This window comes from Electrona antarctica (genome assembly GCF_951216825.1).
Source record: "Electrona antarctica genome assembly, chromosome: 10".
Classification (NCBI taxonomy): Eukaryota; Metazoa; Chordata; class Actinopteri; order Myctophiformes; family Myctophidae; genus Electrona; species Electrona antarctica.
In genome coordinates this window covers 17962009-18105616 of record NC_136791.1, presented here as the reverse complement: position 1 = coordinate 18105616, position 143608 = coordinate 17962009, and the positions used below count along the sequence as shown (strand labels likewise).

Here is a 143608-nt window from a genome sequence, read left to right as displayed (position 1 = left end):
TTACCTAACCTAAGGTTTTTTTTCTGAAAACCTTCAAATTCTTATTCAAAAAAGGGAAAAAAATCACACCTGTGTGAACTGAGTGGTGCAACTCCCCTCTCCCCCTGCCTCTCTCTCTCTCTGACTCTGTAATTAGCAGGCAACAGTGCAACACTATCTCTCTCTCTCTGTTTCTGGCACAACAGCGCCACTTTTGCCCCTACTGGTACTCTAAACATATAGTCACATAGGTTAGGACATAGTCACATAGGTTAGGGCATTGCTATTCCTTGGAGTGGTTGCACCACTCAAAAATGTTACTATATGGGACACAGAGGGCGCATCCGGCATTTAAGGTAAAACAATGTATAGGTTACACCAGGTCTAAATGGGTTAAGTACAATTGTGAGATATTTGTACTTTACTTATATCTACATAGCAGTATTGATACTTTTACTTAAGTAAAACATGTGACTGATGTGAGTACCTATACTACAGTACGTAACTGACAGTCTATTATACTTTATCCTTTAAATGTATCCACACATAGGCCAACTGTAGCCTATATTATTTAATATACTTGGAGACCAAACTGCCTCCCCCTGGCCAACCTGATGGAGGGGAAAGGAACTGGTTGGAATAACGTGTTCCTTCCACGCGCTACGTCCAACCAGGGAAACTCCCCCCTGTCAGGTGTAAAGGAGCAACTTGGACACTCAGGCATGAAGGAAGCATGAGTTCAAGTCTTTGTGTCCCAAAGTGACACGCTATGAGCTATTTTTGAAATTTTGAATAGTCAAAGTATAAAATGACACAGTTACAGATGCTTTCCCGAATTCAATGGGCTGCACTATGATAGAGGCCTGAGAAAAATAAAAATTATATATATATATATATATATATATATATATATATAATGAATAGAGTAGATGTGCGTTGCTAATCACAGTTTCCATGCTCCCGACAGGCAGGCAGGCTTCCTCCCACACACACCTGCTATTGTGCAGTGGCGAGACAGACTAGCAAGCATTTAGCTTGGAAATTAAGGCGGAAATGTGCCTTTTATCCAGTGGTGTAAAGTAACTAATTACATTTACTCAAGCACTCCGGAGCTCCACCCCCCCCCCCCCCCCCCCCCCCCCAGCAGATGATGTAATTTTGCCGGGAAACATGACCCATTACAGTTCAATTAAAAGCTAAAATGTTTTAGCATATTTAGAAAAGGCTTTCGGGGGTGAAATTCATTGAGTGCATGGGTGTGAAACCTTTTCCTGCAGTCAATAATTATATCAAATTTAACTTTTGTTTAATTAAAAAAGTTACACAAAGAACAGCAAGAATGAAAATGTTACAAACAAGATCCTGTATGCGGGAATACCAGGGGTGAGGCAGAAAACTGAGACTATAGCAGGAAAATGAGACTATAGCAGGACTGCACTCACTGCCAAAGACATCAAGAACTGGCAGTCAGCAAACTGGTGCTGTCAGAACCAACACACGGGCATCGATCACAAGGACGTCCCACACTAACATGTGGGATGTACTCACGATTGACGCAGGAGCGCAAAGTACCAACCAGCTGGCCAGATTTATGGAGAACCGGGATGAGACAGAGACATGCGGGCAGGTGTTCTCCATGAGCCATCAGGAGATCAATTTATAATTTAGCATTGTATTACATTAACAGTTTATGTAGAGTAGATGTAGCACATCTTTCTCTCTCTCTCTCTCTCTCTCTCTCTCTCTCTCTCTCTCTCTCTCTCTCTCTCTCTCTCTCTCTCTCTCTCTCTCTCTCTCTCTCTATATATATATATTATATATATATTATATACTCACTCATTCTTGAGATAAGGGACAAAACCTTTTTCAAATCAGATTTTTTTTTATTTTAAGAACCATTAAAATGAAATAGATGTATTTGTAGACACAGGTCTCAACTACCAATCTTGAGAAGGAACAGGTTTTTCGCATAACATTTATTTCTAAAATGGGACATTTATGCACTTTATAACTGATTTATGTCAACTCCGTCAGACACACTAAAATCCCTTTTATTTTAATTTGATAATTTCAACAATACTATAAAGTCCTCAGTTATCTTATAATGGCTTTTAGTAGTCAAGTTAAGTAATACAATTAATTTAATATTGTTTTATTCCAATATCACACTATTATGAAATATCCCATTTCTCAAATCCTTCATTTTCAACCTTTACTTTCAATATTATAACATAAAAACCATGTTAAAAAAAATAAAAAGAATCATTAAGTAGTATTTCAGTTGGTGTTTCAATACATAAGCACAAAATATTTGACATTGAATCATCTATTTCTTTGGAAATTAACAAAAACATCATGTGACCAACGTCTGACGGAGTTGACGGACATCTGACGGAGTTGACAAGTTGAACTGATTTAGGTTCTAGACCACCTAGGATCTTGATTCTGGTAACTAATCCCACATTTTGAGGAATACAGTGGTACTATTTAGATTTGCCCTGTGACCATGGCAGCCATTTTTCAAAATGGCCGCCACCTGCTGTTACTTTACAATAACTCAAGTTCTACACCACCTAGGATCTTGATTCTGGTGACTAATCATACATTTTCAAGGATGTGGGATACATTGGTACTATTTAGATTTGTCCTGTGATCATGGTAGACATTTTTCAAAATGGCCGCCAACTTTCTGTTATTTCCCAATAACTGAAGTTCTACACCACCTAGGATCTTGATTCTGGTGACTAATACTACATTGTCAAGGATGAGGAATACAGTAGTACCATTTAGATTTATCCTGTGACAATGGCAGCCATTTTCAAAAATGGCGGACCTGCTATTATTTTACCAATTAGTCAGGGAATATTATCAGAATGTCAAATCTGGGAATACATTTCTTACCAAGAATTTTCTTGTTTGTAAAGGTGTCTACTAACATATCCCACATTGGTTTCTATTGAACCACCCTAGGGGAATTTTTGACAGCTGCTGAAAGTTGGGTACCATCAACAACCAATATAAGGCTAAATGTTATAATTTTCTTTATGCTTTAAGTAGCATGTGGCATGTCAAACGAGGGGGTTTTCATGATTCTGAATCCATTCCAAGCATTAGTTTTGCACGAAAAACACTCCTTGGGCTAAAAACGGCCATAGCCATCATCACAGATGTGATGAGGTAAGCACATTTGGGCACATTTGGGCAAGTGGTTATGGCCAAACTAGGGGGTCTATGGCCAAACTAGGGGTCAAACTCCTTGGGCTAAATTCAGCCATATCCACTTGCCCAAATGTGCCAAAATGTGCTGACCTAATCACATTTGTGATGACGGCTATGGCCGTTTTCAGCCCAATGAGTTTTTCGTGCATAGCTAATGCTTGGAATGCATTCAGAATCATGAAAACCCCCTAGTTTGACAAGTCACATGCTATAAGCATAATGAACATTTTGCCTTATATTGGTTGTTGATGGTACCCCAACTTTCAGCAACTGTCAAAAGTTCCCCTAGGGTGGTTGAATATAAAGCAATGTGGGATATGTTAGTAGACACCCTTCCAAACACATTGGTGAAGAAAATTCTTGGTAAGGAATTTATTACCAGATTTTATTAATATCCCCATACTAAATAACGTTCTAATAATGTTCTAGACCACCTATAGACCCGACTTCACCAACAGAGACCCGGGTGACACCTAAACAACAAGTTTGGACAGCCCCATGAATTAGTGTTACAGAAAATAGCAAGTGTCTTGGAGGCAGCCAACATCTGTCGAGGCGATGGGGTGGCCTTTGAGAAGTTTGCGCTTCAAGTACAGTCGCTGGTAGGCATGCTAACAACCCTAGGCCCAGAGGGAGACACAGCACTTAGATGCGGCTCACAAGTTGCACGACTCCTCAACAAGCTGCCACCAGAGATAAGAGTTGAATTCCGCCGCACAATGCTCTGCGGCCCAGGAGCAACCAACACCCTGTTGGAGTTCTCGGAGTGGTTGAAGCACGAGTCCTAGCCATATAGCCTGTGCAAAGGCAAACACCTTGAAGTCCTGCTTGAGGTGAACAGTGAGCGAAAGACTCTGCCTCAACGGAAAACCTGAAGATCTGCCTTCAGAACTATCAGGCAGGATGTGCAGACACTGAAGGCATCAGTGTCGTTCTCTGTGTCCCCAGCATGTCAACCAAAGCAATGTTACCAAATCAAAGGAGCCTTCACCTCAAGTCACCTGGGGCTGGGTGAGCAATCGTATCCTGTATCTAGCCTCACAACTAAATACAGACACTTGGCCAGACTGCCGCTACAACGGTTTGAAAGGGTCAAACCCCTCATCCTGATTGGGGAAGACCACCCCACCTAATCACACCAACCGAACAATTGAGGTTGGGGCCTCCAGGTGGGCCAGCAGCCATCTGCACAAGACTGGGCTGGACCCTGCAGGAAAGCAATCTCCAGCCAAGACAATGTAAGAGCCCCAGAACACAGAGCTCATGAGGACGGAGAAACACTGGCAGGAGGCCACCAAGATACAACGCCCAAGAGACCCAGAGTGTGCCACCGCTCGCAGTAAGGAGATCAACTGCTGCAGCAACGATGTCATGAAAGGCAAGTCTCTACCAAAAAACCCCTGAACCTAATCGGGGTGTCAAGAGACCAAAGTTTCTCCCCCACAGTTCCCTGCAGTGGCCAGTGAAGTCAAACTGTGCGTCTGTGCCTGAAAGGGACAAGTCAAAGGCCATAAAGCCCACCTACTGTAACGTCCTGTCAGTAGCAACTCAACCTGCACCTGAAATAAGCCCTGACCCCTCCCAGAGAAGGTTCATCCTTGAAAATGTAATGATTAGTCGCCAGATCCAAGATCCTTGGTGGTCTAAAACTTGAGTTATTGGTAAAATAACAGCAGGTTGGTGGCCATTTTGAAAAACAATGGCTTCCATGGTCACAGGACAAATCTAAATAGTACCACTGTATTCCTCATCTTTTAAAATGTATGATTACATTGATTAGCCACCAGAATCAAGATCCTAGGTGGTCTATAACTTGAATTATTGGTAAAATAACAGCAGGTTGGTGGCCATTTTGAAAAACAATGGCTGGCATGGTCACAGGACCAATCTAAATAGTACCACTGTATTCCTCATCTTTTAAAATGTATGATTAGTCACCAGAATCAAGATCCTAGGTGGTCTAAAACTTGAGTTATTGTAAAATAACAGCAGGTGGCGGCCATTTTGAAAAATGGCTGCCATGGTCATAGGGAAAATCTAAATTGTACCACTGTATCCCTCATCCTTGAAAATGTAATATTAGTCACCAGAATCAAGATCCTAGGTGGTGTAGAACTTGAGTTATTGTAAAATAACATCAGGTGGCGGCCATTTTGGAAGATGGCTGCCATGGTCACCACGAGACAAATCTGTGATGGCCCTATAGCCAAAAATGTTCCTTAAGGCATGCTCTAACTGTCTGCCAAATTAGAATACTTCCCATTATTCAAAAACTATAATTTTATTGTTTTGGGAACACTTTTGTCAACTCCGTCAGATACATGTCAACTCCGTCAGACACAAAACCTGATGGAGTTGACGTCTGACGGAGTTGACAAAATGGCATTTGTTTTCATCTTAACCCTCTGTAGTACAATTTATCCATTTAGTTTTTTCTTCAGTTGTTAGCTAAACCTAACCCTAAACTAAAATACTAAACATTATTTTGGAATTCTTAACAAAGATCATAATAATGTCCTGACGGAGTTGACATGTAAAAGCTGTGACCACATTGATATCAACATTGTTTGTTTAAAATATCAAACAATTGAATGCTTGTCAGACCAGGTGCTCCACTGTTGCAACAAATATAAACAGGACTTGGAAAAGGAGTCTTCAGGCTAAATCTGTCGACAATATTTTCTGATTAATTTAAGACTTTCAAAAAACCTGACGGAGTTGACGGAGACGTGGGACACACATTTGATATGAGATATTTAATTTAAAATATAAATTAAAATTAACTGTGTATATTGTTTGCTATGTTGTTGACAATCTACTTTCATTTAGTATGTATATTCATGTGATTGTGACAGTATTAGACACTTTTTTGGCAGTTTGAAATTGTGACAACTTGCTGGGGACAGGCTAAATACAGGCCTTTTTGGGTACAGTGCCTGCTTTTAACTAATTTAGATGGCATATGAAAAAATATATAATGAAATTAATGGCATAAGAATACACAACTGTATTACATTTAACTTTGCAAGTGCTTTTATTTTTATGAATTAATTTATTTTTAACATAAATAAGGCTCTTATGTGTGGGACATGTTTTTTCCACTTTTGTCCCTCATCTCAAGAATGAGTGATCTATGTGTGTGTGTGTGTGTGTGTGTGTGTGTGTGTGTGTGTGTGTGTGTGTGTGTGTGTGTGTGTGTGTGTGTATATATATATACATATATATATATACTCATAGCTTCACTGTACAGATAATCTACTGTTAAAGGACAACTTTAGTTTTTTTCAACCAAGGTTCATGTTTTAGGTTGTTATTAGAGAAAGTAAAAGATGAGTGTTAATGTTTTTTTCCATTTGCTTCTTTCTTTTGTTTTAGGGATTTTAGCTGTTTTTGACAGGGGGGCGGGGGCATTCGAGCATGGGGCTAAATATGTATACATTTTATAGCGATTTATATTTTTATTTTTGACTATAGTCCTACTAGATCCCAGGAAATTCCATCTGGCCACAAAAGATCGCTGAATGTGAAGGGGGTGACAAACTGACCTGTTGAGCCATACAACACAGTATGGCAGCCCCCTATAGAGAGTATGCGCATGGTAGTGAATGGTAAATGGTAAATGGTGCATTTATATAGCGCCTTTATCCAAGGCGCTTTACAGAGATTGTGCATTACATTCATCCATTCACACATTCATACACCGATGGCAGCGGAAACCATGCAAGGCACAAACTAGCACATCGGGAGCAATTTGGGGTTCAGTGTCTTGCTCAAGGACACTTCGACACTAACTCTGGGGGAGCCCGGGTTCGAACTGGCAACCTCACGGTTACCATCCAGCCACTCTACCCCTGAGCCACCGCCGCCACTAAAAAGCAAAGTGAGTTTAACATTGTTTAATGTTGTTTAATGCAATCAGATAAGACTTTTCTGTGTGGATGTATGGGCTGTCAAGGCCAGAAAGTAGTTTTTTGCCACTCAGTAGGCGTTCCTGCATAACTTCCTGGTTTGATGATGATGTCACACGCATACCCTCTATAGTACCCCCCCTTCACATTTAGTAGATCCTGTGATCTTTTGTGGCCAGATGTAATTTCCTGGGGTCTAGTAGGACTATAGTAAATAATACAAAAATACATTGCTATAAAATTGTGTAAGAAAATACATATTTAGCCCCATGTTTGAATGCCCCCGCCCCCCTGTCAAAAATAGCTAAAATCGCTAAAACGAAAGAAAGCAGCAAATGAAAACAAATTAACACTCATCTTTTACTTTCTCTAATAACAACCTAAAACATGAACCTTGGTTGAAAAAAACTAAAGTTGTCCTTTAAGACAGATATTAGGTTATAGCTTGCATGATTCTTGATGACTATTTCTATGTATTTGATGTATTGTATTGTTCCTGCTTACAACTGTAAATTGCTCTGGATTAAGAGCGTCTGTTCAATGCCTAAAATGTAATTGTAAATTGTTCAGTTAGAGATCAACTGAAGACAAGCACACACACACACACACGCACACGCACACGCACACGCACACACACACACTCTAAGAAACATACAAAAGCAAGGCTTCTGTTGCCTGGGAAACCACCACAACCCCCCCCCCCCCCCCCCCCAACAGCCCCCCACACGCAGAGACAGTGAAAATGTAACAATTTCCCTGTCAGCTACAGTCAGAGAGAGAGAGAGAGAGAGGAGATGTGCATGAGTGAGAAGAGGGTAATGCCGCGTAATTTGGGGAGCCCACGGGAATGGTTGGAAATGGCAAGCCACCAAGCCCCCCCCCCCCCCCCCCCCCCCCCCCCCCAACATATCGTCTCTGTCGGGTGGACACTGGACATATGTCCAAAGGCCAAAGCTGTTACTTTTACGAATTCAAATTCAAAAGCATCAATAGTGTTGCTTTGCTTTTGTGCAACTGAAGACAAGCACACACACACACACACACACACACACACACACACACACAGGATGTTGTAAAGTATAGGACGTTAATACAATAAAATGAAACTAAACACAAATAGTTTGAATATGGAGCTAAGAGGTTTCTTCCCGACAACAGCATTGATTTCAGGATGGACGGTGTCACACTTCCCAGGGGTTCTTTCTCTCACACACACACACACGCACGCACGCACGCACGCACGCACGCACGCACGCACGCACGCACGCACGCACGCACGCACGCACGCACGCACGCACGCACGTACGCACGCACGCACGCACGCACGCAGGCAGGCAGGCAGGCAGGCACACACGCACGCACGCACGCACGCACGCACGCACAACCTTGTCTCTGGCTTTGTGAGATAAGATTTGGCTGTCAGAGCTCGAGCCGATGTTCCAACCCTCACACAGCACTATAGGCCCATGTCACGGTTATTACACAATCGCCTTTGATCGCAATTCTTTGACATAATCACAATAATCTTTGCATAGTCGTCGATCGCAAATAGCAGATCTAGAAGCTCACACAACGCAATGTGATGCGAGAAACATTGTCAGCTTGTACATTTCCACGATTAAAAAAAAAGTATGAGAATAAAGTTATTTGAGAAAGTCAGTAATTCCATTGTTTATTTAAGTTGTTTATCATGTCCTGTGGGATTTTTGTTTTACGAAATGTAATTTCCATTGTATACAGTACGTTCCAATGTTAAATGCCAAAAATACACAATTAAATTGTTAATCGTATTTGTGTAACAATTAATCGTGGAGTAAAATGACTCCTGCATGGTGACGACAGGCCTGAGTGAGCATTGAGCAGAGGCAGAGGCGGAAAGTACATTTATCTAGTACTACTTAAGTACAATGTTTGTTGTTTGTTGTTTTATACATGTGAAAACTTGAAAAGGGACATTCTGCATAATGATAATGAGTACTTTTACTTTTGGTATTTTAAGAAAATTGTCATGCCAATACCTTTGGACCTCAAGTAAATTCTGAATTCCGGACTTTTACTTGTAACAGACTCAGAGTATTTTCTAGTATTGCAGTATTGATCATTTTAATTAGGTAAAACATGTGAGTACCATATTGTCCCGGATATAAGACGACTCAGATTATAAGCCTCATTTTCAAGACTCATTTGTGGAAAAAGAACACTGAATGTCAAATAGTCTAGTCGCCGATTATAATACGACCCCTTTTTTTTAGGATTTTTCCATTGGAAGAAAATGTAGTCTTATACTGTATTCAGGCCAATATAGGGTACTTGTTCCACCACTGAGCAGAAGGGACAACATGAGGTGATGTGAGGCATGGCGAGACAGCAGACACGCTCAGCGAGACACGTTCAGGTGGAAGACTAGTTGCGTGATTGTGCACCTTAGCAGGGAGGCACAGGGAGGGAGGCGCACTCAACTGTGTCTCCACTTTGCCATGAAGCTGTTTAATAACCCATTTAGACCTGCAGGCTGATTTTGAAAAGGCCCTTTTATGAAAGACACTCTAAAACCTGTGGTCTTTCTGAGAAACTTCACAGAATTGAATCCGGTAATCCGGAATCTGGGAAAAGACTACAAAACTACAAGGAGACGTGCACACATTCCCTAATGAAAAGACTACAAAACTACAAGGAGACGTGCATGCATTCCCTAAAAGACTATACAACAATACAAGGAGACATGCAGGCATTCCCTAAAAACTACAAGGAGACGGGCACAGCACACGTTACAAACTACAAGGAGACGGGCACGGCACACGTTCCCTAACAAACTACAAGGAAACGTGTGCACATCTTTCTAACTATAAATGCACCAAGTCTGTCTGTCGAGCCGGTGTCGAGCCGGTTGGACCCACGGTTGTCCAGAACCGATCCAAAAGGCCTTTGCCCGGGCTCCGGACAGGGCCCCTGCCCAGTGTCCATATATGGAGCTGGCCTGTTCTGACGTCTGCATAGACTCCATAGTTGGGCATGCCTGACAAAGAACTCCATATATGGGCATAAAGGGGACACAGTGGGGCATGTACCACTCTAGTTCCCTAAAGGACTACAAAACTATAGAAGGAGACATGCACGCACGCACGCACGCACGCGGTCCTTTGTTTGCTTGTTTGACAGTGGGCAGCAGCTTTACGAATGGTGACTTCACCGATTTAGGAGGACAGACTGACATAAAAATCAATGGCTTCTCCTGCTTTTCACCCAGATCAATACCAACCTGTTTATACTGGTTTCTACCTTGGAATGTCACCGTTTGATGGCCTCAAAGGGCACTTCAAAGCTGCAGTTTAGGGCCAGTGTTGGCAGATTTTGCGAGAGAAACGAGTGACCAGGACTACGGAAACACATTCCAAAATAAGTGACTACTATGGGCAGGTCAGCCAATTTTTTGACAGTGGTCCTCAAACTATTTTTATTTATTTATTTATTTATTTATTTATTTATTTATTTATTTATTTATTTATTTATTTATTTATTTATTTATTTATTTATTTATTTATTTATTTATTTATTTATTTATTTGACAGGGACAATGCTCATTAATCAACATTTCAGTTTTCACTTCCATGTAAATGTGCCAGAGTTAGCCATAAGCTAATTTTCATCTGTAGTCCCTGAGCAGGCTCTTAAAAAGGTAGTAAAACTAAACATACAATGACACATACAGTACAATACAATGCAATACAGATAAAAGAAAGACAGAGTGTATAGTGTGCCAGCACTCAACACCATGCGTTGATGCCATGTGTGCATATGTGCCAGCACCCAACACTATGTCCATACAAAAACACTATACAACGGATAAAAGAAAGACAGAGTGTAGTGTGCCAGCACACAACACCATGCGTTGATGCCATGTGTGCATATGTGCCAGCACCCTACACTATGTCCATACAAAAACACTATACAATACTGTACAATACAGGAACAGATCAACATGGTACAGGGGACATAACAACTGCAAAGTGAAGTGAAAAATGACACCGGTGATGAATACTAAATAGTGCTGATAGTTACTCATGATTACAAATTTGATTTGTTTTTAGCCACCTCTTCAGATTAAATTTGAAGGTCAAATAGTTTGAGGTCTCTCTTATTTCTGTAGGGAGACTGTTCCAGTGATGGGAGGCTCTAACAGAGAAGACTGTTTTACCAAACACACTACGTCTGATTGGCACTTCACAGTCTCCTCTGGTAGTTGCCCTTCTTGTCAAGGATCCCCAAATTAATATATTTAACCAGGGACCACTCATTTTTAAAACATTTTGTATGAAATCGTAAATCGTTTGCCAGCCAAGTCTATGGACTTTAATGTTTGTTTAGGGCACTATGGCGACGTAAGACATCATGTGGCCGATATAAATACAGTGAGCGCCCCTCACTTCACACAAGTGTGATTTATTTGTTTATTTAGATAAATGATAATAGTCTGGAGTCTGCGGAACCATTGCCCACCACTCCTGAATGAAGTGTCTGGTGCTGGGACTCTGGTGCAACCAAGCCCCCAGTAAGGCTATCCAACATTGAAGCTGCCACTATACTATGGCGAAATGTGGAATTGCAGCACTTTCATGGAGGTGGACTAGGCTAGGCTAAACTTTGCTTTGTACTCACCATTGTTGCAATAACCACAAATAATTTGAGAAAAACAGAAAGAGACTTAAGAAAAGAACCAGGGCGGCAAACAAAGCAACACCTGGGCAGAGTTCAGCACTGTCTGGAGGAGAATTCCAGGGAATGTCTATAACCTCAAAATGGGCAGAATTGGTGCAAGAATGAGAGAAAAAAACATATTGAGTTCGACGTCGTGCATGGCCCAGAAACACAAGTGCAAAAAACATTGTTTTTTTTTGTGGCGGGTCATTTCAGTGGTAGACAGTAACTAAGTACTTTTACTTGAGTACTTAAGAACAGTTTTTGACTATTTTTGGATACATTTCAAAGACAAATTGTACTTTTGACTCCACTACATTTCTAGGAAGGGAAAAGGTACCACTTAAGCCATATTTTAAATCAAGTGAAAATAGATATATTTAGATATATTACAAACGGTTCATGCTGCGTGGGACACATCGACAGATCCACCTTTAATCAATGCTAATGTTTGTGCAACCAGCAGGTTTGTCCACATAGATGTTCCTCAAGAATGTCTCTTGGCAAAGGCCAGTTCACAATCAATCAATCAATCAATCAATCAATCAATCAATCTGTTGCACACTTCCCACTTGCTGTAGCCTGTTTCAGTTGTGTTACGTCAAGTGAAGAGGCAGTGGTGTTCAGCAAAAAGTAGAAGATCTACAAGCTCACAACGTGTCGCATGTAGATCGGTTATGTTGGGCAAAGAGGCGTCCTTCGAAAGCCTATACACGTGATTGTGGCTACTGGCCATGACATTATTTACTATTCTCTGCCTATCGGGTCGCAACTCAAACGGCCCTGAGTTGGCTAAGCAAACTTTGCAACGTTCGACACAGCAACTCGCTCACTTTAGCTCGCTCGGTGGTGTCTCACGTGGTTCAAGTTCGCTTGAGACGGCGGGCCTCTGTCGCGGTCTAGTCCATAGAGTAATATATTTAGGTCTAGTCCATAGAGTAATATATTTAGGACTAGTCCATAGAGTAATATATTCAGGTCTAGTCCATAGAGTAATATATTTAGGTCTAGTCCATAGAGTAATATATTTAGGTCTAGTCCGCAGGAGTAATATATTTAGGTCTAGTCCATAGAGTAATATATTTAGGTCTAGTCCGCAGGAGTAATATATTTAGGTCTAGTCCGCAGTTGTTGGAGGCGAGAGGCACTTCCGTGTTGGCCGCGTTGGTTATAAACACAATCCGTGTAGGATTTAGAATGTCGCTGCAAAGAGAGTTGGTGTAGATGGAAAAAAGCGATCCAAGTGCAGTTACGGTACACAACTGTAAGAATATCAGTATTTTTGAGTCTCGGTTCACAACTCTAGGAGAGGCTTGTGGTTATGGTAATATATTGATATATGTTGATATATTGTGTATGTTTAAGCCTATAGTTGTTGATCTAGTAAATGGGTTCCGTTTCCTACACAGAATAGAAGATGGATGGGTGAACTCCTTGGCAGTAAAAGTGCCCGTAAGCTACTGTTTTCATTGGTTTCTAGCCTGCCAGTCAGGCTAATGCAACCTTTAAAGGTGACTCTCCACCAAACAGATTACAAGAGACTCGTTCCAACTCCAAGTACAGACGTGCAACAGACAGAGGCATTTAGTTCAGTAGGTCTGCTTAATTATACTGTTTTAATTAGGCTATACTTTATACTTAATTGTTTCTGAAGTACAGTTGCTTATTTGGGATGGCTTTCAAGATTATTTTTGAAAATAGCTGATGTAATAGGGCTCAAGTGACAAGTGGTGACACTGGTCGCTTCTTTTGGGCTTGTTTTCATAGACATGGTCGCTTGTTTCACTCAAATAATCTGGCAACATGCGAGTCTCGCACCAAAACAAAGCACACATACCATTTTTGCCTATAGCTTTGCTTTGGAGTTGATGGAGTTGATGGATTGAGCGCCACAGTCACGCCATCGTCGAGCGGCCCGGAAGAGAATTTCCCATTAATTTTACCATAGACGTTTCAGAAAGTATTTATTTAAAGACCTTTTAAAGCCTCGGGCAAAGCCAACTCGGCTGCTGACAAATCATGACAAACAATTTTTGGGGCTGAACAAATAATTAGAAGATAAAAAGGGCAGGGTACAACTCATTTTTTGTTGTTTTTCTTCTTTCTAATTATTTGTTGGGCCCAAAAGAATTGTGTTTGTCACCATCCGAGTTGGCTTTGTCCGAGGCTTACAGGTCTTGAAATAAATACTTTTTGAAACGTCTATGGAAAAATGAATTGGGAAATTCTCCTCCGGGCCGTTCGTCGTCATGAAAGGGGCGGGACTGCGACGCTCTATAGGAATTGAGAGTTGAGATTGAGAATATACAATGAGCAAATGTCTCTGGCTTATTTAGCTTCTGCACCAGCAGTAGTCAGCCATGAAACACAGTACAAAATTGTACTTATAAGTAGTAAGTACAGTACTTGAGTAAATAAATGTACTTAGGTTACTTTCCACCTCTGCCTGCACATCATCCATCAAGGATGGCTTTCCATGATGACGGCTCACCTAAGTGCACGTCACACCTGAATAAACCTCTGTTTGGCCTGACATATGTGAGTATGTACGCGCACGCACGCACGCACGCACGCACACACACACACACACACACACACACACACACACACACACACACACACACACACACACACACACACACACACACACACACACACACACACACACACACACACACACACACACACACACACACACACACACACACACACACACACACACACACACACACACAGCCACAGCCAAATATACTGTAACTTCCTTCTCTTTGTCTCCCTGTTTTGCCCATTGCCGTGGTTACCATAATGGGTCAGATAATATTAGAGAGAGAGAGAGAGTGAGTGAGTGAGTGAGTGAGTGAGTGAGTGAGTGAGTGAGTGAGTGAGTGAGTGAGTGAGTGAGTGAGTGAGTGAGTGAGTGAGTGAGTGTGTGTGTGTGTGTGTGTGTGTGTGTTTGAAAATAGCCATTCTGCACCATGAGTAGGCCTACTTTTACTTTTGGTGCTTTAAGTATATTTTGATGCTGATCTTGAATACGGGACTTATACTTGTGGCAGAGTGGGCAGAGTAGGTAATCTACATTGCAGTATACTTTTACTAAAACATTTGAGTAATTTTCCACCACTGCTGACCCACAGACATTATCACCCTGCGTGATCAATAACACAAAATTACTCTTCAACCAATTACTCTGCGTGATCAAGTAATGTAAGAGTGAGTGTGATGCAAGGCCTTTGTACAGGAAACATGTCTGAATCGCTCAAAGCACAAAGCCTCGGATGTATAGCATTTGACGAGGAGCACACACGAGAGAGAGAGAGAGGGTCATCATTGTGAGGCGGCTGAGAGCAACGTACACATGTGACCTGACATTGAACGTCTATTCAATTCAACGCAGGAAATTGATTTTGCTCTTCAGGTGGCTCTGAAAGATTCCTCCCCTTCAACGTGCAAACGCATTGTTGTCAGCGCCGACACAAAATGGGAATAGAATAGGTACACTTCAAAGCACATCACAGAGCTAAGAAAAATAGGTCTGAATAAAGGGATCCTAGGAACAAACAAAGCTGTGAAAATGGCCGACCTTTGATGCATCGTGAGCATGTAGACCGTGATTATTATTATTATTTTGTTAACATTTAACAGTCGTGTGTGTGCGTTTGTGCATCCGTGCGTGTCTCTGTCTATGTGCGATTGTGCGTGCATGTAGACTGATGTGCGATGCTCAACAGTGACTCATTTGTGGAGTGATTTTCCTTTAGCATCTATCAATAATTTACCCCAACCGTCAGCAGTGAAAATGGACTGTCATTCTTCTGTTCTTCCCTGCTTGGTGTGAGATTGGGCTGTTAGTCATGCGTTATTATGGTTCTGTTTTGTTTTTTTTTACTGGAGGAATAGACAATGGCAGAGGCCATTGTTTTCCAGACCAGCGGTCCCCCAGGGATCCTAGGGGATTTCAGGGGGTCCCCAGCGGTCCCCCAAGGATCCTAGGGGATTCCAGGGGGTCCCCTGCAAAATCACCAGTGGTGTAAAGTAACTATGTACAAGTACTTTACTTTTTTCCCCTTTCTTTTCTTTCTTTTACTTGACTTGAGTATTTCCAATTTGCAGTGCTTTTATTTCAAATCCACTAGATCTCAGAGGCCAATATTGTACTTTTACTCCACTACAATTATTTGAAAAGCTATAAAAGTTATAAATAGTTATTACCAGATTTATTACAAAACATACATTAACCATGCACTTCAGCCCATACACATTTGGGCCATTTGAAAATAGCAAGCCCACAATGCGTCACGATGCGACACATTGTGAGATTGTAGATCTGCTATTTACTTAGTACTTTGAGTACCTTTTCCGCCACTGAAAATCACGAAATAGCATCAGAATGATTTGGGCTATCCAAAACCACAGAGATACTCAAGTAAAGTATATGTACTGATGCATGGCTACATGTCCAGCACTACTTATTGCTCATGCAAGAGGGATGAAGGGAGGTGGACAGAGTGGCTGGGATATCGTTGCTGTCGGCTGGAAACCTTGTATGTCCAAACCCATTCCTGTATTATTATTATTATTAGTAGTAGTAGTAGTAGTAGTAGTAGTAGTAGCAGCAACAGTGGTGCTCACATTTTGTACTTAAGTAAAAGTATCAATTAATACAGCAATGAATTATCAATACTGCAATGTAGAATACTCTGTTACAACAAGTAACAGTCCGGAACACATCATTTTACTTGAGTAAAAGTACAAACATACAGGTATCAAAATGTACTTAAAGTACCACAAGTAGAAAGTATATTCGTTATGCAGAATATCCCTTTTTTTATCCCAAGTTTTCAAATGTGAATGAATGTGAAAAAAAAAGTAACTAAAGTTTTCAAATAATTGTAGTAGAGTAAAAGACAAGTACAATATTTGCCTCTGAGATGAGGTGTAGTTAGTTGAAGTAAAAGTACTGGAAATTGGAAATACTCAAGTAAAGTAAAATAAATACCTCAAGATTATACTTAAGTTATTATAGCCTACTACAGTACTTGAGTAAATGTGGTTACTTTGGTTACTTTCCACCACTGATTAGCAAATATTAACGAGTGAAAATAGCAGATCTACAAGCTCACGAAAAAAAGCTCAGAAAAAACGCTGATATAATGGAGATACAAGGTTTTTCGCCCGACTGCGAAGGATTATGATGACGAAGGAACTGTTATCGCACAGTACAAATGGAACAAATCATCACCGTGCGGAGCGGAGCCTAGTGACTGACTGCGCCGAGTCACAGGCCCTAATGCTCTTTTCCATTTTAAAAGGACATTAGCGCAGACGGTAGTGGTGGTATCTCAGAGATTTCCGAGCCCTTACGCAGAGCCTCAAAAAGCCATGCAGGCTTGCGGCCGAGTGGAGTAACAGTCCATTAAGGAAAGCAAACAGTGGATGATATGTTTCATAGGCAGGAACCGACAGATCAGGGTAAACAGGGTTATGTCACAGACAGTGCTTCTCCCCCCCCCCCCCCCCCCCCCCCCTAAGTGTTTTGGTATGAATGCACGTCAGACACTGAGCAGACAGCAGAGCTTTTAGTAGCACAAAAGGCAAGTTCCATTTGAGGAGGCATTTCTAAGGAAAAGGCTTTGATAAGGAGAGAAAAGGACATTAAACCATTTAAGCAGGCGAATAAAATCCCCCTCTTAACATTTCCAATTACCTTGGACAAAAGGTTAGCAACGCGTTCAAAGGAAACTATTTTGAAATTAACACTTGTGTTACAATGGGCATATTAATGCCATTTAGAGTATGGACGCGGCGGTTGCTGGGGTGTGGTCAGCACTGGTTGGCTGCACCCGGCCGGCAGGGCACTGCTCCATGTCCGCGGTGCCCTGTTGAACGGGTGTGGCCGATGCAATAGCTGGTGCTGGTTGTCAGTCTCTAATATAGACATCACCCCCTGAGCTGTGACTTGACTTGCATATAGGAAACATGATGCAGTCGGATGCCTAAAGGCCGTGGTCTTAGCAGAGAGGTGTGAACCTCCATCAGTTGCTACCCCTGGGGATTATGCGTTGGCCACAGTCTATGACTCAGGGCCTCGCACCAACAGCAGCTTTAAGACCATTTATTAAAGCTTTAGCGGTTTGCAAAAAAGGAAAAGAAAGAAACTGTGACCTCCACACGGTTAATGCATGTTTGGCCCCTGTGCCGATTAATTTATGCAGTGGCAGTTTAATTTGTTTAATGAAGCAACGTTAATTAAGTTTAATCCGGTTTGTTTGTAAAGCCATACGACACCCATGCTTTATGTTACATATTATCTAATCTGAGTTCCCCAGAAGCTCCATGTTATTAAACGCCACTTGGATTCAGAATTGCCTGGACGATGTGTGCAATAATTCAACTGATAGCTCCTTTTTAAAGATCCATCAAGTCCTTGTAAAACAGTCGGGGGCAAACAAAACACACACTGGTCCATTAACAAGGAGCTCAATATAAACTACAGGCTGAAATGCATTTATGGATCACCGTTGAGAGGCTCATTGTTCACTCTAACCCTGTCCGTGTGCAAAGAAAGGATACAAAGCCAGATCAATACGAGGACCATTAGCTTAACAAAGCTGTTTTTTTTGTTGTATAAAAAAAGCCCACCTGCTTCCTTAATCTATAATGACAGAGACGGGGGTGGGATGCTTTTTGGAGCTTGGATACAAATGTATTGTCATTCTGACACGTTATCACGCTGTTTTGTCATTTGAAACCGATGACATTTGACGTGTGACGGTTGTGTCCATGCGGTGGTGACGCATGCAGGGGGCATGCAGGCATCGATGCTGCTACTCTACCTGCTGTCTGTGTGGGTAGCAGGCTACTAAATCTCAGTGTCGACTAAAACAATAGTGCTGCCAGAATTGGCCAAAAATGACATTCGAATATTCCTTTTAAAACACCCATGGATTCGAACGAATTTCGAATGATTTTGAATGTATATGATTTTAATATGAATATGATATGAATATTGCAGCCTAATATGCTGTAAAACTTTCTCTTACTTTATCTATATGGTCCGGTCCTGTATGGCGCCGCGGTTGGTGCTGAGAAATGCACTCCCTTGAGATCAAATTAATGATTCATAATTATCTTAATAGCCTAATTTTTGTATAATGTTTTAGTTTACGTGGCACAGAGACTCGCCAGAACTCACACAGCAATTTATTGGTTATTTTTTTAATTTGAATCTTAATTTAATACATTTGATTCTTTATTCGAATATTCATTCGAATATGGAATATTCGTTGGCAGCACTATAAAACAATTGCGAAAAACGTTTGTTGACTACCTATTTTCACTGACAAACTAAATTAAAACAAAATCAAAAACAAAAAAACTAAGCTATGACAACTAAAAAGAATACTAAATAAATTTACAAATTCATCAACAAATTAAAATTAGATACAAATGTTAGGGGGACTAGGGACTAGTGGAGAAGTGATCCAGTAGAACTAAAAGACAAGCCATTTTATGTTTGGCTGCGCTGCGTTGTGAGCTTGTAGATCGGCTATTTTCAGCATTCAACCAAGTGTAGTGAGTCGGCTGTTTGATGTCAACGTAAACGGAGGAGCGTGAGCGTGACATTTATAATGAGAGGTTCTATTCTTTGAGACGCACGCATGTATACGGGTATTTCTGGGCGTAGAGAAAGCAGCCATTATTAAAGAACCCATCTGCACCATTGGATTTGCATTACGGAACCAACACGTTGTTAGCAGCAACGCAAGAAATAAAAACAGGATGCCCAAATGGACATTGTCCTTGTTCCCCAGCCATGAAAAGGAATCGGAGTGAAGAGCAGAGCAGCATACACACACACATACGGGGAGTATTTTGTTTAAGTCGAGCTAATGCAATTGGCACGAGCCCTTCAAAGTAGTCAGCTGACATTTAAAAACTAAGAGTTTTCACAGAAAACCCAGACTTTTGACGACTTATGCACCGGTTCCCACTGGTTTTAACTGACTGTTTAGCCCTATTTCAGAAGGGCGCAGACCATGCCCTGACCGAAACGTCAGTCAGTGCATGTGTAGGCAGAAGATGAGAAGAATAACAACTAGGCTTGGTTTATAGGTTCCCAATATGCTTGAACAGCTGACATTTAAGGCCTATTCCTTGCACGCCTGTGGCTAGCCAGTCATTGTGGGCATGAACAAGAAGTTGAAGGGTAGATTTGCCTGATAATGATGATGCACCGTGCAAGTTCAAATCATGCATAGTTTACATTATACCATCTTCTATTTTTTATTTTTTTTAAATACGTTTTGGGGGGAAATAGAAAATGTAATATTGAGATTGTGGACACATCAATGTACAATTTGCCATTATTTCCCCTTAATAACCCACTCTTCCTGTAACCATTACAATCACATACAGTAACGTGCATGTTTGCGCACGCACGCACGCACGCACACACGCTTCACCACTTAAATTAAGTCCCATAGAGAGAAAGGAAAAATAGTCCCACATATAATTGTAGTTCTGAGTGTGTAACGTCAACCACATTTGAAACAGCAGTATAGAGCAAGCACTCAGATTATTCCCCAGCTAGTACTCGTCTTCCATAATTGTGTCAAAGTGTCAAGACACGGAACCCCCTATAACTGCTACCTGGACTGCTGTATTGTTCAACGGATATTGACCTTTTGTCACTAATGGGACATTTCCCTGCAGCGAATCAAGGTCTACATTTCTTCATTTTCTTGCATGTTCTGTCATGGCAGGCCTTCAACAGGATCAGAGTCGGTGTAACCTCAGTTGTAAGGGTGATTGTCACGCTGCCTGTGCTTTTAAAGCTGTGCTTCTCAAAGTGGGTTCAAACAGACTGTTTTCCACCAGCACACAAGCGAGAGGACACAGAGTGGGGACACGCAGGGTCGGATGACAAAGGGGATGGAAAGGGGATTCTGTGACACACAGAATTGCAAGAAGAAAGAAACGGTGGGAAGGTAGGGCCATGCACACTATATGCATGCAGACAGAGAGACAGAGACAACTTCCAGGTGGCCTATTGCACGGGCCTTATCCCGTAAGGACAAACGTGGCATCTCTCCATGGGGGGCAGACAGTGTTGATGCTTGGAGCATACACAAACTTAGCAAAGTTGCAGGACCCATGCTCAGGTGCCAGGCACACCCCTGTGACGGGCACATACATTAGACTGGCACACACCCGTGACTGGCACACACCTGCCAGCACTTGGAAGCTCAAAACGAGACTGTGCCACCATGTGAACATGGGACTTCACATTCCATCATGTCACCTCAGGGTGACACATCCTGGAGGGACAGGGGGCGAGTCACTATCCTAGGTCTAGCCTGCTAACCCATACAAACTTTCAGATAATGACCCTCAACAGCATCCCCAATCAGAATAGGGATTATAGGGTTAATGAAAAAAATATATAATAAAAAAGCATAGCTCACAAAGATTTGGAGGGAGGGCAAGCCCCACACACACACACACACACACACACACACACACACACACACACACACACACAGTATAAAACCAAAACTGAATTCAAATTTTAGCATTTGTTTATTACATCTTGTATACAACAGTAAATATTTTGTTATGGTTCCTCATACATTGTGGCAGCAATACAAATATAGCCTGTGTGTGTGTATGTATGTGCGTGGGGGGGGGTGCCCTGGGAGAAGAAAAAAGGTTGGGAAACACTGAAAAACCGCCCACCACTAGCTCTCAACCTCCATCTAGTAGAGTCTATGGAGGTTGAGAGCTAGTGATGGGCGGGGCTATGACCATGTGCGTGGGGCTATGGCCATGCTCTAGGGCAGAGGTTCCCAAACCTTTCAGGTCGAGACCCAAAAGAGAGATTAGACGTTTGCCCGGCCGGGACGCAAGATCTACAAGTGATGCGTTGTGTGCTTGTAGATTGCGTTATTTTCACTACTTCTAAATTATTATATGTATTTTTTTAATTTATGGAATTTCTTAGATTTGTTAGTTTTTTTTTATTTAAAATCCGTGATCTTCCCGGTGGGTCGTATCCACAGGCATCTGAGGAAGGGCAACTACGCCCACCGCCCATTGGCTCGGGTGCCCCGGTCTACCTCCAGTATCTGATTACTCCCTGTCACATTCTCCTGGCGGTACTTCTACCCAAGTAAACAAAACCAAAAGAAGGAATAACAACAAATAACAATTAACAACAAATAGCGAGGAATAACAACGGCGAATTTTAAAAGCATTTTAATCGTTCTAATAAATGTATATTCTTGTACAAAAATAAAGGAGCAGTGGATAAATGTAACACGGTCATAACAGGATGATTGTTTATATTCAATCTACAATGAATAACAATGCATCCCATTTCGTATTATAGTTGGAATAGAGGTTGGATATGTTTTGTCATGGTTTGATGTTGTCGAAAGTTTTTGCTACAAACGCAAAAGGGGTTGTCCCATAGACATAGAAATGTAGACGCCACTTCCGGCTCTGGGGCGGATGCTGTCAACAGAGGGCAAGCTTCCATGTTGCTGCAAAGGATCGAAATGAAAGGGACGGCCGTGAGTCACGTGACTGGAGGCCGCCATGATGACACTCGCTCCAATGAATTGCAGTGGCGGATGAGGCATCTACCTTTCTATGTCTATGGGTTGTCCCCTGTATGAGTCCTCATCATGTGATTTTTCAAAACTGGAATGCTACTAAAGCTTCTGCTACAAACTGAACAAGCAAAGGGTTTTTCCCCAGTATGAGTCCTCATGTGCGTTTTCAAAGCTTGACTCTGATTAAAGCTTTTGCTACAAACTGAACAACCAAAGGGTCTGTCTCCTGTATGAGTCCTCATGTGACATTTCAGATTACCAAAATCAATAAAGCTTTTGCTACAAACTGAACAAGCAAATGGCTTTTCCCCTGTATGAGTCCTCATGTGTTTTTTCAGATCTCCAGGTTGGCTATAGTTTTTGCCACACATTGAACAAAGAAATGGCTTTTCCCCTGTATGTGTCCTCATGTGTCCTTTCAGTTGTGCATTAAAACTAAAGCTTTTGCTACAAATTGAACAAGGAAATGGCTTTTCCCCTGTATGAGTCCTCATGTGTGTTTTCAGTTGTTCAGATAAACGAAAGCTTTTGCTACAAACTGAACAAACAAATGGCTTTTCTCCTGTATGAGTCGTCATGTGCATTTTCAGGTCTCCAGATTGGTTAAATCTTCTGCTACAAACTGAACAAGCAAATGGCCTTTCCCCTGTATGAATCCGCATGTGTATTTTCAGTTGATGAGTGTGTCTATAGCTTTTGCTGCAAACTGAACAAGCAAATGGCCTTTCCCCTGTATGAATCAGCATGTGTGTTTTCAGCAGTTGAGTGGTGCCAAAGCTTTTGCTACAAACTGAACAAGCAAATGGCTTTCCCTCTGTATGAGTCCTCATGTGTGTTTTCAGCTGTTGAGTGTGAATATAGCTTTTGCTACAAACTGAACAAGCAAATGGGTTCCCCTCTGTATGAGTCCTCATGTGTGTTTTCAGCTGTCGAATGTGGCTATAGCTTTTGCTACAAACTGAACAAGCAAATCCCTCTGTATGAGTTCTCATGTGTGTTTTCAGCAGTTGAGTGTGGCTATAGCTTTTGCTACAAACTGAACAAGTAAATGGCTTTTCCACTGTATGAGTCATCATGTGTCTTTTGAGCTGTTGAGGGTCACTAAAGCTTCTGCTACAAACTGAACAAGCAAAAGCTTTTTCTCCTGTATGAGTGCTCATGTGTCTTTTCAGCTGTATAGGGTAAGTAAATATTTTGCTACAAACTGAACAAGCAAAAGGCTTTTCCCCTGTATGAGTCCTCATGTGTTGGTTCAGGTCATAAGACCGACTAAATCTTTTGCTACAAACTGAACAACCAATTGGCTTTGCATGAGTCATCATGTGTACTTTCAGATTTTGGCTGGTGTCAGATTCAGAACAGTGTGAAGCTGTTCCACAATGCCCTACGTCATCTTGCGTAACTGAACAAGCAAATGGTTTTCCCCCTGTATGAGTCCTCATGTGTCTTTTCAGCTGTATAGTGTAAGTAAATATTTTGCTACAAACTGAACAAGCAAAAGGCTTTTCCCCTGTATGAGTCCTCATGTGTTGTTTCAGGTGACAAGTTTGGCTATATCTGTTGCTACAAACTGAACAAGCAAATGGCTTTTCCCCTGTATGAGTCCTCATGTGTTGTTTCAGGTGATGAGATCGGCTAATTATTTTGCCACAAACTGAACAAGCAACTGGCTTTTTATGAGTCCTCATGTGGACTTTCAGATACGACCCTGCAGCCTCCTCTGGTCTTTGAAGTAGCTCCTCCTGCTGTTCCACTTTAATCTGTGGAGGTTGTGGTTCCTCCTGGACCAGACTGGGACTCATCTCCTGCTGTTCAGGGCAAACTTCCTCTTCACACCCAGGAAGGAGTGTGAGATCTATAAGGACAGCGGAGGTAACATCATCAGAAAACAAATCAATGTCTTTTCTCTCAAATTCCATCTACAAATATATAGTCAGACCTGCCAACCTTGGGATATTGCCATGAGTGCCAGCATGCCCACGTGCACATTTTTACTTACGCATGCCTTTTCTTGGGGGAGGGGGTATGTTATGTTATAGAAAATGTCACACCAAAAATGTAGTACATTGCACTAATGGAGATTATTATACTGTAAGCTACTTGCTCAGACTGAGTTAACATATAGTCTATCAATAAATATAAGTGTAAATGTCAAAGCACAGCCAGTGACTTTATGAATAAACATACATCAATGATCATGTTGCCTAAATAAAACCACATTTCTGTCCATGGTTTACATTTCCATTTAATAATCTAATGATTGAATGTATTTCAATTACAACCAGTAAGATGCCCTGAGGGCGAGAAGCGACCTTGCCCTTTAGGGTGTGCACGCATCCGCAACAGGTCAGCTCCATAGCGGGGGCAGTGTCTTGAGTGTACAGGGTTTGATGAGGGCCCAGGTAGGGCCGGGCCGTAATTTTCGGGCATATTGAGAATTCTAGTTTTTCCGGCTGCCGGGCGCGGCTGCACTAATAACTTTGGGGCGGGCCCATATAGCATATGGAATGACAGAACAGGTCAGCTCCATATATGGAGATCTAAGGGTTTGAGGTCAGATGTAGAGTTGCTGGCCGGCTCCATATATGCAGAACTAGGTGATGATCCAGTCTTCTCCATGTATGGCTATCCAGGGTTTGATGAGGTCAGTGTTGTGATCTTTAGACATGGAGACGGCCATATAAGCTGTGTGTCACAAGGCGTAATGGACTGACGGCCATATATGGTGACGTGTCACAAGCCGTGACGGGCTGACGGCCATACATGGTGGTGTGATGGATCGACTGACGGACGGACGGACTGACAGGTTTTGCAGGTTTTCATAGTAATCTGCGACCTATGGTCGCAATTATCATCTTATTTAAGTGCACATATAAAATGGAAAAATAAAAGTATTCAATTGATGTTTCTATACATTAATATTCATTGAGTGTATATATAGCCTAATCTGTATATTCATTCATATAGGCTACTACTAGTATTTTATTTTCATTATTTTGGATCTCTACATCGTCCGCCACTCCTATATCCGCTCAGTCTCTATTTAAGCAAGGTTTCCCCGCCCCAAACACTTGTATTGGTTGCGATCTACACGCTACTATTTATTGGTTATTTGATCCAGGGAGCCGGGGAGGGAGGGAGCCAGGGGGGAGGGGTAGGCAGGCCGGCCAATCACAGAGGGGCATTCCTAGAACTGAGGATCGATCCATATTAACTTTTGTAAATGAATGCCCTACTTTGTTCTACAACATGTGTCTCACAAGAGGAGCTAAAATACCCTACTCTATAAGTGTTGTGAGCTTGTAGATTTGATATTTATGCTATTAACTCATTGCCTACTTTACACTATGACAGAAATGGTACAAAAACGGTTAAAAAGAAAATATATATCATATTCGGCATTCGGCCAAACTGTTTCCTATATTCAGTATTCGGGTTTCGGCCAAGAGTTTCCCATTCGGTGCATCCCTAGTTATTAGAAGGGTTAGAGTTTGGAAGCACTTTCAATAACGCAACGTCCTGCTGCTTATTGCATTATGTGCCATTTCGAAACGGGTGGTACGCAGGACCTTTGTTTGATTTCTAAGTTGCTTGTGGTTAATAATAAACAGCCATTGTAGGGCTACATCAGCACCTCAAAGTGTAGTTAGCTTGGGTAGAACTACGTGTTGAACGTTTGTGAACAAATACAAGAACGCTCGCACGAAAACATGCTCAGCCCAGGTCACATCTGGCAACCTCAGAACCACCAGGTATTCCTTTCCTAAACAATCTGAGTAAACTATTCCTAAACCTAACCTTATTCCTAAACATAACCTCAGTAAACTATTCCTGAACCTAACCATATGCCTAAAAATAACCTTTTTAGTTTTATTTATTCACACAATAAAAAAAGTACAAAAACAAAAAGGTAACATTAAAGGCGTAGTGAAACGGAAATGGTGGACATTTTATTTTGAAGTCTCAAGTTGAAACACCGCTATGAAGTTTCTGAACCAATCAGAGCGTCGCATCCCTTCAGGCGATGGGACTGTTGCTATGCTATACGCAGCAGCATGGTGTGTGTTTGTTTACAAATCAAATTAACGGCCAGCTGTACCAGTTTACTGTTATGTGGCTTATTTCTACCCTATAATGTTTTCAGATACATATTTTAGCGTGATGATTAAGTTGAAACCGAGTAATACACTGTCTGGATGTTATCTGGAATGGGAATAAAAACGGAGGATTTCTGTAATCAATAGCAGCTGTGCTGCACGGATGCGCACATATGGAGAGGATACGGGTGAGCTTCATTTTTATTGGCTTTTATCGATGTGGGCCTCGACACGTCATCACGCAGCACGTTTTCGTTTTCAGGAAGTAATACAAAAAATATTTGTATGGACTTTTGATATAAAAACACACAAAAATGAGAATTTTCCAATTTTTTTGGCATCCATTGTTAGGTATGCTCATATGATGACCACGGAGATGGTCTAAAAGTGTGAAAAACTTATTTTTCATTTCACTACACCTTTAAAGCTGCAAGCAGTGATGACCAGGCCCGATGTTACGGTCAAATATCGACCAAACAGAAGTGGCAGGAGAGCTAAGTAACTCTGATGGACAAGGATTTTCAACTGAGTCCAGTGAGGCGACTCAAGAAACCATTGAAAAGTTATTGCAAATAAAAGGAACTATGAAATATTGACCAATCAGAAGAGAGGGCGGGGCTAAGCTACACCAATGAAGGACAAGGACTCTAATCCAAGTCCAATGATACCAGTACCACCCAAAATTTTGTACGATATTCCATTGACAATCAAGCAAGCAAAGTAGCACTTTTCGGAAGAGGGTGAGGGAATAATTTTCACAAATAAAGGGCAGTAGTAAGGGCATTTTATCAGGTATTTGACAAATCTGGGAACTAAATCGTTACCAAGAAATTTCTTCACCAATGTGTTTCTAAAGGTGTCTAATAACATGTACTAAAAGTTTGAAATTCAACTCCCGTGGGAAATTGAGTTATTAGCATAATATGCATAATATGCCCATAACATCCTATATAAGGCAAACAAGTCCAAATTTCATCATTCTTTAACACAGCCGACGCGAATCGCGTATCAATACGTTATCAATTAATCAAACGTCGGGTGCGAATCACGTATCAATACGTTTCAATCACTTTTTTATAGCATACTTTCATTCATCTTTTTACCCACCCGGACAATGAAGAACCATCGCCCTATCATTGCTGCTTAGTCCCGCTCACGTGATCAGAAAAACAAACAAAAAAAAAAAAAAACCCTCCCCTCCTGAAAACAGGAGGGCGGGCCGCTTTACGTGTATAAACCAGTGTAAAATGGTTGCGCCCATGCCGATCTAGTCTGTGTGTGAAAATAATCAAATTTCACCTAACCTCGCCTCACCAGGCTTTCCTCCACCTATTGGCTTTTATACTCGATTCCCCCCTCCCCTCCTGTTTCTCCTGCAGGAGGAGGGCCTTGCGAGATGGGGGCTCATGTCTCGGAAAAAAACATGAACGGAACGCTGTTACGCTGCCTAACACATGATCTGCAGATTCTGCACCAGATCGGCATTGCACATGGACAGATGCATGTTTACTTCTTCATACTGTAGCGACCAAACGATTCCCGAGCCTACAATACTACGAACTAACAAACGAACTACAGTATCGAGAGGGGCCGCCATGACAACAGACAGTCTACCGTTGGTGGATCACGTATCGCCATGCAGAGCCGTCATAATCGGAGATCGCTCAGACGTGTGATTGTAACGCTTTTTTATTCATTATAATTGTAGTGATAAGACCGCAATGAACGCGTCGGGGACGTAATCGACCCGGGTGTAATGTATAACGAACTTTTCCGCGTCCTAAACCGTGCATGCCCAGGCATGTTCCCTATACTAGCTTGAAAAACAAAATCAGCTCATGATGACAATGCGTCTCACCGTTATACTATAGTTCTGAACCGAACGGTGGAATGGGACTTTTTATAGCCGTACGATCAAGACTTTTGCTGCCCAATGTGCCCATGACCCCCCCCCCCCCCCCCCCAATGTTACTGCGATCAAAACAATGAAAGCAGTGAATCATCATCATCATCTAAAGGATGCAGAGTTATGAAGGTTTATAGTCAGACATTGACAGGCAGATATAACAATAAACACAATAAATATGCTATACATCCTATACACCGAATGAAAGCCCTGAATGTGTACTTTTACGAGGAAAAGAGTAAACATTGATCCCATGTACAGTCTGTCATAAATTGGTTACTGGGTGGATGCACATTGCGCCCACCAGATATAACTGCAGAGAAGACATGGACCCGAACTCAATATTCACAAAATAAGGCCTATAGCGACATATAAATACTATATACCGTATGAAACAGAAGACTCTCTGCTTTCATAAGAAAAAAACTTCTACTGTAGTAATAATAAAAATCACACCCATGTGAAGTGAGTGGTGCAACTCTGTCCCATATTCTGTTCTCTGCTTATTCAATACAGCTCGCTATATACGGACTGAGGCAGAAAGTCATGTAAACCTTTTATTTACAGTTTGGTCTGTAAACTTCTACTGTAATAATAAAAATCACACCCCTGTGAAGTGAGCGTTGCAACTGTTCTGTACTTATTCACTACAGCTCGCTATATACGGACTGAGGCAGAAAGTCATGTAAACCTTTTATTTACAGTTTCAAATCAAATCAAATCAAATTTATTTATATAGAACATTTAAAAACAACTCTCATTGTACCAAAGTGCTTCACAAGGCAGAATATAGTGGAATACAATATAATACAATAAAATGCAATACAATACAATACAGTACAATTCAGTGCGGAAGACGTCAATAGTAAAAAAAATAAGGATCTAATCTAAAAAGGAAAGGTGCAAGATCATGTCGGTGGTGCAAAGGCTTGTGAATATAAAAATGTTTTAAGTTGTGATTTAAAAGACTCAACGGAGGGCGCAGATAATAAAAATCACACCCCTGTGAAGTGAGCGGTGCAACTGTTCTCTACAGTTGCGCGGTGCAACTGTAGAGAACAGTTGCACCGCTCACTTCACAGGGGTGTGATTTTTATTATTACAGTAGAAGTTTACAGACCAAACTGTAAATAAAAGGTTTACATGACTTTCTGTCTCAGTCCGTATATAGCGAGCTGTAGTGAATAAGTACAGAACAGTTGCAACGCTCACTTCACAGGGGTGTGATTTTTATTATTACAGTAGAAGTTTACAGACCAAACTGTAAATAAAAGGTTTACATGACTTTCTGCCTCAGTCCGTATATAGCGAGCTGTATTGAATAAGCAGAGAACAGAATATGGGACAGAGTTGCACCACTCACTTCACATGGGTGTGATTTTTATTATTACTACAGTAGAAGTTTTTTTCTTATGAAAGCAGAGAGTCTTCTGTTTCATACGGTATATAGTATTTATATGTCGCTATAGGCCTTATTTTGTGAATATTGAGGAGTTCACGTCCATGTCTTCTCTGAAGTTATCTGGTGGGCACAAGCTGCATTCAATAACCAATTACTGTCTAACTGTACATGGGATCAATGTTTACTCTTTTCCTCGTAAAAGTACACATTCAGGGCTTTCATTCGGTGTATAGGATGTATAGGATATTTATTGGGTTCAATTTTATATCTGCCTGTCAATGTCTCTGACTTTAAACCATCCATAACTCTGCTCGCTGTTCAAGATAACCACTTCCAGGCAAATGCAGGTGTTGCAAAAAGGTCAATATCTCCAGAATGGAACATGGTAAAATCAAAATGTATTTTTTAAATTGAAGTGGACAAGTTCAGCTTTCTTTTGATGTATGCGTGTGATTCTCGCTATAAGAGAACATTTTGCTGTGGGCCCCCGAACAAGGCCTTTGTGCAATGTTAAACGGTAGCAACATCCAAATAGGCCTGTCGAGATCTTGTAGCAATCAAAGTGTTAAGTAGCGTGACATATGAAACTAGGGTGATTGCATGATTCTGAATCCATTCCAAGCATTAGTTTTGCACAAAAAACACTCCTTGGGCTAAATTATGCTATATCCACTTGACCAAATGTGACCAGATTTGACCGAGGGGCTGCCATTGGATTTTTTTGAATTTCCGTTTTTTCATGTCATGTGAAAGCAGGGAATCATAGCTTCAAATTGACATATTGGTTGTTCAGTTTGACCCACCAGGTTTGGAGATATGGCTTATAGAAAAATGTCTTGCAGGAGTAGTGGAAAAAAGACCAAGCAGAGAAAATGGACTTCTAGCTTTAGTTCAGTGATCTGTGACTTTAGGGGGCGCTGTTTTCCCTTCATTTCTCCATTAGTCAACCAGCAGTGTTGCCATGTCTGCTTATTATAATTAGTTGGCCTTGTTTCTAAAGAAAAATAATGCATAGGCCTACTGTACCAATTTTATAATAATTTATAACCTGTTAATAAAAATGTATTTGACAAAAATAAAGTGTAGTTGATTATTTGGGCTTGTTTTTAAAGTGTAGTTGATTATGGAGAGTTGGTAACCAAGTGGACCCTTATTAGATCTTTAACTATCAAGTGTAAAAAGAAACCTTAAAAAGGTCCATTTTGTTTCATTTTACACTCTCAAGATATACATAATTGTTAAACATCTGCATTACTTAATTTACAATAAGTCTACACAATTAGAGAATGTTGTTATCTTGATCGTTTGCCTGTTATCTCTCCTTTTTAAAATAGGCTACTGTATTTATTTGGCCTTTTGTAGTATGAAAAAGGGAAAATAACAGTGGCAGATAAATTAGGCCTATGTAAATGTTCCAGATGAGTACAAATAAAAGAGCTATATGAATGCAATAAATAAAAAAATAAAAACAGTAACCAACAGACAACAGGACAGTTTGCTCTCAAACCCTCCCAGCACAAATTGTGCCCTCTTGGCTCTTCTCTTAATTCCTCTGTTTCATTAGCCTGTTATTATTATTATTTGTCTGCAGACCCCCATCTGAAAATAATTTATGCCAGACACAAGATTTGTGTTGTTTGTATGCATGTAGATCCGCTATTTTCGCTTATTTTGGGCTTGTTTTCATATACCGGGTTGCTTATTTCTCTCGCAGAAACTGGCAACCCCACAATGATAGCCGTTAGCTACATTTAGCTAATATATTGATATCAATCCTGTAAGCTAAAACAAGTACATTATCGCGCTATATTACATATCGATGCGATCTGCGTTATTATGACCTTAATTTTCATGGCAGGTACATTCCAAAGCAACTAATAATAACCACGTTATGGTGACATAATGTTACAATGTTTACAATACATTCATTCGAGTCTTCTTCTTCTGCTATTGGAAATAGGAAGCCATTTCCGCATTTTCCATTGTTGTGGTCAACAGTGCCCCCAGCTGGAACATTAGCATGAATTAGCTTTAGGCGGACCAAAATAAACACACTTTTTACAAAATATCGTTGTTAATACTTATTTCTGTGCTATTTCTGTTAGCCAGTTAGTAAAAGACTAGTATTATCTTCCAAAACGATTGTGTACAAAAAGGCGGATTTTAGCGGAATTTGCATACTATAGCAGGGAAGCCGTATGTCTAGTTAGCATTGGTTAACCCAATGGTTATAACATTAGACATAGTGACATGTTTAAGCATTTATTTCATATTTATATGTCGATATCAGCTCTGACATTTATTACAGACCTGCTCTAACATGACATGAATAATAATATAGCTTCAGATTATTTTAGACAGAAAAATAAAAAAGGACAAAGAAAATAGTCTTTCAGCTGTCCTCAACAATTGCCACCCCCGCGATGGCAGGCTCTATATCGCGTGTGGTCACAAATGTGCTGACCTCATCACGTTTGTGTGGCCGTTTTCCTCCCAAGGAGTGTTTTTTGTGCAAAACTAATGCTTGGAATGGATTCAGAATCATGCAAACACCCTAGTTTCATATGTCACATGTTACTTAAAGAATGATGAAATTTGGACTTTTTTGCCTTATATAGGATGTTATGGGCATATTATGCATATTATGCTAATAACTCAATTTCCCACAGGAGTTGAATTTCAAACTTTTAGTACATGTTATTAGACACCTTTAGAAACACATTGGTGAAGACATTTCTTGGTAACGATTTAGTTCCCAGATTTGCATAGATTTCTCTTACTACAGGGACTCTGAACCAAGTCCAATGACACCACCCACAAGTCTCTACGACAAAAAAGCTTACTGGTCAAAGTGACAGATGTGTCAGGTTTCGTCAAAAAGGCACGAAAAGGCGATCGCGGCAGGGAGGGCGTTTGAACCAGAAGGCATCATTTGTCTTTAGAACTAAAGATTTTCTTCCCTGTGCCGACTGCTCATGGAGGTAGCTTTCAGTGAGTTTAAAGCCGACTCACCTTCCTTGGCCTCCTCCCAGTCATCACTGTCTTCAGCATCATATTCAGAACAGTCTGAAGAGATCGGGAGCTGGTGATCACTAGTTGGCCGTGACGGCAGCCAGCCCACATCAGCTTGTGTTTTCATGTATCCGGTTGAGGTACCAGCTATAGGCTCTGGCTCTCTGTTCTCATCATCAGCTACACCATCAGCATCCTCGGGTTGTTGAAGCAGCGCCTTATTAATCTGTGGCGGATCTGGTTCCTCTTGGTCTTGTTGTGGAGGTTGTGGTTCCTCTTGGTCCAGACTGGGTCTCCTCCTCTCCTGCTGTTCAGCAGGAACCTCCTCTGTGCACACAGCGAGGAAATCTAGGAAGAAAATATGAAATGAGAAAAAAGAGAAACTGAAGTTGTCTTTGTTCCACTCAGTTGCCATAGACCCGTACCAGATGTTTAGTTGTTTCTAACAAAGTGGTCTAACTAAGCTACGATGACTAAAGCTAAGACTAAATATACAGACAATTTTGTCAACAAATAAAAACTAGACACAAGTCAATTTACACTTGGTTGCATGCTGAAAATAGCAGATCTACAAGCTCACAATGTGGTACGCTGCAACGACTTGTGAGCTTGTAGATCGGCTATTTTCAGCAAGTGTAACATTATGACGGCATCAACGCCCGCCAAAATGCATTTTAGTCAACTAAATCAACTGTAGATTTAGTCTAATAACATCTTATGATATTCGACTAAAACTAGACTAACACTAAAACATTCCAGGTCACTCAAATGTGACTAAGACTAAATTAAAACCATTCAAGAGAATATGACTAAAACTAAAATCAAAATTTGCTGTCAAAATCAACACTGCTGATACCAAGTTGGCCATTCTACCTCTGAGCTACTGGCGTACGACTATCAACCCAGCCTGGAATCACTACACGAGTCGACATTTCAAATGTTACCAAATGGACCCTCACAGGTCTGTAACTCTGAGTGTACAAATGGAACTAAATGGACCTTTACAGATCTGTAACTCTGAGAGTGTACAAATGGAACTAAATCGACCCTTACATATCTGCAACTCTGACTGTACACAAATGGAACCAAATGGACCCTCACAGGTCTGTAACTCTGAGAGTGTACAAATGGAACTAAATCGACCTTTACATATCTGCAACTCTGATTGTACACAAATTAGGGACGCTCCGATCAGGTTTTTTGGGCCCGATACCGATCAGCGATTGTTTTTCTCATGATCGGCTGATAACGATAGGTCCGAGACAAATACTGATCTTGTGAAATGCAAATTTTAATATTTCCAAAATTATTATGTCAAAACCTACGTCAAAACTGTTCCTGTGTGTGTGGGGAGGAAGGGGAGAATGTTTAGGCCTGTCACAAACATTTATATATATATATATTTCTAATGGGTTTAAAATATATCATTGTCTGTTCAGTCCATTAGCTTTCCAGGCACTTTAGGGGCTGCCCCACATTCATTATGATAGCATTCTTACTATTTATTCTATTGTGCTTACATGATATTTATCCTGTCTTGGTACCATAAATAGAGACTTCTTATTGATACTGTGTAAGATGATAACGGGTGACACCTGTGTTCAATTACTGTTGATTGTATCTCATACCCATGCATAAATACCACACTTCCTGTTATCTTGTCACAAACGCTGAGGAAGGCCATACAGGCCGAAACGCGTCCGTTTGTCAGTCTCAGTCAGAGGTAAATAAAATCATGCAAAAGGACATACAATGAGTGCTGGCATTCTTCATCTCTACTTATATCTTCGAGCCTTGCACCTATAAGGATTTTGTTTGAACCTGGAGTGCTGCGGGTTGTCTGCTACAGGCAGTACTATTCTCTCTGTCACAAAAATGCAAAATGATATTATTGACATTGATTGAAAAGATCAGTTTCTCCAGATAGGGTAAATTTCCGATCACAGATAGGGTAAATGCTGATTACCGATCAGAGTGAATATCGGTCGATATGGCCGATCACCGATCGCTGGCCGATTATCGGAGCATCTCTAACACAAATGGAACTAAATGGACTCTTACAGGTCTGTAACTCTGAGAGTGTACAAATGGAACCTTACAGATCTGCAACTCAGAGTGTACAAATGGAACCAAATTGACCCTTACAGGTCTGTAACTCTGAGTGTACAAATGGAACCAAATGGACCGAAATGGTCTGTTTGATTGATTAATTGATTGATCATTTTATTCACAGTATGTAGAATGGGTACATTTCAAATGAAAGCACAAGTCAATAAAAAAAAGGAGGATGAAACTGGAAAAGTACTAAGACTCCCCAAGTGATTAAGCAAAAATTAATCACCCTCCCCTAAAACATAACATGCTTTACCTCAGTAAAACAAAAACCCTGCATTTTGGCACCGTTATTATTATTAATTACCTGCAGCTTGCTTTGGTCCTGCTGTCACTTCTCTCATTGAAGGGTGTCTTTTCTCTTAAACATCTGAGCAATTGTTGCATTGTTTGTTCATTTATTTTTTAAGTTGCATTCTCCAACAAAAGTTGCAGAGTGTGTCCACCAGGGAAAGTAGTCTTTCTTCACAACAAAACCGTCTTTGTATTGGTGAGTAGCAAAATCATTATTTGTATTTTTTTTTTAAGTCGAGAGGCTGTGCTGCACGTCATGCGAGGGAAATTAATTGAGAGACCAATAGCTCTAATGCAACTCCATTAAAGCTATAAGAAATTACTTACTTACTTCCCCATCGTCAAAGTTGCCCAGCCCTGTTTTAACTAACACAACAGTAGTAGTTTACTACTCTTCTTCTTTAGTAGTTCAGTAAACAAAGTCCAGGAATTATTGCTTGATCTAACCCAGATCAAACAATCATTCAGGCACTCCATCTTTAGGTGAAACAAAGAATGTATTGTTTTTTAGCAACAATATTCACGTATATATTCATGTATAATACAGATAGTATGTTTTTCTTTCTCACCAGTCTTCTTCTTTCCATTAGACCTTTTCTTAATTTCTTTCTTCTTTTCGCTAATTCCTCCACCTACGTTCACCAAAACCAAAACAAAACAAAAAACTTGATGCGATGTTTAAAGTTATGATACCAGCAAAAATAAGGACTAGTCCACTTGAGTGTAAAATGAAACCAAATAGACCCTTAAGTTACCGGTTGTTTTGGTTCAACATTTTTGGTTCCACACACAAACTAGCACGGGTGACAACATTGCCGGGTGATCACTGGCACACTGAGTGGCATAAGTGTGACAGAGGGGTTCTTTCTTTCTTTACTTTGGCTGAAAATAGTAAATCTACAATGTGACGCACTGATGTGAGCTTGTAGATCTGCTATTTTCACAAAACTAAAGACATTTTGAACAATTTTGAGTACATAAAAAACTAGAAGAAGTGCCCCTCGGGGCACAGGTCTCCACCAGGATTGATATTTGGATAAAATCTGAAGGACTAATATAAAAAAGTGTTGCACATAAATGGGCCTCCTGGTGTGGTGGCGCTCGAAAAGGCAGAATTGAGGAGAGGTCGACGCTTTTCGTTGGGCTGTAGGGAGTGTGCAAACAAAGTTTTACGCAGATTGGTGCAGTTATATGTAAAGACGCAACTGGGCCTGTTATAGCGCCACCATCACACCTCATATGGATATGGCATATGGATATGGAGCGTCAGCCATTTCGTTGCGACGTAGCCTGGACCAATCAAATAACCAATAAATAGTAGCGTGTAGATCTCAACCAATAAAAGTGTTTGGGGACGCGAAACCTCGCTCAAATAGAGACTGCGAGCGAATATAGGAGGGGTGGACGACGTCGCTGCATGGCGCGTTGTTGCTCGCGGTACGTCAGGATGGTCTCATTGAAAGACATGTATTGTATTCTAATGAGATTTCACTGGCATCACTGGCAGTGTAGATGAGGTGTCAGGCTGATTTTAAAAATGTCTTCCTCAGCCTAGTGGGAATATGCGTGCAGTTTCTATTTTTTTTTTATCCCACGATTTTGTAACCCATTTTTCACCCCTGTGTGAATTATCTAATGTGATCCTGGGCTCTACACACCCTCCGCCAACCTAGTCCCCATATATGGGGGACATGGGGAGAGCAACGGACTTGAACTCATGCTTCCTTCATGCCTGAGTGTCCAAGTTGCTCCTTTACACCTGACAGGGGGGAGTTTCCCTGGTTGGACGTAGCGTGTGGAAGGAACACGTTATTCCAACCAGTTCCTTTCCCCTCCATCAGGCGCCCCGGCTGGCCAGGGGGAGGCAGTTTAGAGACCAGGATTACAGCATGTTCTTTGTGAGGGTACCTACCCTAGGTGACACGGGGAGAACATGCAAACTCCACACAGAAAGGCCCTTTTGCCAACACCGCCTCGGGTATGGGCACTGATGACGCGGAGGAGAGAACACGGCGCCAGCACCCACAGCGTCCCGAGCGGGAATCGAACCCAGGACCTTCTAGCTGTGAGACGACAGCACTACCAACTGTGCCACCGTGCCCCTATGCGTGCAGTTTCACTGCAATCGGACACTGCGTTGATGATTTGTGGCATTTTGTACAAAACGGGCAACTCTTGAATTTTTTGGAAGCCAATCAGGATGGTATATGAGAAATGAAACAAATCCGTCGTGATCGCATGACTATAGAGATCATGGGCAGTATTATGCGTGTCTTAAGTACCAGGTCTTATTACTTAACTTAATACCTGGAGGCGTGGTCAATGCTGTTTGGCCACTCAGAATAGCCAAATGGCATTGATCACGCATCCAGGTCTTAAGTTAAGTAATAAGACCTGGTACTTAAGACACGCATAATACTGCCCCATGTGTACCGATTTGCGTGAAATTTGGATTAAAGCTGGAGTAATATAAAAAAATATGTTTTACAATTATGTCGGCCTCCTGGTGGTGCTATAAAGAGCAGATGTGAAAAATGCCAGGCAAAGTTTTTCATTGGTATCTAGGGAGTGTGTATACAAGGTTTTACAGAGATTGAGAGTTATAGGTAAAAACACGAATGGGCCAGTTATAGCACCACCATGAGGCTGAGTTGAAAATTTTCAAGTGGCATTTCTTCCTCTGCCTAGTGGGAATGTGCGTGCAAAAATTCACGGAAATCACACAATGTGTTCATGATTTGCGGAATTTTGTTGGAAATGGAACAGTCCTGCTAAATTTGGAAGCCAATTTTAGCCAATCAAGATGGAGTCTGAATAATCTGAAAGACCCGTTTCCTGTAATGGCTATAGAGAGACTGTGTACCAATTTGCGTGAAGTTTGGACAAAATCTGTAGGTGTACTGTCAAAAAATGTGTTTAGCAAAAAGCGGCCTCCTGGTGGCGCTATAACAGGCCAATGTGAACAATTTTGGGCAGAGGTTCAGCTCTGGCATCCAGGGAGTGTGGCTGCGAACAAGGAAACGGTACCAGAGATTAGCTGTCCACAGACGGACAGACGCACACACACGGACGGATGGACAGAGTGCAAAACACTCTCTCCCCATGCCTTCGGCCTGGTGGAGAATACATCACAAATCTTGAAGGGGAGTCCCTCCGTGTCACAACATTATTTTCAGATGGGGGTCCCAGCCCGAGGTAAAATACAGAATTATTAATTTCAATAATTTGACATGGAATTTTTTTAATGCGTGCACACACATGCAGGAGCCCACACATACACACACACACAAACCTGCAGCGGTGTGTAGCAGTGTGTCCATCTCTCTCTGGAAGAGGCTGTATATGAACTGTGCGACCGCACTGAGGCGCTCCAACACAAACATTCTGACCTGACAAACATCACCGCTTGTTGTGTGTTTCTCCAAAACACACAATATCTGCTCTCCCACCGACGTCATGTGTCCGTTTATCTCCAGCCGTACAGACTCCATTTGACTCGTTTTACCTCCTTTAAGAGACATTTTACCTCCTTTGTGATACATTAACTCATTTATGATACATTTGAACTCATTTAAGAGACGTTTTAACTGCTTTTGTGGGATATTTGACCTCCTTTCTTTGTTGTGAGCCCGTCTTCGTTTAGGAAAACCTCGCGCGTCAACAGGAAGAAGTTAGAACTACAATCACGACATTCTACTTCCTGGTCAACGTGACTGTCAAGCATGCGCAACAACACAGATGGCAGGGCACCGTTAGCCTTAATGCCTGCCGCCCCCTGGTGGAGAAGGGTAACTGTCGCTGGTAGATCCCCTCGGTACAACGAGGTGGCAGGCCACTGACCATACAGATTTATTTGATTGTATTTGTATAGTAGTCGATCTCTGTAACTTTGTATTGTAAAATCAAGAAAGAATAACATGAGACAGCTAGAGATGGGTGACTGCTTTCTTTCAGTGCTGTGTAAACAATCCACTTAGTTTTATTAAACACATTTCTTCCATGTAGCCCATGTTTTGTAATTGCATCAACATGCTATTATGATGTCCATGGAACAATTATCACTCAACAATTATAAATTAATATGATAATACCTTTTATATAATCACCAACATGAATTATGTACAGCTGGGTAGAGTAGTGGGGCGAGATGGAAAAGGGGCGACTTGGCTGTTACCCAAGTGGCTCATGCTGTGTTTGTGATTGATGTGTCTTTTCTTCAGGGTTCTGTGGAGATTTTACTAAGTTGCTGTTGGAATGAATATGGAGATCCAAGCAGGCACATAATCCTTCGTTCCATTTATTGGTCAGCAATCAGTTACAGACAGGTTACAGATATCATCGTTACAGCATATTGAGGCCTTCGTCCTAGGCAGAATGCCTAGTCCCCCCTTGTCTCTCTCTCTCTCTGTATCTCACTCACTCTTTTTTCTACTGATTCCCTGCATGCAGTCTTATACATTCTTAACATGTGGGTGTCGCCTTGTTCCTGTGTGTGTGTGTGTGTGTGTGTGTGTGTGTGTGTGTGTGTGTGTGTGTGTGTGTGTGTTGACCCACAGGGTCAGCAATCAGTCACCACAGCAGGGGTCCTTCTGTTGCAAACATTCTTTGGGTGGTAAAAGTCACTGCGTCTACAAACTGCTATCTTAAAGTGTCCCTATAGGCAGGATGGGCTCACAGCTGTTGCTCATTGGGACTCAATGTGACCTCCTATAAGCCAAAGTGTTATGTGTACAATTATGACATAGTTTGAGAGGCATAAGCTATCAAAATATACATCAGACCCCCCTTCTGGGGAATTAAATATTCCCCAGACATAATTCATATTTTATAAATGACCAAAATTATTTTTCCAAAAAAATGTTCACTTTTTTCTTTTTTCTCAAAAAATCCCAAAATGTTCAAATTCCCCAAACGGTCTCCCTTCGTAGGTAATTACCCTCTTCCCCCCTGGATAATGAGAAGGTGAAACACAGTCAGGTTGACACAAAACTCAAAACAAAATGAACAAAATCAATCTGTTAGACAATGACCCTATCAGTCCGAAGCTGTTTGTTGTCACACCCAGATAAAATAAATTCAAGTGAACTGTTCCTAGGCTAATTACTATACTATTTTTAATTTGTTCCCCAACATTATCGACTTAATAAGAAATAATATAATATTCCCTTCTCCCCCCCTTCTTAGTTAGTGAGCAACTTTCATGGAATATTAATGGACAGATGAACGGTCCTGCAGAAACCATCCATCTGACTCCCAATTCGGAAAGTTGCACACAAACTAAGAGCTAACATGTAATACTCATGGTGAGTTTCAATCTGTATCAATATGTGACTAACATAGTAACATTATACTCCTAATGTAGGCCTATTTTAACTGACAATTAAACAACATTTGTATTACTAACTAGAATATAATTCTCATTTTTTAATTGGATTTCACTGTGATACTTAAGGAAGTTATCTAAAATGAACTCATATTATTACCATTAACTATTATTTTTAAACAAATCAACCAAAACCTTTTCAACCTGATAGACCCCCCTGGACACAGGAGCATTTTTTTTTAAACTATCTATATTGTACCAAATTAGAACCGAACAAGCATGGGGCTTGTTCCGTTGTATCTCTTGTATGACAGACCTGAAACTGAACCATATTTAAAACAGAAATTAAACTCCTTATTTAACTGAAATCCTATTTAGACTAAATCAAATTCCTATATTGATTACATCCTGTTTAGACTAAATCAAATTCCTATATTGATTGAATACAAATACCTGTAAATGAAAAGTTAACACTCATAGCATGACAAAATGGTTAATCATAAAAACAAACATCCCTAAAACAGTACTATTTCAGTACCTTGTTATATCTACTTTGACCTGTCAGCACAGAATACAATATTTTCCAACATTAATCACAATTCAGATGAACCGCGATTTTTTCCTTCCATGACGCAAATTGTTCAGACGTTCAACGCGCTAGGGAAATGGTTCCCACAATTCTTTTTTCGCCTACAGAATAAAAACGCTTGGAACATCCTTCTTGATTCTCAGAGCTCGCACATAGCTCTCAGATCTGTAGGTTTGAAGCAGACCGTTGTCCCCATATGCTTCAGCACACGTGAACTACAGCTGCAGTCGACAGTAGAACTCAGTAGAACTCATTTTGAGCATCACAAGGCTCGAGTGGACTGTAGATTCTCCTTGAGCAATCACAAGGCTCTTAGTGGACAGCTTATTGCTTAGCCATGTCAATCATGACAGCAAAAGCATCGAAACGCTCCTTTCCTCCTAGTGCAGAAGGAGAACCATGCTCCCCTCCATCCCGGTGGAGAACCAGTTGGCGTGGGCCCGTGGGCCGTAGCCGCAGAATAGCGCTCAATCCGACACCTCCTGTAGCGAACACAGGTCTGTGAAAGTCACCTGCTGTTGATTTCCGACGGTAGAAGCTAATTCAGGAGCTCCCATCGCAAATGAGAGCCATAAATAGTGTCGCTGAACTAACTAAATTCACTGATGTCAAGTCACCAAACGTATTGATGGACAGGTGATTTGAGCTGAGGGGCTGGCTTGCTTTAACCCTGAAAGGTTCAACCGTGGGTCTAGATCCCCCGGTTAAAACTTCCACTCCTGGAGATATGGGTCAAACACTGTCCCATCTGTTTCTCTAAATAGCACCCCCAATAAACAGCTCACAGCGGGTCAAACAGAGGTAGGAGATAAAGACAGGACAGGAGGTCCACAGGAGGTCCCTAAAGCCCTCTCCCTGTTATCTGAAACTAAACAAGGTATTTATTCAGGGTGAGGAGGAAATAGCTCTCTCCCCCTCTCCCTAACACACATTCCGTCAGAGCATATAAAGATTGACTCTCCAGTATTCGTATTCAGCTCTGTATGTATTTGCTCATTTAACTATCACTCTTAGAATGGCTTCTACTAGCAATATTTCACCGGACATAGCTAGAACCTTTTTGAAGTAAGTCTAGTATGAAGTACATTCAATCATTCATTCACTCACACATACATTATTCTCAATCAATTCTCGTGATTTCATTCACACCACAAACACTCAGGCTTGTGTGACCTTCTCATTGAAACCCCTGGCTGGTGTCTACCCCAAACTCAAGCTTCATATGGCCTGGCAAACATTGCTGTACGTTTCTTCTGACACCTGTGACAGGTGTACCAAGCCATAAATCCACCACCAAAATAAAAAAGATTATTGCTATGCCTTTTTCAATGAGAAGTTCCCTTGCCTGTACACACTCTCACACAGAGTTGATCCAAAATACTACCACTGTTTTAGTAGTATTACTTTCCAACCCTTCAAACATAACACACTCACTTCACACAGTAGGACAATCTCACACACACATTTCAATAGAGAGGGGCGTGTCAAGTCAACTGTCAAAAGAAGAGCATGGCACTTCTCCTTTAGCTGTCCTTCTCATCCATGAGGTCCGGTCAACTTGACTTCCCTCAAAGTTTCCCAATGTGATTTCTGATTACACTGTCCAGAAAAATGACCATATATCCCACATTTATGGCAAACACCTCTCATCCTCCAGCTTTCCGGGCTGTGACGTGTCTGTGGCTGTACTCCCCATGGTGCAGCACACTGATAGGGTCGCACAGGTGGCTGACATCCCCATTGTTGCCATCTCTGCTGTGGCGGGTTCTCCCACTGCGGCCTCTCCCACTGCGTCTCTCGTACTCTCCATGGCAGAAGTGGTTGTGGAGGTTCCCACTGTTGTGGCAGCGGACGGTTCGGCAAAACAGCCGTGCAAAAACGCTGCAAGTGCGTCACATCGCCACATCTATAACAGCCTGTGTAATAACGTGGTCCACTCGGCTTGGGATTATGTGGACGAAACTGTTCGGGCTGAGTCTTGTCAACCCTGGGTGCACTGGGTAGGTCAGGAGCCGCCTGGGGCTCAACCCCAGCTGTCACGACAGCCGCTTGTATGATCTGTTGTGCGCCCTCCAACTGGGTCTTGGTCAGCAGTCGAACCATTTCTGTGTGACTTTGTTCCTGCTCATCTGCCTCCTTGCGAGCAAGTCCAACGCAGTGTACAATGTGATCCACGTACAGAGCAAGGGGCAATTTCGCCAGGCCAACCACTGTCTGCAGATTGGCCCTGACTTTCTCAGGAAGACCTTGTTAAATTTTTGAGTAGACAATAGACCGTTGAAAATCATTACGCTCAGGGTCCTTTCCTGTGGCATCCATCCATTCCTGGCACACGCGGGCGACATATTTACGTGGTGGTTCGGAGACCCCCAGCGGAGATATCGTAATCGTATCCGGATGCACTTCAGTGGGGTATAAGTCTCTCAGCGCACGCCATAGTGCTCCTCTGTGACTCAAGAAAAGGTCTGCGTCTCCAGCCGTCGTACCTGCGTACAGTCTGAGTCCCGCACGGTCAAGAATGTCATCCAGGCCGTCTATGTCAATCAGATTTGCCAGAAGTTGTTTTAAGTCACCCACAGTTAGCTCTGTCCCAGTCAAAAGGTCCTCAAACTTCAATATCCAGCGTTGCGCACCATCTCGCAAAGGGGGAAGTTGACATACAATGTCAGTCATGTCGACGGACGCCCATGGCTTGTATTCCATATGTCTGCCCTTCCCCAGCACCGGGAGCATCCTGGGGCAGTTATCATCAATGTCAGGTGTGGGCCTCTTTGATCTGCATGGGCATTTGTTCAAGGCCCCCCTGGAGTCTTTCACACGTCTCCGGCTCGAACGTGTGCGAGTGCCGGAATGGCTCTCACAATCACTGCTGTCCTGTTCAAAATCCTCATCACTTTTGTTGACGTACTTCCTCTTACTCCCACTCTGCCTGTCGTGACTCGGTAACACACGTTTCTCCGTGCGTCCAGCAGCTCTGTCATGGCAGTGTTTGCTCTCCAGCTCTTTCAACGCATCAGAATGGTCATTGTACAATCGAACCAAGTCTTTTTCTTGAGCAGCCAATCCAGCCAAACGCTCCGCCAGGTACGTAGTAGCGGCTGAATCCTCAATATTCTCCCGAAAACTCTTCTCCGCCTCAGAAATCTGCCCATGAAGAACAGTGAGACTATCGCCAAGAGAGTTCAGCATCATGACAGCGTCCCCCCTCACTTCCTCCTGTGACAGGTGGCTGCCGCTCATGGCCGGATTGGGGCTTGCTGTCCTTCTGTAGATGTCATCACCTCCATGTAAACTGTGGCTGTGTGCAGCCTTGTCACTGAGATCACCCAAATCGAGGATCAAATGTGCCTCTTTCAACAGAATTTCACTCAACCATGTTTCTATGGCACGCATAGACTGTCTTTGTGTCCTTAATTCACTGGTCAAGTCAGGCAACGTACCCGTTCCAGCTCCCTCTTAACAGAGCTTTGAGTGTCGCTGTCATCTGGCCGTTGCTTAGATGTCCTCATGTCTCCGCTGTCATGAACTTTCACCTCAGCCTTTGCTGAGGGCACGTTGCTGTGGTCCACAATGTTAATGCACTGCTGCTTCTGGGCCGGTAGTACTGACTCACTGACATTGGGGCCTTCTGTACAAAACATAGCTAATAGTACGTCGTACCTGCGTACAGTCTGAGTCCCGCACGGTCAAGAATGTCATCCAGGCCGTCTATGTCAATCAGATTTGCCAGAAGTTGTTTTAAGTCACCCACAGTTAGCTCTGTCCCAGTCAAAAGGTCCTCAAACTTCAATATCCAGCGTTGCGCACCATCTCGCAAAGGGGGAAGTTGACATACAATGTCAGTCATGTCGACGGACGCCCATGGCTTGTATTCCATATGTCTGCCCTTCCCCAGCACCGGGAGCATCCTGGGGCAGTTATCATCAATGTCAGGTGTGGGCCTCTTTGATCTGCATGGGCATTTGTTCAAGGCCCCCCTGGAGTCTTTCACACGTCTCCGGCTCGAACGTGTGCGAGTGCCGGAATGGCTCTCACAATCACTGCTGTCCTGTTCAAAATCCTCATCACTTTTGTTGACGTACTTCCTCTTACTCCCACTCTGCCTGTCGTGACTCGGTAACACACGTTTCTCCGTGCGTCCAGCAGCTCTGTCATGGCAGTGTTTGCTCTCCAGCTCTTTCAACGCATCAGAATGGTCATTGTACAATCGAACCAAGTCTTTTTCTTGAGCAGCCAATCCAGCCAAACGCTCCGCCAGGTACGTAGTAGCGGCTGAATCCTCAATATTCTCCCGAAAACTCTTCTCCGCCTCAGAAATCTGCCCATGAAGAACAGTGAGACTATCGCCAAGAGAGTTCAGCATCATGACAGCGTCCCCCCTCACTTCCTCCTGTGACAGGTGGCTGCCGCTCATGGCCGGATTGGGGCTTGCTGTCCTTCTGTAGATGTCATCACCTCCATGTAAACTGTGGCTGTGTGCAGCCTTGTCACTGAGATCACCCAAATCGAGGATCAAATGTGCCTCTTTCAACAGAATTTCACTCAACCATGTTTCTATGGCACGCATAGACTGTCTTTGTGTCCTTAATTCACTGGTCAAGTCAGGCAACGTACCCGTTCCAGCTCCCTCTTAACAGAGCTTTGAGTGTCGCTGTCATCTGGCCGTTGCTTAGATGTCCTCATGTCTCCGCTGTCATGAACTTTCACCTCAGCCTTTGCTGAGGGCACGTTGCTGTGGTCCACAATGTTAATGCACTGCTGCTTCTGGGCCGGTAGTACTGACTCACTGACATTGGGGCCTTCTGTACAAAACATAGCTAATACTGATAATTCAGTCTTGCGTTTGAGTTTTCGCTCCTTCGTTTTCTGATCTGCTCTGTATCCATGCACCAGAACCCTTATGGTGTTAATGACTTCTACATCAAAAGTACCCACCAGAGGCCAGGGTTTGTCAATGTCTGGCCAACGCTGGTTAAATTTCTTTGAAATCTTCAAAATATCCTTGCATAAAACTGAATATTTCTCTTGGACAATGTCCACTGGGATTATTCCTGCGTCCATCATATCTACTAAATAGTAAATAATCTACTAGACACTAAACTTACAGTCACACTGTGACACACTCATGCTGTGTCACCTCTCACTCGGTCACCGACATGCATACTCATTTGCATACTGTCCCCACAGAATGAGTAGTCAATAAACTTACTCCAAGGAAAACATGCAATACTTTCTCTCTCACCATTCACACAGGAAAGTGTAAAATAAAGAAATGAGAAAACTACTGACAGTGACAAAGAAATATAGAAATGCCTCTATATTTTTTTTTAGACTAGCAAGTCAAATCACTGACTGAGGGAAGAGATTGACCCCCCTGCATGCACTCCACACAGGGCTCAAATGCACTCAATCGCTCCCTCATTCACATCTAAGCAACTGTTTTGTCCCAGAATCAAATTACCCCTGCAGGCTATATATTTTTGACTAAAATAAAAAACCTGTATGCTTAACCATCCAAATTAACCTATCTAATTTTACAAAGGATAAATGAAATATCCTAAATGTGATAATTTACAATGAGAAATGTATTCTCAATTACCTCCTAAATTTAGCTTGGACCCCCAAATTAAAGCCAATTTAACCTGAATTAAATCCCCATTTTAATATCTATATTACTCCCCCCTCAGAAACATGTTCCACATGCTTCAGAAATACCTAAAAGAAAAAACAATACTATAGGCCAACCCAAATAATAACACCCAAGCCTAAAGCATAAAACCCTCCCCCGCTCTGTCGCAAAGACAAAGAAAGGCTTCCCCAGCATGCGGCATTCAACCCTAACTCACAAAGATGCTCTAGCACACACACGCACAATCATACCATATAAGCTACACTACCATTTAACTCTTAAACCCTGTCAACTCCCTAACAGAAGCAGACTCCAAGAACCTAATCACTAACCTAACCAATAACCTGCCTAACACAGCGTCCAGATGTACACTATGGCCCTAACACGTACGCTCAACACAAGAATCACAAACCTATTCCATCATCCCAACTTCAGTCCCAGGTCCCATCCAAAGTCACGTCAAAAGCAACAAAAAATCCACAGATACGCAGGTCCGTCTCGCGTGGCGCAGAAAATCCCCAGACTTTTCCTCACCAACCATCCTCCAACGTCTGGCGCCATTGTGATGTGTCTTTTCTTCAGGGTTCTGTGGAGATTTTACTAAGTTGCTGTTGGAATGAATATGGAGATCCAAGCAGGCACATAATCCTTCGTTCCATTTATTGGTCAGCAATCAGTTACAGACAGGTTACAGATATCATCGTTACAGCATATTGAGGCCTTCGTCCTAGGCAGAATGCCTAGTCCCCCCTTGTCTCTCTCTCTCTCTGTATCTCACTCACTCTTTTTTCTACTGATTCCCTGCATGCAGTCTTATACATTCTTAACATGTGGGTGTCGCCTTGTTCCTGTGTGTGTGTGTGTGTGCGTGTTGACCCACAGGGTCAGCAATCAGTCACCACAGCAGGGGTCCTTCTGTTGCAAACATTCTTTGGGTGGTAAAAGTCACTGCGTCTACAAACTGCTATCTTAAAGTGTCCCTATAGGCAGGATGGGCTCACAGCTGTTGCTCATTGGGACTCAATGTGACCTCCTATAAGCCAAAGTGTTATGTGTACAATTATGACATAGTTTGAGAGGCATAAGCTATCAAAATATACATCATGATGTAAAATGTTGAGACCCGTCACTCCACACCAAGAACGATAGTCTTATAAGTCTAATATCTCCCCTGAGCCATAGGCAAATATTAGTGTGAGTCACTCTGCCACACACACACACACACACACACACACACACACACACACACACACACACACACACACACACACACACACACACACACACACACACACACACACACACACACACACACACACACACACACACACACACACACACACGTGGGAGGTCAAGAAATTCAACAGAAAAAGGTTAAAATCTCAGAGGGGGAAGTTCACCGGAATGTCTGGATGAGTCATTATTATTAGGAAATGATATAGTCAATGGACCATTGGTTGAGAGTTGAGACACAGTGGGATGTTGTATACACGGATAGCAAGTGATACAAGAGCACTAATCTTAGCCCATATCCCCAGGACCCCACCCAACACAACAGTGGTCCCCAGGTTGATTGTAAGTCAGGGTGGCGGTCCCTCATTCACAATCAGGTGAAAACCACTGGTTTAGGACATTTGGAGTTATTTTATTGTCATGATAAGCCCATTACTGGCAAAAAGTTCGAAGGTAATAACTGTTATTAACTTTGCACTTTTTGGGGGCCGCTAAGCTTGAGCCTCCGTGTGACACCACACACACACACACACACACACACACACACACACACACACACACACACACACACACACACACACACACACACACACACACACACACACACACACACACACACACACACGTCTTGGAATCATGATACAGCAAGAATGTCACTCAGCAGCGTCTCTGATAGCCATAATCGTTCACATAACGGTACTCAGGACTAGGCTTAGTCTCATATGGTGGTACACACACATACAGTATATCCCTATGGTCCTGAATACAAGATATTTTTCCAATGGCAATATCCTAAAAAACAGGGTTGTATATAATCGGGGGACTAGACTATTTGACATTCAATATTATTTTTCCACAAATGAGTCTTGAAAAATGGGGGTCGTCGTATAATCAGAGTCGTCTTATATTCGGCACAATACAATAACAAATAATAATAACAACATACCATTTACATAAAGTAGACTTATTGTTCCAAAACAAGGCCTTTATTGTATTGTATTGTATGGCAAATGTATATGCAAGAATAGAAAATGCTCTGAAAAGGACGACAGGGTCTCCAGGGAATGTGCTTTTAGAGTGGCGCAAGTTATGGAGCTGTTTCCTGGTTAAAGGACACAGAAGAAACCAGACTGCGGTACCAGTTGCAGGGATTTATTTAGGCTGGTGTCTGAAAAATACAACATACATGCATCTTACTAAATATGTAAAATAAATTGCAACAAATGTGACTAACATACAATATATTGACAATATGGGCTGTAAACAAATATTGTACTGTGTCATGATGTCATGGTCAAATGGACTATTTGTAAATTGTGTGTACAAATAGGGTAACATTATAACACATTTTCAGCTCAATATGGCAAAACAAACTATGCTTACATACAACATATGAGACTAAGGCCTGTAAAATGAGGTAAAACAATCAGTTGGATGGACCGCCCCAAAGACATTAGCGCAGCCGCACCCTGCTGCCAGCATAAACTAGGGTTCTCAACAGGCCTGAAAATTAAAGCCCGGCCCTAACTGGACCGGCCCGAGGCCCCGCCTGGCCTTACAAATTAGCACACATTTTACCCCCTAACTGGCTTGAAAATGTAAATTAAAATAAAAAAAAATCCATATACAATAGGCATTCCCAGACCTGTTGTTTCAGCGCGACCTCACCCTTTAGGGCATCTTACTGGTATTGATACTAGGGATGTCCCGATCACATTCTTTTGCTCCTGATCAGATTCCTATCATTTGAAAATGACGTGTTCAGCCCCGATTTCCGATCACGTGATTGGCAGGGACAACCATAATTATTGGCATCATATACACTTCTCTTTTGCTTTTCTTTTGCCCGAGTAAAAATATTCTGGTCATGTACGTAAAGGGGGGACTTGGAATAAGAACACGTGGAAAGGTGTACTGAAGCAAAAAAAACAAAAACAAGAAATGACTCATCATTTTCTGTGGCCTTTATATCGTGGGGACCTCAATTTATATTGTAAAATCAATGTTAATTTAACTCTGAGTGTACAACTGGAACCAAAAGGACCTTAAGGTTCATGTCTGGAGTTACAGACCCATAGGGTCCATTAGGTTCTAAAACTAAAACTATCATTTAGCTTGGGACCCCATGGAACTCCATCAAGGATCGCCGCGTCAGCCCCTGCCCTTTTGGCCACAACATTTGAACGTTCAGTGGATTTCCTGTGGTCCGGAGTACCTAAACCTAACCTCAGTAAAACTATGCCTGCCCGGCAGCCAATCAGACGGGTCTATCCTGGGACTCAGTCACCAGCGCTGCTTCCCAACCACCTAAACTGACAATTATGTCCGTTGGGGCGCCCGGCCAAGCAGGAAGCAAACCTATACAGCAGTGGTGCCGTCACGTCACTGTCAAATCGCACTATAGACCCAAGCAGTTTCTTTAAAGACCCTGTAGGAGGAAGTAAGCCTAGTATCAGCATAAGTTCATACTCAAACTAAAGTTTGTCAGACCACAGAATAATGTTATAATTCACCCAGCCAAATTAGGATGTTTTAAAAAAAATCACACCCGTGTGAACCGAGTGGTGCAAGGTCTTATATAGCCTGATCAGCTGTGGTCTGATGTAATGTCAGTGACCATAGTAACCATGCTAATTTTTTTGGTACGAACACGGGTACAAAGCCAGTTGTTGGAGTGGTTTGCAACACTAAAAAAAAAACGGTGCAGTGTGTGTATGTGTGTGCACATACAAATCTCAGAATATTTAAGCAGTTTTAAGGGCATGCTTTTGCCTTTTTTAAACCTCACCCATTTTAATCCAATACATACACAACCCGCCACGCTACTCAACACTGCCACTTTGTCACCCAGCGGTTTTGCTGTCCGTCCTCAGACAGACATCAAGACAGACATACACCAAGTCACAAATAGGAGCAGTTGGCACCGCTAAAAATAAATGGTTTCAAAGTCATGAAAAATAAGCTGTAGTTTTTCTTCAAGGGCTGTGGAAATGATGGAAATGCACTCTAAGGTATAGCATCAGAAGACTGGTGTACCTTGGCATAATTCCCAACTACACCAGTCTTCTGCCATCAGATGACGTCACATCACTGAAACTCATCTGTGTGTGTCATCAGGTGGTGTTTTGCCCCGCCAAGAAAAACCTTCTCCCAGCAAGAAATGCCCAAAACAGGGCATTACCTGTTAGCAGGCTCTTTAAATGGTAACTCACCCCGTCTTCCCCAGTGAGGGGTGGGAGAGGCTGCACAGCAGACGGCTGTGGAACTTGAAGGACAATGGACGTGCGCTTATGAGAAACAACAAAAATAAAAACTTCGGCGAAAACAGAAGCGCAACACGAGGATGAAGGAAACATTCGGTCCAAAATGTCCAGTTCGCTAATTCACAACAACTACTTTGGTGTTGAAACTTCTGAATTTCTCGAATAAACTTTCACGACAGCAGAAAGCCTATTTATGAAAAGGCTACTACAGTGACCATAAGATTATATTTTTATATTTTTACAAAAAGAATACAAACAGCCAAAAGCAATATTACAAGTTATGAATCTTGAACCTAAGGCAACTATTGTAAAGGTTGTTTGCTGTAGTACATAAGGCAATGTGTTGAATCTGCATACAGGGCTCTCACCTTGCCCTAGCCGCTCCCACCCCTCACTGGGGACATTTCCGGGATAAAAACGGGCAAGCACGGGGTGAGTTGTCCAGTATTTATATTCCTTTAAAGTGTTAAGTAGTACTAATATCCATATGTTGCGTACATAAACACCTTCCGCACCCACATACAGCTGGTCAATTCTCACACTGTTTACAGTGATGATGATTTTCCCTTGGTGTGAGTACGCTGGTGATTCTTTAGGCTACTTGACACACTGTAACTCTTGTCACATGGTTTTTCTCCAGTGTGGGTACGCATGTGTTTGTTCAGGCTCCATGACTCACTGAAACTCTTGTTACATGAATTACATTGGAAAGGTTTTTCTCCAGTGTGGGTACGCATGTGTGCATTCAGGTTATATGGATAACTGAAACTCTTGTCACATGTATTACAGTGGAAAGGTTTTTTTCCAGTGTGGGTACGCATGTGTTTTTTCAGGCTCCCTGACTCACTGAAACTCTTGTTACATGAATTACATTGGAAAGGTTTTTCTCCAGTGTGGGTACGCATGTGTGCATTCAGGTTATATGGATAACTGAAACTCTTGTCACATGTATTACAGTGGAAAGGTTTTTCTCCAGGGTGGGTACGCATGTGTTTCTTCAGGCTACCTAACTCATTGAAACTCTTGTCACATGTATTACAGTGAAAAGGTTTTTCTATCTTCAGTGTGAGTACGCATGTGTCTCTTGAGGCTACATGACCTACTGAACATCTTGTTACATGTATTGCAGTGTCAAGGTTTTACTATCTTTATGTCTCCAGCGTGAAGACGCATGTGTGTCCTCAGGCAACCTGTATCACTGAAATTCTTGCCACATGTATTACAGTGGAAAGGTTTTTCTCCAGTGTGGGTACGCATGTGTTTCTTCAGGCTACCTAACTCATTGAAACTCTTGTAACATGTATTACATTGGAAAGGTTTTTCTCCAGTGTGGGTACGCATGTGCGTCTTCAGGGTACATGACTGATGGTAACTCTTGTCACATATATTACATTGATAACGTTGGACAGGTTCTTCGCTAGTGTGGGTACATAAGTGTACCTTCAAAGAAATTGAATAACGGAAACTCTTGCCACACTGTTGACAGTGGAAGGGTTTTTCTCCAGTGTGGATAAGCATGTGTCTCTTCAGACCAGCTGACTCACTGAAACTCATGTTACATGTATTACAGTGGAAGGGTTTTTCTCCAGTGTGTATAAGCATGTGTCTCTTCAGAGCACCTGACCGACTGAAACTCATGTTACATGTATTACAGTGGAAGGGTTTTTCTCCAGTGTGTATAAGAATGTGTCTCTTCAGAGCACCTGACTCAATGAAACTCATGTTACATGTATTACAGTGGAAAGGTTTTTCTCCAGTGTGGACATGCATGTGTCTCTTCAGAGCACCTGACTCACTGAAACTCTTGTTACATGTATTACATTGGAATGGTTTTTCTCCAGTGTGGACACGCATGTGTCTCTCCAGGACACTTAATGAACGGAAAGGCTTGCCACAGTGTTTACATGTGTGAGTTTTCTTTCTTGTGCAAGTCGGCTGATGTGGTTTTACTTGTCCTGGTTGAGGTAATGTTTGATGACTGTAAGATTCTGGTTTGTCTGTGTCTACTTGTTTCTGGCTGGTTACAGAGCTGGTGATTGGCTGGCAGGCTGCTGAGGTGATCTGTCCATCCTTCAGCATTCGGCGGTAGAGGTCGTTGTGGCTCTTCTTGATGTGTTTATGGAGTAAGACCTGAGACGTGAAGGCATATGGACATTCAGAACAGGAGAAGACCCGAATCTGGGACCTCACTCCTGTGAGAGAGAGAGAGAGAGAGAGAGAGAGAGAGAGAGAGAGAGAGAGAGAGAGAGAGACAGTCAGACATTGATGTACAGTTCCAGACAGGAATGCAATGCTGGAATGTAACTCCATCCTCACATTTGTTTTATGTTCTGGTCCAACTCAATCCCCCCCCACACGCACGCACATATACGGTACTGTTCAGTATATGTCGCTATATATTTATTGAATGACTACTATATATATATATATATATATATATATATATATATATATATATACATACCTCTATCAGTCTTCATGTGTCGTTTCAGATAACTCCCTGTGTGACTCCTAATGGATGGAGTTTGTTTTGATGATTTCAGGTTCTGGGACAGCTTGTTGCTCAAAGATAATTGTCGTCCTTCCACATTTGGTGTCTTGTGTGACTTCAGTTTGTTTAAAGCTGAATGACCTTCCCCGGTCTCCTCCCAGTCACTGTCGTCAATGTCAGATTCAGGACAGGGTGAAGTCCACTCAACACTGTCTTCAGTGTCAGTGTCAGAACCGTGTGTAGAGAGGAGCTGGTCATCTCTAGTTGGCTGTGATGCTCCACAGTCCTCGACATCAGCTTGTGATTTCATGTGATCAGTTGAGGTGCTGGCTAGAGGCGCTGTCTCTTTGTTGTCATCATCTTCACTTTGCACTGTCAACGTTGACCCATCAGGTCTTACCAGTAGCTCCTCCACCTGTTCCTCTTTAAACTGTGGAGGTTCTAGTTTCACCTGGACCAGACTGGGACTGCTCTCCTGCTGTTCCTCTTTAATCTGCAGAGGTTCTAGTTTCACCTGGACCAGACTGGGGCTGCTCTCCTGCTGTTCCTCTTTAATCTGCAGAGGTTCTAGTTTCACCTGGACCAGACACAGGCTGCTCTCCTGCTGTTCAGGGGAAACCTCATCTTTAAACACAGGAAGGAGTGGGAGATCTAGAATGAGGAGAGAGGAGGGAGAACATCATAATTCCAATACCTTAATTTCTACCACATGGCCTCCTTCGCACTCTGTCCTCCAATAAATGGTTTGAATCCCAAATGGTCTGTTTTGTTATTGTCAATTGTCATCAAGGTTGCACAAAATACCATTATTGTTAATCCAAATGTGCCTGTAACATTATTAGGTCAATGATGGTAGTACCTGTATGCACATTTCACTTCAAAGACAAACAGCACAAATGTCAGCATCAACTGTACGTGTTTCTATCTTTGGTTGATAGTCTTGTTTGTGTGTGTGTGTGTGTGTGTGTGTGCGTCGCTCTCTCCCTAAAATGAACTGAAAGGCCTAATATTATGAATGCATTTTGGCTATGTGCAAAATGCACAATAAATACACGTTTTAATTTAAATAACTGATCTCAATATGGACCCATTATAGTGATTATAAGTTTTGCCATAATGTAGCTCTACAACGAGGCACAACAATTTTACAAAAAAAGTCACACACACACACACACACACACACACACACACACACACACACACACACACACACACACACACACTGTTTAATGTGTTAAACACACACACACACACACACACACACACACACACACACACACACACACACACACACAAACAAATAATTAGAAAGAAGAAACAAACGGCAGGTTACAGGTTGTTTTTCTTATTATTATTTGTTTGTTCCAAAATATTGTGTTTGTTGATTTGTCACAACTTGAGTTGGATTTGTACGACGCTTAAAAGCTCTTTAAATAAATACTTATAAATAGAATAACTAGAACTAAAAAACATGGATGCACCTGGGACGTATCCTCAGTGATGTATCCCAAGGTCATCTGGGTTTCGGGTCTGTCGAACATCATACCCCTCACTCAGGCGACCCAGCCGGGGTTGATCAAGTCCCGACTTACGTCCCAGTAACTACCCTCGATCAGTCCTATCGGATATGCATGTATATCCACAAAGATACTGAATTCATTACCCGTACTGACTTGCAGCATGTTGAAATTGAAACTGTGTGGGTTGAATTTTTTTTTCAAAAAAGCGAAATCAGTACTAGTTGGCACAGTCTACAGACCTCCTGACCAGCAAGGCTTTTATGATATTCTTGAGGGATGCTTAGCTGAGGAGGAGGGTGCAGAGAAAATCCTGATGGGAGATCTGAATACGGACGTACAATGTAAAGAGGCGCCTGTTTTCAAATAATTTAGTAGGTTTTGTGATCTGCATAGTGTCAGCCAGCTAATTATCCAACCCACTAGAGTGTGTGTTTCTACTCAAACTGTCATTGATCTCATTTTGACCTCGGACAAATCCAGAATCTCCATGAAAGGTGTCATTGTATGCGGGCTTAGCGATCATTTTATGATATTCTGTACCCGCAAAAAACAAAAACTTAAGACCGGCTGCCACAAAACAGTCATATCAAGGGACATCAAAACCTACTCTAGTGAGGTCTTTAACCAAGAATTGGAGAGTCTGGATTGGTCCGATGAGCTTAAAAGCACACTTGTCGAAGAAGCTTGGCTTGGCTTCAAAACCAAATTTACATCAGTACTGAACTACATGGCTCCTTTGAGAACCATCAGGGTCAAAACCCGCTCGGAACCATGGATGAATTCGGACATACTGACTACAATGAAAGCCAGAGACAAAAAATGCTCTGAATTTCTAAAATGCAAGTCAAAGCTTGCCAAGCGCTTCGACAGTGATCTCCAAGCTCAGTTGGACAACCTAAAAACCCAACGAACCAAGCTAAGAAACGGTGTAACTGCCATGACCAAATCAGCTAAAAGTAGTCATCAATCAATGATAAAGCACAGGAAAACAAAAACAATCCTCGTGAGCTCTGGAAGCTACTAAACCATCAACTAGGCTGCGGTCAGAAACTAAAAAGCAGGTTTTCAAACATAAACATCAAATCGGACGACACTCTCATCACTGACAAGCTTGATGTGGCCAACCACTTGAATATCTTCTTTACAAACATAGCAACAACACTGGTTAACAAACTGCCCTCCCACTCTGGGCTCTTTGGTGTAGAGCACATTAAAACCTTCTACAGAAACCTAGGTGTTTGTAATGACGATTTTAAACTAGTTATGGTAACAACTGATGAGGTAATTAAGAAACTGAGTGCCCTCCAACCCCACAAGGCCACTGGCCATGACAATATTCCCTCCAAATTTCTCAGAGACTCAGCCATCTCTATAGCTCCAATCATCACCCACATAGTAAACCTCTCCATCAAACAGGGACAGGTCCCCCAAGATTTCAAACTGGCCAAAGTAACCCCCTTGCACAAGAAAGGGAGTAAATTAGACCCCGGCAACTACCGCCCTATTTCTATTCTAAGCTCCATCTCGAAAGTGATGGGAAAAAATAGTCTATGAACAGGTTGAAAAGTATCTTGCCACTAATAAATTAATGTACGAGTTCCAATCTGGCTTCAGAACGTCCCACTCCACTGACACATGTCTTCTCTATTTGAGCGACCACATCAAACATGAGGTGGATGCTGGCAAATACTGCGGCATGGTCATGCTGGACCTCCAAAAGGCTTTTGACACCGTGAACCACTCCATACTGGTTAACAAGCTAAAAGCAATTGGTTTCGATAGCACATCAGTGAGCTGGATGCAATCCTACCTGGAGGGGAGAGAACAGATGGTGGAGGTGAATGGAACACTGTCCCCCCCCCCTCCCAGTGAGCTGTGGCGTTCCACAAGGAAGCATACTAGGGCCTTTACTGTTCCTAATATGTTAACGACATGACTTCAGCTTGTGACTGCAACTTGTTCCCGTTCGCAGATGACTCGGCACTGCTAGTCTCGGACAGGAACAAACTGCAGGTTGAAAAGGCCCTCAGCTCTGAACTCGGTAGAATCTGCACCTGGCTCGCTGATAACAAACTATCTTTACACCTGGGAAAAACTGAATCCATTCTCTTTGGCTCTAATAGTAATCTCAGCAAGGCAAATGGCTTCTTGGTTAGAGTGGGTGACAATGTCACACGTAAAGATGAAATTACCTACCTAGGTTCCATCCTGGAGGTTAATCTTTCCGGTGATAAAATGGCCACCAACGTAATCAAAAAGGTCAACCAAAGAACAAGATTCCTCTACAGGATCTCCTCACTGGTCAACAAAAACACCTTGAAGACCTTAACAGGAGCCCTTGTACAAGGTTTCTTTGACTATGCATGCACCTCCTGGTACCACAGCACCTCAAAGGCCCTTAAAACTAGGCTCGACTTCCCAAAACAAACTGGTCAGGCTCCTACTTGACCTCGCCCCCCGAATCCACCTCACCCCTGCCCACTTCGACAGGCTGGAATGGCTTAGGGTCGACGACAGAGTACAGCATCTTGCAATGGGTCTGGTCCACAAGATTCGATACACCACCAAGATACCCATGTACCTGTCTAGATACTTCCTTAATGTTAACGAAGTCCACACCCACAACACCAGAGGGAGTGCAACGAACCATGTACAACCCAGATTCGGCACAAACAAGGGACTAAATTCTTTTCGCTCCTATGCCACCAAAATGTGGAACGCCCTACCAACAGTCATTAAGACATGCGAATCCCTTGACTCCTTCAAAACCGCTCTCAAAGGGCACCTACGGATGGCTGCAATTCGAAACTGGCCCCTGTAAAATCGGAATCCCTCAAACACGGACGCAAGGACAACACAAGAGACGGTCGCGGCCAGACAGCCAACTCAAGGTATGGCCACTGAGCCGACTTGGGGACCCAACGCAAGGACAACACAAGAGACGGTCACGGCCACACAGCCAACTCAAGGTACGGCCACGGGGGCCGACTTGGGGACCCAACGCAGCTCCTCCAAGGAAAACAAACAAATGAACGGAGCTGAACGTGAATCCCCCCCACCGCCCACCCCTTTTTTTCCCTCACTGTATATGTTTCTTTTCCCTTTTTACCTCCATTATGATGAATTCCTGTTCTGTTCTTTGTCTATATAGAAGTGTCTATTTGTACGTCTCTAAATGTTTTTGATGAATTGAACATGGTGGACCCTATTGGAAACAAGTGTAATGCTTAATTGGGTCGTCCACTCACAGTTAACAGCCTTTGTATTGAGTTTGTGCTTGAAATGTACTGTAATTCTGCAAACTGTTAATAAATATTTCAATCAATCAATCGGGAAAGACCAGGGCCACACAATCCGTTGGAACTACTCCGGAACTACTCTGCCTGGATTGGGAGGTACGTTTCTGGTGCGTGGAAGGACTAGATTAAACTATAATTTGGCATTGGACAATTGCTTTTGGGGTGGGGTTTAGAAAGGGTCCATTCCTTCCCAGCTACTCACCGAAACAAAGGCTGTTTTGTATTGTTGAACGTCTTTATCCAGGGTGGGAAGCCTCTTAGGACCCCACCTTCTCTGTATAATATGTTTTTTGGGAGAGCCCTCTACAGATCTGGTCAATGGGTAATTTATATTGACCTGAACTGTAGAGGGCGGCCTAAATAAAAATTGTCTGGCCGGAGACATATTTTATTTTCTGCCCAAAAAAGAGAATTATACAGAGAAGGTGGGCTCCTGGGAGGCTTCCCACCCTGTTGAATGGACTTTCAACAACACAAAATAGCCTTTGTTTCAGTGAATAGCAAAGTAGTTTTGTCTGCCCGTGTGCAGCAGAGGAGCGCCTGGCAGGCTACATGTATAGTTAATGTTTACAAACATAGACCCAGTGATCCAACGTCATCTAGTATAAAGAGCATCATTATGTCATTAATTCATTCAAACCTTTATTTATTCTCAAAAGACATAGTTTCCCTCATTTGCAGTGGTGAGATACAATTTAATGATCACGTCAATATTCACATGATCATATTGATGATAAAACAACAAAACAGAAACTTCCCCCTATTCTGTGATTGTCTATGTACTCTCTGCCCGTCAACATGGGTGCCGCTACAGCGCTACCATGTCACACGCCACATACACGCCACATGATGTTGGCAGTGTTCTTAGCTTGCTTTATTACTGCAGGCCTGTGTGGGTTAACAAAAGTGTTATATCCAACAATAGTCAGAGAGGCTTACATCCATTTCATACCAACTCATCCCTACACGTCTGGTATCCATTAACCTGGGTCAAATAAGCATTCCTTGAAATTAGCCGGACATACTATACAAATACGTACCCTATATTAGAGTACATGGTCTCATGGACATCAATTCTGTTCCTGGTCATTACAGATCAAAGAGAAAGAACGAGTCCTTAAACTAATATTCTGCCTGTAGGCCTATATGTCATGTCCTAGTAGGGCTATGAGAGAATAGGGGAAGGGGATCAATGTCACGTGATTCCATTGTTTGACAGTGCCGGGGCAACAACCCTGGATGGGGTCATCCCTATGTTCCCCATGCAGGTTCTATGTCCCCCAGGTATTGTCATTGTTGATACAGGTTTCTATTGTTGTTCTCACGTTAATAATACAAATATATATTAACAAATTTAAAAAAATGCTTGATGATGTCACTGGTAGGGAGCAGAATTTTAGTCTACTATTCATGAGCATTTGTGTTGTACTTGTTAAGTAAACCACATTGTTTCAGAGGACCGCCTAACTTTTTTTTTTTCATAAATCAATGCTATTGAACATCTTTTACGCCTGTGTGTTGGTTAAAAAAAATATTGAACCAATGGAAAGTATTACAAAGTGGTTTGGCAAAAAACCTCCTAACTCCATTGGATCCTCAAACTATCTGCCGAGCTTAACTCCACCCGTTTAGCCATCTTATTGTTTAGAATATTCTGTAGTCACGTTTTCATTTTTCACAAAATCCGTGATTGTTGCAATCACCTGCACTACAATACTTGCACTATGACAAAATAAACCCATAAAATGTAACAACATGTGCGTTCTGTAATGCAGAATTTCAATGGTGAAAGCTGTTGTTTTGCCTCGGTGAAGGAATGGCGGAAAGCACCAAAATACATGTGTTTCAAAGAACACTGATTGATTGATTGATTGATTGATTGAAAATGTTATTGACAGTTTGTAGAATGGGTACAGTTCAACAAAAGTACAGGTCAATACAAAATCTGCTACGAGGATAAAATTGCGACCGAAGGAATCACGCATTTCCATCCTTCCTCTTCGATGTCTCTCTTTTGACTGATACCCGTCCATTTAAAAGTGCAGCCGCGCCCGGTGTCAGTGACCAAGCACTTTGTTAGTGAGGCTATATTAAGACAAATTGAAACATGAAAACAGACATATGTCCAGCCACCCCAATGGCTAAAGGTCAACAACCTTAATAAACAGTGAAGTCACATCTTGTTTACAGACATTAAAGGAAGCAAGTATAGTGAGCTACTTGATTGGTCAAGATGTCTGAATGGGATCCGTTAAATAGATTTCTGAAGAATGAAATGCAGCTCACTTGCGATAGGTCTTAGAATTATCATATATATTGTACAGCTTTGCACGGCTCAACCAATAAACCACCTAAAGCATTCCCATCTCGACTGTCATGATTAGATTTATTTCACATCACAACATCTGTCGTCTCTACGGCGACAGTTGACGCGGTCTGACATTAACAGGGTCTGAAGACAAACTGGAACACCGGCAGCCGGCGAAAACTAGAGTTCTTAACAGGCCCGAAAATTAAGATCTTACCCCGCATTCAGATATGTTGATCTGACCCCCCATTCCAAAGTGCCAGCGCTCGCCCAGCAGTCTGCTGTCACCCAGGCGGATGCGTGCACACGACCTCACCCGCTTCTCGCCCTCAAGCGTCTTACTGGTCGAAAGGTAAAAAAAGTTTAAATAAATAAAAATAAAAAGGGGTGATGGGACGGACGTGTACTGTACAGTATACAGTATATAAAGGGGTGGGGGAGGTGCATTTTAACCTTTTTACATGGGCCAATTACGAATTGCAGCTGCCCGTAAGTGCTCTTTGAGAGTGGTTTTGAAGGAGTGTATAGGGATTCTTAACTGCTGTTGGTACTGGGCGTTCCACATTTTAGTGCAGGCATAGGAGCGAAATAAATGTAACGTCCCCTTGTTGGAGCCGAATATGGGTTGAACGTGGTTTGTGGAATGCCCACAACCACATCAGGGGTCCTTGACATGTTTGAGTAGCGTTCTATTCCTGGTTTAAGCAACCGTGTGGGCTTAGGAAGCAAGCCAAAATAAGCATGCTACACTTTAGGAAAGAAATATCGCAAATACCTAGCCCAAGGTTTAGACTCTCGTAGGTTTTTTTCGATTGTGACGAATCTCAGAATCGAAAAAAAACCTCTACGAGTCTAAATCTTGGGCTAGCAAATACCAATACTTATACGACTTCGCAGAAAGACAAGCCCAAGTCGCTTCTAATGAGCGGACAACATCACATGGGAACACTGTTGGTCACTGCACCTAACATGTCCTGGTCAGTCTCTCTGGTCTCCATCTTCACAGACTGGAGTTTCCTCTCAACCTCGTCCTCTGCATCTGATGACTGAAAAGACGTCCACATTCTGTATCGTATCTGTCAGTGGGGTACAGTGGCTCCAAAGTGCATTTACTTTAGTACTGTACTGAAACAAACACAACAACGTGCGCGTGTACCCTGAATGGACGTCCGCACTCGTAGTTCTGTCAGTGTTCCTCTCTCTCTCTCGTCCGTGCAGAAACATGCTGAACGCTGATCTACTCTCCTAGCCTGATTTATTAGACTGAACCTGTGTGTGCGTGTGTGTGTGTGTGTGTGTGTGTGTGTCAGTCTAAAAGTTTTTGGGGTTTGAGTGGTGCAGCCACTCCAAGGAATGTCCGTCCCTGGCTGTGTCCCTGTGTCACTCCCCATATGTTTAGGATTCTGTTTAGGGTACCAACAAATGGCGCTGTTGCACCACTCACTTAAAACTGGTCTGGTTCTTTTGTTTTTGTTTTGCTAGCAGCAAAATTAACTGGTTTGGGGGATTTCTAGCGTGAATGAGAGCTGCTTGATTTCGTGGTGCAGTACGTGAGACATCTTGTGGCCAACGTCAAGTATTGCATTTTGAGAAACTGGTTTGTTGCTGATGTAAATTAGCCTACTATTCTTTTACTATGCTTCTACCCGACAAAGGCCACAGAGGCCGAAACGTAGTTTTTCCGCTCTGGTAAATAAAGTTATTTTGGGAGCTTTTAAAACGGCTGGTGTGCAGACTTCCTCCTTTTGCAGTTTATTATTTTGAGCACCCTTTTAATGGGATGTGCGTGCACCTCCTGACCATTATCTAATAATAAATCATAATTAAAACATTCCAAAACAGAGTCAATAAAAAAGTTGAAACGGTCAATAAAATGTTTATTTTAGATATGAGGTCAGTCAGACGAAGAATCTGAGAAGGATATTTCAATTCCCCAGGTGTGAATGTGTGTAACTGAGTGAAAGCAAGTCTCGGTTCAGCAGACTTGGAAAATAAAGGTTTAAAATGATATGTTGAGGTCGGATATCAATGTCCCCCAGGGATTCATTCAGGGCTTTTTCTAAAGCCTGTTATGCTGTATGGAGCAGAAACGTGGAGAACAACTGTTAACACCATGAAGAAAATCCATACTTTCATAAACACCTGCCTGAGAAGAATCCTCTGAATCCACTGGCCTAACACAATCAGCAACCTGGAACTGTGGCATCAATCAGGCCAACACCCTGTGGAAGAAGAAATACTACAAAGACGCTGGCGATGGATTGGCCACACCCTTCGGAAGCCTGCATCTAGTATCACAAGATACGCCCTGTTCTGGAACCCACAAGGGAGAAGGAAAAGGGGCAGACCAAGAAACACCTGGCGGCGTGACCTAGATGTAGATGTGAAGAGATCTGGCCATACATGGGGACAGCTGGAGAGAATGGCCCAGGACCGGGATGCCTGAAGAGCTCTTGTTCGTGGCCTATGCCCAAGGTTGGGCGATAGGCGTAAGTAAGTAAGTAAGTTTTTCTAAAACAAAACAAGACTCAGTGAACTCAGCACCATCAGGCAAATACAATATCTGTTAAGCTTTGCTGGGTTACTCACAAGAATGACTCAGCGTTATTATCCAACAAATTCTCATCCCAACTCGTCAAACGCGGCCTTTCGGGCAAGTGCCCCATGGGAGTGACTTTCCAACTCTAGCACCTCTATCTATGCCAGCAGTGTCCCAATATACTTCTATACTGTAGAAATCAATTTACAATTTAGGCATTTAGCAGATGCTCTTAATCCAGAGCGATTTACAGTAAGCAAGAACAAAACAAGGTAATGCATCAAATGCATAGACATAGTCATCAAGGATCATAAATAAGCTAAAAATCCCATGTCGTAGTGTTGGAAAGTGACACCTGGGCCATTCGACCCAAGAGATAGTAGGTATAGTTGACGAGTTGGGATGAGAATGTGATGAATGATCACATTCAACAATCCATGACTATAAGAGTGCAGAAGTAATGCTTTAGACACCAGCATACTATACGGAAAAAATAGCCGATCTAAAAACGCTATTTTCATCGCAACGCCAGCCCAGCGTACATAGGACATCTATAAAGTAAGCACATTATATCTAGGTCTATGATTGGGGATATTCTTCGCCTGTAATTTAATATGTGCAAAAGTAAATACTCCGGGGGGTTAATGTGGCTTAAAATAGCAAAAATCACCCCCCAATGACCTGCGTTCACTCCAAGCTGTGCACCATTATTATTCTGACATACAAAGAATAACGTTGTTCACTCTAAGGTGCGCACCATTATTAATCTGACATACAAAGAATATAGTTTCTCAGTTCCACATGGTCTCACAGTGACATCTCTTTGCAGAACATTCTTAGCTTGTTTATATTTACATAATTAATGTTCTGCATAAATAGAAAACAGTAAATATGCCTTTTTTTTCGTCCAGCGACACCGAGTTAAAAGGAGTGTGTGTCCAAGTCTAAAATTGCCATAAATTGTGCGAGCAGTGAAAACCAGAAGCACAATATTACATATCCTGCCAAAGAATGGTAGAACGTTGAAGGTGCAGTCGTTTTGGCGCTCAAATCTGGGATAGCATCACTTCCGCATTTAAAACGCTACTTTGCGTGCGTGCTGTCTACCGCTTGAAACCCTGGCTATTGGCTATCTATTGGCCTCGATATTGAGGCCAACCAGGAAGTAGAGGTACATCCGTCATCGGGGTTCAAACGGCACTGAGCAACTTTCATGGAAATGAAGAGCTGGGGGGCGGGGCAGTCCGCCCTCCAGATAAATTATAACTCTATGCTCCTGCCCTGCCATAGATGGTACTGAATAGGTATTTAGAAGTACAAATGTCCATATTATGAACACTAGCCATGATCCATTAAGTCACACAAATAGTTGCTGTCGGGGCTGAAAACTCTCTAAAAAATCTCTAGACATATTTTTACCTTTTGTGTGTTTTTTTTTGTAAATTGAAGGGATAGTTCATGCCCAAAAATGGACACTTGAATTCATGGATTTTTTGTTGTTTGTTTTGTTTTGTTTTTGTCACATTCCTAAGCCACTATTTGATGGCCAGAAGTGATTCCCTATGGAGACACAAAGAGTCTCCTTTGTGGTCATCAAATTATTGGATTAGCAATGCGGGAAAAGAAATCTCCATTGGGTGAGTAATCGATAGAAACTATAGAAAGAAAATCATTTTGGGGTGAACTATCCCTTTTAATGCCCTATACTTGATCATACAAAAGCATCAAAGTGGCAGATCTGCAACAGTTTTGGACATATGAGGTTTCCACCCGACAGAGACGTATGTAATAATAATAATAATAATAATAATAATAATAATAGAACAATACATCTGCAAAATACTCTCATGCGTAAGAGTTATGATGACAGTTCTAGATGACAATTAAGTTCCCCATGCCTATAAGATGATCTGCATCTGTTATCTGTACTGTAGTTCAGTAAAGACAACAATTCAATTTTAAACAAAAACACGGATTGTTGAATCTTGGGACTATGAATGTATTAATAATAATAATAATAATACCCATCTAATCACTCCCTCCAGCCTCCACAGAGTTCACTTGCAGTGTCTTAACTCCCCTCAGACTACTGCTAGATCACTTCTCAAAGTGGAGTCCCCCAGGGGTCCTTGAAGGGGATCCAGGGGGTCTGCAGCTCAAATCATTGACAGTTAGGATTAGGAACAAAATGGACCCTTACAGGTCTGTAACTTGGAGAGCGTAAAATGGAACCAAATGGACCCTTACGGATTAATTTGGTTCCATTTGTACGCTCGATCCCCGAGTTCTGGGAATCTGCATACGGAACTGTGTGTGGGGGGGGGGGGGGTCCTTGAAATGAAGACATTTTGAGCAGCACTGTCCGAGATGTCCATTATGCACACTGCACCATACATTTGGTATTCTCCGGGGAATTCCTACAGCGCGTTACACACGACTCCCGCTGCTCCAGAACCGGGAGTGGGTCCTGCTCCCTCTTGCTTCGAGGACCGCCCCCTCCGTTCCTGCTGAAGCCCTGCTGGTTCTGCTCCAGGACCGGGAGTGGGTCCTGCTCCCTCTTGCTTGGAGGACCGCCCCCTCCGTTCCTGCTGAAGCCCTGCTGGTTCTCCAGGACCGGGAGTGGGTCCTGCTCCCTCTTGCTTCGAGGACCGCCCCCTCCGTTCCTGCTGAAGCCCTGCTGGTTCTGCTCCAGGACCGGGAGTGGGTCCTGCTCCCTCTTGCTTGGAGGACCGCCCCCTCCGTTCCTGCTGAAGCCCTGCTGGTTCTGCTCCAGGACCGGGAGTGGGTCCTGCTCCCTCTTGCTTCGAGGACCGCCCCCTCCGTTCCTGCTGAAGCCCTGCTGGTTCTGCTCCAGGACCGGGAGTGGGTCCTGCTCCCTCTTGCTTCGAGGACCGCCCCCTCCGTTCCTGCTGAAGCCCTGCTGGTCCTGCTCCCTCTTGCTTCGAGGACCGCCCCCTCCGTTCCTGCTGAAGCCCTGCTGGTTCTGCGTCGTCGTCGTCGCTGCCTCCTTCTTCTCGACGCCTGCTCCTTTCCTCTTCTGCCTCTTCCCCAACTCCTTGCTCTTCTTCTTCCGCAGCAGCGCCCACAGCTCTTCCAGGTCCAGCGTCATGGCGTCTGAGGCCGCCAGCACGTCGGCATTACTGAACACGTCCTTGAAGATGCGGAGGTGGTCCTCCAGGGCCCGCTGCAGCCACGTCACCTCCGCCTGCAGCTTGTTGGCCCCCGGGCCACTGGGTGGCACGGGCGCTGCGTCCTTGCTGTTATCCTTGCTGCCGTTTATCGCGGAGCAACAAAGCCTCTCCTCCAGCCGGCGAATCTTGACCTCCAGCTCCTCCACAGACTTCTCCAGGTTCCAGAGGTCTCCTCCGTCGCCCGGCGACACGAAGCCCTCGTCCACGCAGCCATAGACCTGTCGGCAAATTATTAATGGTCTCATGACATTCTTCTCAAGTCAATTACACCCAAAAAAACTGTAACTTTAAACATTCAGTGGATGTTTCTTTGGTCTGGGGTTTTGTGAATAATTCGGCTCAGAAAAGTGCTGTGATTGGCGTGTAGACTTTGATGTCCACTTTTCCTTTTCTCATTGCAGCTAGAAAAGCTCCAGAACACAAAAAAACCTGCCATGGCTCACTGGAGTGGATTCTTCTTAAAAACGTGTTTGAAGGACCATGATAAAAACTTGAAATGTTTGAAAAACAGCATATCATGAGACCTTTAGCATAATGTTGCTGTCAGGGCAGAAACCTCTTATCTCCATATTATGACTTTTAGTTATAGTTATACGGCCCACTTGATCAGATTACAGTGTCACGTGAAAAAGCATCAAAAGTAGCATAACTACATTTTGCCATTTTGGAATTTGAATCCTGAAAAGTATGTTCCTCAATGTTTGGGACATACATTTCCACCCGACATAATCACAATTACTTGACATAATCGCAATTGTTTTTTGCATGATCAAAATAATCGTTTCCATGTTGCAAAATATTCATACATTTTCAAAATATATTCAAGCTAAAAAAAAAAAGATCAAGTCATTACTTTGTCATTTATATTGAAGTAATTCATATCTGCTCAACTGCATTTTTTGTTCAATGCCAAGAACACAAATAGATTGTTGATTGATCGCAATTATTAGTTTGACAATGAATCCTCAAGTAAAATGTCATGGTCGTGGTGATTCACCTGCTCTCCATCGCGGTGAAGGACCTGTCGCTCCCTGGTGTGACCTCCTCCTCCTCTGCTGCCATCAGGTGTGTACCAGGAGGAGGGCTGGTCTGCGGCCGGTGAATCCTCCCTCACACCTCCTGGGGAGCAGAGAAATGAAAAGGAGTCAAGCGTCGTCTAAAATAAATACTGAAAACACACATACGTGTACACATCAAAACTTGAGTTCTCATGTGGCCTATTAGTCGCTTCTTTTGGGCTCGTTTTCATAGACCATGGTTGCTTATTTCTCTCGTCAAATCTTCCCTCTTTACCTCTGACTCGCAGCAGACTGCTACCATCCACAGCTTCTCTTTACTGTACCTCTGTCTCTCCCAGCAGTCTACTACCATCCACAGCTTCTCTTTGCCTCTGTCTCCCCCAGCAGTCTGCTACCATCCACAGCTTCTCTTTACCTCTGTCTCCCCCAGCAGACTGCTACCATCCACAGCTTCTCTTTACTGTACCTCTGTCTCTCCCAGCAGTCTGCTACCATCCACAGCTTCTCTTTACCTCTGTCTCCCCCAGCAGACTGCTACCATCCACAGCTTCTCTTTACCTCTGTCTCCCCCAGCAGACTGCTACCATCCACAGCTTCTCTTTACCTCTGTCTCCCCCAGCAGTCTGCTACCATCCACAGCTTCTCTTTACCTCTGTCTCCCCCAGCAGTCTGCTACCATCCACAGCTTCTCTTTACCTCTGTCTCCCCCAGCAGACTGCTACCATCCACAGCTTCTCTTTACTGTACCTCCGTCTCCCCCAGCAGTCTGCTACCATCCACAGCTTCTCTTTACCTCTGTCTCCCCCAGCAGAGTGCTACCATCCACAGCTTCTCTTTACCTCTGTCTCCCCCAGCAGACTGCTACCATCCACAGCTTCTCTTTACTGTACCTCCGTTTCTCCCAGCAGTCTGCTACCATCCACAGCTTCTCTTTACCTCTGTCTCCCCCAGCAGACTGCTACCATCCACAGCTTCTCTTTACCTCTGTCTCCCCCAGCAGTCTGCTACCATTCACAGCTTCTCTTTACCTCCCAGCAGCTTGTCGTGCAGGTCGGCCAGCCGGTCCTCCTGGTCCTGGAGGGGCCGGTCCAGGAACTCCAGCACCTCCTCCCCAATCAGCCTCTCCAGGACGTCTGTGTGTCTCATGGCATCCTGCAGTCAGGGATGGGATGATATGAAAAGGACTTATTTTAAATAATTGTGATTAAACGCAATTATCGCGATAATCAAAATCTAAATATTTTGTTAAATATAAACACTTGAACCCCTATCGATTTTGGCAAATCGATTTGTGTAGAGTGAAATGAGAGCGTATCAAATGCACTCTTTAAGGGTCCGTTTTAGTATAGAGGGTTTAAGCGGTACTGAATTTGCAGCTCAACAAAAGCAAATTCCAAGTGTTACTATGCTGAGGAAATTTCACGATGCAATTTTTGTGACTGATAATAAGGATTATCGTCCCATCCCTACCTGCAGCAGGGACTGGAAGGAGCTGGACAGACGGCGCATGTCCTCCGCCAGCTGTCCCTGGCTGTCCCTAAGGGAGGACACGTCCGCCTCGCTGCCTGCCAACGAGCCTCCCAGATGGGTCACGTCTCGACTCAGAGTCGTGGTCCTCTCCTGCTCGAAGGCCAGGGAGTCCTTCACCTGTGAATGTGAGGACAACGCTATTGTAGTTCACTAAAAACTAAATGGAAAACTACTAGGTGTGAAAAAAACCTTTTAGTTTATAAAAAATAAATTTCTGTACTTTTTTCCTGTAATCAAATGTCCAAAATAGGGACACCTTGGTGGCAAAGAATCGGCTGCAGAATTGTCGGTATTGAAGTTAAAAAAGTCAAATAATGTATGGAATGTATTTGTTTGGCTTTGGCCAATATATCGGTGACTCTTATTCAGTCACCTGTCCCTCTACAGTCGACACAAATGCCTCTCATTTGTTTTCATGTCAAGGACCCCCAAATGAATGTATTTGGCCATCTGAGAATATTTTGTGCCAGGGACCTCCATACAAGATTTGTGTGCAAAATGTTTAAACAAATTATCCAGTTGCACAATTTTTTTGAAAATAACCACCGGTATATTAACAAATTCTGACTTGGAGGAAACCACTGCTCCACACACTCTCACTCACCTGACGGAGTCCCTGCTGCAGATCCTCCATCAGCGGCTGCCAGGCGCCCATGTCCTCCCAGTGGCCCGCCGCGCCCATGTCGGCTCCGCCCCCTTCCAGGGCCAGGCGGTTGTCATTGGCCAGCTCCGTGACGTTGGCCAGGCCTCCCTGTAGCAGGACCATGTCGGAGCGCAGCGCCCTGCAGTCGCAGTCCGACGTGGTGTTCTTGTACAGCAGAGAGTACAGGTCGTCCACGTCCAGAATCGCCAGACGGCGGTTCTGAGAGAGAAGAGGTCGGATAAAAAGATACCGTCAAGACCTGAAGCCGATTCTACCAAGCTTAACTGTCTTCTGGAAAGACATGTTTACAGTATATATCAGCGGTGCCCAAAACCTTTTTATGTCAAGGACATCACTTCACTACTTCCACTTCACTAAGTCCCTCCCCAACCCATCCTTGTCCAATAGGCACGTTAGCAGCAAAGAAAGCTTGACCTGCATAGCAACCGTTGCTAAACTATTTGGACTGGCATTGGACAATCGCTTTTTGGGGTGGGATTTAGTGAAGGGCTAATTGTATTCAAAAGACAAGTCAAAATCACCACTGGAGTGTGTACCTGTTCACTAGTGTTCCCTGCCAGCTCGATGAATCGGTTCATAACGCTGACCTTGGCGGCTTCCACCTCCAGACCTGTCTCCATGAACTGGATCTGACTGTTCCTCCCGGTCTGGGCGATCCGCTCCTCCAGGCCCACCAGCATGGACCTCACCTCCGTCACATCCCCTGACGTCGTGTCCAAGTCCTCCACTAGCCCGTCCACCTGGAACATGCAGGACAACACATTATTGGGGGGCATATGTTATTCTGACGTAGCAGGACATACCAATAGTGGCCCCGACATACGTGACCGATAAGACTCACTGGTGTCTCTGACATACATGGCCGGTTAACACTCACCTGTGGCTTCCGAAAAAGGCTCGTAATTGCAGAAAAAAGAAAGTTAAATCTTGTATCCACCTTCACAGTGTTGTTGACCACTTTGTCATTCAGACGCTCGATGGCCGTCCACACCGCGGACAGATTCATGGGCGACAAATGGTCTGTGGGGGTTTGCTCCTGGGGGACGTGGGGGTGCGTTATAGAGGGCGGGGGTGGGGTTACTCTTCCTGCATGGAGATCCTACAAATAATAAATCCTACAAACAATGCTACAAACTGAACAAGCAAAAGGCTTTTCCCCTGTATGAGTCCTCATGTGTTGTTTCAGGTGATGAGATCGGCTAATTATTTTGCCACAAACTGAACAAGCAACTGGCTTTTTATGAGTCCTCAAGTGGACTTTCAGATACGACCCTGCAGCCTCCTCTGGTCTTTGAAGTAGCTCCTCCTGCTGTTCCTCTTTAATCTGTGGAGGTTGTGGTTCCTCCTGGACCAGACTGGGACTCATCTCCTGCTGTTCAGGGCAAACTTCCTCTTCACACCCAGGAAGGAGTGTGAGATCTATAAGGACAGCGGAGGTAACATCATCAGAAAACAAATCGATGTATTTTCTCTCAAATTCCATCTACAAATATATAGTCAGACCTGCCAACCTTGGGATATTGCCATGAGTGCCAGCATGCCCACGTGCACATTTTTACTTACGCATGCCTTTTCTTGGGGGAGGGGGTATGTTATGTTATAGAAAATGTCACACCAAAAATGTAGTACATTGCACTAATGGAGATTATTATACTGTAAGCTACTTGCTCAGACTGAGTTAACGTGGAGTTAACGTGGAGTTAACGTGGGGCACGCTGGTCCATAGCTCTAACGCCCGGGGGGCACGCTGGTCGATAGCTCTAATGGACCAGCCATAGGGCGTTAGAGCTATGGACCAGCGTGCCCCCCCGCCATAGGGCGTTAGAGCTATGGACCAGCGTGCCCCCCGCCATAGGGCGTTAGGGCTATGGACCAGCATGCCCCCCACCATAGGGCATTAGAGCTATGGATCAGCGTGCCCCCCGCCATAGGGCATTAGAGCTATGGACCAGCGTGCCCCCCACCATAGGGCATTAGAGCTATGGACCAGCATGCCCCCCCCACCATAGGGCATTAGAGCTATGGACCAGCGTGCCCCCGCCATAGGGCGTTAGAGCTATGGACCAGCGTGCCCCCCGCCATAGGGCATTAGAGCTATGGGCCAGCGTGCCCCCCGCCATTGGGCATTAGAGCTATGGATCAGCGTGCCCCCCGCCATATGGCATTAGAGCTATGGACCAGCGTGCCCCCCGGGCATTAGAGCTATGGACCAGCGTGCCCCCCACCATAGGGCATTAGAGCTATGGACCAGCGTGCCCCCAGGGCATTAGAGCCATAGGATTGGCTGAAGGCGGACCGATCTGATTGGCCGAGGAATCTGTCAATCAGAATGATTGACAGATTCCCTCAGCCAATGATGACGTTCGTTAACGCCCAATGTCAGAAGAGTCTCAATAGTAGAGCAGCAGAGTTTTAGCACAGTCTCAAAGGTCTCACAGATTTGTAACTCACAAGTTCAGATTTGCAACTCACGTGAGTGAACTCACAGGTTCACATTTGTGTTTTGTATCCACAAGTTCAGATTTGTGTTTTGTATCCGTGTTTCGCATCTGTGTTTTGTATTTGTTTTTTGTATTTGTGTTTTGTATCTGTAATTTGCATCTGTGTTTTGTATCTGTGTTTCACAACAAAACACAAACAAATACAAAACACAAATACAAAACACAGATGCGAAACACGGATACAAAACACAGATGCGAAATACAGATACAAAACACAAATCTGAACTTGTGGATACAAAACACAAATGTGAACCTGTGAGTTCACTCACGTGAGTTGCAAATCTGAACTTGTGAGTTACAAATATGTAAGATTTACCGTGACACTTTTGATACTGTTCGGACCCCATATGCTTTTGCCTTTTTTAAACCTCACCCATTTTAATGCAATACATACACACACCGCCACGCTACTCAACACTGCCACTTTGTCACCCAGCGGTTTTGCTGTCCGTCCTCAGACAGACATCAAGACATTCAGACAGACATACACAAAGTCACAAATAGGAGCAGTTGGCACAGCTATAAATAAATGGTTTCAAAGTCATGAAAAATAAGCTGTAGTTTTTCTTCGAGGGCTGTGGAAATGATGGAAATGCACTCTAAGGTATAGCATCAGAAGACTGGTGTACCTTGGCATAATTCCCAACTACACCAGTCTTCTGCCATCAGATGACATCACTGAAACTCATCTGTGTGTGTCATCAGGTGGCGTTTTGCCCCGCCAAGAAAAACCTTCTCCCAGCAAGAAATGCCCAAAACAGGGCATTTCCTGTTAGCAGGCTCTTTAAATGGTAACTCACCCCGTCTTCCCCAGTGAGGGGTGGGAGAGGCTGCACAGCAGACGGCTGTGGAACTTGAAGGACAATGGACGTGCGCTTATGAGAAACAACAAAAATAAAAACTTCTGCGAAAACAGAAGCGCAACACGAGGATGAAGGAAACATTCGGTCCAAAATGTCCAGTTCGCTAATTCACAACAACTACTTTGGTGTTGAAACTTCTGAATTTCTCGAATAAACTTTCACGACAGCAGAAAGCCTATTTATGAAAAGGCTACTACAGTGATAGCCTTTCCATAAGATTATCTTTTTATATTTTTACAAAAAGAATACAAAGAGCCAAAAGCAATATTACAAGTTATGAATCTTGAACGTAAGGCAACTATTGTAAAGGTTGTTTGCTGTAGTACATAAGGCAATGTGTTGAATCTGCATACAGGGCTCTCACCTTGCCCTAGCCGCTCCCAACCCTCACTGGAGACATTTCCGGGATAAAAACGGGCAAGCACGGGGTGAGTTGTCCAGTATTTATATTCCTTTAAAGTGTTAAGTAGTACTAATATCTAGGGCTGGGCGATATGACAAAATCTCATATCACGATATAGAATTTTTTTTATCACGATAACGATATACTCACGATATAGCATATTTTTTACGATACCGATTTTTTTAATCTAAAAAATAGATTTTTGTTCAGGCCGAGTACTTTACTGTACTGTACTTGGGCTGGGCTGTATACTGTACTGTACTGTACTGTACTGTACTGTACTGTACAAGCTCTCCTCCCTGGCCTCTGTCTGTGTGTTAGGCTGCATAACAGTGACACTTGGTGGTGACAATAATTATGCTATTTCCGTGCTCAGATACAGGGACACAGGGACACACACATAACAGTCTATAGTGGTTGCACCACTCAAAAAAACAGGAAAAGAACACTTATGCCAATATCAAACTTATGCCAATTACAATATGTAAAATCACAATATCCAGTCTAATTATATGAATATAATACTGATGCCCTGCCCATGCACAGACAGGTCTAAAGCAAGTACAAAAATAAAATAAAATATATATAATAATAATAATTATTATTATTATGACAATTAAAAAGCAAAAATAAAGAAATAAGACTTTCCCATTCAGACACAGAAGTACAGGCCTGTGTCTGCATTAAATTGTCTTATGGAAAAAAGAAATACCTCATGTCACTCACTGCCACACAGTTGTTTCAGTTCATTTTAAGCTCTGTATAGGGAATCAAAATGTTCTGTTGTAGTTGTAGTCACTGTAGTGTAGTTTGTTAAAGACGTTGGGAAGCTTAACGATGTTTAATTGACTACAGGCGATAGAGTGAGAGACAACGCAACCGCGTCGTCAACTCTCCAATGCCCAGCTGTGCGTATGGGAGTGGATGTTTTTCTTTTCCTTTTTTTTGACGATCACAACTTAAGTTAGCGTCTTGTGTTGTTGTTGTTGTTGTAAGCTGTTGCTGAATTAAGGACTTTTCAAATGGAATAATTTATTTGGAACAATAAAACAAGACAGGTAAGAGGAAAGAAGTAGAAGAAGTTTGCACCCGACGGACAAGCTCAATTGTTCAACTGTGTAAAACATGCGTCTGATGCGTGGCTCACGCAGTTTATCAATTTGACCCAACATGAAACCTGCATTTATAACAGTGAATGGCCGGTTACTTTAGTGTTACTCCGCTCTGAATCTCGTCAGCCATCATCTCCCTTCATGTTTGTTATGAAATAACAGCACAGCGTGGCTGGGCGCTGTGACGTAAAATACTGCCGTACCGCTTGTTTTGCGACACAACGATATACACGAGAGAACATTTTTCACGATAGACATTTTTCGTCTATACGATATATATCGTCATATCGCCCAGCCCTACTAATATCCATATGTTGCTTACATAAACACCTTCCGCACCCACATACAGCTGGTCAATTCTCACACTGTTTACAGTGATGATGATTTTCCCTTGGTGTGAGTACGCTGGTGATTCTTTAGGCTACTTGACACACTGTAACTCTTGTCACATGAATTACAGTGAAAAGGTTTTTCACCAGTGTGGGTACGCATGTGTGTCCTCAGGCTCCCTGACTCACTGAAACTCTTGTTACATGAATTACATTGGAAAGGTTTTTCTCCAGTGTGTATAAGCATGTGTCTCTTCAGAGCACCTGACCGACTGAAACTCATGTTACATGTATTACAGTGGAAGGGTTTTTCTCCAGTGTGTATAAGCATGTGTCTCTTCAGAGCACCTGACTCACTGAAACTCATGTTACATGTATTACATTGGAATGGTTTTTCTCCAGTGTGGGTACGCATGTGTTTCTTCAGGCTACCTAACTCATTGAAACTCTTGTAACATGTATTACATTGGAAAGGTTTTTCTCCAGTGTGGGTACGCATGTGCGTCTTCAGGGTACATGGCTGATGGTAACTCTTGTCACATATATTACATTGATAACGTTGGACAGGTTCTTCGCTAGTGTGGGTACATAAGTGTACCTTCAAAGAAGTTGAATAACGGAAACTCATGCTACACTGTTGACAGTGGAAGGGTTTTTCTCCAGTGTGGATAAGCATGTGTCTCTTCAGAGCACCTGACTCACTGAAACTCATGTTACATGTATTACATTGGAATGTCTTTTCTCCAGTGTGGACATGCATGTGTCTCTTCAGAGCACCCGACTGACTGAAACTCATGTTACATGTATTACATTGGAATGGTTTTTCTCCAGTGTGGACACGCATGTGGCTCTTCAGATCAGCTGACCGACTGAAACTCATGTTACATGTATTACAGTGGAAGGGTTTTTCTCCAGTGTGTATAAGCATGTGGCTCTTCAGAGCACCTGACCGACTGAAACTCATGTTACATGTATTACAGTGGAAGGGTTTTTCTCCAGTGTGTATAAGCATGTGTCTCTTCAGAGCACCTGACTCACTGAAACTCATGTTACATGTATTACAGTGGAAGGGTTTTTCTCCAGTGTGTATAAGCATGTGTCTCTTCAGAGCACCTGACTCACTGAAACTCATGTTACATGTATTACATTGGAATGGTTTTTCTCCAGTGTGGACACGCATGTGGCTCTTCAGAGCACCTGACCGACTGAAACTCATGTTACATGTATTACAGTGGAAGGGTTTTTCTCCAGTGTGTATAAGCATGTGTCTCTTCAGATCACCTGACTCACTGAAACTCATGTTACATGTATTACATTGGAATGGTTTTTCTCCAGTGTGGACACGCATGTGGCTCTTCAGAGCACCTGACCGACTGAAACTCATGTTACATGTATTACATTGGAATGGTTTTTCTCCAGTGTGGACACGCATGTGTCTCTCCAGGACACTTAATGAACTGAAAGGCTTGCCACAGTGTTTACATGTGTGAGTTTTCTTTCTTGTGCAAGTCGGCTGATGTGGTTTTACTTGTCCTGGTTGAGGTAATGTTTGATGACTGTAAGATTCTGGTTTGTCTGTGTCTACTTGTTTCTGGCTGGTTACAGAGCTGGTGATTGGCTGGCAGGCTGCTGAGGTGATCTGTCCATCCTTCAGCATTCGGCGGTAGAGGTTGTTGTGGCTCTTCTTGATGTGTTTATGGAGTAAGACCTGAGACGTGAAGGCATATGGACATTCAGAACAGGAGAAGACCCGAATCTGGGACCTCACTCCTGTGTGTGAGAGAGAGAGAGAGAGAGAGAGAGAGAGAGAGAGAGAGAGAGAGAGTCAGTCAGACATTGATGTACAGTTCCAGACAGGAATGCAATGCTGGAATGTAACTCCATCCTCACATTTGTTTTAGGTTCTGGTCCAACTCAACCCCCCCCCCCCCACACACACACACGCACGCACATATACGGTACTGTTCAGTATATGTCGCTATATATTTATTGAATGACTATATATATATATATATATATATATATATATACCTCTATCAGTCTTCATGTGTCGTTTCAGATAACTCCCTGTGTGACTCCTAATGGATGAAGTTTGTTTTGATGATTTCAGGTTCTGGGACAGCTTGTTGCTCAAAGATAATTGTCGTCCTTCCACATTTGGTGTCTTGTGTGACTTCAGTTTGTTTAAAGCTGAATGACCTTCCCCGGTCTCCTCCCAGTCACTGTCGTCAATGTCAGATTCAGGACAGGGTGAAGTCCACTCATCACTGTCTTCAGTGTCAGTGTCAGAACCATGTGTAGAGAGGAGCTGGTCATCTCTAGTTGGCTGTGATGCTCCACAGTCCTCGACATCAGCTTGTGATTTCATGTGATCAGTTGAGGTGCTGGCTAGAGGCGCTGTCTCTTTGTTGTCATCATCTTCACTTTGCACTGTCAACGTTGACCCATCAGGTCTTACCAGTAGCTCCTCCACCTGTTCCTCTTTAAACTGTGGAGGTTCTAGTTTCACCTGGACCAGACTGGGGCTGCTCTCCTGCTGTTCCTCTTTAATCTGCAGAGGTTCTAGTTTCACCTGGACCAGACTGGGGCTGCTCTCCTGCGGTTCCTCTTTAATCTGCAGAGGTTCTAGTTTCACCTGGACCAGACACAGGCTGCTCTCCTGCTGTTCGTCTTTAATCTGCAGAGGTTCTAGTTTCACCTGGACCAGACACAGGCTGCTCTCCTGCTGTTCAGGGGAAACCTCGTCTTTAAACACAGGAAGGAGTGAGAGATCTAGAATGAGGAGAGAGGAGGGAGAACATCATAATTCCAATACCTTAATTTCTACCACATGGCCTCCTTCGCACTCTGTCCTCCAATAAATGGTTTGAATCCCAAATGGTCTGTTTTGTTATTGTCAATTGTCATCAAGGTTGCACAAAATACCATTATTGTTAATCCAAATGTGCCTGTAACATTATTAGGTTAATGATGGTAGTACCTGTATGCACATTTCACTTCAAAGACAAACAGCACAAATGTCAGCGTCAACTGTACGTGTTTCTATCTTTGGTTTATAGTCTTGTTTGTGTGTGTGTGTGCGTCGCTCTCTCCCTAAAATGAACTGAAAGGCCTAATATTATTAATGCATTTTGGCTATGTGCAAAATGCACAATAAATACACGTTTTAATTTAAATAACTGATCTCAATATGGACCCATTATAGTGATTATAAGTTGCCATAATGTAGCTCTACAACAAAGCACAACAATTTTACCAACACACGGCAGGTTACAGGTTGTTTTTCTTATTATTATTTGTTTGTTCCAAAATATTGTGTTTGTTGTCATGATTTGTCACAACTTGAGTTGGCTTTGTACGACGCTTAAAAGCTCTTTAAATAAATACTTTTTGAAATGTCTATGGGAAAAATGCATTGGGAATTATTTCCTGGGCCTGGCGTCATCGACCAAGGTCATCTGGGTTTCGGGTCTGTCGAACATCATACCCCTCACTCAGGCGACCCAGCCGGGGTTGATCAAGTCCCGACTTACGTCCCAGTAACTACCCTAGATCAGTCCTATCGGATATGCATGTATATCCACAAAGATACTGAATTCATTACCCGTACTGACTTGCAGCATGTTGAAATTGAAACTGTGTGGGTTGAATTATTTTTCAAAAAAGCGAAATCAGTACTAGTTGGCACAGTCTACAGACCTCCTGACCAGCAAGGCTTTTATGATATTCTTGAGGGATGCTTAGCTGAGGAGGAGGGTGCAGAGAAAATCCTGATGGGAGATCTGAATACGGACGTGCAATGTAAAGAGGCGCCTGTTTTCAAATCATTTAGTAGGTTTTGTGATCTGCATAGTGTCAGCCAGCTAATTACCCAACCCACTAGAGTGTGTGTTTCTACTCAAACTGTCATTGATCTCATTTTGACCTCGGACAAATCCAGAATCTCCATGAAAGGTGTCATTGTATGCGGGCTTAGCGATCATTTTATGATATTCTGTACCCGCAAAAAACAAAAAGACCGGCTGCCACAAAACATTCATATCAAGGGACCTCAAAACCTACTCTAGTGAGGTCTTTAACCTATTGGAGAGTCTGGATTGGTCCGATGAGCTTAAAAGCACACTTGTCGAAGAAGCTTGGCTTGGCTTCAAAACCAAATTTACATCAGTACTGAACTACATGGCTCCTTTGAGAACCATCAGGGTCAAAACCCGCTCGGAACCATGGATGAATTCGGACATACTGACTACAATGAAAGCCAGAGACAAAAAATGCTCTGAATTTCTAAAATGCACGTCAAAGCTTGCCAAGCGCTTCGACAGTGATCTTCAAGCTCAGTTGGACAACCTAAAAACCCAACGAACCAAGCTAAGAAACAGTGTAACTGCCATGACCAAATCAGCTAAAAGTAACTTCATCAATGATAAAGCACAGGAAAACAAAAACAATCCTTGTGAGCTCTGGAAGCTACTAAACAATCAACCAGGCTGCGGTCAGAAACTAAAAACCAGGTTTTCAAACATAAACATCAAATCGGACGACACTCTCATCACTGACAAGCTTGATGTGGCCAACCACTTGAATATCTTCTTTACAAACATAGCAACAACTCTGGTTAACAAATTGCCCTCCCACTCTGGGCTCTTTGGTGCAGAGCACATTAAAACCTTCTACAGAAACCTAGGTGTTTGTAAAGACGATTTTAAACTAGTTATGGTAACAACTGATGAGGTAATTAAGAAACTGAGTGCCCTCCAACCCCACAAGGCCACTGGCCATGACAATATTCCCTCCAAATTTCTCAGAGACTCAGCCATCTCTATAGCTCCAATCATCACCCACATAGTAAACCTCTCCATCAAACAGGGACAGGTCCCCCAAGATTTCAAACTGGCCAAAGTAACCCCCTTGCACAAGAAAGGGAGTAAATTAGACGCCGGCAACTACCGCCCTATTTCTATTCTAAGCTCCATCTCGAAAGTGATGGAAAAAATAGTCTATGAACAGGTTGAAAAGTATCTTGCCACTAATAAATTAATGTACGAGTTCCAATCTGGCTTCAGAACGTCCCACTCCACTGACACATGCCTTCTCTATTTGAGCGACCACATCAAACATGAGGTGGATGCTGGCAAATACTGCGGCATGGTCATGATGGACCTCCAAAAGGCTTTTGACACCGTGAACCACTCCATACTGGTTAACAAGCTAAAAGCAATTGGTTTCGATAGCACATCAGTGTGCTGGATGCAATCCTACCTGGAGGGGAGAGAACAGATGGTGGAGGTGAATGGAACACTGTCCCCCCCCCTCCCAGTGAGCTGTGGCGTTCCACAAGGAAGCATACTAGGGACTTTACTGTTCCTAATATATGTTAACGACATGACTTCAGCTTGTGACTGCAACTTGTTCCTGTTCGCAGATGACTCGGCACTGCTAGTCTCGGACAGGAACAAACTGCAGATTGAAAAGGCCCTCAGCTCTGAACTCGGTAGAATCTGCACCTGGCTCGCTGATAACAAACTATCTTTACACCTGGGAAAAACTGAATCCATTCTCTTTGGCTCTAATAGTAATCTCAGCAAGGCAAATGGCTTCTTGGTTAGAGTGGGTGACAATGTTGTCACACGTAAAGATGAAATTACCTACCTAGGTTCCATCCTGGAGGCTAATCTTTCCGGTGATAAAATGGCCACCAACGTAATCAAAAAGGTCAACCAAAGAACAAGATTCCTCTACAGGATCTCCTCACTGGTCAACAAAAACACCTTGAAGACCTTAACAGGAGCCCTTGTACAAGGTTTCTTTGACTATGCATGCACCTCCTGGTACCACAGCACCTCAAAGGCCCTTAAAACTAGGCTCGACTTCCCAAAACAAACTGGTCAGGCTCCTACTTGACCTCGCCCCCCGAACCCACCTCACCCCTGCCCACTTCGACAGGCTGGAATGGCTTAGGGTCGACGACAGAGTACAGCATCTTGCAATGGGTCTGGTCCACAAGATTCGATACACCACCAAGATACCCATGTACCTGTCTAGATACTTCCTTTATGTTATCACACCCACAACACCAGAGGGAGTGCAACGAACCATGTACAACCCAGATTCGGCACAAACAAGGGACTAAATTATTTTCGCTCCTATGCCACCAAAATGTGGAACGCCCTATCAACAGTCATTAAGACATGCAAATCCCTTGACTCCTTCAAAACCGCTCTCAAAGGGCACCTACGGATGGCTGCAATTTGAAACTGGCCCCTGTAAAATCGGAATCCCTCAAACACGGACGCAAGGACAACACAAGAGACGGTCGCGGCTACACAGCCAACTCAAGGTATGGCCACTGAGCCGACTTGGGGACCCAACGCAAGGACAACACAAGAGACGGTCACGGTCACACAGCCAACTCAAGGTACGGCCACGGAGCCGACTTGGGGACCCAAGTACCTCCATCATGATGAATTCCTGTTCTGTTCTTTGTCTATATAGAAGTGTCTATTTGTATGTCTCTAAATGTTTTTGATGAATTGAACATGGTGGACCCTATTGGAAACAAGTGTGATGCTTAATTGGGTCGTCCACTCACAGTTAACAGCCTTTGTATTGAGTTTGTGCTTGAAATGTACTGTAATTCTGCAAACTGTTAATAAATATTTCAATCAATCAATCAATCAATCGGGAAAGACCAGGGCCACACAATCCGTTGGAACTACTCCGGAACTACTCTGCCGGGATTGGGAGGTACGTTTCTGGTGCGTGGAAGGACTAGATTAAACTATAATTTGGCATTGGACAATTGCTTTTGGGGTGGGGTTTAGAAAGGGTCCATTCCTTCCCAGCTACTCACCGAAACAAAGGCTGTTTTGTATTGTTGAACGTCTTTATCCAGGGTGGGAAGCCTCTCAGGACCCCACCTTCTCTGTATAATATTTTTTTTGGGAGAGCCCTCTACAGATCTGGTCAATCTGGGTAATTTATATTGACCTGAACTGTAGAGGGCGGCCTAAATAAGAATTGTCTGGCCGGAGACATATTTTATTTTCTGCCCAAAAGAGAATTATACAGAGAAGGTGGGCTCCTGGGAGGCTTCCCACCCTGTTGAATGGACTTTCAACAACACAAAAGAGCCTTTGTTTCAGTGAATAGCAAAGTAGTTTTGTCTGCCCGTGTGCAGCAGAGGAGCGCCTGGCAGGCTACATGTATAGTTAATGTTTACAAACAAAACATAGACCCAGTGATCCAACGTCATCTAGTATAAAGAGCATCATTATGTCATTAATTCATTCAAACCTTTATTTATTCTCAAAAGACATAGTTTCCCTCATTTGCAGTGGTGAGATACATAAGCACAATTTAATGACAACAACAAAACAACAAAACAGAAACTTCCCCCTATTCTGTGATTGTCTGCCCGTCAACATGGGCGCCGCTACAGCGCTACCACGTCACACGCCACATACACGCCACATGATGTTGGCAGTGTTCTTAGCTTGCTTTATTACTGCAGGCCTGTGTGGGTTAACAAAAGTTATATCCAACAATAGTCAGAGAGGCTTACATCCATGTCATACCAACTCCTCCCTACACGTCTGGTATCCATTAACCTGGGTCAAATAAGCATTCCTTGAAATTAGCCGGACATACTATACTACGTACCCTATATTAGAGTACATGGTCTCATGGACATCAATTCTGTTCCTGGTCATTACAGATCAAAGAGAAAGAACGAGTCCTTAAACTAATATTCTGCCTGTAGGCCTATATGTCATGTCCTAGTAGGGCTATGAGAGAATAGGGGAAGGGGATCAATGTCATGTGATTCCATTGTTTGACAGTGCCGGGGCAACAACCCTGGATGGGGTCATCCCTATGTTCCCCATGCAGGTTCTATGTCCCCCAGGTATTGTCATTGTTGATACAGGTTTCTATTGTTGTTCTCACGTTAATAATACAAATATATATTAACAAATTTAAAAAAAATGCTTGACGATGGTAGGGAGCAGAATTTTAGTCTACTATTCATGAGCATTTGTGTGTTGTGCAAACCAATTATATGAAGATGGAATTGGTGAAGTCATCATTTATGGAACAAGAAGGAACAAAGTTAAGTAAACCACATTGTTTCAGAGGATCGCCTAACTTTATTTTTTTCATAAATCAATGCTATTGAACATCCTTTACGCCTGTGTGTTGGTTAAAAAAAATATTGAACCAATGGAAAGTATTACAAAGTGGTTTGGCAAAAAACCTCCTAACTCCATTGGATCCTCAAACTATCTGCCGAGCTTAACTCCACCCATTTAGCCATCTTATTGTTTAGAATATTCTGTAGTCACGTTTTCATTTTTCACAAAATCCGTGATTGTTGCAATCACCTGCACTACAATACTTGCACTATGACAAAATAAACCCATAAAATGTAACAACATGTGCGTTCTGTAATGCAGAATTTCAATGGTGAAAGCTGTTGTTTTGCCTCGGTGAAGGAATGGCGGAAAGCACCAAAATACATGTGTTTCAAAGAACACTGATTGATTGATTGATTGATTGAAAACGTTATTGACAGTTTGTAGAATGGGTACAGTTCAACAAAAGTACAGGTAAATACAAAATCTGCTACGAGGATAAAATTGCGACCGAAGGAATCACGCATTTCCATCCTTCCTCTTCGATGTCTCTTTTGACTGATACCCGTCCATTTAAAAGTGCAGCCGCGCCCGGTGTCAGTGACCAAGCACTTTGTTAGTGAGGCTATATTAAGACAAATTGAAACATGAAAACAGACATGATATGTCCAGCCACCCCAATGGCTAAAGGTCAACAACCTTAATAAACAGTGAAGTCACATCTTGTTTACAGACATTAAAGGAAGCAAGTATAGTGAGCTACTTTATGATTGGTCAAGATGTCTGAATGGGATCAGTTAAATAGATTTCTGAAGAATGAAATGCAGCTCACTTGCGATAGGTCTTAGAATTATCATATATATTGTACAGCTTTGCACGGCTCAACCAATAAACCACCTAAAGCTTTCCCATCTCGACTGTCATGATTAGATTTATTTCACATCACAACATCTGTCGTCTCTACGGCGACAGTTGACGCGGTCTGACGTTAACAGGGTCTGAAGACAAACTGGAACACCGGCAGCCGGCGAAAACTAGAGTTCTTAACAGGCCCGAAAATTAAGATCTAACCCCCATGCCAAAAGCCCAGCAGTGTGCCGTCACCCATTCAGATATGTTGATCTGACCCCCCATTCCAAAGTGACAGCGCTCGCCCAGCAGTCTGCTGTCACCCAGGCGGATGCGTGCACACGACCTCACCCGCTTCTCGCCCTCAAGCGTCTTACTGGTCGAAAGGTAAAAAAGTTTAAATAAATAAAAATAAAAAGGGGTGATGGGACGGACGTGTACTGTACAGTATACAGTATATAAAGGGGTGGGGGAGGTGCATTTTAACCTTTTTACATGGGCCAATTACGAATTGCAGCTGCCCGTAAGTGCTCTTTGAGAGTGGTTTTGAAGGAGTGTATAGGGATTCTTAACTGCTGTTGGTAGGGCGTTCCACATTTTAGTGGAAAAGGAGCGAAATAAATGTAACGTCCCCTTGTTGGAGCCGAATATGGATTGAACGTCGTTTGTGGAATGCCCACAATTAACCATGAAATGAAATGAAATGATTACTATATTTACCCAGGGTATCTGGGCTAAGCTCAAGAACTTGTTTCCAGCCAGGCCCTGCTCATAGAACACATTTCATCGTAGTGGTTCAATGCCTTGTTCAAGGGCACTTCAGCGGTGGTAATTTTAACGTGTCGGACCGCTGATTCGAACTGGCAACCTTCCGGTATCAAGACCGCTCCGCTATCCGTTCGGTCACTGCTACCACATCAGGGGTCATTGAAATGAATAGGTTTGAGTAGCGTTCTATTCCTGGTTTAAGCAACCGTAGGGGCTTAGGAAGCAAGCCAAAATAAGCATGCTACACTTTAGAAAAAAAATATCGCAAATACCAATACTTAGTTTACAAACGACTTCGCAGAAAGACAAGCCCAAGTCGCTTCTAATAAGCGGACAACATCACATGGGAACACTGTTGGTCACTGCACCTAACATGTCCTGGTCAGTCTCTCTGGTCTCCATCTTCACAGATTGGAGTTTCCTCTCAACCTCGTCCTCTGCATCTGATGACTGAAAAGACGTCCACATTCTGTATCGTATCTGTCAGTGGGGTACAGTGGCTCCAAAGTGCATTTACTTTAGTACTGTACTTAAACAAACACAACAACGTGCGCGTGTACCCTGAATGGACGTCCGCACTCGTAGTTCTGTCAGTGTTCCTCTCTCTCTCGTCCGTGCAGAAACATGCTGAACTCTGATCTACTCTCCTAGCCTGATTTATTAGACTGAAGCTGTGTGTGTGTGTGTGTGTGTGTGTGTGTGTGTGTGTGTGTGTGTGTGTGTGTGTGTGTGTGTGTGTGTGTGCGCGCGTGCGTGCGTGCGTGCGCGTGTGTGTGTGTCAGTCTAAAAGTTTTTGGGGTTTGAGTGGTGCAGCCACTCCAAGGAATGTCCGTCCCTGGCTGTGTCCCTGTGTCACTCCCCATATGTTTAGGATTCTGTTTAGGGTACCAACAAATGGCGCTGTTGCACCACTCACTTCAAACTGGTCTGGTTCTTTTGTTTTTGTTTTGCTAGCAGCAAAATTAACTGGTTTGGGGGATTTTCTAGCGTGAATGAGAGCTGCTTGATTTCGTGGTGCAGTACGTGAGACATCTTGTGGCCAACGTCAAGTATTGCATTTTGAGAAACTGGTTTGTTGTTGATGTAAATTAGCCTACTATTCTTCTACTATGCTTCTACCCGACAAAGGCCGAAACGTAGTTTTTCCGCTCTGGTAAATAAAGTTATTTCTTTATTTACTTCCTCCTTCTTCCTCCTTCACGCACGCGCGGTTTATTATTTTGAGCACCCTTTTAATGGGATGTGCGTGCACCTCCTGACCATTATCTAATAATAAATCATAATTAAAACATTCCAAAACAGAGTCAATAAAAAAGTTGAAACGGTCAATAAAATGTTTATTTTAGATATGAGGTCAGTCAGATGAAGAATCTGAGAAGGATATTTCAATTCCCCAGGTGTGAATGTGTGTAACTGAGTGAAAGCAAGTCTCGGTTCAGCAGACTTGGAAAATAAAGGTTTAAAATGATATGTTGTCCCCCAGGGATTCATTCAGGGCTTTTTCTAAAGCCTGTTCTGCTGTATGGAGCAGAAACTTGGAGAACAACTGTTAACACCATGAAGAAAATCCAGACTTTCATAAACACCTGCCTGAGAAGAATCCTCCGAATCCACTGGCCTAACACAATCAGCAACCTGGAACTGTGGCAGCAATCAGGCCAACACCCTGTGGAAGAAGAAATACTACAAAGACGCTGGCGATGGATTGGCCACACCCTTCGGAAGCCTGCATCTAGTATCACAAGATACGCCCTGTTCTGGAACCCACAAGGGAGAAGGATAAGGGGCAGACCAAGAAACACCTGGTGGCGTGACCTAGATGTAGATGTGAAGAGATCTGGCCATACATGGGGACAGCTGGAGAGAATGGCCCAGGACCGGGATGCCTGGAGAGCTCTTGTTCGTGGCCTATGCCCAAGGTTGGGCGATAGGCGTGAGTAAGTAAGTTTTTCTAAAACAAAACAAGACTCAGTGAACTCAGCACCATCAGGCAAATACAATATCTGTTAAGCTTTGCTGGGTTACTCACAAGAATGACTCAGCGTTATTATCCAACAAATTCTCATCCCAACTCGTCAAACGCGGCCGTTTGGGCAAGTGCCCCATGGGAGTGACTTTCCAACTCTAGCACCTCTATCTATGCCAGCAGTGTCCCAATATACTTCTATACTGTAGAAATCAATTTACAATTTAGGCATTTAGCAGATGCTCTTAATCCAGAGCGATTTACAGTAAGCAAGAACAAAACAAGGTGCATCAAATGCATAGACATAGTCATCAAGGATCATAAATAAGCTAAAAATCCCATGTCGTAGTGTTGGAAAGTGACACCTGGGCCATTCGACCCAAGAGATAGTAGGTATAGTTGACGAGTTGGGATGAGAATGTGATGAATGATCACTAAACTCTTGCAATGATACATTCAACAATCCATGACTATAAGAGTGCAGAAGTAATGCTTTAGACACCAGCATACTATACGGAAAAAATAGCCGATCTAAAAATGCTATTTTCATCGCAACGCCAGCCCAGCGTACATAGGACATCTATAAAGTAAGCACATTATATCTAGGTCTATGATTGGGGATATTCTTCGCCTGTAATTTAATATGTGCAAAAGTAAATACTCCGGGGGGTTAATGTGGCTTAAAATAGCAAAAATCACCCCCCAATGACCTGCGTTCACTCCAAGCTGTGCACCATTATTATTCTGACATACAAAGAATAACGTTGTTCACTCTAAGGTGCGCACCATTATTAATCTGACATACAAAGAATATAGTTTCTCAGTTCCACATGGTCTCACAGTGACATTCAGTGACATTCTTAGCTTGTTTATATTTACATAATTAATGTTCTGCATAAATAGAAAACAGTAAATATGCCTTTTTTTTCGTCCAGCGACACCGGGTTAAAAGGATTGTGTGTCCAAGTCTAAAATTGCCATACATTGTGCGAGCAGTGAAAACCAGAAGCACAATATTACATATCCTGCCAAAGAATGGTAGAACGTTGAAGGTGCAGTCGTTTTGGCGCTCAAATCTGGGATAGCATCACTTCCGCATTTAAAACGCTACTTTGCGTGCGTGCTGTCTACGGCTTGAAACCCTGGCTATTGGCTATCTATTGGCCTCGATATTGAGGCCAACCAGGAAGTAGAGGTACATCCGTCATCGGGGTTCAAACGGCACTGAGCAACTTTCATTGAAATGAAGAGCTGGGGGCGGGGCAGTCCGCCCTCCAGATAAATTATAACTCTATGCTCCTGCCCTGCCATAGATGGTACTGAATAGGTATTTAGAAGTACAAATGTCCATATTATGAACACTAGCCATGATCCATTAAGTCACACAAATAGTTGCTGTCGGGGCTGAAAACTCTCTAAAAAATCTCTAGACATATTTTTACCTTTTGTGTGTTTTTTTTTGTAAATTGAAGGGATAGTTCATGCCCAAAAATACTTTTTTTCTATTGATTACTCACCCCATGGACACTTGAATTCAGATTTTTTGTTGTTTGTTTTGTTTTTGTCACATTCCTAAGCCACTATTTGATGGCCAGAAGTGATTCCCTATGGAGACACAAAGAGTCTCCTTTGTGGTCATCAAATTATTGGATTAGCAATGCGGGAAAAGAAATCTCCATTGGGTGAGTAGAAAGAAAATCATTTTGGGGTGAACTATCCCTTTTAATGCCCTATACTTGATCATACAAAAGCATCAAAGTGGCAGATCTGCAACAGTTTTGGACATATGAGGTTTCCACCCGACAGAGACGTATGTAATAATAATAATAATAATAATCATAATAATAATAATGATAATAATAATAATAATAATAATAATAATAATAATAATAATAATAATAGAACAATACATCTGCAAAATACTCTCATGCGTAAGAGTTATGATGACAGTTCTAGATGACAATTAAGTTCCCCATGCCTATAAGATGATCTGCATCTGTTATCTGTACTGTAGTTCAGTAAAGACAACAATTAAATTTTAAACAAAAACACGGATTGTTGAATCTTGGGACTATGAATGTATTAATAATAATAATAATAATAATACCCATCTAATCGCTCCCTCCAGCCTCCACAGAGTTCACTTGCAGTGTCTTTCCTCCCCTCAGACTACTGCTAGATCACTTCTCAAAGTGGAGTCCCCCAGGGGTCCTTGAAGGGGATCCAGCCGGGAGTGGGTCCTGCTCCCTCTTGCTTCGAGGACCACCCCCTCCGTTCCTGCTGAAGCCCTGCTGGTTCTGCGTCGTCGTCGTCGCTGCCTCCTTCTTCTCGACGCCTGCTCCTTTCCTCTTCTGCCTCTTCCCCAACTCCTTGCTCTTCTTCTTCCGCAGCAGCGCCCACAGCTCTTCCAGGTCCAGCGTCATGGCGTCTGAGGCCGCCAGCACGTCGGCATTACTGAACACGTCCTTGAAGATGCGGAGGTGGTCCTCCAGGGCCCGCTGCAGCCACGTCACCTCCGCCTGCAGCTTGTTGGCCCCCGGGCCACTGGGTGGCACGGGCGCTGCGTCCTTGCTGTTATCCTTGCTGCCGTTTATCGCGGAGCAACAAGGCCTCTCCTCCAGCCGGCGAATCTTGACCTCCAGCTCCTCCACAGACCTCTCCAGGTTCCAGAGGTCTCCTCCGTCGCCCGGCGACACGAAGCCCTCGTCCACACGGCCATAGACCTGTCGGCAAATTATTAAAGGTCTCATGTCATTCTTCTCAAGTCAATTACACCCAAAAAAACTGTAACTTTAAACATTCAGTGGATGTTTCTTTGGTCTGGGGTTTTGTGAATAATTCGGCTCAGAAAAGTGCTGTGATTGGCGTGTAGACTTTGATGTCAAAGTCGACTCATTTCCACTTTTCCTTTTCTCATTGCAGCTAGAAAAGCTCCAGAACACAAAAAAACCTGCCATGGCTCACTGGAGTGGATTCTTCTTAAAAACGTGTTTGAAGGACCATGATAAAAACTTGAAATGTTTGAAAAACAGCATATCATGAGACCTTTAGCATAATGTTGCTGTCAGGGCAGAAACCTCTTATCTCCATATTATAACTTTTAGTTATAGTTATACGGCCCACTTGATCAGATTACAGTGTCACGCGAAAAAGCATCAAAAGTAGCATAACTACATTTTGCCATTTTGGAATTTGAATCCTGAAAAGTATGTTCCTCAATGTTTGGGACATACATTTCCACCCGACATAATCACAATTACTTGACATAATCGCAATAGTTTTTTGCATGATCAAAATAATCGTTTCCATGTTGCAAAATATTCATACATTTTCAAAATATATTCAAGCTAAAATAATAATAATAAAAAAAAAAAGATCAAGTCATTACTTTGTCATTTATATTGAAGTAATTCATATCTGCTCAACTGCATTTTTTGTTCAATGCCAAGAACACAAATAGATTGTTGATTGATCGCAATTATTAGTTTGACAATGAATCCTCAAATAAAATGTCATGGTCGTGGTGATTCACCTGCTCTCCATCGCGGTGAAGGACCTGTCGCTCCCTGGCGTGACCTCCTCCTCCTCTGCTGCCATCAGGTGTGTACCAGGAGGAGGGCTGGTCTGCGGCCGGTGAATCCTCCCTCACACCTCCTGGGGAGCAGAGAAATGAAAAGGAGTCAAGCGTCGTCTAGCATAAATACTGAAAACACACATACGTGTACACATCAAAACTTGAGTTCTCATGTGGCCTATTAGTCGCTTCTTTTGGGCTCGTTTTCATAGACCATGGTTGCTTATTTCTCTCGTCAAATCTTCCCTCTTTACCTCTGACTCGCAGCAGACTGCTACCATCCACAGCTTCTCTTTACTGTACCTCCGTCTCCCCCAGCAGACTGCTACCATCCACAGCTTCTCTTTACCTCTGTCTCCCCCAGCAGACTGCTACCATCCACAGCTTCTCTTTACCTCTGTCTCCCCCAGCAGACTGCTACCATCCACAGCTTCTCTTTACTGTACCTCCGTTTCTCCCAGCAGTCTGCTACCATCCACAGCTTCTCTTTACCTCTGTCTCCCCCAGCAGACTGCTACCATCCACAGCTTCTCTTTACCTCTGTCTCCCCCAGCAGACTGCTACCATCCACAGCTTCTCTTTACCTCTGTCTCCCCCAGCAGACTGCTACCATCCACAGCTTCTCTTTACTGTACCTCCGTCTCCCCCAGCAGACTGCTACCATCCACAGCTTCTCTTTACCTCTGTCTCCCCCAGCAGACTGCTACCATCCACAGCTTCTCTTTACCTCTGTCTCCCCCAGCAGACTGCTACCATCCACAGCTTCTCTTTACTGTACCTCCGTTTCTCCCAGCAGTCTGCTACCATCCACAGCTTCTCTTTACCTCTGTCTCCCCCAGCAGACTGCTACCATCCACAGCTTCTCTTTACCTCTGTCTCCCCCAGCAGACTGCTACCATCCACAGCTTCTCTTTACCTCTGTCTCCCCCAGCAGACTGCTACCATCCACAGCTTCTCTTTACTGTACCTCCGTTTCTCCCAGCAGTCTGCTACCATCCACAGCTTCTCTTTACCTCTGTCTCCCCCAGCAGACTGCTACCATCCACAGCTTCTCTTTACCTCTGTCTCCCCCAGCAGTCTGCTACCATTCACAGCTTCTCTTTACCTCCCAGCAGCTTGTAGTGCAGGTCGGCCAGCCGGTCCTCCTGGTCCTGGAGGGGCCGGTCCAGGAACTCCAGCACCTCCTCCCCAATCAGCCTCTCCAGGACGTCTGTGTGTCTCATGGCATCCTGCAGTCAGGGATGGGATGATATGAAAAGGACTTCTTTTAAATAATTGTGATTAAACGCAATTATCGCGATAATCAAAATCTAAATATTTTGTTAAATATAAACACTTGAACCCCTATCGATTTTGGCAAATCGATTTGTGTAGAGTGAAATGAGAGTGTATCAAATGCACTCTTTAAGGGTCCGTTTTAGTATAGAGGGTTTAAGCGGTACTGAATTTGCAGTTCAACAAAAGCAAATTCCAAGTGTTACTATGCTGAGGAAATTTCACGATGCAATTTTTGCGACTGATAATAAGGATTATCGTCCCATCCCTACCTGCAGCAGGGACTGGAAGGAGCTGGACAGACGGCGCATGTCCTCCGCCAGCTGTCCCTGGCTGTCCCTCAGGGAGGACACGTCCGCCTCGCTGCCTCGCTGCCTCGCTGCCTCGCTACCAAGCTTAACTGTCTTCTGGAAAGACATGTTTACAGTATATATCAGCGGTGCCCAAAACCTTTTTATGTCAAGGACATCACTTCACTACTTCCACTTCACTAAGTCCCTCCCCAACCCATCCTTGTCCAATAGGCACGTTAGCAGCAAAGAAAGCTTGACCTGCATAGCAACCGTTGCTAAACTATTTGGACTGGCATTGGACAATCGCTTTTTGGGGTGGGATTTAGTGAAGGGCTAATTGTATTCAAAAGACAAGTCAAAATCACCACTGGAGTGTGTACCTGTTCACTTGTGTTCCCTGCCAGCTCGTTGAATCGGTTCATAACGCTGACCTTGGCGGCTTCCACCTCCAGACCTGTCTCCATGAACTGGATCTGACTGTTCCTCCCGGTCTGGGCGATCCGCTCCTCCAGGCCCACCAGCATGGACCTCACCTCCGTCACATCCCCTGACGTCGTGTCCAAGTCCTCCACTAGCCCGTCCACCTGGAACATGCAGGACAACACATTATTGGGGGGCATATGTTATTCTGACGTAGCAGGACGTACCAATAGTGGCCCCGACATACGTGACCAGTTAAGACTCACTGGTGTCTCTGACATACATGGCCGGTTAACACTCACCTGTGGCTTCCGAAAAAGGCTCGTAATTGCAGAAAAAAGAAAGTTAATTCTTGTATCCACCTTCACAGTGTTGTTGACCACTTTGTCATTCAGACGCTCGATGGCCGTCCACACCGCGGACAGATTCATGGGCGGCAAATGGTCTGTGGGGGGTTGCTCCTGGGGGACGTGGGGGTGCGTTATGGAGGGCGGGGGTGGGGTTACTCTTCCTGCATGGAGATCCTACAAATAATAAATCCTACAAACAATGCTACAAACTGAACAAGCAAAAGGCTTTTCCCCTGTATGAGTCCTCATGTGTTGTTTCAGGTGACAAGTTTGGCTATATCTGTTGCTACAAACTGAACAAGCAAATGGCTTTTCCCCTGTATGAGTCCTCATGTGTTGTTTCAGGTGATGAGATCGGCTAATTATTTTGCCACAAACTGAACAAGCAACTGGCTTTTTATGAGTCCTCAAGTGGACTTTCAGATACGACCCTGCAGCCTCCTCTGGTCTTTGAAGTAGCTCCTCCTGCTGTTCATCTTTAATCTGTGGAGGTTGTGGTTCCTCCTGGACCAGACTGGGACTCATCTCCTGCTGTTCAGGGCAAACTTCCTCTTCATACCCAGGAAGGAGTGTGAGATCTATAAGGACAGCGGAGGTAACATCATCAGAAAACAAATCAATGTCTTTTCTCTCAAATTCCATCTACAAATATATAGTCAGACCTGCCAACCTTGGGATATTGCCATGAGTGCCAGCATGCCCACGTGCACATTTTTACTTACGCATGCCTTTTCTTGGGGGAGGGGGTATGTTATGTTATAGAAAATGTCACACCAAAAATGTAGTACATTGCACTAATGGAGATTATTATACTGTAAGCTACTTGCTCAGACTGAGTTAACGTGGAGTTAACGTGGAGTTAACGTGGGGCACGCTGGTCCATAGCTCTAACGCCCGGGGGGCACGCTTGTCCATAGCTCTAATGGACCAGCCATAGGGCGTTAGAGCTATGGACCAGCATGCCCCCCACCATAGGGCATTAGAGCTATGGATCAGCGTGCCCCCCGCCATAGGGCATTAGAGCTATGGACCAGCATGCCCCCCCCACCATAGGGCATTAGAGCTATGGACCAGCGTGCCCCCGCCATAGGGCGTTAGAGCTATGGACCAGCGTGCCCCCCGCCATAAGGCATTAGAGCTATGGGCCAGCGTGCCCCCCGCCATTGGGCATTAGAGCTATGGATCAGCGTGCCCCCCGCCATAGGGCATTAGAGCTATGGACCAGCGTGCCCCCCGGGCATTAGAGCTATGGACCAGCGTGCCCCCCACCATAGGGCATTAGAGCTATGGACCAGCGTGCCCCCAGGGCATTAGAGCCATAGGATTGGCTGAAGGCGGACCGATCTGATTGGCCGAGGAATCTGTCAATCAGAATGATTGACAGATTCCCTCAGCCAATGATGACGTTCGTTAACGCCCAATGTCAGAAGAGTCTCAATAGTAGAGCAGCAGAGTTTTAGCACAGTCTCAAAGGTCTCACAGTTTTGTATCCACAAGTTCAGATTTGTGTTTTGTGTTTTGTATCCGTGTTTCGCATCTATGTTTTGTATTTGTGTTTTGTATCTGTAATTTGCATCTGTGTTTTGTATCTGTGTTTCACAACAAAACACAAATACAAAACAGATGCGAAACACGGATACAAAACACAGATGCGAAATACAGATACAAAACACAAATCTGAACTTGTGGATACAAAACACAAATGTGAACCTGTGAGTTCACTCACGTGAGTTGCAAATCTGAACTTGTGAGTTACAAATATGTAAGATTTACCGTGACACTTTTGATACTGTTCTAACTCCATATGCTTTTGCCTTTTTTAAACCTCACCCATTTTAATGCAATACATACACACACCGCCACGCTACTCAACACTGCCACTTTGTCACCCAGCGGTTTTGCTGTCCGTCCTCAGACAGACATCAAGACATTCAGACAGACATACACAAAGTCACAAATAGGAGCAGTTGGCACCGCTAAAAATAAATGGTTTCAAAGTCATGAAAAATAAGCTGTAGTTTTTCTTCGAGGGCTGTGGGAATGATGGAAATGCACTCTAAGGTATAGCATCAGAAGACTGGTGTACCTTGGCATAATTCCCAACTACACCAGTCTTCTGCCATCAGATGACATCACTGAAACTCATCTGTGTGTGTCATCACTCATCAGGTGGTGTTTTGCCCCGCCAAGAAAAACCTTCTCCCAGCAAGAAATGCCCAAAACAGGGCATTTCCTGTTAGCAGGCTCTTTAAATGGTAACTCACCCCGTCTTCCCCAGTGAGGGGTGGGAGAGGCTGCACAGCAGACGGCTGTGGAACTTGAAGGACAATGGACGTGCGCTTATGAGAAACAACAAAAATAAAAACTTCGGCGAAAACAGAAGCGCAACACGAGGATGAAGGAAACATTCGGTCCAAAATGTCCAGTTCGCTAATTCACAACAACTACTTTGGTGTTGAAACTTCTGAATTTCTCGAATAAACTTTCACGACAGCAGAAAGCCTATTTATGAAAAGGCTACAACAGTGATAGCCTTTCCATAAGATTATCTTTTTATATTTTTACAAAAAGAATACAAACAGCCAAAAGCAATATTACAAGTTATGAATCTTGAACGTAAGGCAACTATTGTAAAGGTTGTTTGCTGTAGTACATAAGGCAATGTGTTGAATCTGCATACAGGGCTCTCACCTTGCCCTAGCCGCTCCCACCCCTCACTGGAGACATTTCCGGGATAAAAACGGGCAAGCATGGGGTGAGTTGTCCAGTATTTATATTCCTTTAAAGGGTTAAGTAGTACTAATATCTAGGGCTGGGCGATATGACAAAATCTCATATCACGATATAGAATTTTTTTTATCACGATAACGATATACTCACGATATAGCATTTTTTTTACGATACCGATTTTTTTTAATCTAAAAAATAGATTTTTGTTCAGGCCGAGTACTTTACTGTACTGTACTTGGGCTGTACTGTACTGTACTGTACTGTACTGTACTGTACTGTACTGTACAAACTCTCCTCCCTGGCCTCTGTCTGCGTGTTAGGCTGCATAACAGTGACACTTGGTGGTGACAATAATTATGCTATTTCCGTGCTCGGATACAGGGACACAGGGACACACACATAACAGTCTATAGTGGTTGCACCACTCAAAAAACAGGAAAAGAACACTTATGCCAATTGCAATATGTAAAATCACAATATCCAGTCTAATTATATGAATATAATACTGATGCCCTGCCCATGCACAGACAGGTCTAAAGCAAGTACAAAAAGAATACAAAATAAAATATATATAATAATAATAATTATTATTATGACAATTAAAAAGCAAAAATAAAGAAATAAGACTTTCCCATTCAGACACAGAAGTACAGGCCTGTGTCTGCATTAAATTGTCTTATGGAAAAAAGAAATACCTCATGTCACTCACTGCCACACAGTTGTTGTTTCAGTTCATTTTAAGCTCTGTATAGGGAATCAAAATGTTCTGTTGTAGTTGTAGTCACTGTAGTGTAGTTTGTTAAAGACGTTGGGAAGCTTAACGATGTTTAATTGACTACAGGCGATAGAGTGAGAGACAACGCAACCGCGTCGTCAACTCTCCAATGCCCAGCTGTGCGTATGGGAGTGGATGTTTTTCTTTTCCTTTTTTTTGATGATCACAACTTAAGTTAGCGTCTTGTGTTGTTGTTGTTGGAAGCTGTTGCTGAATTAAGGACTTTTCAAATGGAATAATTTATTTGGAACAATAAAACAAGACAGGTAAGAGGAAAGAAGTAGAAGAAGTTTGCACCCGACGGACAAGCTCAATTGTTCAACTGTGTAAAACATGCGTCTGATGCGTGGCTCACGCAGTTTATCAATTTGACCCAACATGAAACCTGCATTTATAACAGTGAATGGCCGGTTACTTTAGTGTTACTCCGCTCTGAATCTCGTCAGCCATCATCTCCCTTCATGTTTGTTATGAAATAACAGCACAGCGTGGCTGGGCGCTGTGACGTAAAATACTGCCGTACCGCTTGTTTTGCGACACAACGATATACACGAGAGAACATTTTTCAGGATAGACATTTTCTATCATCTATACGATATATATCGTCATATCGCCCAGCCCTACTAATATCCATATGTTGCTTACATAAACACCTTCCGCACCCACATACAGCTGGTCAATTCTCACACTGTTTACAGTGATGATGATTTTCCCTTGGTGTGAGTATGCTGGTGATTCTTTAGGCTACTTGACACACTGTAACTCTTGTCACATGAATTACAGTGAAAAGGTTTTTCACCAGTGTGGGTACGCATGTGTGTCCTCAGGCTCCCTGACTCACTGAAACTCTTGTTACATGAATTACATTGGAAAGGTTTTTCTCCAGTGTGTATAAGCATGTGTCTCTTCAGAGCACCTGACCGACTGAAACTCATGTTACATGTATTACAGTGGAAGGGTTTTTCTCCAGTGTGTATAAGCATGTGTCTCTTCAGAGCACCTGACTCACTGAAACTCATGTTACATGTATTACATTGGAATGGTTTTTCTCCAGTGTGGGTACGCATGTGTTTCTTCAGGCTACCTAACTCATTGAAACTCTTGTAACATGTATTACATTGGAAAGGTTTTTCTCCAGTGTGGGTACGCATGTGCGTCTTCAGGGTACATGGCTGATGGTAACTCTTGTCACATATATTACATTGATAACGTTGGACAGGTTCTTCGCTAGTGTGGGTACATAAGTGTACCTTCAAAGAAGTTGAATAACGGAAACTCATGCTACACTGTTGACAGTGGAAGGGTTTTTCTCCAGTGTGGATAAGCATGTGTCTCTTCAGAGCACCTGACTCACTGAAACTCATGTTACATGTATTACATTGGAATGGTTTTTCTCCAGTGTGGGTACGCATGTGTTTCTTCAGGCTACCTAACTCACTGAAACTCATGTTACATGTATTACATTGGAATGTTTTCTCTCCAGTGTGGACATGCATGTGTCTCTTCAGAGCACCTGACTGACTGAAACTCATGTTACATGTATTACATTGGAATGGTTTTTCTCCAGTGTGGACACGCATGTGGCTCTTCAGATCAGCTGACCGACTGAAACTCATGTTACATGTATTACAGTGGAAGGGTTTTTCTCCAGTGTGTATAAGCATGTGTCTCTTCAGAGCACCTGACTCACTGAAACTCATGTTACATGTATTACAGTGGAAGGGTTTTTCTCCAGTGTGTATAAGCATGTGTCTCTTCAGAGCACCTGACCGACTGAAACTCATGTTACATGTATTACATTGGAATGGTTTTTCTCCAGTGTGGACACGCATGTGTCTCTCCAGGTCACTTAATGAACTGAAAGGCTTGCCACAGTGTTTACATGTGTGAGTTTTCTTTCTTGTGCAAGTCGGCTGATGTGGTTTTACTTGTCCTGGTTGAGGTAATGTTTGATGACTGTAAGATTCTGGTTTGTCTGTGTCTACTTGTTTCTGGCTGGTTACAGAGCTGGTGATTGGCTGGCAGGCTGCTGAGGTGATCTGTCCATCCTTCAGCATTCGGCGGTAGAGGTCGTTGTGGCTCTTCTTGATGTGTTTATGGAGTAAGACCTGAGACGTCAAGGCATATGGACATTCAGAACAGGAGAAGACCCGAATCTGGGACCTCACTCCTGTGAGAGAGAGAGAGACATTGCTGTACAGTTTCAGACAGGAATGCAATGCTGGAATGTAACTCCATCCTCACATTTGTTTTATGTTCTGGTCCAACTCAATCCCCCCCCCCCCCCCCCCCCCCCCCCCCCCCACACGCACGCACATATACGGTACTGTTCAGTATATGTCGCTATATATTTATTGAATGACTATATATATATATATATATACCTCTATCAGTCTTCATGTGTCGTTTCAGATAACTCCCTGTGTGACTCCTAATGGATGAAGTTTGTTTTGATGATTTCAGGTTCTGGGACAGCTTGTTGCTCAAAGATAATTGTCGTCCTTCCACATTTGGTGTCTTGTGTGACTTCAGTTTGTTTAAAGCTGAATGACCTTCCCCGGTCTCCTCCCAGTCACTGTCGTCAATGTCAGATTCAGGACAGGGTGAAGTCCACTCATCACTGTCTTCAGTGTCAGTGTCAGAACCGTGTGTAGAGAGGAGCTGGTCATCTCTAGTTGGCTGTGATGCTCCACAGTCCTCGACATCAGCTTGTGATTTCATGTGATCAGTTGAGGTGCTGGCTAGAGGCGCTGTCTCTTTGTTGTCATCATCTTCACTTTGCACTGTCAACGTTGACCCATCAGGTCTTACCAGTAGCTCCTCCACCTGTTCCTCTTTAAACTGTGGAGGTTCTAGTTTCACCTGGACCAGACTGGGGCTGCTCTCCTGCTGTTCATCTTTAATCTGCAGAGGTTCTAGTTTCACCTGGACCAGACTGGGGCTGCTCTCCTGCGGTTCCTCTTTAATCTGCAGAGGTTCTAGTTTCACCTGGACCAGACACAGGCTGCTCTCCTGCTGTTCGTCTTTAATCTGCAGAGGTTCTAGTTTCACCTGGACCAGACACAGGCTGCTCTCCTGCTGTTCAGGGGAAACCTCGTCTTTAAACACAGGAAGGAGTGAGAGATCTAGAATGAGGAGAGAGGGAGAACATCATAATTCCAATACCTTAATTTCTACCACATGGCCTCCTTCGCACTCTGTCCTCCAATAAATGGTTTGAATCCCAAATGGTCTGTTTTGTTATTGTCAATTGTCATCAAGGTTGCACAAAATACCATTATTGTTAATCCAAATGTGCCTGTAACATTATTAGGTTAATGATGGTAGTACCTGTATGCACATTTCACTTCAAAGACAAACAGCACAAATGTCAGCGTCAACTGTACGTGTTTCTATCTTTGGTTTATAGTCTTGTTTGTGTGTGTGTGTGTGTGTGCGTCGCTCTCTCCCTAAAATGAACTGAAAGGCCTAATATTATTAATGCATTTTGGCTATGTGCAAAATGCACAATAAATACACGTTTTAATTTAAATAACTGATCTCAATATGGACCCATTATAGTGATTGTAAGTTGCCATAATGTAGCTCTACAACGAAGCACAACAATTTTACCAACACACACACACGCTTAAAAGCTCTTTAAATAAATACTTTTTTAAATGTCTATGGGAAAAATGCATTGGGAATTATTTCCTGGGCCTGGCGTCATCGACGCTATATTCCTATGAGTCACTATAAATAGAATAACTAGAACTAAAACACAACGCATGGATGCACCTGGGACGTATCCTCAGTGATGTATCCCAAGGTCATCTGGGTTTCGGGTCTGTCGAACATCATACCCCTCACTCAGGCGACCCAGCCGGGGTTGATCAAGTCCCGACTTACGTCCCAGTAACTACCCTCGATCAGTCCTATCGGATATGCATGTATATCCACAAAGATACTGAATTCATTACCCATACTGACTTGCAGCATGTTGAAATTGAAACTGTGTGGGTTGAATTATTTTTCAAAAAAGCGAAATCAGTACTAGTTGGCACAGTCTACAGACCTCCTGACCAGCAAGGCTTTTATGATATTCTTGAGGGATGCTTAGCTGAGGAGGAGGGTGCAGAGAAAATCCTGATGGGAGATCTGAATACGGACGTACAACGTAAAGAGGCGCCTGTTTTCAAATCATTTAGTAGGTTTTGTGATCTGCATAGTGTCAGCCAGCTAATTACCCAACCCACTAGAGTGTGTGTTTCTACTCAAACTGTCATTGATCTCATTTTGACCTCGGACAAATCCAGAATCTCCATGAAAGGTGTCATTGTATGCGGGCTTAGCGATCATTTTATGATATTCTGTACCCGCAAAAAACTAAAACTTAAGACCGGCTGCCACAAAACAGTCATATCAAGGGACCTCAAAACCTACTCTAGTGAGGTCTTTAACCTATTGGAGAGTCTGGATTGGTCCGATGAGCTTAAAAGCACACTTGTCGAAGAAGCTTGGCTTGGCTTCAAAACCAAATTTACATCAGTACTGAACTACATGGCTCCTTTGAGAACCATCAGGGTCAAAACCCGCTCGGAACCATGGATGAATTCGGACATACTGACTACAATGAAAGCCAGAGACAAAAAATGCTCAGAATTTCTAAAATGCACGTCAAAGCTTGCCAAGCGCTTCGACAGTGATCTTCAAGCTCAGTTGAACAACCTAAAAACCCACCGAACCAAGCTAAGAAACAGTGTAACTGCCATGACCAAATCAACTAAAAGTAACTTCATCAATGATAAAGCACAGGAAAACAAAAACAATCCTCGTGAGCTCTGGAAGCTACTAAACAATCAACTAGGCTGCGGTCAGAAACTAAAAACCAGGTTTTCAAACAAACATCAAATCGGACGACACTCATCACTGATAAGCTTGATGTGGCCATTTGTATTGAGTTTGTGCTTGAAATGTACTGTAATTCTGCAAACTGTTAATAAATATTTCAATCAATCAATCGGGAAAGACCAGGGCCACACAATCCGTTGGAACTACTCCGGAACTACTCTGCCGGGATTGGGAGGTACGTTTCTGGTGCGTGGAAGGACTAGATTAAACTATAATTTGGCATTGGACAATTGCTTTTGGGGTGGGGTTTAGAAAGGGTCCATTCCTTCCCAGCTACTCACCGAAACAAAGGCTGTTTTGTATTGTTGAACGTCTTTATCCAGGGTGGGAAGCCTCTCAGGACCCCACCTTCTCTGTATAATATCTTTTTTGGGAGAGCCCTCTACAGATCTGGTCAATGGGTAATTTATATTGACCTGAACTGTAGAGGGCGGCCTAAATAAAAATTGTCTGGCCGGAGACATATTTTATTTTCTGCCCAAAAAAGAGAATTATACAGAGAAGGTGGGCTCCTGGGAGGCTTCCCACCCTGTTGAATGGACTTTCAACAACACAAAAGAGCCTTTGTTTCAGTGAATAGCAAAGTAGTTTTGTCTGCCCGTGTGCAGCAGAGGAGCGCCTGGCAGGCTACATGTATAGTTAATGTTTACAAACAAAACAGACCCAGTGATCCAACGTCATCTAGTATAAAGAGCATCATTATGTCATTAATTCATTCAAACCTTTATTTATTCTCAAAAGACATAGTTTCCCTCATTTGCAGTGGTGAGATACATAAGCACAATTTAATGACAACAACAAAACAACAAAACAGAAACTTCCCCCTATTCTGTGATTGTCTATGTACTCTCTGCCCGTCAACATGGGCGCCGCTACAGCGCTACCACGTCACACGCCACATACACGCCACATGATGTTGGCAGTGTTCTTAGCTTGCTTTATTACTGCAGGCCTGTGTGGGTTAACAAAAGTTATATCCAACAATAGTCAGAGAGGCTTACATCCATGTCATACCAACTCCTCCCTACACGTCTGGTATCCATTAACCTGGGTCAAATAAGCATTCCTTGAAATTAGCCGGACATACTATACTAATACGTACCCTATATTAGAGTACATGGTCTCATGGACATCAATTCTGTTCCTGGTCATTACAGATCAAAGAGAAAGAACGAGTCCTTAAACTAATATTCTGCTGTAGGCCTATATGTCATGTCCTAGTAGGGCTATGAGAGAATAGGGGAAGGGGATCAATGTCACGTGATTCCATTGTTTGACAGTGCCGGGGCAACAACCCTGGATGGGGTCATCCCTATGTTCCCCATGCAGGTTCTATGTCCCCCAGGTATTGTCATTGTTGATACAGGTTTCTATTGTTGTTCTCACGTTAATAATACAAATATATATTAACAAATTTAATTGCTTGATGATGTCACTGGTAGGGAGCAGAATTTTAGTCTACTATTCATGAGCATTTGTGTGTTGTGCAAACCAATTATATGAAGATGGAATTGGTGAAGTCATCATTTATGGAACAAGAAGGAACAAAGTTAAGTAAACCACATTGTTTCAGAGGACCGCCTAACTTTTTTTTTTTCATAAATCAATGCTAGTTTGGCAAAAAACCTCCTAACTCCATTGGATCCTCAAACTATCTGCCGAGCTTAACTCTACCCGTTTAGCCATCTTTGTGTTTAGAATATTCTGTAGTCACGTTTTCATTTTTCACAAAATCCGTGATTGTTGCAATCACCTGCACTACAATACTTGCACTATGACAAAATAAACCCATAAAATGTAACAACATGTGCGTTCTGTAATGCAGAATTTCAATGGCGAAAGCTGTTGTTTTGCCTCGGTGAAGAAATGGCGGAAAGCACAAAAATACATGCGTTTCAAAGAACACTGATTGATTGATTGATTGAAAATGTTATTGACAGTTTGTAGAATGGGTACAGTTCAACAAAAGTACAGGTCAATACAAAATCTGCTACGAGGATAAAATTGCGACCGAAGGAATCACGCATTTCCATCCTTCCTCTTCGATGTCTCTCTTTTGACTGATACCCGTCCATTTAAAAGTGCAGCCGCGCCCGGTGTCAGTGACCAAGCACTTTGTTAGTGAGGCTATATTAAGACAAATTGAAACATGAAAACAGACATGATATGTCCAGCCACCCCAATGGCTAAAGGTCAACAACCTTAATAAACAGTGAAGTCACATCTTGTTTACAGACATTAAAGGAAGCAAGTATAGTGAGCTACTTTATGATTGGTCAAGATGTCTGAATGGGATCCGTTAAATAGATTTCTGAAGAATGAAATGCAGCTCACTTGCGATAGGTCTTAGAATTATCATATATATTGTACAGCTCAACCAATAAACCACCTAAAGCTTTCCCATCTCGACTGTCATGATTAGATTTATTTCACATCACAACATCTGTCGTCTCTACGGCGACAGTTGACGCGGTCTGACGTTAACAGGGTCTGAAGACAAACTGGAACACCGGCAGCCGGCGAAAACTAGAGTTCTTAACAGGCCCGAAAATGAAGATCTTACCCCCCATTCAGATATGTTGATCTGACCCCCCATTCCAAAGTGCCAGCGCTCGCCCAGCAGTCTGCTGTCACCCAGGCGGATGCGTGCACACGACCTCACCCGCTTCTCACCCTCAAGCGTCTTACTGGTCGAAAGGTAAAAAAAGTTTAAATAAATAAAAATAAAAAGGGGTGATGGGACGGACGTGTACTGTACAGTATACAGTATATAAAGGGGTGGGGGGGGGTGCACTTTAACCTTTTTACATGGGCCAATTACGAATTGCTGCCAGTAAGTGCTCTTTGAGAGTGGTTTTGAAGGAGTATATAGGGATTCTTAACTGCTGTTGGTACTGGGGGTTCCACATTTTAGTGCAGGCATAGGAGCGAAATAAATGTAACGTCCCCTTGTTGGAGCCGAATATGGGTTGAACGTGGTTTGTGGAATGCCCACAACCACATCAGGGGTCCTTGACATGTTTGAGTAGCGTTCTATTCCTGGTTTAAGCAACCGTATGGGCTTAGGAAGCAAGCCAAAATAAGCATGCTACACTTTAGGAAAGAAATATCGCAAATACCTAGCCCAAGGTTTAGACTCTTGTAGGTTTTTTTCGATTGTGACGAATCTCAGAATCGAAAAAAACCTCTACGAGTCTAAATCTTGGGCTAGCAAATACCAATACTTATACGACTTCGCAGAAAGACAAGCCCAAGTCGCTTCTAATGAGCGGACAACATCACATGGGAACACTGTTGGTCACTGCACCTAACATGTCCTGGTCAGTCTCTCTGGTCTCCATCTTCACAGACTGGAGTTTCCTCTCAACCTCGTCCTCTGCATCTGATGACTGAAAAGACGTCCACATTCTGTATCGTATCTGTCAGTGGGGTACAGTGGCTCCAAAGTGCATTTACTTTAGTACTGTACTGAAACAAACACAACAACGTGCGCGTGTACCCTGAATGAACGTCCGCACTCGTAGTTCTGTCAGTGTTCCTCTCTCTCTCGTCCGTGCAGAAACATGCTGAACTCTGATCTACTCTCCTAGCCTGATTTATTAGACTGAACCTGTGTGTGCGTGTGTGTGTGTGTGTGTGTGTGCGTGTGTGTGTGTGCGTGCGTGCGTGCGTGTGTGTCAGTCTAAAAGGTTTTGGGGTTTGAGTGGTGCAGCCACTCCAAGGAATGTCCGTCCCTGGCTGTGTCCCTGTGTCATTCCCCATATGTTTAGGATTCTGTTTAGGGTACCAACAAATGGCGCTGTTGCACCACTCACTTCAAACTGGTCTGGTTCTTTTGTTTTTGTTTTGCTAGCAGCAAAATTAACTGGTTTGGGGGATTTCTAGCGTGAATGAGAGCTGCTTGATTTCGTAGTGCAGTACGTGAGACATCTTGTGGCCAACGTCAAGTATTGCATTTTGAGAAACTGGTTTGTTGCTGATGTAAATTAGCCTACTATTCTTCTACTATGCTCCGACAAAGGCCACAGAGGCCGAAACGTAGTTTTTCCGCTCTGGTAAATAAAGTTATTTTGGGAGCTTTTAAAACGGCCGGTGTGCAGACTTCCTCCTTTTGCAGTTTATTATTTTGAGCACCCTTTTAATGGGATGTGCGTGCACCTCCTGACCATTATCTAATAATAAATAATAATTAAAACATTCCAAAACAGAGTCAATAAAAAAGTTGAAACGGTCAATAAAATGTTTATTTTAGATATGAGGTCAGTCAGACGAAGAATCTGAGAAGGATATTTCAATTCCCCTAGGTGTGAATGTGTGTAACTGAGTGAAAGCAAGTCTCGGTTCAGCAGACTTGGAAAATAAAGGTTTAAAATGATATGTTGAGGATATCAACGTCCCCCAGGGATTCATTCAGGGCTTTTTCTAAAGCCTGTTCTGCTGTATGGAGCAGAAACTTGGAGAACTGTTAACACCATGAAGAAAATCCAGACTTTCATAAACACCTGCCTGAGAAGAATCCTCTGAATCCACTGGCCTAACACAATCAGCAACCTGGAACTGTGGCATCAATCAGGCCAACACCCTGTGGAAGAAGAAATACTACAAAGACGCTGGCGATGGATTGGCCACACCCTTCGGAAGCCTGCATCTAGTATCACAAGATACGCCCTGTTCTGGAACCCACAAGGGAGAAGGAAAAGGGGCAGACCAAGAAACACCTGGCGGCGTGACCTAGATGTAGATGTGAAGAGATCTGGCCATACATGGGGACAGCTGGAGAGAATGGCCCAGGACCGGGATGCCTGGAGAGCTCTTGTTCGTGGCCTATGCCCAAGGTTGGGCGATAGGCGTAAGTAAGTAAGTAAGTTTTTCTAAAACAAAACAAGACTCAGTGAACTCAGCACCATCAGGCAAATACAATATCTGTTAAGCTTTGCTGGGTTACTCACAAGAATGACTCAGCGTTATTATCCAACAAATTCTCATCCCAACTCGTCAAACGCGGCCGTTCGGGCAAGTGCCCCATGGGAGTGACTTTCCAACTCTAGCACCTCTATCTATGCCAGCAGTGTCCCAATATACTTCTATACTGTAGAAATCAATTTACAATTTAGGCATTTAGCAGATGCTCTTAATCCAGAGCGATTCACAGTAAGCAAGAACAAAACAAGGTAATGCATCAAATGCATAGACATAGTCATCAAGGATCATAAATAAGCTAAAAATCCCATGTCGTAGTGTTGGAAAGTGACACCTGGGCCATTCGACCCAAGAGATAGTAGGTATAGTTGACGAGTTGGGATGAGAATGTGATGAATGATCACTAAACTCTTGCAATGATACATTCAACAATCCATGACGATAAGAGTGCAGAAGTAATGCTTTAGACACCAGCATACTATACGGCAAAAATAGCCGATCTAAAAACACTATTTTCATCGCAACGCCAGCCCAGCGTACATAGGACATCTATAAAGTAAGCACATTATATCTAGGTCTATGATTGGGGATATTCTTCGCCTGTAATTTAATATGTGCAAAAGTAAATACTCCGGGGGGTTAATGTGGCTTAAAATAGCAAAAATCCCCAATGACCTGCGTTCACTCCAAGCTGTGCACCATTATTATTCTGACATACAAAGAATAACGTTGTTCACTCTAAGGTGCGCACCATTAATCTGACATACAAAGAATATACAGTAGTTTCTCAGTTCCACATGGTCTCACAGTGACATCTCTTTGCAGAACATTCTTAGCTTGTTTATATTTACATAATTAATGTTCTGCATAAATAGAAAACAGTAAATATGCCTTTTTTTTCGTCCAGCGACACCGAGTTAAAAGGATTGTGTGTCCAAGTCTAAAATTGCCATAAATTGTGCGAGCAGTGAAAACCAGAAGCACAATATTACATATCCTGCCAAAGAATGGTAGAACGTTGAAGGTGCAGTCGTTTTGGCGCTCAAATCTGGGATAGCATCACTTCCGCATTTAAAACGCTACTTTGCGTGCGTGCTGTCTACCGCTTGAAACCCTGGCTATTGGCTATCTATTGGCCTCGATATTGAGGCCAACCAGGAAGTAGAGGTACATCCGTCATCCGGGTTCAAACAGCACTGAGCAACTTTCATTGAAATGGAGAACTGGGCGCGGGGCAGTCCACCCTCCAGATAAATTATAACTCTATGCTCCTGCCATAGATGGCACTGAATAGGTATTTAGAAGTACAAATGCATGTCCATATTATGAACACTAGCCATGATCCATTAAGTCACACAAATAGTTGCTGTTGGGGCTGAAAACTCCTATCTCTAGACATATTTTTACCTTTTGTGTGGGTTTTTTTGTAAATTGAAGGGATAGTTCATGCCCAAAATGACTTTTTTTCTATTGATTACTCACCCCATGGACACTTGAATTCATGGATTTGTTTTGTTTTGTTTTGTTTTTGTCACATTCCTAAACCACTATTTGATGGCCAGAAGTGACTCCCTATGGAGACACAAAGAGTCTCCTTTGTGGTCATCAAATTATTGGATTAGCAATGCGGGAAAAAAAATCTCCATTGGGTGAGTAATCGATAGAAACTATAGAAAGAAAATCATTTTGGGGTGAACTATCCCTTTTAATGCCCTATACTTGATCATACAAAAGCATCATAGCAGATCTGCATGCTGGAGCCTGAGCTCGTCGATCTGCTACTTTGTCTATTTTCTTTTTATCCTGAAAACTAACAGTTTTGGACATATGAGGTTTCCACCCGACAGAGACGTATGTAATAATAATAATAATAATAATAATAATAATAATAATAATAATAATAATAGAACAATACATCTGCAAAATACTCTCATGCGTAAGAGTTATGATGACAGTTCTAGATGACAATTAAGTTCCCCTGGCCTATAAGATGATCTGCATCTGTTATCTGTACTGTAGTTCAGTAAAGACAACAATTCAATTTTAAACAAAAACACGGATTGTTGAATCTTGGGACTATGAATGTATTACTAATAATAATAATAATACCCATCTAATCGCTCCCTCCAGCCTCCACAGAGTTCACTTGCAGTGTCTTTCCTCCCCTCAGACTACTGCTAGATCACTTCTCAAAGTGGAGTCCCCCAGGGGTCCTTGAAGGGGATCCAGGGGGTCCGCAGCTCAAATCATTGACAGTTAGGATTAGGAACAAAATGGACCCTTACAGGTCTGTAACTTGGAGAGCGTAAAAATGGAACCAAATGGAACCTTACGGATTCATTTGGTTCCATTTATACGCTCGATCCCTGAGTTCTGGGAATCTGCATACGGAACTGTGTGTGTGGGGGGGGGGGGTCCTTGAAATGAAGACATTTTGAGCAGCACTGTCCGAGATGTCCATTATGCACACTGAACCATACATTTGGTATTCTCCGGGGAATTCCTACAGCGCGTTACACACGACTCCCGCTGCTCCAGGACCGGGAGTGGGTCCTGCTCCCTCTTGCTTCGAGGACCGCCCCCTCCGTTCCTGCTGAAGCCCTGCTGGTTCTGAGGACCACCCCCTCCGTTCCTGCTGAAGCCCTGCTGGTTCTGCGTCGTCGTCGTCGCTGCCTCCTTCTTCTCGACGCCTGCTCCTTTCCTCTTCTGCCTCTTCCCCAACTCCTTGCTCTTCTTCTTCCGCAGCAGCGCCCACAGCTCTTCCAGGTCCAGCGTCATGGCGTCTGAGGCCGCCAGCACGTCGGCATTACTGAACACGTCCTTGAAGATGCGGAGGTGGTCCTCCAGGGCCCGCTGCAGCCACGTCACCTCCGCCTGCAGCTTGTTGGCCCCCGGGCCACTGGGTGGCACGGGCGCTGCGTCCTTGCTGTTATCCTTGCTGCCGTTTATCGCGGAGCAACAAGGCCTCTCCTCCAGCCGGCGAATCTTGACCTCCAGCTCCTCCACAGACCTCTCCAGGTTCCAGAGGTCTCCTCCGTCGCCCGGCGACACGAAGCCCTCGTCCACACGGCCATAGACCTGTCGGCAAATTATTAAAGGTCTCATGTCATTCTTCTCAAGTCAATTACACCCAAAAAAACCTGTAACTTTAAACATTCAGTGGATGTTTCTTTGGTCTGGGGTTTTGTGAATAATTCGGCTCAGAAAAGTGCTGTGATTGGCGTGTAGACTTTGATGTCAAAGTCGACTCATTTCCACTTTTCCTTTTCTCATTGCAGCTAGAAAAGCTCCAGAACACAAAAAAACCTGCCATGGCTCACTGGAGTGGATTCTTCTTAAAAACGTGTTTGAAGGACCATGATAAAAACTTGAAATGTTTGAAAAACAGCATATCATGAGACCTTTAGCATAATGTTGCTGTCAGGGCAGAAACCTCTTATCTCCATATTATAACTTTTAGTTATAGTTATACGGCCCACTTGATCAGATTACAGTGTCACGCGAAAAAGCATCAAAAGTAGTAACTACATTTTGCCATTTTGGAATTTGAATCCTGAAAAGTATGTTCCTCAATGTTTGGGACATACATTTCCACCCGACATAATCACAATTACTTGATATAATCGCAATTGTTTTTTGCATGATCAAAATAATCGTTTCCATGTTGCAAAATATTCATACATTTTCAAAATATATTCAAGCTAAAATAATAATAATAAAAAAAAAAGATCAAGTCATTACTTTGTCATTTATATTGAAGTAATTCATATCTGCTCAACTGCATTTTTTGTTCAATGCCAAGAACACAAATAGATTGTTGATTGATCGCAATTATTAGTTTGACAATGAATCCTCAAGTAAAATGTCATGGTCGTGGTGATTCACCTGCTCTCCATCGCGGTGAAGGACCTGTCGCTCCCTGGCGTGACCTCCTCCTCCTCTGCTGCCATCAGGTGTGTACCAGGAGGAGGGCTGGTCTGCGGCCGGTGAATCCTCCCTCACACCTCCTGGGGAGCAGAGAAATGAAAAGGAGTCAAGCGTCGTCTAGCATAAATACTGAAAACACACATACGTGTACACATCAAAACTTGAGTTCTCATGTGGCCTATTAGTCGCTTCTTTTGGGCTCGTTTTCATAGACCATGGTTGCTTATTTCTCTCGTCAAATCTTCCCTCTTTACCTCTGACTCGCAGCAGACTGCTACCATCCACAGCTTCTCTTTACTGTACCTCCGTCTCCCCCAGCAGACTGCTACCATCCACAGCTTCTCTTTACCTCTGTCTCCCCCAGCAGACTGCTACCATCCACAGCTTCTCTTTACCTCTGTCTCCCCCAGCAGACTGCTACCATCCACAGCTTCTCTTTACTGTACCTCCGTTTCTCCCAGCAGTCTGCTACCATCCACAGCTTCTCTTTACCTCTGTCTCCCCCAGCAGACTGCTACCATCCACAGCTTCTCTTTACCTCTGTCTCCCCCAGCAGACTGCTACCATCCACAGCTTCTCTTTACCTCTGTCTCCCCCAGCAGACTGCTACCATCCACAGCTTCTCTTTACTGTACCTCCGTTTCTCCCAGCAGTCTGCTACCATCCACAGCTTCTCTTTACCTCTGTCTCCCCCAGCAGACTGCTACCATCCACAGCTTCTCTTTACCTCTGTCTCCCCCAGCAGTCTGCTACCATTCACAGCTTCTCTTTACCTCCCAGCAGCTTGTCGTGCAGGTCGGCCAGCCGGTCCTCCTGGTCCTGGAGGGGCCGGTCCAGGAACTCCAGCACCTCCTCCCCAATCAGCCTCTCCAGGACGTCTGTGTGTCTCATGGCATCCTGCAGTCAGGGATGGGATGATATGAAAAGGACTTATTTTAAATAATTGTGATTAAACGCAATTATCGCGATAATCAAAATCTAAATATAAACACTTGAACCCCTATCGATTTTGGCAAATCGATTTGTGTAGAGTGAAATGAGAGCGTATCAAATGCACTCTTTAAGGGTCCGTTTTAGTATAGAGGGTTTAAGCGGTACTGAATTTGCAGCTCAACAAAAGCAAATTCCAAGTGTTACTATGCTGAGGAAATTTCACGATGCAATTTTTGCGACTGATAATAAGGATTATCGTCCCATCCCTACCTGCAGCAGGGACTGGAAGGAGCTGGACAGACGGCGCATGTCCTCCGCCAGCTGTCCCTGGCTGTCCCTCAGGGAGGACACGTCCGCCTCACTGCCTGCCAACGAGCCTCCCAGATGGGTCACGTCTCGACTCAGAGTCCTGGTCCTCTCCTGCTCGAAGGCCAGGGAGTCCTTCACCTGTGAATGTGAGGACAACGCTATTGTAGTTCACTAAAAACTAAATGGAAAACTACTAGGTGTGAAAAAAAACTAATTTTCTGTACTTTTTCGGCTGCAGAATTGTCGGTATTGAAGTTAAAAAAGTAAAATAATGTATGGAATGTATTTGTTTGGCTTTGGCCAATATATCGGTGACTCTTATTCAGTCACCTGTCCCTCTACAGTCGACACAAATGCCTCTCATTTGTTTTCATGTCAAGGACCCCCAAATGAATGTATTTGGCCATCTGAGAATATTTTGTGCCAGGGACCTCCATACAAGATTTGTGTGCAAAATGTTTAAACAAATAATCCAGTTGCACAATTTTTTTGAAAATAACCACCGGTATATTAACAAATTCTGACTTGGAGGAAACCACTGCTCCACACACTCTCACTCACCTGACGGAGTCCCTGCTGCAGATCCTCCATCAGCGGCTGCCAGGCGCCCATGTCCTCCCAGTGGCCCGCCGCGCCCATGTCGGCTCCGCCCCCTTCCAGGGCCAGGCGGTTGTCATTGGCCAGCTCCGTGACGTTGGCCAGGCCTCCCTGTAGCAGGACCATGTCGGAGCGCAGCGCCCTGCAGTCGCAGTCCGACGTGGTGTTCTTGTACAGCAGAGAGTACAGGTCGTCCACGTCCTCGTCCAGAATCGCCAGACGGCGGTTCTGAGAGAGACGAGGTCGGATAAAAAGATACCGTCAAGACCTGAAGCCGATTCTACCAAGCTTAACTGTCTTCTGGAAAGACATGTTTACAGTATATATCAGCGGTGCCCAAAACCTTTTTATGTCAAGGACATCACTTCACTACTTCCACTTCACTAAGTCCCTCCCCAACCCATCCTTGTCCAATAGGCACGTTAGCAGCAAAGAAAGCTTGACCTGCATAGCAACCGTTGCTAAACTATTTGGACTGGCATTGGACAATCGCTTTTTGGGGTGGGATTTAGTGAAGGGCTAATTGTATTCAAAAGACAAGTCAAAATCACCACTGGAGTGTGTACCTGTTCACTTGTGTTCCCTGCCAGCTCGTTGAATCGGTTCATAACGCTGACCATGGCGGCTTCCACCTCCAGACCGGTCTCCATGAACTGGATCTGACTGTTCCTCCCGGTCTGGGCGATCCGCTCCTCCAGGCCCACCAGCATGGACCTCACCTCCGTCACATCCCCTGACGTCGTGTCCAAGTCCTCCACTAGCCCGTCCACCTGGAACATGCAGGACAACACATTATTGGGGGGGCATATGTTATTCTGACGTAGCAGGACGTACCAATAGTGGCCCCGACATACGTGACCAGTTAAGACTCACTGGTGTCTCTGACATACATGGCCGGTTAACACTCACCTGTGGCTTCCGAAAAAGGCTCGTAATTGCAGAAAAAAGAAAGTTAAATCTTGTATCCACCTTCACAGTGTTGTTGACCACTTTGTCATTCAGACGCTCGATGGCCGTCCACACCGCGGACAGATTCATGGGCGGCAAATGGTCTGTGGGGGTTTGCTCCTGGGGGACGTGGGGGTGCGTTATGGAGGGCGGGGGTGGGGTTACTCTTCCTGCATGGAGATCCTACAAATAATAAATCCTACAAACAATGCTACAAACTGAACAAGCAAAAGGCTTTTCCCCTGTATGAGTCCTCATGTGTTGTTTCAGGTGACAAGTTTGGCTATATCTGTTGCTACAAACTGAACAAGCAAATGGCTTTTCCCCTGTATGAGTCCTCATGTGTTGTTTCAGGTGATGAGATCGGCTAATTATTTTGCCACAAACTGAACAAGCAACTGGCTTTTTATGAGTCCTCAAGTGGACTTTCAGATACGACCCTGCAGCCTCCTCTGGTCTTTGAAGTAGCTCCTCCTGCTGTTCATCTTTAATCTGTGGAGGTTGTGGTTCCTCCTGGACCAGACTGGGACTCATCTCCTGCTGTTCAGGGCAAACTTCCTCTTCACACCCAGGAAGGAGTGTGAGATCTATAAGGACAGCGGAGGTAACATCATCAGAAAACAAATCAATGTCTTTTCTCTCAAATTCCATCTACAAATATATAGTCAGACCTGCCAACCTTGGGATATTGCCATGAGTGCCAGCATGCCCACGTGCACATTTTTACTTACGCATGCCTTTTCTTGGGGGAGGGGGTATGTTATGTTATAGAAAATGTCACACCAAAAATGTAGTACATTGCACTAATGGAGATTATTATACTGTAAGCTACTTGCTCAGACTGAGTTAACGTGGAGTTAACGTGGAGTTAACGTGGAGTTAACGTGGGGCACGCTGGTCCATAGCTCTAACGCCCGGGGGGCACGCTTGTCCATAGCTCTAATGGACCAGCCATAGGGCGTTAGAGCTATGGACCAGCGTGCCCCCCGCCATAGGGCGTTAGGGCTATGGACCAGCATGCCCCCCACCATAGGGCATTAGAGCTATGGATCAGCGTGCCCCCCGCCATAGGGCATTAGAGCTATGGACCAGCGTGCCCCCCACAATAGGGCATTAGAGCTATGGACCAGCATGCCCCCCCCACCATAGGGCATTAGAGCTATGGACCAGCGTGCCCCCGCCATAGGGCATTAGAGCTATGGGCCAGCGTGCCCCCCGCCATTGGGCATTAGAGCTATGGATCAGCGTGCCCCCCGCCATAGGGCATTAGAGCTATGGACCAGCGTGCCCCCCGGGCATTAGAGCTATGGACCAGCGTGCCCCCCACCATAGGGCATTAGAGCTATGGACCAGCGTGCCCCCAGGGCATTAGAGCCATAGGATTGGCTGAAGGCGGACCGATCTGATTGGCCGAGGAATCTGTCAATCAGAATGATTGACAGATTCCCTCAGCCAATGATGACGTTCGTTAACGCCCAATGTCAGAAGAGTCTCAATAGTAGAGCAGCAGAGTTTTAGCACAGTCTCAAAGGTCTCACAGATTTGTAACTCACAAGTTCAGATTTGCAACTCACGTGAGTGAACTCACAGGTTCACATTTGTGTTTTGTATCCACAAGTTCAGATTTGTGTTTTGTGTTTTGTATCCGTGTTTCGCATCTGTGTTTTGTATTTGTGTTTTGTATTTGTGTTTTGTATTTGTGTTTTGTATCTGTAATTTGCATCTGTGTTTTGTATCTGTGTTTCACAACAAAACACAAATACAAAACACAAATACAAAACACAGATGCGAAACACGGATACAAAACACAGATGCGAAATACAGATACAAAACACAAATCTGAACTTGTGGATACAAAACACAAATGTGAACCTGTGAGTTCACTCACGTGAGTTGCAAATCTGAACTTGTGAGTTACAAATATGTAAGATTTACCGTGACACTTTTGATACTGTTCTAACCCCATATGCTTTTGCCTTTTTTAAACCTCACCCATTTTAATGCAATACATACACACACCGCCACGCTACTCAACACTGCCACTTTGTCACCCAGCGGTTTTGCTGTCCGTCCTCAGACAGACATCAAGACATTCAGACAGACATACACAAAGTCACAAATAGGAGCAGTTGGCACCGCTAAAAATAAATGGTTTCAAAGTCATGAAAAATAAGCTGTAGTTTTTCTTCGAGGGCTGTGGAAATGATGGAAATGCACTCTAAGGTATAGCATCAGAAGACTGGTGTACCTTGGCATAATTCCCAACTACACCAGTCTTCTGCCATCAGATGACATCACTGAAACTCATCTGTGTGTGTCATCAGGTGGTGTTTTGCCCCGCCAAGAAAAACCTTCTCCCAGCAAGAAATGCCCAAAACAGGGCATTTCCTGTTAGCAGGCTCTTTAAATGGTAACTCACCCCGTCTTCCCCAGTGAGGGGTGGGAGAGGCTGCACAGCAGACGGCTGTGGAACTTGAAGGACAATGGACGTGCGCTTATGAGAAACAACAAAAATAAAAACTTCGGCGAAAACAGAAGCGCAACACGAGGATGAAGGAAACATTCGGTCCAAAATGTCCAGTTCGCTAATTCACAACAACTACTTTGGTGTTGAAACTTCTGAATTTCTCGAATAAACTTTCACGACAGCAGAAAGCCTATTTATGAAAAGGCTACTACAGTGATAGCCTTTCCATAAGATTATCTTTTTATATTTTTACAAAAAGAATACAAACAGCCAAAAGCAATATTACAAGTTATGAATCTTGAACGTAAGGCAACTATTGTAAAGGTTGTTTGCTGTAGTACATAAGGCAATGTGTTGAATCTGCATACAGGGCTCTCACCTTGCCCTAGCCGCTCCCACCCCTCACTGGAGACCTTTCCGGGATAAAAACGGGCAAGCATGGGGTGAGTTGTCCAGTATTTATATTCCTTTAAAGTGTTAAGTAGTACTAATATCTAGGGCTGGGCGATATGACAAAATCTCATATCACGATATAGAATTTTTTTTATCACGATAACGATATACTCACGATATAGCATATTTTTTACGATACCGATTTTTTTTAATCTAAAAAATAGATTTTTGTTCAGGCCGAGTACTTTACTGTACTGTACTTGGGCTGTACTGTACTGTACTGTACTGTACTGTACTGTACTGTACTGTACAAGCTCTCCTCCCTGGCCTCTGTCTGTGTGTTATGCTGCATAACAGTGACACTTGGTGGTGACAATAATTATGCTATTTCCGTACTCGGATACAGGGACACAGGGACACACACATAACAGTCTATAGTGGTTGCACCACTCAAAAAACAGGAAAAGAACACTTATGCCAATATCAAACTTATGCCAATTACAATATGGAAAATCACAATATCCAGTCTAATTATATGAATATAATACTGATGCCCTGCCCATGCACAGACAGGTCTAAAGCAAGTACAAAGAGAATACAAAATAAAATATATATAATAATAATAATTATTATGACAATTAAAAAGCAAAAATAAAGAAATAAGACTTTCCCATTCAGACACAGAAGTACAGGCCTGTGTCTGCATTAAATTGTCTTATGGAAAAAAGAAATACCTCATGTCACTCACTGCCACACAGTTGTTGTGGTTTCAGTTCATTTTAAGCTCTGTATAGGGAATCAAAATGTTCTGTTGTAGTTGTAGTCACTGTAGTGTAGTTTGTTAAAGACGTTGGGAAGCTTAACGATGTTTAATTGACTACAGGCGATAGAGTGAGAGACAACGCAACCGCGTCGTCAACTCTCCAATGCCCAGCTGTGCGTATGGGAGTGGATGTTTTTCTTTTCCTTTTTTTTGATGATCACAACTTAAGTTAGCGTCTTGTGTTGTTGTTGTTGTTGGAAGCTGTTGCTGAATTAAGGACTTTTCAAATGGAATAATTTATTTGGAACAATAAAACAAGACAGGTAAGAGGAAAGAAGTAGAAGAAGTTTGCACCCGACGGACAAGCTCAATTGTTCAACTGTGTAAAACATGCGTCTGATGCGTGGCTCACGCAGTTTATCAATCTGACCCAACATGAAACCTGCATTTATAACAGTGAATGGCCGGTTACTTTAGTGTTACTCCGCTCTGAATCTCGTCAGCCATCATCTCCCTTCATGTTTGTTATGAAATAACAGCACAGCGTGGCTGGGCGCTGTGACGTAAAATACTGCCGTACCGCTTGTTTTGCGACACAACGATATACACGAGAGAACATTTTTCACGATAGACATTTTCTATCGTCTATACGATATATATCGTCATATCGCCCAGCCCTACTAATATCCATATGTTGCTTACATAAACACCTTCCGCACCCACATACAGCTGGTCAATTCTCACACTGTTTACAGTGATGATGATTTTCCCTTGGTGTGAGTACGCTGGTGATTCTTTAGGCTACTTGACACACTGTAACTCTTGTCACATGAATTACAGTGAAAAGGTTTTTCACCAGTGTGGGTACGCATGTGTGTCCTCAGGCTCCCTGACTCACTGAAACTCTTGTTACATGAATTACATTGGAAAGGTTTTTCTCCAGTGTGTATAAGCATGTGTCTCTTCAGAGCACCTGACCGACTGAAACTCATGTTACATGTATTACAGTGGAAGGGTTTTTCTCCAGTGTGTATAAGCATGTGTCTCTTCAGAGCACCTGACTCACTGAAACTCATGTTACATGTATTACATTGGAATGGTTTTTCTCCAGTGTGGGTACGCATGTGTTTCTTCAGGCTACCTAACTCATTGAAACTCTTGTAACATGTATTACATTGGAAAGGTTTTTCTCCAGTGTGGGTACGCATGTGCGTCTTCAGGGTACATGACTGATGGTAACTCTTGTCACATATATTACATTGATAACGTTGGACAGGTTCTTCGCTAGTGTGGGTACATAAGTGTACCTTCAAAGAAGTTGAATAACGGAAACTCATGCTACACTGTTGACAGTGGAAGGGTTTTTCTCCAGTGTGGATAAGCATGTGTCTCTTCAGAGCACCTGACTCAATGAAACTCATGTTACATGTATTACATTGGAATGGTTTTTCTCCAGTGTGGACACGCATGTGGCTCTTCAGATCAGCTGACCGACTGAAACTTATGTTACATGTATTACAGTGGAAGGGTTTTTCTCCAGTGTGTATAATCATGTGTCTCTTCAGAGCACCTGACAGACTGAAACTCATGTTACATGTATTACAGTGGAAGGGTTTTTCTCCAGTGTGTATAAGCATGTGTCTCTTCAGAGCACCTGACTCACTGAAACTCATGTTACATGTATTACATTGGAATGGTTTTTCTCCAGTGTGGACACGCATGTGGCTCTTCAGAGCACCTGACTGACTGAAACTCATGTTACATGTATTACAGTGGAAGGGTTTTTCTCCAGTGTGGACATGCATGTGTCTCTTCAGAGCACCTGACTGACTGAAACTCATGTTACATGTATTACATTGGAATGGTTTTTCTCCAGTGTGGACACGCATGTGGCTCTTCAGATCACCTGACCGACTGAAACTCATGTTACATGTATTACAGTGGAAGGGTTTTTCTCCAGTGTGGACACGCATGTGGCTCTTCAGAACACCTGACTCACTGAAACTCATGTTACATGTATTACATTGGAATGGTTTTTCTCCAGTGTGGACATGCATGTGTCTCTTCAGAGCACCTGACTGACTGAAACTCATGTTACATGTATTACATTGGAATGGTTTTTCTCCAGTGTGGACACGCATGTGGCTCTTCAGAGCACCTGACCGACTGAAACTCATGTTACATGTATTACATTGGAATGGTTTTTCTCCAGTGTGGACACGCATGTGGCTCTTCAGAGCACCTGACCGACTGAAACTCATGTTACATGTATTACATTGGAATGTTTTTTCTCCAGTGTGGACATGCATGTGTCTCTTCAGAGCACCTGACCGACTGAAACTCATGTTACATGTATTACATTGGAATGGTTTTTCTCCAGTGTGGACACGCATGTGTCCCTCCAGGACACTTAATGAACTGAAAGGCTTGCCACAGTGTTTACATGTGTGAGTTTTCTTTCTTGTGCAAGTCGGCTGATGTGGTTTTACTTGTCCTGGTTGAGGTAATGTTTGATGACTGTAAGATTCTGGTTTGTCTGTGTCTACTTGTTTCTGGCTGGTTACAGAGCTGGTGATTGGCTGGCAGGCTGCTGAGGTGATCTGTCCATCCTTCAGCATTCGGCGGTAGAGGTCGTTGTGGCTCTTCTTGATGTGGTTATGGAGTAAGACCTGAGACGTGAAGGCATATGGACATTCAGAACAGGAGAAGACCCGAATCTGGGACCTCACTCCTGTGAGAGAGAGAGAGAGAGAGAGAGAGAGAGAGAGAGAGAGAGAGAGAGAGAGAGAGAGAGAGAGAGTCAGTCAGACATTGATGTACAGTTCCAGACAGGAATGCAATGCTGGAATGTAACTCCATCCTCACATTTGTTTTATGTTCTGGTCCAACTCAATCTCCCCCCCCCCCCCACACGCACGCACATATACGGTACTCAGAGGCGGATTTACCGTTGGGCTAGGGTGGGCTGAAGCCCGGGGGCCCCCGACTAGGGGGGCCCCAAAAATGAATTATAAAATTGTAAAGTGAAATCCAATTCAAGTGAAATGTGTGTATTGTTATTGTATTTAGTTGTATTATGGTTAAACCATTGAGAGCTTCTGCCTGCCTGCCTCTCTTTTTAGGGGCCTGGATACCCCAAAATGAAAACAAAATAGCCCAAAAAAAAATCTGCATCGCGGCTGCGCCGCTCGGCCAAATCGCAGGACGCGCGCGGCAGAGGGGGCCCTCAAATTTGCTCCAGCCCGGGGGCCCTCAGCAAGGTAAATCCGGCTCTGACGGTACTGTTCAGTATATGTCGCTATATATTTATTGAATGACTATATATATATATATATATATATATACCTCTATCAGTCTTCATGTGTCGTTTCAGATAACTCCCTGTGTAACTCCTAATGGATGAAGTTTGTTTTGATGATTTCAGGTTCTGGGACAGCTTGTTGCTCAAAGATAATTGTCGTCCTTCCACATTTGGTGTCTTGTGTGACTTCAGTTTGTTTAAAGCTGAATGACCTTCCCCGGTCTCCTCCCAGTCACTGTCGTCAATGTCAGATTCAGGACAGGGTGAAGTCCACTCATCACTGTCTTCAGTGTCAGTGTCAGAACCGTGTGTAGAGAGGAGCTGGTCATCTCTAGTTGGCTGTGATGCTCCACAGTCCTCGACATCAGCTTGTGATTTCATGTGATCAGTTGAGGTGCTGGCTAGAGGCGCTGGCTCTTTGTTGTCATCATCTTCACTTTGCACTGTCAACGTTGACCCATCAGGTCTTACCAGTAGCTCCTCCACCTGTTCCTCTTTAAACTGTGGAGGTTCTAGTTTCACCTGGACCAGACTGGGGCTGCTCTCCTGCTGTTCCTCTTTAATCTGCAGAGGTTCTAGTTTCACCTGGACCAGACTGGGGCTGCTCTCCTGCTGTTCCTCTTTAATCTGCAGAGGTTCTAGTTTCACCTGGACCAGACACAGGCTGCTCTCCTGCTGTTCATCTTTAATCTGCAGAGGTTCTAGTTTCACCTGGACCAGACACAGGCTGCTCTCCTGCTGTTCAGGGGAAACCTCGTCTTTAAACACAGGAAGGAGTGAGAGATCTAGAATGAGGAGAGAGGAGGGAGAACATCATAATTCCAATACCTTAATTTCTACCACATGGCCTCCTTCGCACTCTGTCCTCCAATAAATGGTTTGAATCCCAAATGGTCTGTTTTGTTATTGTCAATTGTCATCAAGGTTGCACAAAATACCATTATTGTTAATCCAAATGTGCCTGTAACATTATTAGGTTAATGATGGTAGTTTTTTTTTTTTTAATTGCCACATAAGGACATGTGTGTGTGTGTGTGTGTGTGGGGGGGGGGGGGGGGTGGTGTGGGGGCCCAATACGAGCTTATGTGGGGGCCAATAAGGGCTTGTGGGGGGCCAATAAGGGCTTATGTGGGGGGGCAATAAGGGCTTGTGTGGGGGGAAAACAAGGGCTTGTGTGGGGGACCAATAAGGGCTTATGTGGGGGGCAAATATGAGCTTATGTGGGGGCCAATAAGGGCTTGTGGGGGGCCAATAAGGGCTTATGTGGGGGGGCAATAAGGGCTTGTGTGGGGGGAAAACAAGGGCTTGTGTGGGTGACCAATAAGGGCTTATGTGGGGGGCAAATACGGGCTTGTGTGGGGGGCCAATAAGGGCTTATGTGGGGGGGCAATAAGGGCTTGTGGGGGGCCAATAAGGGCTTGTGGGGGGAAAACAAGGGCTTGTGTGGGGGACCAATAAGGGCTTATGTGAGGGGCAAATACGGGCTTGTGTGGGGGGCCAATAAGGGCTTGTGTGGGGGGGGCAATAAGGGCTTGTGTGGGGGCAAATAAGGGCTTGTGTGGGGGGCCAATAAGGGCTTATGTGGGGGCCAAAAAGGGCTTATGTGGGGGGCAAATAAGGGCTTGTGTGGGGGGCCAATAAGGGCTTGTGTGGGGGGCAATAAGGGCTTGTGTGGGGGGCAAATAAGGGCTTGTGTGGGGGGCAAATAAGGGCTTATGTGGGAGGCCAATAAGGGCTTGTGTGGGGGGCAAATAAGGGCTTGTGTGGGGGACCAATAAGGGCTTGTGTGGGGGGCCAATAAGTGCCATTGGCCCTTCAAGACGAACATTTGACAAGTAATGATAAATGCCACTATCATAATGAATTATCTTTTAATCAGTCAGTTTTAGTTTCAGACTAATGACAACATATTTCTTATTTTACTGTCCAATGACATGAAATGGCACAAGGGAAGGACTCCACAAAAAGACCACCCCCAAAAATCGGCGCGCGCTACGTGCGCCCACACGTGCCTTTTTTTGGAGTTTGAGCCCCTGCCCCCCTAGTGCTCTCTGCAAGGCCCTGCTCAGGCGACCCAGCCGGGGTTGATCAAGTCCCGACTTACGTCCCAGTAACTACCCTCGATCAGTCCTATCGGATATGCATGTATATCCACAAAGATACTGAATTCATTACCCGTACTGACTTGCAGCATGTTGAAATTGAAACTGTGTGGGTTGAATTATTTTTCAAAAAAGCGAAATCAGTACTAGTTGGCACAGTCTACAGACCTCCTGACCAGCAAGGCTTTTATGATATTCTTGAGGGATGCTTAGCTGAGGAGGAGGGTGCAGAGAAAATCCTGATGGGAGATCTGAATACGGACATACAACGTAAAGAGGCGCCTGTTTGCAAATCATTTAGTAGGTTTTGTGATCTGCATAGTGTCAGCCAGCTAATTACCCAACCCACTAGAGTGTGTGTTTCTACTCAAACTGTCATTGATCTCATTTTGACCTCGGACAAATCCAGAATCTCCATGAAAGGTGTCATTGTATGCGGGCTTAGCGATCATTTTATGATATTCTGTACCCGCAAAAAACAAAAAGTTAAGACCGGCTGCCACAAAACAGTCATATCAAGGGACCTCAAAACCTACTCTAGTGAGGTCTTTAACCTATTGGAGAGTCTGGATTGGTCCGATGAGCTTAAAAGCACACTTGTCGAAGAAGCTTGGCTTGGCTTCAAAACCAAATTTACATCAGTACTGAACTACATGGCTCCTTTGAGAACCATCAGGGTCAAAACCCGCTCGAAACCATGGATGAATTCGGACATACTGACTACAATGAAAGCCAGAGACAAAAAATGCTCTGAATTTCTAAAATGCACGTCAAAGCTTGCCAAGCGCTTCGACAGTGATCTTCAAGCTCAGTTGAACAACCTAAAAACCCAACGAACCAAGCTAAGAAACAGTGTAACTGCCATGACCAAATCAGCTAAAAGTAACTTCATCAATGATAAAGCACAGGAAAACAAAAACAATCCTCGTGAGCTCTGGAAGCTACTAAACAATCAACTAGGCTGCGGTCAGAAACTAAAAACCAGGTTTTCAAACATAAACATCAAATCGGACGACACTCTCATCACTGACAAGCTTGATGTGGCCAACCACTTGAATATCTTCTTTACAAACATAGCAACAACTCTGGTTAACAAACTGCCCTCCCACTCTGGGCTCTTTGGTGTAGAGCACATTAAAACCTTCTACAGAAACCTAGGTATTTGTAAAGACGATTTTAAACTAGTTATGGTAACAACTGATGAGGTAATTAAGAAACTGAGTGTGTTGGAATGTATTATGATGATCATTAATTGCCTGTGTGTGTGTGTGTGTATATATATATATATATATCATTGTATGTCTATTTATATATATATATATATATATACCTTTATACTGAAAGCATATGACCGGATGTACCAATTGTGTGACGTGTATATAATGACGTGAAATAAACACTCGCTATCTCTAGCCATGGTCTAAGGAAGCAAACCAAATCTGCTCTCTGAGTCACCTTTATTGTCCTCCGTCAGAACCGGTTAGCGCTGGGATTGTTGTTGTCTTTACGCTATGCGTTAGCTTCGCTTAACAGAGTGCCCTCCAACCCCACAAGGCCACTGGCCATGACAATATTCCCTCCAAATTTCTCAGAGACTCAGCCATCTCTATAGCTCCAATCATCACCCACATAGTAAACCTCTCCATCAAACAGGGACAGGTCCCCCAAGATTTCAAACTGGCCAAAGTAACCCCCTTGCACAAGAAAGGGAGTAAATTAGACCCCGGCAACTACCGCCCTATTTCTATTCTAAGCTCCATCTCGAAAGTGATGGAAAAAATAGTCTATGAACAGGTTGAAAAGTATCTTGCCACTAATAAATTAATGTACGAGTTCCAATCTGGCTTCAGAACGTCCCACTCCACTGACACATGCCTTCTCTATTTGAGCGACCACATCAAACATGAGGTGGATGCTGGCAAATACTGCGGCATGGTCATGCTGGACCTCCAAAAGGCTTTTGACACCGTGAACCACTCCATACTGGTTAACAAGCTAAAAGCAATTGGTTTCGATAGCACTCAGTGAGCTGGATGCAATCCTACCTGGAGGGGAGAGAACAGATGGTGGAGGTGAATGGAACACTATTCAGAACGTCCCACTCCACTGACACATGCCTTCTCTATTTGAGCGACCACATCAAACATGAGGTGGATGCTGGCAAATACTGCGGCATGGTCATGCTGGACCTCCAAAAGGCTTTTGACACCGTGAACCACTCCATACTGGTTAACAAGCTAAAAGCAATTGGTTTCGATAGCACATCAGTGAGCTGGATGCAATCCTACATGGAGGGGAGAGAACAGATGGTGGAGGTGAATGGAACACTGCCCCCCCCCCCCCCCCCCCCCCCCCAGTGAGCTGTGGCGTTCCACAAGGAAGCATACTAGGGACTTTACTGTTCCTAATATATGTTAACGACATGACTTCAGCTTGTGACTGCAACTTGTTCCTGTTCGCAGATGACTCGGCACTGCTAGTCTCGGACAGGAACAAACTGCAGGTTGAAAAGGCCCTCAGCTCTGAACTCGGTAGAATCTGCACCTGGCTCGCTGATAACAAACTATCTTTACACCTGGGAAAAACTGAATCCATTCTCTTTGGCTCTAATAGTAATCTCAGCAAGGCAAATGGCTTCTTGGTTAGAGTGGGTGACAATGTTGTCACACGTAAAGATGAAATTACCTACCTAGGTTCCATCCTGGAGGCTAATCTTTCCGGTGATAAAATGGCCACCAACGTAATCAAAAAGGTCAACCAAAGAACAGGATTCCTCTACAGGATCTCCTCACTGGTCAACAAAAACACCTTGAAGACCTTAACAGGAGCCCTTGTACAAGGTTTCTTTGATGCATGCACCTCCTGGTACCACAGCACCTCAAAGGCCCTTACAACTAGGCTCGACTTCCCAAAACAAACTGGTCAGGCTCCTACTTGACCTCGCCCCCCGAACCCACCTCACCCCTGCACACTTCGACAGGCTGGAATGGCTTAGGGTCGACGACAGAGTACAGCATCTTGCAATGGGTCTGGTCCACAAGATTCGATACACCACCAAGATACCCATGTACCTGTCTAGATACTTCCTTTATGTTATCACACCCACAACACCAGAGGGAGTGCAACGAACCATGTACAACCCAGATTCGGCACAAACAAGGGACTAAATTCTTTTCGCTCCTATGCCACCAAAATGTGGAACGCCCTATCAACAGTCATTAAGACATGCAAATCCCTTGACTCCTTCAAAACCGCTCTCAAAGGGCACCTACGGATGGCTGCAATTTGAAACTGGCCCCTGTAAAATCGGAATCCCTCAAACACGGACGCAAGGACAACACAAGAGACGGTCGCGGCCACACAGCCAACTCAAGGTATGGCCACTGAGCCGACATGGGGACCCAACGCAAGGACAACACAAGAGACGGTCACGGTCACACAGCCAACTCAAGGTACGGCCACGGAGCCGACTTGGGGACCCAAGTACCTCCATCATGATGAATTCCTGTTCTGTTCTTTGTCTATATAGAAGTGTCTATTTGTACGTCTCTAAATGTTTTTGATGAATTGAACATGGTTCAGAGAGGCTTACATCCATGTCATACCAACTCCTCCCTACACGTCTGGTATCCATTAACCTGGGTCAAATAAGCATTCCTTGAAATTAGCCGGACATACTATACTAATACGTACCCTATATTAGAGTACATGGTCTCATGGACATCAATTATTTTCCTGGTCATTACAGATCAAAGAGAAAGAGAGTCCTTAAACTAATATTCTGCTGTAGGCCTATATGTCATGTCCTAGTAGGGCTATGAGAGAATAGGGGAAGGGGATCAATGTCATGTGATTCCATTGTTTGACAGTGCCGGGGCAACAACCCCGGATGGGGTCATCCCTATGTTCCCCATGCAGGTTCTATGTCCCCCAGGTATTGCCATTGTTGATACAGGTTTCTATTGTTGTTCTCACGTTAATAATACAAATATATATTAACAAATTTTAAAAAAAAATGCTTGATGATGTCACTGGTAGGGAGCAGAATTTTAGTCTACTATTCATGAGCATTTGTGTGTTGTGCAAACCAATTATATGAAGATTGAATTGGTGAAGTCATCATTTATGGAACAAGAAGGAACAAAGTTAAGTAAACCACATTGTTTCAGAGGACCGCCTAACTTTTTTTTTTTCATAAATCAATGCTATTGAAAAAATTTTACGCCTGTGTAACCAATGGAAAGTATTACAAAGTGGTTTGGCAAAAAACCTCCTAACTCCATTGGATCCTCAAACTATCTGCCGAGCTTAACTCCACCCGTTTAGCCATCTTTGTGTTTAGAATATTCTGTAGTCACGTTTTCATTTTTCACAAAATCCGTGATTGTTGCAATCACCTGCACTACAATACTTGCACTATGACAAAATAAACCCATAAAATGTAACAACATGTGCGTTCTGTAATGCAGAATTTCAATGGCGAAAGCTATTGTTTTGCCTCGGTGAAGGAATGGCGGAAAGCACCAAAATACATGTGTTTCAAAGAATAACACTGATTGATTGATTGAAAATGTTATTGACAGTTTGTAGAACAAAAGTACAGGTCAATACAAAATCTGCTACGAGGATAAAATTGCGACCGAAGGAATCACGCATTTCCATCCTTCCTCTTCGATGTCTCCCTTTTGACTGATACCCGTCCATTTAAAAGTGCAGCCGCGCCCGGCGAAAACTAGAGTTCTTAACAGGCCCGAAAATTAAGATCTTACCCCCCATGCCAAAAGCCCAGTAGTGTGCTGTCACCCATTCAGATATGTTGATCTGACCCCCCATTCCAAAGTACCAGCGCTCGCCCAGCAGTCTGCTGTCACCCAGGCGGATGCGTGCACACGACCTCACCCGCTTCTCGCCCTCAAGTGTCTTACTGGTCGAAAGGTAAAAAAGTTTAAATAAAAAATAAATAAAAAGGGGTGATGGGACGGACGTGTACAGTATATATAAGGGTGGGGGAGGTGCACTTTAACCTTTTTACAGGGGCCAATTACGAATTGCAGCTGCCCGTAAGTGCTCTTTGAGAGTGGTTTTGAAGGAGTGTATAGGGATTCTTAACTGCTGTTGGTAGGGCGTTCCACATTTTAGTGGCAAAGGAGCGAAATAAATGTAACGTCCCCTTGTTGGAGCCGAATATGGATTGAACGTCGTTTGTGGAATGCCCACAATTAACCATGAAATGAAATGAAATGATTACTATATTTACCCAGGGTATCTGGGCTAAGCTCAAGAACTTGTTTCCAGCCAGGCCCTGCTCATAGAACACATTTCATCGTAGTGGTTCAATGCCTTGTTCAAGGGCACTTCAGCGGTGGTAATTTTAACGTGTCGGACCGCTGATTCGAACTGGCAACCTTCCGGTATCAAGACCGCTCCGCTATCCGTTCGGTCACCGCTACCACATCAGGGGTCCTTGAAATGAATAGGTTTGAGTAGCGTTCTATTCCTGGTTTAAGCAACCGTAGGGGCTTAGGAAGCAAGCCAAAATAAGCATGCTACACTTTAAAAAACAAATATCGCAAATACCAATACTTAGTTTACAAACGACTTCGCAGAAAGACAAGCCCAAGTCGCTTCTAATAAGCGGACAACATCACATGGGAACACTGTTGGTCACTGCACCTAACATGTCCTGGTCAGTCTCTCTGGTCTCCATCTTCACAGATTGGAGTTTCCTCTCAACCTCGTCCTCTGCATCTGATGACTGAAAAGACGTCCACATTCTGTATCGTATCTGTCAGTGGGGTACAGTGGCTCCAAAGTGCATTTACTTTAGTACTGTACTTAAACAAACACAACAACGTGCGCGTGTACCCTGAATGGACGTCCGCACTCGTAGTTCTGTCAGTGTTCCTCTCTCTCTCGTCCGTGCAGAAACATGCTGAACTCTGATCTACTCTCCTAGCCTGATTTATTAGACTGAAGCTGTGAGTGTGAGTGTGAGTGTGAGTGTGTGTGTGTGCGTGCGTGTGTGTGTGTCAGTCTAAAAGTTTTTGGGGTTTGAGTGGTGCAGCCACTCCAAGGAATGTCCGTCCCTGGCTGTGTCCCTGTGTCACTCCCCATATGTTTAGGATTCTGTTTAGGGTACCAACAAATGGCGCTGTTGCACCACTCACTTCAAACTGGTCTGGTTCTTTTGTTTTTGTTTTGCTAGCAGCAAAATTAACTGGTTTGGGGGATTTTCTAGCGTGAATGAGAGCTGCTTGATTTCGTGGTGCAGTAGCCTACGTGAGACATCTTGTGGCCAACGTCAAGTATTGCATTTTGAGAAACTGGTTTGTTGCTGATGTAAATTAGCCTACTATTCTTCTACTATGCTTCTACCCGACAAAGGCCACAGAGGCCGAAACGTAGTTTTTCCGCTTTGGTAAATAAAGTTATTTTGGGAGCTTTTAAAACGGCCGGTGTGCAGACTTCCTCCTCCTTTTGCAGTTTATTATTTTGAGCACCCTTTTAATGGGATGTGCGTGCACCTCCTGACCATTATCTAATAATAAATCATAATTAAAACGTTCCAAAACAGAGTCAATAAAAAAGTTGAAACGGTCAATAAAATGTTTATTTTAGATATGAGGTCAGTCAGATGAAGAATCTGAGAAGGATATTTCAATTCCCCAGGTGTGAATGTGTGTAACTGAGTGAAAGCAAGTCTCGGTTCAGCAGACTTGGAAAATAAAGGTTTAAAATGATATGTTGTCCCCCAGGGATTCATTCAGGGCTTTTTCTAAAGCCTGTTCTGTATGGAGCAGAAACTTGGAGAACAACTGTTAACACCATGAAAAAAATCAGACTTTCATAAACACCTGCCTGAGAAGAATCCTCCGAATCCACTGGCCTAACACAATCAGCAACCTGGAACTGTGGCAGCAATCAGGCCAACACCCTGTGGAAGAAGAAATACTACAAAGACGCTGGCGATGGATTGGCCACACCCTTCGGAAGCCTGCATCTAGTATCACAAGATACGCCCTGTTCTGGAACCCACAAGGGAGAAGGAAAAGGGGCAGACCAAGAAACACCTGGTGGCGTGACCTAGATGTAGATGTGAAGAGATCTGGCCATACATGGGGACAGCTGGAGAGAATGGCCCAGGACCGGGATGTCTGGAGAGCTCTTGTTCGTGGCCTATGCCCAAGGTTGGGCGATAGGCGTAAGTAAGTAAGTTTTTCTAAAACAAAACAAGACTCAGTGAACTCAAATACAATATCTGTTAAGCTTTGCTGGGTTACTCACAAGAATGACTCAGCGTTATTATCCAACAAATTCTCATCCCAACTCGTCAAACGTGGCCGTTTGGGCAAGTGCCCCATGGGAGTGACTTTCCAACTCTAGCACCTCTATCTATGCCAGCAGTGTCCCAATATACTTCTATACTGTAGAAATCAATTTACAATTTAGGCATTTAGCAGATGCTCTTAATCCAGAGCGATTTACAGTAAGCAAGAACAAAACAAGGTGCATCAAATGCATAGACATAGTCATCAAGGATCATAAATAAGCTAAAAATCCCATGTCGTAGTGTTGGAAAGTGACACCTGGGCCATTCGACCCAAGAGATAGTAGGTATAGTTGACGAGTTGGGATGAGAATGTGATGAATGATCACTAAACTCTTGCAATGATACATTCAACAATCCATGACTATAAGAGTGCAGAAGTAATGCTTTAGACACCAGCATACTATACGGAAAAAATAGCCGATCTAAAAACGCTATTTTCATCGCAACGCCAGCCCAGCGTACATAGGACATCTATAAAGTAAGCACATTATATCTAGGTCTATGATTGGGGATATTCTTCGCCTGTAATTTAATATGTTTAAAAGTAAATACTCCGGGGGGTTAATGTGGCTTAAAATAGCAAAAATCACCCCCCAATGACCCGCGTTCACTCCAAGCTGTGCACCATTATTATTCTGACATACAAAGAATAACGTTGTTCACTCTAAGGTGCGCACCATTATTAATCTGACATACAAAGAATATAGTTTCTCAGTTCCACATGGTCTCACAGTGACTTCTCTTTGCAGAACATTCTTAGCTTGTTTATATTTACATAAATAATGTTCTGCATGAATAGAAAACAGTAAATAATAATAATAATTTTTTTTCGTCCAGCGACACCGAGTTAAAAGGATTGTGTGTCCAAGTCTAAAATTGCCATAAATTGTGCGAGCAGTGAAAACCAGAAGCACAATATTACATATCCTGCCAAAGAATGGTAGAACGTTGAAGGTGCAGTCGTTTTGGCGCTCAAATCTGGGATAGCATCACTTCCGCATTTAAAACGCTACTTTGCGTGCGTGCTGTCTACGGCTTGAAACCCTGGCTATTGGCTATCTATTGGCCTCGATATTGAGGCCAACCAGGAAGTAGAGGTACATCCGTCATCGGGGTTCAAACGGCACTGAGCAACTTTCATTGAAATGAAGAGCTGGGGGCGGGGCAGTCCGCCCTCCAGATAAATTATAACTCTATGCTCCTGCCCTGCCATAGATGGTACTGAATAGGTATTTAGAAGTACAAATGTCCATATTATGAACACTAGCCATGATCCATTAAGTCACACAAATAGTTGCTGTCGGGGCTGAAAACTCTCTAAAAAATCTCTAGACATATTTTTACCTTTTGTGTGTTTTTTTTTGTAAATTGAAGGGCTAGTTCATGCCCAAAAAGACTTTTTTTCTATTGATTACTCACCCCATGGACACTTGAATTCATGGATTTTTTGTTGTTTGTTTTGTTTTGTTTTTGTCACATTCCTAAGCCACTATTTGATGGCCAGAAGTGATTCCCTATGGAGACACAAAGAGTCTCCTTTGTGGTCATCAAATTATTGGATTAGCAATGCGGGAAAATAAATCTCCATTGGGTGAGTAATCGATAGAAACTATAGAAAGAAAATCATTTTGGGGTGAACTATCCCTTTTAATGCCCTATACTTGATCATACAAAAGCATCAAAGTGGCAGATCTGCAACAGTTTTGGACATATGAGGTTTCCACCCGACAGAGACGTATGTAATAATAATAATAATAATAATAATAATAATAATAATAATAATAATAATAGAACAATACATCTGCAAAATACACTCATGCGTAAGAGTTATGATGACAGTTCTAGATGACAATTAAGTTCCCCATGCCTATAAGATGATCTGCATCTGTTATCTGTACTGTAGTTCAGTAAAGACAACAATTCAATTTTAAACAAAAACACGGATTGTTGAATCTTGGGACTATGAATGTATTAATAATAATAATAATAATAATACCCATCTAATCACTCCCTCTAGCCTCCACAGAGTTCACTTGCAGTGTCTTTCCTCCCCTCAGACTACTGCTAGATCACTTCTCAAAGTGGAGTCCCCCAGGGGTCCTTGAAGGGGATCCAGGGGGTCGGCAGCTCAAATCATTGACAGTTAGGATTAGGAACAAAATGGACCCTTACAGGTCTGTAACTTGGAGAGCGTAAAAATGGAACCAAATGGACCCTTACGGATTAATTTGGTTCCATTTGTACGCTCGATCCCCGAGTTCTGGGAATCTGCATACGGAACTGTGTGTGTGTGGGGGGGGGGGGGGTCCTTGAAATTAAGACATTTTGAGCAGCACTGTCCGAGATGTCCATTATGCACACTGAACCATACATTTGGTATTCTCCGGGGAATTCCTACAGCGCGTTACACACGACTCCCGCTGCTCCAGGACCGGGAGTGGGTCCTGCTCCCTCTTGCTTCGAGGACCGCCCCCTCCGTTCCTGCTGAAGCCCTGCTGGTTCTGAGGACCGCCCCCTCCGTTCCTGCTGAAGCCCTGCTGGTTCTGCGTCGTCGTCGTCGCTGCCTCCTTCTTCTCGACGCCTGCTCCTTTCCTCTTCTGCCTCTTCCCCAACTCCTTGCTCTTCTTCTTCCGCAGCAGCGCCCACAGCTCTTCCAGGTCCAGCGTCATGGCGTCTGAGGCCGCCAGCACGTCGGCATTACTGAACACGTCCTTGAAGATGCGGAGGTGGTCCTCCAGGGCCCGCTGCAGCCACGTCACCTCCGCCTGCAGCTTGTTGGCCCCCGGGCCACTGGGTGGCACGGGCGCTGCGTCCTTGCTGTTATCCTTGCTGCCGTTTATCGCGGAGCAACAAGGCCTCTCCTCCAGCCGGCGAATCTTGACCTCCAGCTCCTCCACAGACCTCTCCAGGTTCCAGAGGTCTCCTCCGTCGCCCGGCGACACGAAGCCCTCGTCCACACGGCCATAGACCTGTCGGCAAATTATTAAAGGTCTCATGTCATTCTTCTCAAGTCAATTACACCCAAAAAAACCTGTAACTTTAAACATTCAGTGGATGTTTCTTTGGTCTGGGGTTTTGTGAATAATTCGGCTCAGAAAAGTGCTGTGATTGGCGTGTAGACTTTGATGTCAAAGTCGACTCATTTCCACTTTTCCTTTTCTCATTGCAGCTAGAAAAGCTCCAGAACACAAAAAAACCTGCCATGGCTCACTGGAGTGGATTCTTCTTAAAACGTGTTTGAAGGACCATGATAAAAACTTGAAATGTTTGAAAAACAGCATATCATGAGACCTTTAGCATAATGTTGCTGTCAGGGCAGAAACCTCTTATCTCCATATTATAACTTTTAGTTATAGTTATACGGCCCACTTGATCAGATTACAGTGTCACGCGAAAAAGCATCAAAAGTAGCATAACTACATTTTGCCATTTTGGAATTTGAATCCTGAAAAGTATGTTCCTCAATGTTTGGGACATACATTTCCACCCGACATAATCACAATTACTTGACATAATCGCAATTGTTTTTTGCATGATCAAAATAATCGTTTCCATGTTGCAAAATATTCATACATTTTCCAAATATATTCAAGCTAAAATAATAATAAAAAAAAAAAAAGATCAAGTCATTACTTTGTCATTTATATTGAAGTAATTCATATCTGCTCAACTGCATTTTTTGTTCAATGCCAAGAACACAAATAGATTGTTGATTGATCGCAATTATTAGTTTGACAATGAATCCTCAAGTAAAATGTCATGGTCGTGGTGATTCACCTGCTCTCCATCGCGGTGAAGGACCTGTCGCTCCCTGGCGTGACCTCCTCCTCCTCTGCTGCCATCAGGTGTGTACCAGGAGGAGGGCTGGTCTGCGGCCGGTGAATCCTCCCTCACACCTCCTGGGGAGCAGAGAAATGAAAAGGAGTCAAGCGTCGTCTAGCATAAATACTGAAAACACACATACGTGTACACATCAAAACTTGAGTTCTCATGTGGCCTATTAGTCGCTTCTTTTGGGCTCGTTTTCATAGACCATGGTTGCTTATTTATCTCGTCAAATCTTCCCTCTTTACCTCTGACTCGCAGCAGACTGCTACCATCCACAGCTTCTCTTTACTGTACCTCCGTCTCCCCCAGCAGACTGCTACCATCCACAGCTTCTCTTTACCTCTGTCTCCCCCAGCAGACTGCTACCATCCACAGCTTCTCTTTACTGTACCTCCGTCTCCCCCAGCAGACTGCTACCATCCACAGCTTCTCTTTACCTCTGTCTCCCCCAGCAGACTGCTACCATCCACAGCTTCTCTTTACCTCTGTCTCCCCCAGCAGACTGCTACCATCCACAGCTTCTCTTTACTGTACCTCCGTTTCTCCCAGCAGTCTGCTACCATCCACAGCTTCTCTTTACCTCTGTCTCCCCCAGCAGACTGCTACCATCCACAGCTTCTCTTTACCTCTGTCTCCCCCAGCAGACTGCTACCATCCACAGCTTCTCCTTACCTCTGTCTCCCCCAGCAGACTGCTACCATCCACAGCTTCTCTTTACTGTACCTCCGTTTCTCCCAGCAGTCTGCTACCATCCACAGCTTCTCTTTACCTCTGTCTCCCCCAGCAGACTGCTACCATCCACAGCTTCTCTTTACCTCTGTCTCCCCCAGCAGTCTGCTACCATTCACAGCTTCTCTTTACCTCCCAGCAGCTTGTCGTGCAGGTCGGCCAGCCGGTCCTCCTGGTCCTGGAGGGGCCGGTCCAGGAACTCCAGCACCTCCTCCCCAATCAGCCTCTCCAGGACGTCTGTGTGTCTCATGGCATCCTGCAGTCAGGGATGGGATGATATGAAAAGGACTTATTTTAAATAATTGTGATTAAACGCAATTATCGCGATAATCAAAATCTAAATATTTTGTTAAATATAAACACTTGAACCCCTATCGATTTTGGCAAATCGATTTGTGTAGAGTGAAATGAGAGCGTATCAAATGCACTCTTTAAGGGTCCGTTTTAGTATAGAGGGTTTAAGCGGTACTGAATTTGCAGCTCAACAAAAGCAAATTCCAAGTGTTACTATGCTGAGGAAATTTCACGATGCAATTTGTGCGACTGATAATAAGGATTATCGTCCCATCCCTACCTGCAGCAGGGACTGGAAGGAGCTGGACAGACGGCGCATGTCCTCCGCCAGCTGTCCCTGGCTGTCCCTCAGGGAGGACACGTCCGCCTCGCTGCCTGCCAACGAGCCTCCCAGATGGGTCACGTCTCGACTCAGAGTCCTGGTCCTCTCCTGCTCGAAGGCCAGGGAGTCCTTCACCTGTGAATGTGAGGACAACGCTATTGTAGTTCACTAAAAACTAAATGGAAAACTACTAGGTGTGAAAAAAACCTTTTAGTTTATAAAAAATAATTTTCTGTACTTTTTTCCTGTAATCAAATGTCCAAAATAGGGACACCTTGGTGGCAAAGAATCGCCTGCAGAATTGTCGGTATTGAAGTTAAAAAAGTCAAATAATGTATGGAATGTATTTGTTTGGCTTTGGCCAATATATCGGTGACTCTTATTCAGTTACCTGTCCCTCTACAGTCGACACAAATGCCTCTCATTTGTTTTCATGTCAAGGACCCCCAAATGAATGTATTTGGCCATCTGAGAATATTTTGTGCCAGGGACCTCCATACAAGATTTGTGTGCAAAATGTTTAAACAAATAATCCAGTTGCACAATTTTTTTGAAAATAACCACCGGTATATTAACAAATTCTGACTTGGAGGAAACCACTGCTCCACACACTCTCACTCACCTGACGGAGTCCCTGCTGCAGATCCTCCATCAGCGGCTGCCAGGCGCCCATGTCCTCCCAGTGGCCCGCCGCGCCCATGTCGTCTCCGCCCCCTTCCAGGGCCAGGCGGTTGTCATTGGCCAGCTCCGTGACGTTGGCCAGGCCTCCCTGTAGCAGGACCATGTCGGAGCGCAGCGCCCTGCAGTCGCAGTCCGACGTGGTGTTCTTGTACAGCAGAGAGTACAGGTCGTCCACGTCCTCGTCCAGAATCGCCAGACGGCGGTTCTGAGAGAGAAGAGGTCGGATAAAAAGATACCGTCAAGACCTGAAGCCGATTCTACCAAGCTTAACTGTCTTCTGGAAAGACATGTTTACAGTATATATCAGCGGTGCCCAAAACCGTTTTATGTCAAGGACATCACTTCACTACTTCCACTTCACTAAGTCCCTCCCCAACCCATCCTTGTCCAAAAGGATAGTTAGCAGCAAAGAAAGCTTGACCTGCATAGCAACCGTTGCTAAACTATTTGGACTGGCATTGGACAATCGCTTTTTGGGGTGGGATTTAGTGAAGGGCTAATTGTATTCAAAAGACAAGTCAAAATCCCCACTGGAGTGTGTACCTGTTCACTTGTGTTCCCTGCCAGCTCGTTGAATCGGTTCATAACGCTGACCTTGGCGGCTTCCACCTCCAGACCTGTCTCCATGAACTGGATCTGACTGTTCCTCCCGGTCTGGGCGATCCGCTCCTCCAGGCCCACCAGCATGGACCTCACCTCCGTCACATCCCCTGACGTCGTGTCCAAGTCCTCCACTAGCCCGTCCACCTGGAACATGCAGGACAACACATTATTGGGGGGCATATGTTATTCTGACGTAGCAGGACGTACCAATAGTGGCCCCGACATACGTGACCAGTTAAGACTCACTGGTGTCTCTGACATACATGGCCGGTTAACACTCACCGTGGCTTCCGAAAAAGGCTCGTAATTGCAGAAAAAAGAAAGTTAAATCTTGTATCCACCTTCACAGTGTTGTTGACCACTTTGTCATTCAGACGCTCGATGGCCGTCCACACCGCGGACAGATTCATGGGCGGCAAATGGTCTGTGGGCGTTTGCTCCTGGGGGACGTGGGGGTGCGTTATGGAGGGCGGGGGTGGGGTTACTCTTCCTGCATGGAGATCCTCGGCTAGCTGCTCCTGGTCCAGCCTCATCTCAGCCATGGTGGCGTTCATGACCTGGAGGTTAGCCTAGTAGGAACACAACATCGAGGTTAGCCTAGTGGTAACACAGCATACAGTTCACCACAAGCAGTGATTTTTACTTACTGTATAGTAAATCAATCAAATCATGTAGCAATATTCTGTTGTAAAGTCCGGAATTCAAAATTTACTCTACTAAAATTATTGGTATTAAAATGTACCTAATAAAGGGATAGTTAAAAGTAAATTAATTCACAAAACTAACGTCATTTGTATTGTTGACCTAAAGAATTAACGAAAGTTGTACTAATATTTTAGAAATAGTTCAACAATACAAATGACGTTAGTTTTGTGAATTAATTTACTTTTAATGTGTGGCCCCTGTGCCCCCCACAAAATGACCGGAACTACTTAATATTCACCAAAACCAGAGCAGAACTCGGGACTCAGGCAATCAATTAATACAGTTGCAACCACTATATTAATGGCAAGTATTTCATACAACGTAAGTTAAAAAAATTTGAACTATCCCTTTAAAGTACCAAAAATAGAAAGTACTCATTATGCAGAATGTCACTTTCCACACATTTTCAAATGAAAAACATGTATACAAATATTTAGAAAATAGCTCATCTACAAGCTTCAAATGGCCAAAATGTATAGGGCTGAAGTGGGTAAATGTATTGTTTTGTAATAATAATCAAAATTTACAAAGTAACTAGTAAGTTTAGTATTATTCTAAAGTAGTAGAGTAGTGGAGTAAAAGTACAATATTTGTCTCTTATCTAAGATGTAGTGGAGACAGGAGAAGAAAAAAGTTGGAAATACTCCAGTAAATTGCACTTAAGTACTATACTTAAGTAAATGTACTGGCCACACAATTTGTTTAGAGTTTAGAACAGATGATGTGGATATTGTAAATACTAGAGCTATATAGTGTTAATAGTCCAGTGAACCTCAACCTTATTAATGTCAAGGACCCCCATTTGATATGTTTTTTTTCTCCGTATCTCTGGGACCGCTGGACACGGCAAACATCATCAATTAACTAAGTGTTAGTTTAACTGTAAGTGAGAGTCATGGGAGTGCATTTATATCCCCCCAAGGACCACTAGGTGTCACCAGACCCCATCGTTGAGAGCCAGTGGCGCAGACTTCTTATGTGGGACTGCAAAACCACAGGTGACCTCACAGTGGGGTTAAAGGTCATATTGCTAAAACAATTATTATGATTGTGACATAATATTAATTTGAATTGTGTCAGATCCATAATTATTGTCTTTGTTCAAACTTCACCTCTGAAAGCGTCATCATTCATTGGGAACCTTTGTGTATCTTATAGCTGTGAGTCAGAAACATAAGGGGCCAGATTCAGGAAGCAATTTACACTCATATTTTGAGTTACGTGTGGAATTCATCATTTGAAATTGACCGTGACTTTGGCCGTAAACTACGTCCATTCTCAAGTCAAGTCCAACCCTGACTTGCAGGGATGTATTTACAATGCTTTAGTCTTCATGCTGAATCAATATTCAAAAATATGTAGGCTATGTGCCCAACATTGGTCAACACATAAAAAGATTATAGCCTATGTATATAGCCGATGTATTGCGCAGCTTGCGCTTGTAGGCCTATACATATTCTATTGTTCACATGACGGTCTGACAGAGACAAAAACTAGGGCTAATTATATAACAAATACAAGTCCACATTATTGAATGGCATCAGCGTGTTTGCAAGTCGGCCAGTCACAGTTCTAAGCCAGCTCACCAAAGTATAAGATCATGCCTTAAATGATACAACACTGGCTGCCTCGTTGGGCACAGAATGATGTGCCACATTTCTTTGTGGTATTAATTATAAATAGGCTACTGTAGGCTACTATATTGATCTCATCATGAACAACACGCACCGAACTTCCATCATGCCAAGTGGCAACTAACTCCAAATGTCCCACGAATAATTTTAATATTATTGACGACATTGAACCATTCATACTATAGCCAACTTACCTCTGACGAGGAAGGATATAGGCTACCTGCCGTATGGTTGAAAATTGAAATAGCTACGTGTTCAGATTCAGAACAAATCCATTCCCCAGGCAAAAGACAGTTCCCCTCATTAATCAATGCAGCTCTGATAAAAACAATATCGGGTATCTTTTTTTACCTCTGCAAAGGTGAGTGAACAATTGTTCAATAGAAAGCGCTTTTATAATATAATTGCCAAGTATAGCCTTGGTCTTGAGGTTGAACTTAAATAAATAAATAAACTAGAGTTGCATATAAGTGAGAGTAGCCTATACTTTATAACGTTCAGTCAGTTGACATTGCGAGAGACTCGTCTGTCAAAATAAGCTGATCTACAAGTTCATGCGGTGCAGTGCATCGCGGAGCACCGCATTCACCGTAAGCTTGTAGATGTGTGCATTTTGCAGGCTGTGATCTGACATTGATGTTTTCCTTTGTTTACACACTCAGTTTGAACCCATTCCATGTCCTGCTTAGTTTCAGTTCATCTCTGCATTTCTTCCATAGTGTAACCCCTTTGACAGAAATACAGTGTAATTTTGAATTGGTCCTCACAAGTGGCTGCTCAAACATACAAATTCCTCTTAAATTATAATGACTCTCTATGTTTTGGAACACCAGGCGACACCAGGCGAAACGCTTGGGAAAGAGGCGAAATGAGCTACACCCGCGATACGCACAAATTAAGCCATTACGCCACCTTTTGTGAATGACACGTGAGATTGAGCGTACGGAATATACACACTCATTTACGCACTTCATTTACACCTGGTTGTAAATTTCCTTCGTGAATCTGGCCCAACTAAGGAACCTCACCATGGCAAAGTGCAGCCTTATAGCTGGGTCAAAAACATAAGGAATCTAATATAGGAACATAGCAAATATTAATAATATAATATTATATCTGTGAGTCAGATACATAAGGAACCTTATACAACATAGCAAAGTGCAGCCTTATATCTGTGAGTCAGATACATAAGGAACCTTAAACAACATAACAAAGTGCAGCCTTATATCTGTGAGTCAGATACATAAGGAACCTTAAACAACATGGCAAAGTGCAGCCTTATATCTGTGAGTCAGATACATAAGGAACCTTAAACAACATAACAAAGTGCAGCCTTATATCTGTGAGTCAGATACATAAGGAACCTTAAACAACATAACAAAGTGCAGCCTTATATCTGTGAGTCAGTTACATAAGGAACCTTAAACAACATAACAAAGTGCAGCCTTATATCTGTGAGTCAGATACATAAGGAACCTTAAACAACATAACAAAGTGCAGCCTTATATCTGTGAGTCAGATACATAAGGAACCTTAAACAACATAACAAAGTGCAGCCTTATATCTGTGAGTCAGATACATAAGGAACCTTAAACAACATAACAAAGTGCAGCCTTATATCTGTGAGTCAGATACATAAGGAACCTTAAACAACATGGCAAAGTGCAGCCTTATATCTGTGAGTCAGATACATAAGGAACCTTAAACAACATAACAAAGTGCAGCCTTATATCTGTGAGTCAGATACATAAGGAACCTTAAACAACATAACAAAGTGCAGCCTTATATCTGTGAGTCAGATACATAAGGAACCTTAAACAACATAACAAAGTGCAGCCTTATATCTGTGAGTCAGATACATAAGGAACCTTAAACAACATGGCAAAGTGCAGCCTTATATCTGTGAGTCAGATACATAAGGAACCTTAAACAACATAACAAAGTGCAGCCTTATATCTGTGAGTCAGATACATAAGGAACCTTAAACAACATGGCAAAGTGCAGCCTTATATCTGTGAGTCAGATACATAAGGACCCTTATACAACATAGCAAAGTGCAGCCTTAGCTGTGAGTCAGATACATAAGGAACCTTAAACAACATGGCAAAGTGCAGCCTTATATCTGTGAGTCAGATACATAAGGAACCTTAAACAACATAACAAAGTGCAGCCTTATATCTGTGAGTCAGATACATAAGGAACCTTATACAACATAACAAAGTGCAGCCTTAGCTGTGAGTCGGAAACAAAGAAAACAGAAAACAGACCATGCTCGCTGTCCTATACCTAAGACAAAGCCTTCTGCGAAGACAAGGATCTTATGTGCGAAAATTGTTTGTCGACTACCTTTTTTCACTTACGAAAACTAAATTAAAACTAAGCTATGATGACTAAAACTTAGACGAAATATACTGACAATTTGTCCAAAAATAGGCTACAAACTAGACTAAAATGTTGAGGAGGGACTAGTGGAGAGATCCAGTGGAACTAAAAGACAATTCATTGTATGCTTGTTTGCATGCTGAAAAAGGTTGTGAGCTTGTAGATCGGTGATTTTCAGCATGCAACCAAGTGTAAAATCAGCCATTACGACGCCATCAAGGCCTGTTAAAATATATTTTAGTCGACTAAGATCTTACGACATTTAGTCAACTAAAACCATAGACTAAAAGTAAAACATTTCAGGTGACTAGTAACATATGACAAAGAAATACATATGACTAACATGAAATGTTAGTCAATTTTATTCAAAGGACTATGAACTAAAGCACCAAAATGTGCTGTCAAAATCAACAATAGTCGAGAGACTTTATCGCTGACCTGCAGCAGCTTGTGGTTCCGCTTGAGCTTCAGGTCCACCTCCGTCTTGAAGACGGTCAGGTTGTAGTGCAGGATGGCATGCTGGGAATGCATCGTCCGGCCCACCTCGTTGATCTCGCTGTGGATCTCATCCAGCTTGGTGTTGATCCACCCCTCCATCGCATGTCCTCCTCCTCCCCCGGCCATGTTGTCCGCGCCTCCCGGCGGGGTCTCCCTGCGGATGCCCGACCCCTGATCAGGGCTGTCACGATGCCAGATTTTAAGTTGACGATTAATACATAATAATAATAAATTATGAAAACGTAACTTCTGTTTGGCCTTTTTAGCTTCATAATCATAGATTTGACAGGGGCAGATAACGAATATGGTACATACAAATATTACATAATTATTATAGTACTATAATATTAATATTGATGTTATATTACTGACATAATAATACATTAATAAATTGCAGAAATAGCTTGTACAAACAAATCTTCTATTTCTGCTATTTTTGAAAAATGTTCAACTTTTTTTTCCAACACACATTTCAAACGATTGAACGATGACGATTATGCAAAAAACAATCGCGATCGTCTCAAATAACTGTGATTAGGGCGATTCTAAATGTAATAACTGTGAGAGCCCATACCCCTGATGATGGGTGCTTCTGATGTGGGCCACGTCTCGGGACAGGTCGCCCACCTGCCTGGTGAGGGCCTCCAGGGTGAGGTTGAAGCCCTCGAAGACGGGCTGCAGCTGGGACATGATGAGAGCCATCATGTGGGGCAGCGGGAGGGCGGAGGCCAGGGGAGGGTAGGGGAGAGGCCCGGCATCATCCACTTCTGGACATGAGGGACACAATAGATAGAGAGACAACCAAGAGATGAACTTTTCCATTCTTTTCTCTTTTTTTTTAACTTTGTTTATAATAAGCACAATAACTATTCCCAGAACAGTTAGACTGTTCCCACATATTAGTGTTTGTTCAGTAACAGGGCTCTCTCCAGCTCTTTAATAAACAGAATGCAAAATACAAATTTGAATCAATTGAGAGAAAGACACCTCCACTGTTCCAGGAGCAATTTTGTTTGTTAAGTTTGTTTTTGTTTGTTTGTTTGTGGGAGACTAGGGGGGCTTTAGCCCCCGCTGGTGGAGGCTTAGCCACCTCCGCCCTAAGCCCCCCTCCCCACAAACCCAATTGACTGACTTCTATGTAAACCACAATTCATTAGCCCCCCCCCCCCCCCCCCCCCCCCCCCCCCCCCAAGGTTACTTTGAGACCCACCAATGCCTGTGCATAGAGAATATTGACTCAGTGTATACAGTGTAGTATTAAGTTTGGGAACCAGCGTCTCTAGAGTGTGCCAGCACGGCATGGGGTCAAATCCCATGTCTCCTGCACTGTCCGTCTATCCTGTGTTGTCTCCGTCTCCGCTGTCTTCCTGTCTGTCCAGAAATAAAGTACGGCGGGGGAAGCGGACAGCCCACGCTGTTTTTCTTTTTACGTTTTTTTTTTTTTTCTTCTTTTTTCTTCCCACGTACAGACTCAACTGATTCACACACACAATTCTAAATCGTAATGAATATTTGTTTTCTTGCCATTGTCTGTTGCATATATTTTTGTCAATTCATTTCGCATCCTGTACTGAAAAGCTTCAAATCCCCCCTCGTTAATCGCGGAGCGCTTCCTCCGTTGGCACCGTGCGAACTGTTGATATCAGCTCTGGGTTGAATTACCCAGAGTGCCTCACTGTCTCCAGCTACAATCTGCACCATGTGTGTAGCCTACTCTCACACACGTACACCGGAACAAAACAATGTCTTCACAGTCACACAGATAACATTGTCATTCGTAGCAGTGCATGGTTCTCAAACTGTTCTGTGTCAACTCCAATCAGAAAAAGCGACAGAAGATAGACTTTTGGGGATACATAAGATGTCATATATAATATTGTCCATTTAACCATTGTCCATGCAACTACACTAATACAAAATTCTGATATTTTTCAAATACAATACAATGTAACAGATCTACAAGCTCGCAGCGTGGCACAAAGTGACAGAATGGCCGGCAGGCTGAAAGAAAGAAAGAAAGAAAGAAAGAAAGAAAGAAAGAAAGAAAGAAAGAAAGAAAAAAAGAAAAAAAGAAAGAAAGAAAGAATATAATAATCTTGGAATATAGTAGTCTACCTTTAAGTGGATAAAGTGGTTAAGATGATCGTGGTGGCGCTACATAATGTTAACTACTTTTTCTGGGGCCCTCTGGAACACCGACCCCAGGGACCCCCAGGGACCCCCCGGAACCAATGATGTATGGTGAATATTTTTTGTTTGTTGGTTTGTTTGTTTTTGTCAAATACGTTTTTATTAAGAACAGGTTATGAATTATTATATAATTGGTATGCCTACAGTATATTTTTCCTTTTACAAAAAACAAACAGAAGGAAAGAAAAAACAGACAAAAATAACTCAATCCCTCCCACCCATACTGCTCAGTGACACCGCATAGAATGTATGGTGAATCTTATGATGGTGTCTTTAGCTAGAAATAACTGATCTGCAAGCTCACAACGTGATTTTAGGTAAGGGGGCGGCTGTCATAACATAACGTGTGTGTGTGTGTGTGTGTGTGTGTGTGCGTGCCTGCGTGCCTGCGTGCCTGCGTGCGTGAGTTGTGTGTGTGTGTGTGTGTATGTGCATGCGTGAATGTGCGTGTGGCGTGTGTTGTAGAAGCTATTTTTAGCTGCGGTTCAATTTCCCTGCAGCGTTGGTGTTTTTTTCATGCTGATGTCTTTGATTTGGAGGCCAGAGGGGGTCGCGAGTTCTGCAGACAGACATGAACTATAAATGTAAGTTCAACTCTCATTCGGGAATGGATGCTGGAAACACACTTGGAAGTTTGATACTGTGAACTTTAACACTGATTCTCTGAAAATGTGAGTTTCCAGTGGA

The 143608-nt window shown here is 43.3% G+C and overlaps 6 protein-coding genes and 2 long non-coding RNA genes across 10 annotated transcripts in view; all 8 read right to left on the bottom strand.

Annotated features, from left to right (window-relative positions):
* Nucleotides 1–22043: 22043 nt before the first annotated feature.
* Nucleotides 22044–38955, bottom strand: LOC306931376. Its single transcript, XR_013791013.1, has 4 exons — nt 38533–38955; nt 35810–35872; nt 32835–33182; nt 22044–24272 (listed from the first exon to the last, which is right to left on the bottom strand). It is a non-coding gene; the product is annotated as an uncharacterized lncRNA (long non-coding RNA).
* Nucleotides 38956–49156: 10201 nt separating this feature from the next.
* Nucleotides 49157–62085, bottom strand: LOC306931220 (uncharacterized protein). Its single transcript, XM_079512482.1, has 3 exons — nt 61860–62085; nt 53742–54419; nt 49157–53469 (listed from the first exon to the last, which is right to left on the bottom strand). The coding sequence occupies exons 1-3, from the start codon at nt 61957–61959 to the stop codon at nt 52409–52411; spliced, it is 1839 nt and encodes a 612-aa protein (XP_079368608.1). The 5' UTR covers nt 61960–62085; the 3' UTR covers nt 49157–52408.
* Nucleotides 62086–65720: 3635 nt separating this feature from the next.
* LOC306931057 (multimerin-2-like) lies at nt 65721–71452 on the bottom strand. Its single transcript, XM_079512235.1, has 7 exons — nt 70716–71452; nt 70375–70578; nt 69779–70036; nt 69115–69291; nt 68673–68796; nt 67623–67744; nt 65721–66843 (listed from the first exon to the last, which is right to left on the bottom strand). Exons 1-7 carry the CDS (start codon nt 70842–70844, stop codon nt 65809–65811), a joined length of 2049 nt encoding a protein of 682 aa, XP_079368361.1. The 5' UTR covers nt 70845–71452; the 3' UTR covers nt 65721–65808.
* On the bottom strand, nt 71201–85400 carry LOC306930749 (uncharacterized protein; the record flags this gene model as incomplete). Its single annotated transcript, XM_079511844.1, has 5 exons — nt 85161–85400; nt 77078–77818; nt 76193–76816; nt 73140–73192; nt 71201–71257 (listed from the first exon to the last, which is right to left on the bottom strand). Exons 1-5 carry the CDS (start codon nt 85258–85260, stop codon nt 71201–71203), a joined length of 1575 nt encoding a protein of 524 aa, XP_079367970.1. The 5' UTR covers nt 85261–85400.
* A 3140-nt stretch (nt 85401–88540) lies between these two features.
* Nucleotides 88541–92761, bottom strand: LOC306930748 (multimerin-2-like). Its single transcript, XM_079511843.1, has 6 exons — nt 92683–92761; nt 92281–92484; nt 91880–92014; nt 91438–91561; nt 90291–90412; nt 88541–89481 (listed from the first exon to the last, which is right to left on the bottom strand). The coding sequence occupies exons 1-6, from the start codon at nt 92749–92751 to the stop codon at nt 88939–88941; spliced, it is 1197 nt and encodes a 398-aa protein (XP_079367969.1). The 5' UTR covers nt 92752–92761; the 3' UTR covers nt 88541–88938.
* Nucleotides 92762–96395: 3634 nt separating this feature from the next.
* LOC306930992 (uncharacterized protein) lies at nt 96396–104619 on the bottom strand. 3 transcript variants are annotated; one of them, XM_079512146.1, is made up of 3 exons: nt 104373–104619; nt 98560–99300; nt 96396–98345 (listed from the first exon to the last, which is right to left on the bottom strand). In XM_079512146.1, the coding sequence occupies exons 1-3, from the start codon at nt 104470–104472 to the stop codon at nt 96868–96870; spliced, it is 2319 nt and encodes a 772-aa protein (XP_079368272.1). In that variant the 5' UTR covers nt 104473–104619; the 3' UTR covers nt 96396–96867. The 3 variants fall into 3 exon arrangements, with proteins under 3 accessions (XP_079368272.1, XP_079368274.1, XP_079368273.1); XM_079512148.1 differs by having other exon boundaries at nt 98149–98283; XM_079512147.1 differs by having other exon boundaries at nt 98261–98368.
* A 599-nt stretch (nt 104620–105218) lies between these two features.
* Nucleotides 105219–143608, bottom strand: part of mmrn2a (multimerin 2a) — an 82721-nt gene continuing 44331 nt past the window's right edge. Inside the window, exons 6-22 of the mRNA XM_079511842.1 lie at nt 141306–141498; nt 140672–140912; nt 135854–136081; nt 135453–135656; nt 134851–135114; nt 134187–134363; nt 133745–133868; nt 132833–132954; nt 131417–132024; nt 113431–113441; nt 112661–112869; nt 112318–112521; nt 111716–111979; nt 111116–111292; nt 110686–110809; nt 109871–109992; nt 105219–109063 (exon numbers count right to left, since the gene is read on the bottom strand). Coding sequence (XP_079367968.1) covers nt 108446–109063; nt 109871–109992; nt 110686–110809; nt 111116–111292; nt 111716–111979; nt 112318–112521; nt 112661–112869; nt 113431–113441; nt 131417–132024; nt 132833–132954; nt 133745–133868; nt 134187–134363; nt 134851–135114; nt 135453–135656; nt 135854–136081; nt 140672–140912; nt 141306–141498 — 3890 coding nt within the window. The 3' untranslated portion in view covers nt 105219–108445. The remainder of the gene's footprint in view (nt 109064–109870; nt 109993–110685; nt 110810–111115; nt 111293–111715; nt 111980–112317; nt 112522–112660; nt 112870–113430; nt 113442–131416; nt 132025–132832; nt 132955–133744; nt 133869–134186; nt 134364–134850; nt 135115–135452; nt 135657–135853; nt 136082–140671; nt 140913–141305; nt 141499–143608) is intronic.
* LOC306931662 lies at nt 117182–127637 on the bottom strand. Its single transcript, XR_013791035.1, has 3 exons — nt 127399–127637; nt 119668–120408; nt 117182–119053 (listed from the first exon to the last, which is right to left on the bottom strand). It is a non-coding gene; the product is annotated as an uncharacterized lncRNA (long non-coding RNA).

What these genes read in the sequence shown, in the direction of transcription:
- LOC306930992 (XM_079512146.1), bottom strand. Translation starts at nt 104,472, where the DNA reads ATGTGGACGTCTTTTCAGTCATCAGATGCAGAGGACGAGGTTGAGAGG. An exon ending in GACTGACCAGGACATGTTAG is followed by an intron (nt 99,301 to 104,372) that starts GTGCAGTGACCA and finishes TCCTCATTCTAG; the next exon opens with ATCTCTCACTCCTTCCTGTG. An exon ending in ACACATGAAGACTGATAGAG is followed by an intron (nt 98,346 to 98,559) that starts GTATATATATAT and finishes TCTCTCTCACAG; the next exon opens with GAGTGAGGTCCCAGATTCGG.
- LOC306931057 (XM_079512235.1), bottom strand. Translation starts at nt 70,844, where the DNA reads ATGAATCTGTCCGCGGTGTGGACGGCCATCGAGCGTCTGAATGACAAA. An exon ending in TGCAGCAGGGACTCCGTCAG is followed by an intron (nt 69,292 to 69,778) that starts GTGAGTGAGAGT and finishes TCACATTCACAG; the next exon opens with GTGAAGGACTCCCTGGCCTT. An exon ending in CCTTCCAGTCCCTGCTGCAG is followed by an intron (nt 68,797 to 69,114) that starts GTAGGGATGGGA and finishes CCCTGACTGCAG; the next exon opens with GATGCCATGAGACACACAGA.
- LOC306930748 (XM_079511843.1), bottom strand. Translation starts at nt 92,751, where the DNA reads ATGAATCTGTCCGCGGTGTGGACGGCCATCGAGCGTCTGAATGACAAA. An exon ending in TGGTCAACAACACTGTGAAG is followed by an intron (nt 92,485 to 92,682) that starts GTGGATACAAGA and finishes TGCATGTTCCAG; the next exon opens with GTGGACGGGCTAGTGGAGGA. An exon ending in GCACTACAAGCTGCTGGGAG is followed by an intron (nt 90,413 to 91,437) that starts GTAAAGAGAAGC and finishes TCTGCTCCCCAG; the next exon opens with GAGGTGTGAGGGAGGATTCA.
- LOC306931220 (XM_079512482.1), bottom strand. Translation starts at nt 61,959, where the DNA reads ATGTGGACGTCTTTTCAGTCATCAGATGCAGAGGACGAGGTTGAGAGG. An exon ending in GACTGACCAGGACATGTTAG is followed by an intron (nt 54,420 to 61,859) that starts GTGCAGTGACCA and finishes TCCTCATTCTAG; the next exon opens with ATCTCCCACTCCTTCCTGTG. An exon ending in ACACATGAAGACTGATAGAG is followed by an intron (nt 53,470 to 53,741) that starts GTATGTATATAT and finishes TCTCTCTCACAG; the next exon opens with GAGTGAGGTCCCAGATTCGG.